Source organism: Cervus canadensis, chromosome 2 (assembly GCF_019320065.1).
Source record: "Cervus canadensis isolate Bull #8, Minnesota chromosome 2, ASM1932006v1, whole genome shotgun sequence".
Classification (NCBI taxonomy): Eukaryota; Metazoa; Chordata; class Mammalia; order Artiodactyla; family Cervidae; genus Cervus; species Cervus canadensis.
The window spans coordinates 83,053,659-83,192,073 of NC_057387.1; the positions used below are offsets into that span (position 1 = coordinate 83,053,659).

The window sequence follows — 138,415 nt, forward strand, 5'->3', positions numbered from 1 at the left end:
GGGTCGCAAAGAGCTGGACAGGACTGAGAGACTGACACACACATGCACAACGCCATAAGGATGGGTAAGTCACCAATAAGCAAATGCAGGTGGAGAAAAGAAGAAAAGTCTAGCCTGGCATTTATTAGAAGGTTGCTTTGATACCCAGGAGAAATTAGACCCACTGGGAAAATGGTAAACCAAGTCTAAAGGTAAATTGATATAACCACTATGGAGAACAATATGGAGATTCCTTAAAAAAAAAAAAAAACTAGGTATAAACCTACTGTGTGCATGTGTGTGTGTGTGTGTGTGTGTGTGTGTGTGTGTGTGTGTGTGTGTACTCAGTCATGTCCAACTCTTTTGCAACCCCATAGACTGTGGCCGGGATCCTCTGTCCATGGGATTTCCCAGGCAAGAATACTGAAGTGGGTTGCCATCTCCTTCTCCATAAGATCTTCCTGACCCAGGATTGAACCTGAGTCTCCTGAATTGGCAGGTGGATTCTTTACCACTGCGTTATACGACCCAGGAACCCCACTACTGGACATGCACCCTAAGGAAACCATAATTGAAAAAGACACATGTACCCTAGTGTTCATTGCAGCACTATTTACAATAGCTAGAACATGGAATCAACCTAGATGTCCATCAACAGATGAATGGATAAAGAAGCTACGGTATATATATACCATGGAATTTTACTCAGCCATACAAAGGAATGCACTTGAATCAGTTCCAGTGAGGTGGATGAGCCTAGAGTCTATTATAACATAGTGAAGTAAGTCAGAAAGAAAAACAAACACCATATATTAGCACATATATATGGAATCTAAAGGCTTCCCTGGTGGCTCAGATGGTAAAGAATCCTCCTGCAGTGCAGGGGATCAGGGTTCGATTCCTGGGTTGGGGAGATCCCTTGGAGAAGGGAATGGCAACCCACTTTAGTAGTACTGATGAATCTGTTTGCAGGGCAGCAGTGGAGATGCAGACATAGAGAACAGACCTGTGGACAGAGCAGGGGAAGGAGAGAGTGGACACACGGAGAGAGTGGCATGGAAACATATACACCACCGTGTGTGAAACAGAGAGCCAATGGGAATGTGTTGTGTGACTCAGGAAACTCAAACCAGTGCTCTGTGACGCCCAGAGGGGTAACACGGGGTCGGGGTGGGAGGGAGGTTCAAGACAGAGAGGACGGATGCATACCTACAGCTGATTTATGTTGATGTACAGCAGAAACCGACACGATATTATAAAACAACTATCCTTCCATTAAAAATAAATTTTAAAACATCTATTCTCTGCATGCCTTAGCCCACTCATCCTGTTCATGGGGTTGTCATAAAAAGAAATAGAGGAAAACAATAGAATAGGAAAGACTAGAGATCTCTTTAAGAAAATTAGAGATACGAAGGGAGCATTTCATATAAAGATGGGCTCAGTAAAGGACAGAAATGGTATGGACCTAACAGAAGCAGAAGATATTAACAAGAGGCAGCAAGAATATACACAGAAGGACTGTACAAAAAGATCTTAAAGACCCAGATAATCACAATGGTGTGATCACTCACCTAGAGTCAGACATCCTGGAATAACTCAAATGGGCCTTAGGAAGCATCACTAAGAACAAAGCTAGTGGAGGTAATGGAATTCCAGTTGAGCTATTTCATATCCTAAAAGATGATGCTGTGAAAGTGCTGCACTCAATATGCCAGCAAGTTTGGAAAACAGCAGTGGCCACAGGATTGGAAAAGGTCAGTTTTCATTCCAATCCCAAAGAAAGGCAATGCCAAAGAATGTTCAAATTACTGCACAATTGCACTCATCTCACATAGTAAAGTAATGCTCAACATTCTCCAAGCCAGGCTTCAACAGTACATGAACCAAGAACTTCCAGATGTTCAAGATGGATTTATAAAAGGCAGAGGAACCAGCAATCAAATTGCTAACATCCATTGCATCACAGAAAAAGCAAGAGAGTTCCAGAAAAACATCTACTTCTTTATTGACTATGTCAAAGCCTTTGACTGTGTGGACCATAACAAACTGTGGAAAATTCTTAAAGAGATGGGAATACCAGACCACTTTACCTGCCTCTTGAGAAATCTGTATTCAGGTCAAGAAGCAACAGTTAGAACCGGACATGGAACAACTGACTGGTTCCAAATTGGGAAAGGAGTACCTCAAGGCTGTATATTGTCACCTTGCTTATGTAACTTATATGCAGAGTACATCATGTGAAATGCCGGGCTGGATGAAGCACAAGCTGGAATCAAGATTGCCGGGAAAAATATCAATAACCTCAGATATGCAAATGACACCACCCTTATGGCAGAAAGCAAAGAGGAACTAAAGAGTCTCTTGATGAACGTGAAAGAAGAGAGTGAAAAAGCTAGCTTAAAACTCAACATTCAAAAAAACTAAGATCATGGCATCCGGTCCCATTACTTCATGGCAAATAGATGGGGAAACAATGGAAACAGTGACAGACTTCCTTTTCTTGGGTTTCAGAATCACTGCAGATGGTGACTGCAGCCATGAAATCAAACAACACTTGCTCCTTGGAAGAAAAGCTATGACAAACCTAGACAGTATTAAAAGGCAGAGACATTATTTTGCTGACAAAGGTCTGTCTAGTCAAAGCTATGGTTTTTCCAGCAGTCATGTATGGATCTGAGAGTTGAACCATAAAGAAACCTGAATGCTGAAAAATTGATGCTTTTGAACTGTGGTTTTGGAGAAGACTCTTGAGAGTCCCTTGGACTGCAAGGAAATTAAACCCGTCAGTTCTAAATGAAATCAGTCCTGAATATTCATTGGAAGGATTGATGCTGAAACTGAAGCTCCAATACTTTGGCCACCTGATGTGAAGACCTGACTCATTTGAAAAGACCCTGATGCTGGGAAATATTGAAGGCAGGAGGAGAAGGGGATGAAAGAGGATGAGATGGTTGGATGGCATCACCGACCCAATGGACATGAGTTTGAGCAAGCTCCGGGAGTTGTTGATGGACAGGGAAGCCTGGTGTGTGCTGCAGTCCATGGGATACAAACAGCTGGACTCAACTGAGTGGCTGAACTGAACTGAACTGAGCCCACTCACCCCTTTCTGAAACTTGTTTAAAAATTTCACAGTGCCTACTTTCTCCCCATCTAGCTAGATTGCTAAATCTAGCTTGGGCTCCAAATATGCCACTGAAACTTCATGGTCTCAGATCATCAAAGACTTCCAGTGAAGAATCCTCAGCTTCAGTCAACACTGTTTTATGAGCACTCCTCCCTTTCAGAAACTCTCACATCCAGAATACAGGCAATAACACATGACCACAAGCCCCCACATCTTTGTAAGTCCGACCCTGTGGACTGCACCACTTGTGACCCTTGGCTTCAGATTGGGTTCTCAATGGAAGACTGCTCAGCAGAAGGAAAGAGAAGTCAGTGTTGGTTTGTTTTTTCTCTTTCTCCCTGTTTTCTTTCCATGTATCTGGAAATATCATCTTCCTCCTTCAGGGCTCACCTTCACTGAGTTCTGGTAGAACTTTTTTTTACACTGATACTAACTTTTCTGTCTCAGTCTCTGTGACTGGATCAACCTTCCTTGTCCACTAAATGCTGGTGTTCCATCCTCACTAATTTCCTGTCCTTTTCTCTCACTCTAAGCGGTCCGTGACCTCTTTAATCCCCTGACTTTAACTACCACTCATATGTTATTAAATACCGCACCAGTACAGCTCTTTTCCACACCTTCCCAGGGGAGCAGTGACCCATGTGCCATGTGGGAACTCACTGGACACCTCCACTGGATGCCCCACAGACACCTCCCCATCATCGTATCCAACACGAGCTAAGCTTCTGCCTCCACAAAGCCATGAGAATGAGTGAGGTCGTTCCTGACAGCCTATTTTCCTTTGCTCCATCATCCTTTCTGCCCGGATATCCCCCCGGCTGAGCCCCTTAACCTCTTTAATCCTGGCCCTCCTCCCCATCAGCCTTCTCCTCAAAGAGATAATGTTTTCCTTTTCTGCCACCATTCCCATGTCTTCACTGACTTCAACATTGTATCCTGTCATTGGGTGGAGAATCTTCATTATTGATGCCTCGGGCCTAACTCTGTTAATCTGTTCCATCATTTATAAGACAGCTAACCTTAGCACATCTGAGCTATTGAACAATCATCAGTGGGAATTAGATTTGGTCCCTGACAAGCATGGATCTGTAGTCTGTGGCCTGGGCAAGGCCGTCATGGGGGAGAGAATCAGACAGCTGCCTCTGCTTCTCAAACTAGTATGGTCTTTCTCCTTGGCATAGAAGCCACTCCCAACTCCAGCCTGTTTAACTGAGGTCCTAACACTTGGCTTTCCAGTGGGGGAAAATGCACAAAATTTAGATTTGATGCACAAATTTTAAATTTGGTCAGGATTTGAAGTCAGATCTTCATCTTGGTTGTGAGATCTCAGGCAAGTCACCTCACTGCTCTAAACATGTAAAATGGGCCTAGTAATACCTGCCCAGGTATTCCATTGAGAAAATTACACTAAATACCAAGAATTTAACCAGCATTATCTTATGTAATCCTCATGCCAAACCATTAGCTAGTTATACCGAGGCACACCCAATGGAGTTTGGGGGATGAATAAAGGGAGATAATGGAATATTATTCTTTATCCTATGGGATTCTGTACAGGTGTGAGAGAATGGAACCATCCCCCCAACAGAGCAGCCTAAGATTCCCAGTTGGAACAACAAAACTCAGACCACCATATTCTTATCTGCTGAGTCTCTCAGCTGCTCTGTATCATTCACCAGCTCTCAGTTATATGTCACAAGGATTAAGCTGAATTCTTCTTAATGGTCTCCTCTCAGCATGGAATTATACCAGAGACAGGAATTAGAAAGTCAAGAAGTATACCAACTTCTCTCAAGAAAAGGTCCAGAAATTCAAAAAAGAAGAAACACTAGGAAGAGAAGGAGGAAAAGAAACAGTTAAGAATGTTTTGTTAACTGCTAAATAATCAAATGATACAATTATAACATGTGACTCTAAAATTACTCTTGGAGATAGAGCATTTAAAGAACGAAATGTAATGTCCATGATGTCCACAGTTCATTGTTACTGAGTAAATGGTCCTACCCAACCCCAACCACCCACTGACACCCCAACCCACTTCCCACCCCCCTACACCTCTCCCTGCATCTCCCCTCCCCCAGCCACCAGCATCTAAGTCAGAGCACAGGGAGCCTTTGAACTATTCCCTTTCCTTCATCCCCACACCCCACCAGGCACCAATTCCTGTCCATCTGGCACGTTGTAAACTTTCTCTTCATGCCCAGCTCCATGTTCTCTCTTTGTTTCTGGGAACTCCACAACTGCCCAGTCCCTGGGTCTCCAGCCCATTGTCCATGGAGTCTCCAGAGCTTTCTAAAACACAAAGAAGATCAACTTCTTTCCCTGTTCAGAGTCCTTCTTGTCTCTCTACTGCTCTGGATAGTAGTTTTCAAACTTGAATGTGTCTAAGGATCACCAGAGAGCTTGTTAAAGATACAGGTTTAGGTCTTACCCAGAGATTCTGAATCTCTGAGTTTAAAGAGAGCCTAGGAACCTGGATTTTTAACAATTACCCTTGGCCCCACTTGGCATTCTGATACATACAGTTTAAATACTACATTTTAAGAAAAAGTGGGAAAGCAGGCAGACAGGCAGGCAGACAACCAGACCTGGTGTGAGAACTTGATTCATACTCCTCGGAACAATGTAGACTCCTCACCATCTGGCCCCTGCCAGAGCCATCTTTCAAGCTGCTGTCTCTCCCACCCTGTAGAATGTAGGTCCCTCAGTCATGCTGTCCTCTGTACCCTGCTTTGTTTTTCTCCAGCACACACTTCACCACCTGACACATTTACGATTATTAATGTGCTTATTTTCCGTCTTCCCCCATTACAACAGAAGCTTCTAGTGTAAGCAGGAAAATATTTGCTTACTTTCCTATCTCTCATTACCCGGATCAGTGACTGACACCGAGTAGGTGGTATCTATAAATATTTGTGGGAAATAGAGCATAAAAGAAGAAACTGTTGTGTCCCCTGCCCCTCCCCCACACTCCCTTTGAGGAGTGGCACCACGCCTTCAAGTCACGTGACTCTGAGGAACCTATCAGGGGCAGTGCCCTGCATTCCACTGGGCTGAGTGAGCACATGACCAGGGCCGGGCCAATCACAGCGGCCCATCTCCACGCCCTCTGTGGTGATAATTCTAGGGGTGGGATCTTGATTCAAGCTGGTCAACTGGTGTTTTTTCCAGCAGTTATGAGGATACGGACATGCAGATATTGGGGACATATTCCCTACCATCTGCAGTAGCAGAAGAGGAAGCCAAGAAGAAATAGTTTAGAGATGAGCAGAAAGAAGAGCCTGGCTGTGTGGAGTCCTCAAGTCCAAGTCTCGAGGACCTGGTGGCTGCAGTGAGTCTGTCCTGCCATTCTGGAGTCACACCCCACAACCCTCCTGGCTACAGAAGTCATTTCTCAATTTTTGCTTCAACAAGTTTGAACTGTTTTCCCTTTGTCTGCAAATGACAGAGTTGCCTAATACATAGTTAATGACAATTTCTTATGAAGTGCTAGGAAGGGAAATGTAAGGTGTGTTGAGAATGAACAATTGGTGGGTCCAACCCAATCTGTTAAAAATTTTTGTTGTTGTACAGCAGAAACTAACACAACATTGTAAAGTAATTACCCCCAATTAAAAAAAGCAAAAAACAAACAAAAACCCATACAAATATATTAACATGGAAAAGTCAAATACCGAAATAGAAAAGTGAGGAAAGTATAGCTATTTCAGTGAAAAATAAATAAAAATTAATTTTAAAATCTGAAAAAAAAAAAGGTAACAAATGAAGACCTACTGCATAGCACAGGGAACTTGGCTTAATTCTTTGCAATAACCTAGATGGGGAAAGAATTTGAAAGAGAACAGATACATGTATATGTATAACTGAATCACTTTGTTGTACACCTGAAACTGGTTTAGTTGTAGTTTAGTCACTAAGTCGTGTCTGACTCTTGCGATCCATGGACTATGGAATGTCAGGCTCCTCTGTCCATGGGATTCTCCAGCAAGAATACTGGAATGGGTTGCCATTTCCTTCTCCAGGGGATCTTCCCAACCCAGGGATCGAACCCAGGTCACCTGAAACTAACACAATATTATTAATCAACTATACATCAATAAAAAAATACAAAATAGGAACAAAAGAATTTTAACACAATTTTAAAGGTTACTTTCCATTTAAAATACTGGCAATATTCCCTGTGTTGTACAATACATTCTTGAGCCTATCTTATACCCAGCAGTTTGAACCTCCCACTCCCCTGCTCTCATATGGCCCCTCTCCCCCACCACTGGTAGCCACTAGTTTGAAAGTGTTACTTGCTCAGTCATGTCCAACTCTTCGCTACTCCATGGACTGTAGCCCATCTGGCGCCTGCGTTCATGAGATTTCCCAGGCAAGAATACTAGGGTGGGTTGCCATGTCCTTCGCCAGAGGAATCTTCCCAGCCCAGGGATCAAACCCAGGTCTCCTGTATTGCAGGCAGATTCTTTACTGTTTGAGCTACCCAGGAAGCCACTAAACATTCTCTGCCAGTCTGTTACTTTCACTGGTTTGTTGTATTTCTTAGATTCCACCAAGCTGGTTTTGAGGGTCAGACTGCTTCTCCAATGAATGGCATCTAGCTGTAGACTAAAGGACAAAAAGATTTAGCAAGATGAAGTAGGGAAGAGAGGAATCCCAGCAGTGAAGCAGCAGGTATGAAGGACCTTGGTTAGAAGGAGGGAGCTGAAGCATTCAGGTTGGTCCTCCCCCTGCTGCATGCTCTGGGATCCCTTCTGTTTCTGTGTGATTTGCTACTAGTAGCTTACCTTATACCTGTGGCTGGAGACACCTCACCAGTGTGGAGAGCCAGTGTGCCTGAAAGTCTACATTCTCTTTTAGGTGCCCAATACCAACATCTGACCGGGGTGGAAGAACCAAAACTAGACAAACTCTAATGATTATGCTGCTGCTAAGTCACTTCAGTCGTGTCTGACTCTGTGCAACCCCATAGACAGCAGCCCACCAAGCTCCCCCATCCCTGGGATTCTCCAGGCAAGAACACTGGAGTGGGTTGCCATTTCCTTCTCCATTGCATGAAAGGGAAAAGGGAAGGTGAAGCTGCTCAGTCGTGTCCAACTCTTAGTGACCCCATGGACTGCAGCCCATCAGGCTCCTCCGTCCATGGGGTTTTCCAGGCAAGTGCACTGGAGTGGGGATCACACCAAAAAAAACAGACATAGTGGTTACCACTGGTGAGAGGGAAGAGGGCAACAATAAAGAGGTAGGAGAGTAAGAGGTACAAACTAGTATGTACAGAATAAGCTATGAGGCTATATTGTACAACATGGGGAATATAATCAGTATTTTACAATAAATGGATCATAACCTTTAAAAATTGTGAGTCACTATATTGTATACCTGTTACTTACATAATATTGTACAGCAACTGTAGTTGTTCAGTCACTTAGTCATGTCTGACTCTTTGCAACCCCATGGACTGCATCACGCCAAGCTTCCATTCTTCACCATCTCCCAGAGCTTGCTCAAACTCATGTCCATTGAGTCAGTGATGCCATCCAACCATCTCATCCTCTGTTGTCCGCTTCTCCTCCTGCCCCCAATCTTTCCCAGCATCAGGGTCTTTTCCAACGAGTCAGCTCTTCGCATCAGGTGATTTGCCAAAGGATTGGAGCTTCAGCTTCACATCAGTCCTTCCAGTGAATATTCAGGATTGATTTCCTTTAGGATAGACTGGTTTGATCTCCTTGCAGTCCAAGGGACTCTCAAGAATTTTCTCTAACACCACAGTTCAAAAGCATCAATTCTTCAGCTCAGCCTTTTTTATTGTCCAGCTCTCACATCCGTACATGACTACTGGAGAAACCATAGCTTTGACTAGATGGACCTTTGTCGGCAAAGTAATGTCTCTGCTTTTTAATATGCTGTCTAGGTTTGTCATAGCTTTTCTTCCAAGCAGTAAGCGTCTTTTAATTTCATGTCTGCAGTCACCGTCCACAGTGATTTTGGAATCCAAGAAAAAAAGTCTGTCACTGTTTCCATTGTTTCCCCATCTATTTGCCATGAAGTGATGGGACAAGATGCCATGATTTTTGTTTTTTGAATGTTGAGTTATAAGCCAGGTTTTTCACTCTCCTCTTTCACCTTCACCAAGAGGTTCTTTAATTCCTCCTCTCTTTCTGCCATAAGGGCAATATCACCTGTATATCTGAGGTTTATTGTACCTCACTTAAAAAACAAACTAGACAAACTCTGAAGTATAAATTATACTAAACGCTAGCACTTCTTGTGGGATCAGGAGCAGTCTGTGTAACTGAAATTACTTGGCTTCTTCTTGTTTCCTATCTTTTCCCCCTGCTTCCTGCAGGGTTCCTCCTGGAACACTCAGAGAAGAAACCATCTGCATGTGACTCTTTGGCTCAGAAACCACTGTGGGGAGAACCAGACTGAGACAGCCATTGTGGCTGATGCAGAGGGAGGCTGGGAAGGTGGCAGGAGGTGGAATTAAGAGGGGAGGGCCAGGGCGTGAACGTTCATGAATCTGTACAGAATCCTGGTCTACATGCCAAGAACACTGGGCCACCACTGGAGGCTTTTTAGGTGGCAGAATGTGCCTGTGCATGCTAAGCTGCCCAGTTGTGTCTGACTCTGAAACCCTATGGACTGTAGCCCACCAGGCTCTTCTGCTCATGGAATTCTCCAGGCAAGAATACTGGAGTGTGTTGCCATGCCCTCCTCCAAGGGATCTTCCCAACCCAGGGATCCAACCCAGGTCTTCTATGTCTCCTGCATTTGCAGGTGGGTTCTTTACCACTAGCGCCACCTGGAAAGCCCTAAGCAGCAGAGTAGCTCTTCCCTACTCCCCCACTCAGTACCATAGACCCCAAAGTTTTCAACATTTCTCAGACAGCCCTTTCACAGCCCATTTGTCAGCTTTGGCTTAGGTCTTCCCTCTGCCTCTTCTACTTTCCTACTCAGTTAACTCTGATGGATCCTTCAAGACTCACTTCAAGAATTGCCTCCTCCAGGAAGTCTTCCCTGACCTTCATCAGTCACACTTAATGCCCCCAACCAGGGTTGGACTAGATGCCACTTTTCTGTGCTCCCCCAGCATCCTCTTCTTATTTTTATCATTCAGCTCCCTTTAACGAATGAATTTATTGGGGGACCTGCTCAAACATTTTATTACTGATGGGGCAAGTAATCAAAAAAGTTTAGTGACCTCACCCCTAGATCCTGAGCTTCCTGAGAACTAAAACTGTCCACTTTTTTTCTCCTTAAAGTTGTATTTAGTGCCTAGTCAAAATGAAAAATTGCCTACTTGCTCACTATGTGTCAGGCCACCGTCCCAAGCATTTCACATGCCTTGTAATTTATGACAATCCCGTGAGGAAGGTACATGTTAACCCTGTTTTATAAATAAGACAAGTGTGGCACAGGAAGACTAAATAATTCGCCCAAGAAGATCACACAGCTCGAAGGCAGGATTCACATTCAAGGGATATTGACTCCAGAACTTGGACTTAATATATACACGTGTGTATATATATATATAATTTATTTATGTTGGCTATGCTGTTCTCATTGCTGCGAGGGCTTTTCTCTACTTGTGGCCAGTAGGGGCTACTCTCTAGCTGCAGTGCTCAAGCTTCTCACTACGGTAGCCTCTCTTGCAGTGGAGCTCAGGCTCTATCTAGGTGCCCAGGCTTCAGCCATGTTTTCTGGGCTTTGCAGCACAGGCTCCGTAGTTGTAGCGCCTGGCCTTAGCTGTTCCACAGCATGTGGGATCTTCCCGGTCCAGGGATGGAATCTGTGTCCCCTGTATTGGCAGGCGAATTCTTTACCGCTGAGCCACCAGGTAGCCCCAGGACCTGACTCTTAAGTCACATGTTAAGGTCAACACACAGCACAGGCATTAAAAAGAGGTGGGCATGATGCTCATATCACTCTCATCCCACGATCTCTGCATTCCTGGCCTCTTTTTGGTCTCCTCTTCCCCACTGGACCTCATCCTGGTCATGATGACACACGTTTCATCTCCTACCTACTTTTCCTCATATGCCTTACCAATCCGCGAAAGCTCCTGTGGCTCCAGCATGCCCTCACAATGGGACGATTCTTGGGATTAGATTCTCACTGAGCTCTGGGTGGTACCACGTGAGATCGTGACATCGTTGTCTTCCTGACAAGATTTTAGAGAGGACTAGACCCCTTGATGAAATTTTGGAAACCCCCAAGTGGGCTGTCAACCATGTTTTTACATAGCCATGCTGCAGCAGGAGCGGAAGGAGAAGAGGATTTCCTAGGAGAATATCCCAGATGCTCCCAGCTGAAATCTGAAAACTATGAGACCCACACACAAACCTACACCCTGGGGTCAACCTCGGAGGTTGAGGGGGTGGCTGCAGGCGGGGGTGGGGGAGGGCGGCTCCTTGCTTTGTTCACTGCTGCCTTATTCAGCTCTCATTAGCATCCTACTATGTGCAGGGCACCAGGCTAGATGCTGAGTTTACAGAGATGCCTGAGAGAAGGTCACAGGCCCCAAGGAACTCCAGGCTGAGGCACAAATTCAGACCAGCTAGCAGACCATTTTAATACACTGGGGCAGGCACTGTGAGAGGAAGTAGAAACTTAAGAGGAAGAAACTTCCTCTTTGTGAGAGAAACTTAAGAGGAAGGACCCTTGACCTGACCCAGGTTGGGAGTATCAGGGAAAACCTCCTAGAAGAGGCAAAAAAAAAGAAAAATGGAAGGAATTTCAAGTATGGATTTGTGTTAGGATCAGGACATTACTCCTTATTAAGCTGCATGGCTTTGGGAAAATTGCTTAACCTCTATAAGCTTGAATGGTCCTATTTGTATAATGGGAGTAATTGTGTGTACAGCATGGAATTAATGAGATAATTAATGAGATAAGTATGTATCAGTCACACAGCTATCTGTTGAATTTTCACCAAGGGTCAGACACCATTCTTTGCATTTTTAGCCCATGTAACCCTAACAACAACTCTTTGATATAGAAACTATCATTAACACCATTTTATAGATGAGAAAGCTGAGGCATTGTCTTAGTTTGAATGAACAAACCAGATGCAGATTGAGACAAAGATTCGAGCACAAATAGTTTATGGAGAGAGGCTTCCTTGTCGGCTCAGGGGTAAAGAACCCGCCTGACAATGCAAGAGACTCGGGTTTGATCCCTGGGTTGGGAAGATCCCCTGGAAGAGGGCATGGCAACCCATTCCAGTATTCTTGCCAGGGAAATCCTGTGGACAGAGGAGTCTGGCAGGCTATAGTCCATGAGGTCGCGAAGAGTTGACCACAACTTAGTAACTAAACAACAACAATACTACAAGTTTATGGAGAGGTGCAAAGAACATGACAACAGCAGAGGAAAGGAACATACCAACAACAGGTATACTATCAAGCCAGCTGCTATGGTGGGTGAATAGACCTTAATCCTGCAGAGAATTCTAAGGAATTGTGCAAAACACCTGTGTGGAGATTATCCCAGACAATAAGCAAGGGAGTTGGGTATTAATATCCCCATATCTGTCAGTCACTGGTTAACAGCTGCCCCCAGAAGACTCGGCCTGCAATGTACATTGATAACCTGAGTTCTGGAGGGCCAAGGATAGCTCTCCAACAAAGACGCAGACGCTGGCCATGGAAAGGTGGGCTGGAATGAGTGGGAATACAAAGCAGATGTGTGGAAATAGGCACCAAAAACTGACAATGTCTGCGATAGGTCCCAGAGGCTAAGTAACCTCCCAAGGTCACATAGCTAATAAGTAACAGAACTGAATCTGAACCCAGGCAACTTGGTTCCAGAGCTCATTCTATTAACTCCACACTACACTGCTGCTCCTAGATTGTTGGTCACAAAAAGTGTAGCATTTGTGGTTGTCACTGCCGCCATGATTATTGCTCTTTCGTCCTGCCTTTAGAGATTAAACCCAAGGGCAAGAAGTTGTTATTCATTTTATCACACATTTTCTTGAAAAAGTTGAGTTTGAGAATGTAGTTCTCTAGTTCAAGGCCTAACTTTGTGTTGCCTACTAGACAGATCATTTCCCCTCTCTAGCCTCGATTTCCTCGTTTATAATAGGTGTCAGATTGGATGATCTCTGCACAAGTCTCTTGTCTGACAGTCTTTGCTTCTCTCATATGGCTTTTTCACAAAAGTGTAGGGAGCCCTAATGGTGAGGACAGGTCAGTGGGTGTCTCCAGCCTGACCATCTCCGCCCCTTCAGACAGCAAGTTCCTGATTAACCAGCACTGATGGTAATTTATGTTCCTACAAAATCCTCTTCATTGGGAACAAGAGAAAATTAAATTGCTCACTGGAGTCGGTAACAGATGGTTGGCTCCATCTTCTTCTGACTGGGACCCCCCCAGAGAGAGTAATTGAGGGCATCCTGTCATACAAAAGGGACCAGGGGGGCTGAGGGAGGCTGAAGGATGGTCGGGAGTCCTCTCCTTGGCACATATGTCATTCTGATGTCTCCCGTTTTCTCAGCGAAGGAGAAAATCAAATACAACCCAGAAGGAGCTAAAGCAGTTTGTAAATAGGGCACACTGGGGTGCCTCTAGCTTTTTTTATTCCACTTTATTTATTTTGTTTTGATGTGTATGTGTGTGCGCACATGTGTGTATACCCCCAAAGCCAAGTTGGAGGTTTCCCAAGCATCTGGCCCAGGAAACTCAACTTGGCCAGTCCCGGGGGAACCCCTGCATGGATCTAGAGGCTGACTGAGCCCTGCTTGTTCATGCCAGTGCTGGCCCCACTCCAAAAACTCCAAAATGCTAGTTTTAACTGAGAGCCAACACAAGAGTCCTTGTTATTACTCAACTGAGGAAGAGAGGAAGGAGAAGGGGAAGTCTTTTTCAGTCAATGGTTTCCACCCAGCAACCCATGGACAACATTCATACACACAATCCCACTGGACCTTCTGAAGCTTCCATCTCCTTCCCTTGGTATCCTTTCAGGCCCCTTAAGCAAATGTCCATCAGACTAGCGGGATCCTCTTTTGAGACCAAAGTCCAGAGAGGGTGTTTTGAGAGGGTATCAAACAAATACAATTTGGAGCATAAAAGACCTCTAGTGTCCTATAGACCCAGCTCTAATCCTTACTCTGCCACTAACAAGCTGTGTGGCCGTGGGCAAGTCACTTAACCTCTCTGACCTCACTCTTTTGATCTGTAAGAACATCTTATTTTGAGGATTACAGGAAACAGCACAGGTAAAGCAGCCAACAAAGATATCTGGCATACTGTAGATACTTCATGTACTTTTATTCAAAGAATTACAGGAGCTCAAGCTAAAAACCCCAAAAACCTTTGGAGTCATTCTCCTAGTCACTAGTTAGGGACCCACAAGGCAGACTTTAAATACACCCAGCCCCTCTCTCTTCCTGCGCCCTCCTCATGACAATCGTGGTGGCTCAGTTCCCCATCACCTCCCACTCCCGCAACACACACATACATGCTTCTCCCGTATTACCCCACGAGGCCAGTAAATAATTTAAGGGCTGCTCCAATCCGTAACCTAGTTTGTGCTCAACAATGCCAAATGTCCTGAAACCAGAAGCTTCCTGTAACAAGCATTTCCCATGTAGTTCATGTAACAAGACTGCTAAAGTTTTGAACACAGGAAGAAATCACCTATAATTCTCCCGCCCTAATATCAAATCCTTATTTCATTAGCAAACAAGCTTTCCCATCTTTTCTAATGTTTTTCTTCACTTAAAATTCAGTAAGCCCTGGATTGGCTCCTAGAATAAACAAGTAACATTAGTGGAAAAACTGATGAAATCTGAAAAAAAAAAAACAACTCTGGAGTTTAGTTAATGGTAACGTACCAATAGTTTTGACCAATGTACCACAGTAAAGTAAGATGCTAAAATTAGGGAGATCTAGGTGAGGGATGGACTTACCAGGTGACTCAGTGGTAAAGAACCCACCTGCCAATGCAGGAGACATGGGTTTGATCCCTGGGTTGGGAAGATCCCCTGGAGGAGGACATGGCAACCCACTCCAATACTCTTGCCTGGGAAATTCCATGGACAGAGAAGCCTGGTGAGCTATAGTCTATGGAGTCACAAAAGAGTTGGACATGACTTAGCGACTAAATAACACAATGTGAAGTGTATGTGGGAACTTGCTGTACTATCTTTGCAAGCTTTCTTTAAAGTCATTCTGAAGTGAAGAGTTCATTTTTTAAAAGACAAGGTTTAGAATAGGAGATGTTGTGTGTAACACTGTGTAAATAAATGAACAAACGTGTTTTCTCTTCTAAAAAAAAACCTTAATAACCAACACTTTTCATTGTTTAAACATAGTAATTATAGTTATCACTTGTTGCTAAATAACAGTTCATCTCAAAATATCTCATTTCTATTTTTTTCTGATTACTGCTACCACTTTCCAGTCTCTGCCTGAAGACTGCCTATTTCACCTCTTCTGCCTCTATTTCAACACCTACAAAATCAGAGTTATAAAAATTTCCAGACATTATTGTGAAGATTGAATGCCATAATGCAGGGTTTGGCAAATGGTAAGTGTTGGTTAGTGTTATTATCATTCTCCTGTATTGGCTTTTAATCCAACCCTAATATTAAAGACCCACGTGACATTGAACAAACTATTAAATTAAATATCTCAGGATTTGGTTTCCTCATCTGTTGCTCAAAACTATCTTCTTTAGGAGGCAGCCTAAATGTCTGTCAACAGATGAATGGATAAAGAAGATGTGGTACAAATATACACTGGAATATTACTCAGTCATGAAAAATAAAGTTATGCCATTCATTTGCAGCAACATGGATGAAACTAGATGTTATCATACTAAGTGAAGTAAGTCAAACAGAGAAAGACAAATATCATATGATATCCCTTATATGTGGAATATTTTTTAAAAAGGCACAAATGAACTTATTTTCAAAATAGAAACTCACAGACATAGGAAACAAACTTACTTATCAAAGGGGAAAGGGGGATAGAGGTGAGGATAAATTAAGAGATGGGATTAATACATATGCACTACTATATATAAAATAGATAACAAACAAGGACCTACTGTATAGCACAGGGAACTATACTCAATAATTCATAATAACCTGTAAGAGAAAAGAATCTGAAAAAGAATATATATACACATGCATGCTGTACAACTGAAACTAACACAATATTGTAAATCAACTATATTTGTGCTTAGTCGCCCAGTCCTGTCTGACTCTTTGCAACCCCGGGACTGCAGCCCGCCAGGCTCCTCTGTCCATGGGGATTCTCCAGGCAAGAATACTGGAGTGGGTTGCCATGCCCTCCTCCAGGGGATCTTCCCAATCTAGGGATTGAACCCAGGTCTCCCACATTGCAGGCAGATTCTTTACCCACTGAGCCACCAGAGAAGCATAAATCAACTGTATTTCAGTTTAAAAAAGAAAAGGAAAATGAAATCTAAGAGATGATCACTTAAAATACCGTCAGTTGAATACACCAGAGCTATCATATTTTTTAAAAACTCATCTTCTGTGACAGCATTAGCACCATTGGTGTGGGCTGTCATACTACCCTACAGGCAGAGTAAAGCAGCAGAAATAAAAATAGCCAACCAGAGCACTTACCATCTGCCAAACTACTGTAAGAGCCTTGCATGTATTACTCATTTAATCCTCCCATCTGTACTATGAGATAGGGAGTCCCCCTTTAGAGATAAGGATGCCTAGGCTCAGAGAAGTAAGTATGCAGGATCTTTCCTGGCTGACTTGGGCTTGAACCGGGTGGTCTGGCTCCAGACTTGCTCCCCTTAGCCCTGCTGAGCAAGGACAGCTCTGAGCTCTGTCCAGCTCTCACAGCAGCGGGGAGGTGAGAGCACCAGCCAGCAAAAAGGATCTGGGAGAGGCACCACCAACACCCACTGCAGGGAAGATGGAGAACTGTACACTGATTTGTACATGTTTCTGTCCTGAACTGAAGCCAATCACTTCCAATCACATGCCACTGGTCAAAATAAGCCCTTGGTCATGCCAAACATCAAAGGTTCTGGGCCCAGAAGGAAGAAAACTACAAATACTGCAGAGTAACACAAATGTCTGCTGATCATTATTAAAATAAAAGGATCTTCTTGAAAGACTAGAAGCACTTGCTTAATATTGAAACAGAAGTTGATTTAGTACTTATTACCCCTATATTATTATTATATTATTATTTAATTAAATAGAATTTTATCAGTAGTTTTTGTTGTTATAATTTTTGTTCACAGTTTAACAAATATTTCTCATCCTCGAATATTTACAACCTCCACCACTTACTAATTATGTGACCTTCTACCATGGCCAACCATTCCAAGCTGCCTGGGACCAAGGGTTTCCAGTAACACTGGACTTGTAGCGCTAAAATCAGAACAGTCCCAGGCAAACCTGGATAGTTGGTCAGCCTACTTTTGACAAGCCTCTTAACCTCCCTAAACCCATTTTTTTAAATATTTGTAACATGAAAGGTAATAATATTATTAAAATCTACTTTTGTGAGGTTTAATGTATATGTAAACACAATTTTTTGTGCATGGTAAATTCATTACATTCTGACGATATCATGAACATCATTATTTCTGCTTTATAGATGAAGACCTTGAAACCCCAGCAGGTGATGAGAATCTCCCAAGAACAACATGCAAAGCTGTTCTTCAGGCTGCAGAGACCAGACACTGCCCTCCTCTGGCCCTGTCGAGTGCCACTGGGCTCTGGCCCCTCTCGGGTCTGCGGAGAGTGTTTCCTACAACATTCGGATTGTTTCCGGCTCCGTGATGTACGTTCCCTATAGAGAGCTTGCGCATGCTCTCCTGGTCTTGCGGCTGTGGAACGTGTTCCTTGTTGTTGGATTTAGAAACCCGACTGTACGGCTAGTGATGCTCTCCGAAAAATCTCTCCTGGAGGAACGGGGACTTTCCTTCAGGGAGCGATGAATTACAGCTCCCCTGAAGGAGTAGTAATTCTTTACACTTAGGACGCCTGTTACACCTGGCAAAGTTGTCCAGCAACCCCTCCACTTGCCATTCCAATGACCTGTGAGAGGACAGAAGAGCCCCCACCTTCTTCAGTCCTCAGTAGGGAAAAGCAGGCCCAGGGCGGTGAAGAAGCTCCAGAAGACAGCTCTCCACCCCCACCAGAGTTCTGTCTGCCACAGTAAGATCGTCAGATAGAAACTCAAAAGTCATGTTCTGCTAAGGTGACCAAACATCCTGGTTTGCCTGACATTGTCCCAATTTTCACTGCTAAAGTAACCCATCACAGAACACTCCTACTCCTGGGCAAACCGGGATGGTTGGTTGGTCCATGGCTTCTCAGATTGCCTCTCAAACCACCCCCCTTATTCTGTTGTATGAATTTATATGCACTCCATGCTTCTCTTTTGTAGCACTCATCACAGTTGTAATTACACAGCCAGTTGTGAAATGTGTTATTTTTGTCTTGTCCACTACACTATATAGCTTTAGGCAGGCAATGATCAAATCTGCATCCTTTGCTCCTAGCCCATTATGCAGAGTATTCTCTCAATAGACCTTCCTCAAATAAATGAATGATTACATGAATGAATGAATGAATGAGTCACTCAGTAAATGTATGAAAATATTTAGTAACTACCTTTGCTCAGATTGACATTTCACAAAATGTCTTCCTTCTGGGACTCATTAATATTAGTAACCAAAAAATAAGTGTTTCCTTGGTAAAATAAGCACCAGAACTCTGGGTTAAACAAAGTGGATCAGATTTTCTTTATTTTGCAGGGATCTTTGTATTTACTGAGTGAAGTGTATACTATGTTTTTCAATTTAACCATGAGTTCTTTGAGCAAAGAGCATTTGGAGAACTTATGATCTGAAAAACATCTTTTGAGAAATGCTGGACTAGATAGCATGTGTACTTGCTGCCAACTCCATTTCCAGTCTCCTCTGGAAGACTGCTGTTATTACCGCTGTTATTGAGGCCATTGTTCCTTGTCTATGAATAACAGAAACCTGAGGATAAGCTCTGCTTCTCACAAGCCCTGACTCTCCAAACTCCCATACCTTCACCTTCCAAGGCAAACTAATGTTTTATAAAAATAAATCACCATGATATGCTGGCTTGTTTCCCCAAAACACTCCTGAAGAATGACAAGACTGTTCCAGCTCTTTTTCCCCAAATCCTCATATCTCCCTACAATCACAGACCCCGTGGCCATTTTCAGATGGTGAAAGGCAGCTCTTTGGACATCCCAGCAGATTGGAGTTGGTGACAAAACTCCCTTCATTTCACCGTCTAAGAGCTGAGTGCTCAGAGGTGAGGAAGCTAGACTGCTGCCCGGCTTGGCAACCTCCCCGGTCATTATTCACAGGTAATGACTGATCAGTCTCTTACAGCCTGCAGAAGAAGAAAAATCAAAGAAGGGGTTTGCTTAGCTGTCATGAATGCTAAAAGAACAGTAGCGAGAGGGGGTAGGGAGGAATACGTAGCACCTGCTCCTGAGGGGATGAAATAATGGTGCATTTCAAAGTAAATTTAAAACTGTTTTGAAATCTATCAGCCAATGGTAGGGTACAAAGTCATTTGTCAAGATGAAAAATAATAAGAGAGTTGATCAACTTTTCAGTCTCAGAAAGGGCATGAAGGTAGACTTTGCTGCCAGTGCCAGCTCTTTTCTACATATATTCATGTATTAATTCCTTCTTTCACTCAACACAGATTTGCTGAGGGTTGATTAGCTGTCAGACACTATGCTAGTAGCCATGGGAGACACAAAGGTCAGCAGAAGAAACACTGCCTCTGCCTTTACAGAGCCCAAAGGTCAGTGAAGGAGGTGTAAACAATCAGGTAGGTGAACTGTGACAAGTGCAATGAAAGAAAAGGAAAGTTATATGGTGCTAGTGACTGATGCTCAGCAAGATGATATGACCTAACATGAGCAATCAGGGGAGGCTTCCTTGAGGAGGTGACATTTGAGCTGAGCTCTAAAGGATAAGCAGGAAGTCTTTCACTTGGACTTTGTGAAATAGGCATTTTAAGGCCCATATCAGCATATTTGGGGCTGTGAGTAGGAGCAAACTCAACTAAAAATGATATAAGTGAAAGAAAATTTATCTTGCCTAACAAGAAGACTAGAGGAAGCACAGTTTCTGGGTTGCTCAATTAAGTGGCTTAACAGTGGCATCCATAACTAGGTTTTCCCATCTTTCCTCCTGGGCTTGTGCTTGCAGTCTGCACTGTGCAGCCTCAAGCAGTGGCTGTCATAACTCCAGGCATCATACAAGGGGCAGCATTGGGAGACAGACGGTGAGTGTGCTCCTCCCCTGAGGCTTTTTCCATTGAGGGAATCCTTTCCCAAAGCCCCCAGCAGGCACCGACTCATGCCTTTTAGACCAGAATTTCATCCCATGCCCTTTCCTAAAGCAATCAAGGAATTACCACCACAATCAGTGTAGATCAAGACTTCAACTCCCACCCTCCAAAGGTCTGTGATTGCTTAATAGCTAAATAAAGACAGTGTTTATGAGCAAGGTAGAAGATAAGAATTTTTCTCACAATCAGTTTTACAATTAGATTTTTCTTTTTCTTTTGGCTGTGCTGGGTCTTCATTGCAGTGTGTCGGCTCTTGATAGCGACCCTTGGGCTTCTCTAGTTGCAGCCCTTGGGCTCTCTACTTGCAGCCCTTGGGCTCTCTAGTTGTGGAGCTCAGGATCCAGGCAGCAAGCTCAGTAGCTGCAGCATGCAGGCCTCTCTCTAGTTGCGGCACATGTGCTTAGTTGCCCTGCAGCATGTAGGATCTTAGTTCCCTGACATAGGGATTGAACCCATGTACCCTGCATTGGAAGGTGGATTCTTAACCACTGGACCACCAGGGAAGCCCCTACAATTAGGAAGTTGACATCTGAGAGTTAAACAACTTCTCTCCTGCAACTTTAGATTGGAGCATGGATGAATCTGATCCTTATTTCATGCTTTCCTCTCCATCCAGTCATGCAGTGAAGAATGGACCAGATTCAGGGAGGCTTCATTCTGTGATGTAAGCTCAGGAGCTGGTCCTGCTGCTGAGTCTGCAGGTGAAGGAGCCCCAGATGTGGGAGAAGACAAGGAGCTGAGAGCAGAGAGGGCCCAACACATTTTCAAGCGAGAGACTCGGAGACAGGGAACATGAGCAGAAGAAACTACTGCAACTAGAGATCCCATGAGGGTCTCAGAAATGAGACAGAAGTCACAGCTATTAGAACTGAAGCACTAGCAGCTGGGCTTAGTGACTGAGTAAAACCCTTGCGAGCTCCCCGCCCCCATCTGGCACTGGGCTGCACAGCTGCCTCCGCTGTGAGGGCAGGAGGGCCAGAGCAGGATGGGGCAGGCCGCAGAACAGGCCTAAGGTGAGGCACCCACACCTGTAAAGTGGACCAAGAAAGGGAATCCACCAGAAGAGGCCGGAAAGAATAGTCAGAGAAGTAGGAAAGGAATGGAGATAGTAAAGACGGCAGAACAAGATATCCACAGGGAAGGGATAGTCACACAGGGTCTGATGTAGAGTGTGAATGGAATGCACTTGGATGCATCCCTCAATGTATGAATGAGTGCACGGATGAGTGAATAAATGAGCAAATACAGGGGAAACGCCAGATAAGATGCAGGTACTGTATCAGAGAATAAACAGAGGATTTCTGAATTCCCAGCAGGTGGGATTCAGGAAAGAAGAGGGAAATGGGAGGTCATAGAAGATGACTGTGAAATCTCAGGACTTGGCACCTCTTGGATCAGATCTGAACATCAGTAGGAGTCGGGTTATATGCCTCCCCACTGCCCACCCCCACCATAAACACATGCACATGCATTCTCTAGATGCAGATGCAAAGGCAGGCTCTGCTGCTTCCCTGCTCTTTACTGATGACAGGTGAGCCCTCTCACAGACTAGACAGGTTCCTTGGAACAAAGACTAGATTTTTGCAAGTGACAAAATACCAAGCAGATGGAACCCACCAGAATGGGTAAGAATAGGAAAGACCACCAAATACCAATTTTCTAAACTCCAGGAGTATCTCAGAGGAGTCCTTATGTTCTGCTCTATGATTATTTTCAGCCACACCCCTGTCCTGAAAACCTAGGAGTGCCAGGGTCAAAGATGAGAGACATCCTTCCTTCAAAATGCCCCTTTGACTTATCAATCCCATGCTTTATACCCATGCTGTCCTTTCAAGGGGAAGTGCCTTCTTACCCCAAATTCACACAGCTTCAAGAGACAACTACCTGAAGCCAGGTTGCCTTTCTATGATTCCCTTCATTTAAGGGATTGCTTAAAAAAAGCAATGTACTCCATAGAATACAGTATTCCACAGTTGACTGCTCCCACAGTATCACAGCATCATTCCCCTATATTTATGTTTGAAAGTGAAAGTGAAAGTCACTCAGTCGTGTCTGACTCTTTGCGACCCCATGGACTGTACAGTCCATAGAATTCTCCAGGCCAGAATACGGGAGTGGGTAGCCTTTCCCTTCTCCAGAGGATCTTCCCAACCCAGAGATCAAACCCAGGTCCCCTGCGTTGCAGGCAGATTCTTTACCAGCTGAGCCACAAGGGAAGCTCATATTTATGTTTATCTGATACTCTCCTTTTTCTCTAGCCTAAGATTATTTGGAGACAGAAACTAAATTTCATGTCTGTGTGAATCTGCAGTCATGTCTGTATACAGAGCAACTAACATAGCACCTAATTAGTAGTAAGTGCTCAAAGCAGGTATACTGATTAAAATACATAATTGCTAAGCAAATGAGTAATAATGAATAAAAGAATTAACAAATGAAGGATAAGTAATGAATGAATGGGAGTAAGTGAAAGAATTAATAAATAAAAAGTGAATGAGTGTTTTCTGACTCTAGTTAAGATGGAGTCAAGACAACCTCCACATGGTCTTATTCCCATTGAAAGCAACTAAAAACTCTGTGAAGAGAAAGCAGCGGGAAGTCCTCTGAGGACTCTGAAAAGCAAATGGTAGCAAAAGAAACAGAACTTCAAGTGATACCAAACTAGTGATGAGTTTCCTATAAATTTTTTCTCCAATATTTCCTAGCCTGGACTCGAATGCAGCCTGAAATCTAGACCACCCATTGAATGAATGTGAGTCAGTTCAGTTCAGCTCAGTCACCCAGCCGTGTCCGACTCTTTGTGACCCCATGAATCGCAGCACACCAGGCCTCCCTGTCCATCACCAACTCCCGGAGTTTACTCAAACTCATGTCCATCGAGTCGGTGATGCCATCCAGCCATCTCATCCTCTGTCATCCCCTTCTCCTCCTGCCCCCAATCCCTCCCAGTATCAGGGTCTTTTCCAATGAGTCAACTCTTCACATGAGGTGGCCAAAGTATTGGAGTTTCAGCTTCAGCATCAGTGCTTCCAGTGAACACTCAGGACTGATCTCCTTTAGGATGAACTGGCTGGATCTCCTTGCAGTCCAAGGGACTTGCAAGAGTCATCTCCAACACCACAGTTCAAAAGCATCAATTCTTCGGCACTCAAGCTTTCTTCACAGTCCAAATCTCACATCCATACATGACCACTGGGAAAATCATAGCCCTGACTAGACGGACCTTTGCTGGCAAAGTAATGTCTCTGCTTTTTAATATGCTATCGAGGTTGGTCATAACTTTCCTTCTAAGGAGTAAGCGTCTTTTAATTTCATGGCTGCAATCACCATCTGCAGTGATTTTGGAGCTCAAAAAAAATAAAGTCTGATACTGTTTCCACTGTTTCCCCATCTATTTGCCATGAAGTGATGGGACCAGATGCCATGATCTTAGTTTTCTGAATGTTGAGCTTTAAGCCAACTTTTTCACTCTCCTCTTTCACTTTCATCAAGAGGCTTTTAGTTCTTCTTCACTTTCTGCCATAAGGGTGGTGTCATCTGCATATCTGAGGTTATTGATATTTCTCCCAGCAATCTTGATTCCAGCTTGTGCTTCTTCCAGCCCAGCGTTTCTCATGATGTACTCTGCATAGAAGTTAAATAAGCAGGGTGACAATATACAGCCTTGACACACTCCTTTTCCTATTTGGAACCAGTCTGTTGTTCCATGTCCAGTTCTAACTGTTGCTTCCTGACCTGCATACAGGTTTCTCATGAGGCAGGTCAGCTGGTCTGGTATTCCCATCTCTTTCAGAATTTTCCACAGTTTATTGTGATCCACACAGTCAAAGGCTTTGGCATAGTCAATAAAGCAGAAATAGATGTTTTTCTGGAACTCTCTTGCTTTTTTGATGATCCAGCGGATGTTGGCAATTTGATCTCTGGTTCCTCTGCCTTTTCTAAAACCAGCTTGAATATCTGGAAGTTCATGGTTCACGTACTGCTGAAGCCTGCCTTGGAGAATTTTGAGCATTACTTTACTAGCGTGTGAGATGAGTGCAATTGTGCGGTAGTTTGAGCATTCTTTGGCATTGCCTTTCTTTGGGATTGGAATGAAAGCTGACCTTTTCCAGTCCTGTGGCCACTGCTGAGTTCTCCAAATTTGCTGTCATATTGAGTGCAGCACTTTCACAGCATCATCTTTCAGGATTTTAAATAGCTCAACTGGAATTCCATCACCTCCACTAGCTTTGTTCATAGTGATGCTTTCTAAGGCCCACTTGACTTCACATTCCAGGATGTCTGGCTCTAGGTGAGTGCTCACACCATCATGATTATATGGATTGTGAAGATCTTTTTTGTACAGTTCTTCTGTGTATTCTTGCCACCTCTTATTAATATCTTCTGCTTCTATTAGGTCCATACCATTTCTTTCCTTTATCGAACCCATCTTTGCAATGTTCCCTTGGTATTTCTAGTTTTCTTGAAGAGATCTCTTGTCTTTCCCATTCTGTTGTTTTCCTCTAATCTTTGCATTGATCACTGAGAAAGTCTTTCTTATCTCTCCTTGCTATTCTTTGGAACTCTGCATTCAAAAGGGAATATCTTTCCTTTTCTCCTTTGCTTTTTGCTTCTCTTCTTTTCACAGCTATTTGTAAGGCCTCCTAAGACAATCATTTTGCCTTTTTGCATTTCTTTTCCATGGGGATGGTCTTGATCCCTGTCTCCTGTACAATGTCACGAACCTCCGTCCATAGTTCATCAGGCTCTCTGTCTATCAGATCTAGTCCCTTAAATCTATTTCTCACTTCCACTGTATAGTCATAAGGGATTTGATTTAGGTCATACCTGAATGGTCTAGTGGTTTTCTCCACTTTCTTCAATTTCAGTCTGAATTTGTCAATAAGGAGTTCATAATCTGAGCCACAGTCAGCTCCCAGTCTTGTTTTCACTGACTGTATAGAGCTTCTCCATCTTTGGCTGCAAAGAATATAATCAATCTGATTTCGGTGTTGACCATCTGGTGATGCCCATGTGTAGAGTCTTCTCTTGTGTTGTTGGAAGAGGGTGTTTGCTATGACCAGTATGTTCTCTTGGCAAAACTCTATTAGCCTTTGCCCTGCTTCATTCCATACACCAAGGCCAAATCTACCTGTTACTCCAGGTGTTTCTTAACTTCCTACTTTTGCATTCCAGTTCCCTATAATGAAAAGGACATCTTTTTGGGGTGTTAGTTCTAAAAGGTCTTGTAGGTCTTCATAGGATCATTCAACTTCAGCTTCTTCAGGGTTACTGGTTGGGGCATAGGCTTGGATTACCGTGATATTGAATGGTTTGTCTTGGAAACGAACAGAGATCATTCTGTCGTTTTTGAGTTTGGGGATAAATGTGAAGCTCCTTCTAATTCTGGTTCAAGGAGTCACATGGCTTCAATTTTACACATGGTAAATAAGCCATATGGTGTCTCTTTTTTTGCTGTTGTTGTTCAGTCACCAAGGCGTGTCAGATTCTTTGCAACTCCATGGACTGCAGCATGCCAGGCTTCCCTGTCCCTCACCATCTCCCAGAGTTTGCCCAAGTTCATGTCTATTGAATCAGTGATGCCATCCAACTGTCTCATCCTCTGTCACCCTCTTCTCCTTCTGCCTTCAATCTTTGCCACCATCAGGGTCTTTTCCAATGAGTCAGCTGTTCGCATCAGGTAGCAAAAATATTGGAGCTTCAGCTTTAGCATCAGCCCTTCCAGTGACTATTCAGGGTTGATTTCCTTTTAAGATTTACTGGTTTGATCTCCTTGTTGTCCAAAGGCCTCTCAAGAGTTTTCTCTAGCACCATAGTTTGAAACATCAATCCTTCGGCACTCTGCCTTCTTCTTTACGATCCAGCTCTCACATCAGTACATGACTACTTGAAAAACCATAGCCTTGACTATATGGACCTTTGTCAGCAAAGTGATGTCTTTGCTTTTTAACACACTGTCTAGGTTTATCATAGCTTTCCTGCCAAGAAGCAATCATCTTCTAATTTCAAGTCTGCAGTCACCACCTGCAGTGATTTTAAAGTCCAAGAAGATGAAATCACTGTTTCCACCTTGTCCCCATCTATTTGTCATGAAGTTATGGGACCAGATGCCATGATCTTAGTTTTTTTTAATACTGAGTTTTTTTTCACTCTCCTCCTTCTCCCTTATCAAGAGGCTCTTTAGTTCCTCTTTGCAGTCTGACATTAGAATGGTATCATATACATATCTGAGGTTGTTGACATTTCTCCCAGCAATCTTGATTGAGGTTTTAACTCATCCAGCCCAACATTTTGCAGGATGTGCTCTGCATAGTAGTTAAACAGGGTGACAACAAACAGCCTTATCATACACCTTTCTCAATCCTGAACCAGTCAGTTGTTCCATACAGGATTCTAACTGTGACTTCTTGGCCTGCATATAGATTTCTTAGGAGACAGGCAAGATGGTCTGGCATTCCCATCTCTTTAAGAATTTTCCTCAGTGTGTTGTGTGCTCTGACTTTGACACATAGTCAAAGGCTTTAGCATAGTCAGTGAAACAGAGGTAGATGTTTTCCTGGAATTCCCTTGCTTTCTCTATGATCCAGTTAGTGTTGGAAATCTGATCTCTGGTTCCTCTGCCTTTTGTATACCCAGCTTGAACATTTGGAAATTCTCAATTCATGTAATGCTGAAACCTAGCTTGAAGGACTTTGAACATAACCTTACTAGCATGGGAGATGAGTGCAATAGTCCAGTGGTTTGACCATTCTCTAGTATTGCCCTTCTTGGGGATTGGGATGGCCTAATCACCTCTGAAAGTCTCTACCTACTAATACCACCACATTCATTAGGATTCCCTGGTAGCTTCCCTGGTGCCTCAGACAGTAAAGAATCTGCCTGCCATGTGAGAGACTTGGGTTCGATCCCTGGGTCAGGAAGATCCCCTGGAGAAGGAAATGGCAACCCACTCCAGTATTCTTGCTGGGAAAATTCCATGGACAGTGGTGACTGCTGGGCTACAGTCCATGAGGTCACAAACAGTCAGACATGGCTGAGCAAACTATCACTTTCATTAGGATTCATGTACATCACCATCATTAGGATTTCAACAAATGAATTTATTCAGAGAGTAGGGGAGAAAGAAACATTCAGACCACAGTAAATGGATAAACTCTGTTTTTTAAACAAACAGTAAAACCAAGTGTTGATGAGGATATGGGTGAACTAGAACTTTCATTCATTGTTGGCAGAAATGCAAAACATAACAGCCACCTCACAAAACAGTCTGCAGTTTCTTATAAAGTTAAACCTACACTTATCAATGATCCAGCAGCCCCATCCCTAAGTATTTACTGTGGAAAAATAAAAACATCTTCACACAAAGTCCTAAGTACACAAAGTACTTCACACAAAGTACAGAAATTTTATAGCAGCTCTATTCATAGTTACCAAAAATAGGAAACCATATGGATTGGATAAACAAAATGTGATCCATCCATACAGTGGGATACTAGTCAGCAATCAATAACAACAAATAACAACAGCGATGAATGTCAAAGGCATATGCTACGTAAAAGAAGATGGTCTCAAAAGGTTACATACTATATGATTCAATTTATATGACATTCTGAAAAAAGCAAAAGTGTAATGACAGAGAAGTGGTTTCCAGAGGTTAGGGGTGGGAGGAAGGTTTGACCACAAAAGGGCACAAGGGTGTTTTTGAGGTGATGAGCTATTCTGTGTTCTGGTTATGATGGTGATTATATAAATATGTACATGTATTAAAACTCCTAGAACTGTACACCTAGAAAAAGGAAATTTATTGGACTCTAATAAACTTTGTATAACAATAATAATAATGGTGAGTGAATATATTCATATTCTCCTGTCTTTGCTCACTCTGTCCCCATCCACAAAGGATTTTCTTCCCTCTTCTCAGCTTATGTGAACCTCTGGCCATCTCCACTAATTACCCGGAATCCCACCTCTCAGGATGCCTCTCTAACTGCATCTCAGCGCTCCCTTGTAGCCTGAGGCATACTGCTGAGAAGGCCTGGTGCAATAAGGCACGCTGGGGTCAGCTTCTCTAGCATGCTGGTGAGAGTCCGGCCTCACCTCGCTCAGGGTGCCCTCCAGGGCTGCTACGTGTCAGTGTGGCAGCTACCCTTGGGTTCTGTTTCCATCAAGACTCTTGACTGCACGGCAGAGAGACCCACTTGAGCTAGCCTGGGGGAAAGACATTAACCGCAGGGCTTCCCAGAGGCCTTGGAGAACCTATGAGAGAGAATTAAGCAGAGCCAGTCCCAGGGGGCCTGAGACCTGGCCTCGCTCTCGCAGGGCCTGCGGCTCTCCGCTTCTCTCCGTGGGTCTGCTCCATCCTCTGGACTGGCCCTGCTCTCTTCTGTTTGCACACCAGCTTGCATGTGGCCCCCCAGTTCCTTCAGCTTCTGGTGCATGCAGCCTTCCTGCTCCAGGCCCCACCACATGCTGGCAGCAGGCTCTTATGTTTCCAAGTTTGGGGAAAGCAATCAATTTGCTCAACCCAGCTGTTTGAGTCTGCCATACAATGCCAGGCTTGGGTTATGTGTCCACCCCGACTCAGTGAGCAGCCACGAGCTGCTCCTTCCAGGAGCTGTGACAAGGGCAGACCCTTCTAAAAGTGCTGCAAAAGAATATGAAAACGAATGTGTGAGTGTGTATATATATATACATATGTGTGTGTGTGTGTGTGTATATATATATACACACAACTGAATCACTGCTATTCAGCAGAAATTAACAACCTTATAAATCAACCACACTTTAATAAAATTAAGTTTTTTAAAAGTACTGCTCAAATGAATTTACTGGTATGTCAGGCTGTAGACACACAGCTCCCCTTCTGCACAAAGTCAATGCCATGGGTCCAGCTACAGGGGTAACTCCTTTTGGGGAGCCTCAGTATCAAGACACATTGTCCAGCTGCTGCTTGGTGATCAGAAATGCCTTCCAGACAAGCCAGAGCAAGAGGAGTCAGACACAGCGAGGTCAGGAGGCCTGCTAGTACAGGAGGCCTGGAGCGGTGGCTGCCCCAGCCTCAAAGTTCACCTTGAGTGGAGGCCACACAGAGCAGCTTTGCTGCCAGATGAAGGGGCTGGCGAGGGGAGGGTGCAGGAGGCGGGTCCGCAAGGGGCAGGCAGATGCCAGGGAGCTGAAGGAAGAGAGGAGAGGAAACAGGCATCCTAGCGGCACGCCTCTCTGCTTTCTGAGCATCATTTGCCTTTTCCCTTCTATCTCGGGCCCCTCCCTCCTCACCCAAGGCTTGATAGAGAGCCCTCCACCTATCACCTCTGGACAGACCTTTCTGAGACATCCTCAGTGCCACCTGCTCCCAGACACAACCCTCCAGGCCTGGGCGGTGATACTACAGTGCTGCCCTCTTTCTGAGGAGAGGAGATACTTTATCACATGTTCTTCCCACATTTAACTATGTGTTCCTCTCCTTCCCTCAAAAGCAGAGCGGACTTGGTCTTGCCCTTGGTGCCTCTGGGCCACACCTCAGTGGTGGCTTGTGGCATCCTGAGCTACATTTGTGTGTTTTCTTCACCCTTGATGGTTCATGAGCTCCTCAGATATTGCATCTTTATCTTGTGTTTCCCATCACCTAGAACAATTTTGAGTAGGGTCTGCATTTGGGTTCTTGCAAAAGTGATTCTGAGTTATGGATCTGGGGGTGAGTAGTTCATTTGGGATGGAATTCCAAGAAACACCTGTGGGGATGGGAAAGTAAGAGAGGGAAGGATGGGGAAGCAGCCAAACAAGAGTCCATTAAAACTCAGCTACTGATAGGGACAAGTGAAGCTTAATCCTACTGGGAGAACTCTGGCAGGAAAATATGTGCTTCTCGGAGTCACCCCACTGGAGGGAGCTGGTTGTTGTACACCAACGTCTATCTGTCATTGGGCCAGGGCTGCTTCTTGTTAAGTTGCTATGTCCAACTTTTTTGCAACCCCATAAACTGTAACCTGCCAGGCTCCTCTGTCCATGGGATGTCCCAAGCAAGAATACTGGAGTGGGTTGTCATTTCCTTCTCCAGAGGATCTTCCTGACCCAGGGATTGAACCTGCATCCCCTGCATTGCAGGTGGATTATTTACCAGTGAGCCACCTGGAAAGCCCAGGGCTGTTTCTAGGGGGCCTTAATTCCCTGGGATTAAAGTCCACCACTAGAACAGGCAAGGCAGGCTTTGGCAGCTGGAGAAAGCCCTTAGCAGAGATAGGCAGGCCGGTGGAACTTGGTACAACTGAAGATGTACCTGAAGTCATAAGGTGGGGGGGATATGGGTGATGTGACAGAGTTTAACAAACATCTACTGCATTATGAGTGATTAAGTTCACTCAGAGACCTTTAGGAATTAGCTTTTGTATCACCAAAGAGTGACATACAAAAGAAGGAATGAATTTCATTATATTTAATTCTTGCCAAGGGGTCAGAGTATGGTTACTAAAGTATTCTATTCTCTTAACTGTTCTTCCACAGTATGTGTGAAACTAACAAAATATTGTGAATCAACTATACTTCAGTACAAACTTTTTAATAAAAAAAATATTTTTTAGACAAGTACATCCTCTCATGTTATATATGCCACCCAATGGGTAATTGTTTCAGAAACTGTGGTTGAGCATCTATGGGTGGGTGTCTCCTTTCTCATCACCTCCATGCCCCCAGCATCCCTCCAAGAGCTATGGGGTCAATCAAAGCAGAGAAACATCCCCGAAGAGGTGATCCTTCTCCCATCAGAGGCACACAGCACAAAGACTCTGGAGTCAGACCAGCTTGGGCAGGATCCTGGCTCTGCCTCCACTCACTGTATCACTCTGGTTCAACAACTCACTTTTGTTGTCTATAAAATGGGCCTATCTACCTTGCTTACTTTTACGGGAATGAAATGACATAAATGTATGGAAAATATTCAACATTGTGTTGATACTTTATTTCTCAATTTTTTTTCCTTCCCCTAATATAAGGTAACCCTATAAGAGGGTCTAATGGTGGGAGGAACAACTCATTTCAAAAATTGGGATCTTTGGGATCCTCAGTAAGCAGATGACAGTACTGAGCACAGAGAGGTTAAGAAAAATATCCAAGGTCACAGCTAATAAACGGCTCAGCTGGGATTAGAGCCCAGACAGTGTGGCTCCAGAGCCTATGTTCATATGCTCATGATGCTTTGCTTATTGTTTGAGAATGAATCCTGGAAGAAGAAAGATACTAGGCTAGTGAAAGCATCCAAAAGTACAATAATAATGGATGGTCCAGAGCAAAGCAGGCATAGGAAGGAGTGGAAGGGAGGCGTGCACAGGAGAGATGTGGCAATGAAGGACCATGAGGTCTAGGAAAAGGAGGAGAAAGGAGAAATCCACAAGTATTTGTATTTTCCAAGCCCCGGGCTATTTTTAGCATATGTAACTTAGGGCCAGAGAGCCAGGTTTTGGAAAAAAGGATGACATGAATGATCTTAAAAGAATCCATTGAGTCACCCACCACTCATTAAGCGTCTACTAAACAAGAAAACTCCCACCAAGCCTTAAATATGATTTAGAAACACCCAAGAAGTTTATTTTTTAAATCCCAGCACTTAGATCTGGACACAGACAATTAAGTCAGTATCTGTGGGGCTGAGGCTGTGGGTGTTGGTATTTAAAAAAAAAAAAAAAAGTCCCAGGTGATTATTACATGCGGCCAGGGCTGAGACCACTGGAATTCATTATCTCATTTAATCCCCCCAGCATCCCTATGAGGTTCTACTATTATTGTCTCAGAGAGGCTAAGGAAGAACTAAGAAAAAGAACCAAGTTTCAGACTTTATATGGCTGTAAAGCCCATGCTTTCAGCTACTCTGTAAGCTGAGAGGCTGAAAGAGGTCTTAAAGATTGCCATGCCCAGCCCCATTTCACAGAGAAGAAAGTGGAGGTCCAGGGGGAGGGAGTGAACTGCCAGAGGTTCCCCACACCAGCTGTCACACCAGACTCCTACCTGGCTCTCCGGACCCCCAGCCCAGAACTCACTGCTCCCAGACATGCTGTGTTCTGTTTTAGACTAGAATTCTGATACAGGGAAGTAGTGAGGAAATCCACCCGAGTGCTGGGTCAGACTGTCAGAGGGCGCTCCTTCACTCTCCTGTCTGGAAAGGCTGACTCCGTGTTACGGGAAAGAAGCGAGAAAGGGAGCCCCAGCAGGCCACCCTCACCCTGTCCCCTCCCCGCGTCTACCCAACAGCGCCTGCTCAGTGACAGCAAAAGCCCTTATTAAGCGTCCTGTACCATCTCATCTCCTGCCCCCGCTGAACTTACACTGCTCATGTTGTAGGGATTACGGGGAAAAAATCCCTCCACCCCGAGGCAGAACAATAACAACACGGATGCTGACTGGGAAGGCAGATCGTCGTGTGGGCTTGAAAAATAATGAAGGTGACATTTAGGGGGGCCACTCTGGCCTCTCTGTCACTGAGTCTCATCATTAATTTAACCGTCTCTGTTACAGACAAACTTTCTAGTCAGCCTTGGAGGGATGAGGAGGGGGCTTCCTGTCCTCTGTGGCCCATTAGAGATGCAGGGGGCTTCTCTCCTTCCTCCCCCAGTCACCTGAAATCTAGTCTCTGTCTGATTCTTGGCTCAAATGACATTTCTGCAGAAGAGCATAATTGGCTGCTGTGGATGAGGGGAGAAAAGGCAAAAAGTGCATTGGCAGGAGGGCTCCTAGAAACATTGATGCTTTACCCAGCTGAGAGAAGCTATTTTTCAAATGCCCACAATGGGACACTCATTCATGTGTATATTCATCTGTTCAACAATTAATTACAGGTGCCTCTTTGGTGTCAGGCACGGTGCAAAGAGCTGAACATACCCTGGTGAGCCAAACAGGTAGAGACCCTGCCTTCCTGAAGTTTCTAATCTAGTTCTGTGCTATCCAATGTAGTGATCACGAACCACAAGTGTCTACTTATTTAAACGGATTTAAGTGTAATCAAAAGTTCAATCCCTCCCTTGTACTAGTTGGGCTTCCCCTGTGGCTCAGCTGGTAAAGAATCTGCCTGCAGTGAGGGAGACCTGGGTTTGATCCCTGGGTTGGGAAGATCCCCTGGAGAAGGGAAAGCCTACCCACTCCAGTATTTGGGCCTGGAGAATTCCATGAACTGTATAGTCACGGGGTCACAAAGAGTCGGACGTGACGGAGTGACTTTCACTTTACTTTGTACTAGTAACATTTCAGGTGCTCAGTAGTCATGTGGCTAGTAGCTGGATAGACAGGAAACATCTCCATCTTCATAGAAATGTCAGTTAGACAGCACTGGTCTAGTGGGACAGGCAGACACTTTGTATTATTTCATCTCTCCCTCATAGAACCTTTGAGATAAGCGCAGTTCTCCCTATTTTAGAGATGAGGAAGCAGTGACCACTGGGTCAGTTGTGGAGTCAAGGTTTGAATTCAGGTTTCTCCTACACCAAAATCTATAAGTAAAGGAAACAGGATCAAAGCTACAGGTAGAATAGCAAAGTGGTTCAGACCATGTGACTTGAAATATGAACTGTTCAAATGTAAGCATAAATTTGGGTCATTTTTTTTAACCTCTCTGTACCTCAATTTATTCATCATGTAGGGATAATAATAGGGTCACTTCATATCCAGTGGTAAGACAATGTTTGTGTACACATCCTGGTATGGGATAAATGCTCAGTGTTTTGGAGACCACTCAGAGAACAATGCGTTCAGGACTATGGACACAGATGCATATACAAGTTGGGGGATACCATCTTTTAATAATCTGTATCTGACACCTATCTGATAGGTTAGTTGTGAGAAATAAATAAAATGGCGTAATTAAGTGTTCATTACATACTAATTCCTTCCATCCCCTTGGATGATGAATCCAAGCTCTAAATGACAGAAGTACAATAGTGATTGAAAACCAGAGATAAAGAAACACTCAGAAATCATTTGTTTTGGAAAATTCAAGAACAGAACAACCAGGAACAATAAAGATGAACCCAGGAATTTTATCATTATATTATTTGTCTATGTAACAAATTATCCAAATACTCAATGCCTTAAAACAACAAAGATTCATTATCTCATAGTTTCTGAGGGTTGTGAATCTGGAAGCAATTTAGCTGGGTGCCTCTGGCTCAGGGTATCTAGCAAGGTGGCAGTCAAGTTGTTGGCTGGGGCTGTATTATCTGAAAGCTTGACTGGACAGGAGAATCAACTTGCAAGAGAATTTAGTCCTAAGACTGCTGTCAGGGGGCCTCATTTCTCTCTAGCTCTGTTTGGTCTTCTTGGGTCTTCACCACATGGGCTTCTACACAAGGCCCTATAAGAGTTCTTAAGACATGGAAGCCGGCTTTCCCCCAGAGCAACTGACCCAAGGGGTAGAAAGAGCAAGTGACAGAGAGAATCCATAGTCTGTTCATAAGGTAATCTCAAAAACAACAAACCACCACTTTTGCCATGTTCTATTCATTAGAAGCAAGTCACTAAATCCAGCCCATATTGGACTGAGAGAGGAATTAAGCTCTACATCTTGTAAGGAGAAGCATCAAAGAATTTGTGGATGTATGTTAAAACTACCACAAGCATGAACTGGGCTGGGTGCCCAGGTCTTCTTTGAGCAGAGTGCCTGGATGCACCAGGAGTCAAAGACAAAAAGTCTAGGCACATAAATACCACTTTACCATCCAGGAGCTTGAGTCAGATCTGGGAAGATAGCAAAAGGCAGATGAAGAAGTTGGAAGCAGTGAGTCATATCAGTAAGGTTTATGCGTATGTGTGGGGCAGGGAAGGAAGGGCACATCACCTGTATTATAATAGGACATACACTTATTATATATAAATTCTTTCTCCTAATTGGGGCACTGTGTTTGGGGAAGGAGGCACCAGAAACACTTCCAAAATTGCAATGTCTTATTTCTGGCCAGAGCGCCTTCCCTGAATCCATCTCCTTTCTTTCACTTGGCCCTAGGTTGAGCAGCAGAGAAGGGGATGAAAGAAATTAATATTTATTGGATAGTTGCTATGTCATTTTACTTCTCACAATTATCCTATCAGATAGGTGTCAAAGACAGATTATTAATATGTGGGTGTGAATGTATGTGTGTGTGCTAAGTTGTGTCCAACTCTTGCATCCCCATGGACGGTAGCCTGCCAGGCTCCTCTACCCATGGTACTTCCCAGGCAAGAATATTGGAGTGGGTTGTCATTTCCTACTCCAGGGGATCTTCCCGATCCAGGGATCGATCCCACGTCTCTTGCGTCTCCTGCATTGGCAGACAGATTCTTGTCCACTTAGCCACCTAGATATGGTGTCCCCCAACTCACGTGTATAGCGGTCCATAGTCCTGAGTCTCACTGTTCTCTGGGGGTGCTCCCCCGACCAGGGGTCCAACCTGCAGTGTTCTCTGCATGCTCAGGTGTGTCCACGACTCTTTGCGACACATAGCACAGACTATTGTTCTCTGAGTGGTCTCCAAAATGAGGCTGACCTTCTCTAATGATTCATGGGAGTTGTGGAGGAAAACATATTGGTGAAGCCTTCTATTTATATGTTTTAACTGAAAATAAGTAAAATATTAATGTTTACTCCACTATCATATGCAGATAAGCTCTGATGCTCTTATGCTCTCACTGGGTCTATTTGTCACCTACTGACTTCCCCGATGACTCACACAGTAAAGCCTACAATGTGGGAGACCAGGGTTCAATCCCTGGGTTGGGAAGATCTCCTGGAGAAGGAAATGGCAACCCACTTCAGTATTCTTGCCTGGAAAATCCCATGGACGGAGGAACCTGGTAGGCTACAGCCCACGGGGTCGCAAAGAGTCAGACATGACTGAGCGTGGTTTGCTCTACTCTCTTTTTCTTTCTCTGAAGAAAAGGCAAGTGTCCCACAAGACAGAAAGGCTACCCACAGAATCCTCATTCAGTTTTTACTTTTCAGCATTTAATGGTTTACTGTATGGACATGAGTATAATTAAGTGACTTTACAGATTATATTGTGTGAGATACTAGAGTTGGGTGAAGAAGGTGAAAATCTTCTATACCAAATAGAGGCTCACTAGTTATCCCAGACCTAAGTACTTAAAAGAGTTGTCTAGAAGAGAGATGAGATTATTTTAAAAAAAGACAAAGGTTTGGAATTTACTGAGATTTCTTGGGATGAAAACAGCTGTTGGCAGTCCCTTACAGCTAAGACAATGATTAAATTCAACCCCTCACATAAATTAAACTTTGGGTCAAACTTTTAATTTTTTTTTAACTTTTTGGCCACACTGCACAGCTTAAGAGATCTTAATTCCCCGGCCAGGGATCCAGCTTGCACCCTCTGCAGTGGAATCATGGAGTCTTTACCGCTGGACCGCCAGGGAAGGCCCTGGGCCAAACTTTTAAATAACTATTTCAGAAAGTGTTACAAGATTTTCAAAATCACAATATTTTAGTGTGAGTATGTATTTCTGGGTCATTAATTATTTTTAAATTAGCGTTTATTTTTATTTCAGGCTTTCAAAAAATTCCAATCTTGAAAATTTCCATTTGTGGACTTCCCACCAGAAAAGGAGGTCCAGTGGTTAAAACTTCGCAATTCCAGTGAAGGGGTGCAGATTGTATCCCTAAGCAGGGAACTAAGATCCCATATGTCATGTGTCATGGCCAAAAAAGAAAAAAATCTCCATTTGTGTTTGTCTTACACACAAAATATTAGTACATGTGTAATGATACAATTTTTAAAAAAAGAAAGGTGCATACATTGATACTGGATGCTCAAAGTTTCCAGTGCCAATAGAGGCTCATGATCAAAAAGGATTGATCTAGAGCCCAGTTATTTCCAATGTGATTTATACTCATGCTCATTCTCCTGAAACATTTCTAAGCAAGGAACAGGCAGGATGGTCAAGAAAGGAGAGAGCAGAGATGGACAGCGCCTAAGAGACGGCGGCTCTGGAGAGTCAGAGCTGCTCAGGATTGCCAAGGAGAAGGCACGGTTTGTTCTGAAGTTGATTTCACATAAGTACAGTAACCAAGGACAAAACTGCAACTGAACCCAGCTAAACTACTCAAGAGCTTTAAAAAGAAAAATAAGTCAAAAGGTGTACATTAATGGACACCAAGGCAGGCAAGCATCGAGATGAACAATGGTAGTACTGCGGTGTCCCAACAGAGCACCGTGAAGAGAATGAGCTCTCTCTGTGACCGAGTTATTCAAAAGGGCTCATGATGTTTTTTTCTGTTTTTATTTTCTATCTTGATGAGAAATGTGCTGATTCCACCCTGTCTCAGGACAAATAGAACTTTGACATATAGTTCACAATTTACGTAACTGATTTCACATACGCGTGCCGGCTGTATCGTGTTTCTGACAATTACAAATACTTCTTTGCTCACTCAGTGGTGTTGTGGGGCATCTGTGATCACCCTGCTGTGCCTTGATGCTACAGTTATGGGTGCTCTTTATTCCATCTGACACTGCAAGGAAGCGAACTGAGGCTCAGACAGGTTACTTGATCAAGGACACCTAAAGGGTAAATGGCAGTTCCAGGATTTGGACCCAGATCAATAATGGAAGTACCTTAAAATTTCTCTGCCACATCTCAAGTGTCCCCAGGCTGAGTCACCTCAATCCCAAGGAATCTCTATCTATAGCAGTGTTTCAGGGGTTCAGGTACCCCAAAACTTCAGGGTATTCTCCAAACTTCAAAATGTCTCAAAAATGGCATGAGACAGGCTATTTACTAATAAATACAGTGCTTGTACTGGGTAAAATCTTTCAAGGGTGGAGTCAATCAATGTATGAAAATCATGTATGGGTCATTGGTGGTCAGAATGGGGGAATTCATTGCTTTAGATTTTTGCCCAGACAAGTACCCTGCATCAAGTCCCTTTAATTCATATAGCATCGAGTGAAGCCAGACTGGGTGTTGAGTGAATGAGTGCTTCAGGCTGTTAGTAAGACCTTATTGCATTCAGTTTCCTCAACCTTAAAATAGGGGTGAAGACAGACCTACCTCTAAGAGTTGTGGTTGGGATTTTTAAAAATCAAAACATGCAAAGAACTTAGAACAGTGCCTGACATCTAGCAGGAAATCAGTGACAGCTATTGTTATTGTTTTAAGCCTCGGTTTCTTCATCAGTAAAATGGGAGAATGCATATACTACCTACTACCCACAGGCGTACTGTGAGACTCAAATGAAATGGTACAAAAGTGCCTTACAAGCTACAGCATGCTCCGAAGATGACAGAATGTGTTGTACTTTTCAGTCTTCTGACTCACACACGAAACAAGTCTGAGAACAGCACATTCCAGCTGGGAAATTAAAAGCTTTGTTCCTTTGGAGTCAGAGTGTGTCCCTGTACAGATCAATGTTGCTGAAGTGAAAAGAGAGATTTAATTACCTCCAGCCTCAGCACCTTCCCCGCTGAGAGCAGCGAGCTCCTGGTGGGAGGGGAGGCTGAGTGTGGAGGTGAAGGGCCATCGTGCGCACACCTGGGGAATCCCAGACCACCAGCCTGGGCTCTGTTCCTGGGGGCAGACAGCTTGACACAGGCAGAGCTGACCCCAAAGAGAAGGTGTGAACCTGTCTTTGAAAAGGCCACGAGCTGGGATGGAATCCCCCGGGGGGAGGCAGTTAAGGCTGCCTTCCTCACCCTTGCATGCCTGTGTGTATCACCATGGAAGGGCATGCGGCACTCAGTTTGCATACACTGGTATCCATGTACTGAGCAATATGAACTCCGCAGGCTCAGTCTCAAATGCATGAGGTCACATGCACACTGGAGAGTCTGCAGGTGCGTGTTACCTGTGCATCTGGGCACACCTTGCATGCGAAACACAAGTGGGTTTGCCTGTGGGCCCTGTGTCTGCCCCCATGGGAACACATGCATGTCTGGGTCTCTGCTCTTGGCCCAGTGGGTGTGGATCCTTGTGGCCAGGTGGACCCATCTGTGTAAGATCCTGGCATCACTGTCTAGGTTTGTGTTCAAGTCTGAACACAAATACATGTGAGTTTGTACAGCTCTTACTGTGCATCTCAGTGGTGCCTGGTTACTGAGACAGGGCAGGCTGTCGGGCTGCTGCCCACGGGAGACCTGTGGAGTCGGGTCAGGGGGGCTCTGGGTGAATGCCCCAAAGCTAGGAACTGGGAGGGAGCTGTGGTTGGGAGAAGGTGAGCTCACTGCCAGAGGGGTCAAGTGAGAGTGGACCTAAATGAGAGAAGATGTGGAGCCTGGGCTGTGGGGAGGAGAGGACAGGAAGAACACAGTCCAAGAGGGGGGAGCAGAGATCTGGCTGACAAATCCACCACCACTAGGCAGGCACAGACAGAAGAGCCTCTTGCTTTTTAACCAGAGATGTCTCCTTAAAGACGCCACACCAGTTGCCCAGTGCACACAGTTTGAGGACTGGCGTGCATACACGGGACCTGTTTCTACATAGGGCTTCTCTGGGGGTTGACATATGATATGATTGCATGTTGGCTTTTACTCAGGCAGCATTTAGACAGCACCTATCTGGTAGCTCAGACGGTAAAGCATCTGCCTACAATGTGGGAGATCCGGGTTCGATCCCTGGGTCGGGGAGATCCCCTGGAGAAGGAAATGGCAACCCACTCCAGTATTCTTGCCTGGAAAATCCCATGGACTAAGGATCCTGGTAGGCTACAGTTCATGGGGTTGCAAAGAGTCAGACACGACTGAGCGACTTCACGCACTCATTGTATACATGAGGTCTTTGGGAGGAATTGGAACAAAGTAGAATCATGTCCCTTGAGCCTGAGTTTCTAAATGGGGGAGTAAAACACACAATGAAGAGAAAAATAAGCAATGTAAAGAAAGTGCTTAGGCATTTTACTGTCTAGATTTGTATGCAAGTCTGAACTCCACCTTTTACTGGCTCTGTGGTCTTAGGCAAGTTATTTAACCTCTCTGAGTTTCATTTCCCTCATCTGCAAGATGAAATAATGATACCAATGTCACTTGGCTATTGTGACAATGAAAGGAACTAAGAAATATGAAGTCACCTAATAAAGTATAAGGCACATAGCATATATGATGAGTGCGGGCTCAGTCCAGCAGGCTCCTAGGAGGAGAAGGAACTGACCAGGTGACAGTCTGAGAGAGGATGTGGAGGATCCAGACCTCCACATGAGTCAGCTCTTGTCCTCAGACCTTTGTTGTTGCCGTTGTGTTTCAGTCTCTAAGTCACACACAACTCTTTGTAACCGCATGGACTGTAGTCCACCAGGCTCCTCTGTCCCTGGAATTCTCCAGGCAAGAATGCTGGATTGGGTAGCCATTCTCTTCACCAGCGCAGAGATAGAATGCAGAGATCTTCCCGACGCAGAGATCGAACCCGGGTCTCCTGCACTGCAGGCAGATTGTTTACTGTCTAAGCCTTCAGGGAAGCAGAATCAGAGGAGGACCCTAAAACCAAGCCCCAGGGTCAGGAGAAGCTTTGAAGAAAGATGGGCAGAGTGAGGTTGGGTGTATCTGACATGGTCAGTGGTAGGACACACAGTGTTTTACATTTGATGCAGTCCTGTCAAGGTGATGCATCGCAATAGCCTCCAAACCAAAATGGCTCCATTACAGTTATAATGGATAACATTTATGGAGCACTTGCCATGTGCTTTCATTCATTTAATCCTACAACAGCCCTATGACACAGTGTGAGTATCCACATTTTCAGATGAGAAAACTGGGGGGTTAGGTAGCTTGACTGAAGTACCCAGCTGGTAAGTGTCTGAGCTGGGGAGATGACTCCAAGCTGTACCCCTATACCACCTCTGGTCAGAAATGTTGCCCCATTAGAACTCAGGACCTGAGGCCAAGAGAGAAGCCAGATTTTGGAGAGGAAGAAACCAAGAGCAGTATGGTGGCTGCAAGAACGTGCCTCTCAGATGTCCAGCCTCAGCGAGTGTAACTGACCAGTGGTCCCAGCCACTGTGCTCTGAAGTCCAACAATGCCTTTGAACCATGCTGGTTCCTGGCAGCTCCCAGCCGGTGGCAGAACCCAGCGACAGACACTCAGCAGGGTCATTCCTGGGAGACTCGGGTCTCCTCGCCCAGGCCACTTGGGTTCAAGGACCCCCAGACAGCTTTGCCAGACTCAGGATTGTCTAAGACATTTCCACCCAACCCTCTGCCTTCCCTCTGTCCTTCATTCAGGGTCACATCAACTTCACACGCTGTAGCTCCTCCCACCTCTCCTGACTTCCCCCTCAATTTCTCTCCTGTTTCAGATTTCCTATACACTTAATCCTGTCTGTTTCTGCTTTCTGCTTCTTCCATGGACCTGGACTAATACAGATCAAGTAAGTGTAAACAGAAGTAATACTTCAGCTTCAGTAATAAGCTGAAGTCTGTGGAGTACTGGATTCTCAGCCTGGATGGCAGAGGAAAGGGAAGATGTTCTAGTGGTGTCATGTGAAGCACTGTCACTTTATTCTTCCTTTTTCAGGCCTCAGGGAGGCAGTTCTTTCTTGAAGGAACAATGTCTCTCCCCTGCCACACGCCATCCTCTCTTCCTTTCCCTGGCTCCACCTGGTTCTCTTCTGGAGGTCCCTTCCTCCAGAAAGCCTTGACGCCGTGACACGGAGTGATGTGTCACTTTCAGTGCTGCCACTGCCCCGACCTTCATCTGTCATGGACCTCATCCGCTGCCCGGGCACCTGCCCATGCCTCTGTGCTCCCGCTAGATGGGGGTGGGGGTTCCTGGGCGGTGGGTCAGAGTCTGTGCTACTTATCACTGTATTCTGGTGCCTGGAACGTAGGAGTGGTAAATCAATGACTGAAATGATCGAACACATTAGTAAGTGGATGATTGGCCTCACAGCAGACAAACACATCACTTGCCTTGTATAAAACAGACACAGAACCTGGAGGCAGAGCGCTGCAGTGGACCCCTGATACCAGAAAGACTTTTGTGTGAACCTAGCTCTGCCAATTAGCAGCTGAGTGACCCTAAAGTTGCTGAGCCTCAGTTGTCTCATCTGTAAAAAGGGGTTGTAATGCTCAACTCTCCAAGTTGTGAAGACTGAAAATAAAACACATGAGGCATTTAACAAAGTGGCTGGCACAGTAGTAGGAGATCAGGCTTCCGACTCTCTGACCTGGCCCCTAGGTCTTCCATACAGATCTATTACCTCATACAGCAGTGCTCAAAGGCAGAGGCTCTGCTTTCCTGACTCAAAAAAGTTACTTACGTCCTGCTATCCACTCTACCTGCCTTCTCTCTTCCCTCGATTTCTACCTCCTGATCAGTAAAAACATAATAAGCACATATTGCTTGTCATCAGCACTGGGGATTCAAAAATAAGCAGATGAGAATCTTCCTTCTTAGAGTTCATAGCCCAGTGAGGGTCTGGGAGAGAAACAGAGTAAAAAACAAGCATAAAAATAAAGAATTGCTACTCAGGGCAGGAAAAGCCACAATAGACTAAGACTCAACTGCTGACACGTGATAACAAAGACCCAAGATTTTCTGAAGCAGAGCCGATTTCAAGTCATTTAATATATTTTCAAAAAAGGTAATCTGTGGAGTATGATTTAATATGTGTTACTTTTATCATGGAATACTTTAGGCACAGGTACAAAGAGCAACCGTGTACCAACCACTCAGCTTAAGACAGAAAATCCTGACTGCATTCTTCTTTCTCTCCCCAGTGGCAACTTCAATCCGGAAGTCTGTGCTTATCACTCCCTAGTGTGTTCTTAGACTTTTATTATGTATGCACATATCTACAAATGATGTATTGCTTGGTTCTGCATGCTTTAAAACTTTATATAAATGTCACATCCTGTATGTATCACTCTGCAACTTTTTTGTTTTTGCTCAATTCTGTACTTTTGAGATGTATCCACATTGAGGCCTTTATCTCTAATTCATTCATTTTCACTGCTCTGTAGCATTCCATTGGATGTCAATATCACAGTATTGATCTGTTTTCTTGGTGATAAACATCTGGATTGGGGAAGTAGAATCACTCTGTCTATCTACTAGAGACTTCCAAGAAGCAGACACCAAGATGGAATCAGATGTACAAGAGATGAACTGGAGAGACACAGGTGAGTGGTGTTGGTAGGGGAGGAGGAGTAGGCAGGGAGCGCCTTCAGACCACAAGGCAGGTCTGACCCAGGCAAGGAGAGTGGGAAGGAAGGAGGACTGAGTCAGGAAGACTTCTGACTAGCGTGGTTCTAAGCAAGTCTCAGCGAGGCCAACAGGGAGCCCTCAGGCAAAGGCTGTCCATTACAGGTACCCGCTGTGAGGCCGGAATGGCCCAGTCCAGCTCTCACACTGCTGTTGTGTCCAGTCCCTAGCTGGAAGCCATCCAGATGAAATGTCACAGTGGATCTAAAAGTGTGGCAGCTGGGGCATCAGTCAGCTAAGCTCCACACAGCAGGTTCTCTGGAATGGGGTGCTGAGTGGGTCCACAACCTCCGTGGCTGCCATACTGTGCATGAGCAGAGAACAAGCAGATTCCTGCTTACTTATTCATTCGTTCATTCATTCTTTATCTTAGAAAAAAATTGAGGTGTTTGAGAAGGTCATCACAGAACAGTGCCATGAAAGCTGGGTCCCTAGAGGACTGTTTCAGCTATCATCACTGGGGCCAGCAGCCTCAGGAAGTCATTTTTGTCTGAGTGACTACATAGAGCTCTACTACAAGGAATCTACAGTCAAGGTCCCAAGAGGCTTCAGGGTAAGATTTTGGAGTCCTCCAGACCTGTTTTTATTCTCTTCTCTGCCACTTGGTCACTTCGGCAAAGCCCTTTGTACCTTGCTCTAGGTCTCAAAAATGAGGGTAAGCAGACCTATTTCATGGAGCTGTTATGAGGATTAAAAGAGGTGATGTAAACATAGTACCTGGCACACATTAGGCAATTATGTTCCTCATCCAACATTCTTGGATGGAACAATTTTTCTCAAACAGAACTGCTAAAACTTAAGAGCCCTAGTTCTGCAAACTCCAGCTATCTATAGCAATCAGGGTGAATCGAAATGATCTCCATTGACCCTTCTTATTCACACCCATCACTCTTTCTAAAGCAGCATTTGTGATTAATCTCACTCCAGGGCTAAATCAGTCCCAAGCGCTTCCAAGGCACTTGATAAAGAAGCTCTCTGATTTATAGCAAACACCATTATTGAGCGGTGGCAGAGAGAGGCCATTGGGGGATTTGTCTTGCTGGAAACTCTGTCTATTGGAGCCATTTCTTCTACTTTCCTGGGTAAGAGCTCAATTTATTTCAAAATAGATAAATGGGGTCCTTTTTTTATTCCCTTGGTGGGGTAGGAAGGTGAGAGGAGTTGGACAGTTTTTTTAAAATAATGAATAATGGTTAACATTTTAAATTTGGGGAACTCTCTATGGCTGACACAGACATCAGGGTTCAGCAGAAGGCTAGGCACATAGTTCAGTTCAGTTCAGTCACTCAGTCGTGTCCAACTCATTGTGACCCCATGGACTGCAGCACACCAGGCTTCCCTGTCCATCACCAACTCCTGGAGTTTATTCACACTCATGTCCATCGAGTCAGTCATGCCATCCAACCATCTAATCTTCTGTCAACCCCTTCTCCTCCTGCCTTCAATCCTTCCCAGCATCAGGGTCTTTTCAATGAGTCAGTTCTTCACATCTGGTGGCCAAAGTACTGGAGCTTCAGTTTCAGCATCAGTCCTTCCAATGAACATTCAAGACTGATTTCCTTTAGGATTGACTGGTTGGATCTCCTTGCAGTCCAAGGGACTCTCAAGAGTCTTCTTCAACACCACAGTTCAAAAGCATCAATTCTTCAATGCTCAGCTTTCTTTATAGTCCAACTCTCAGATCCATACATGACTACTGAAAAAACCATAGCTTTGACTAGATGGGACATTTGTCAGCAAAGTAATGTCTCTGCTTTTTAATAATGCTGTCTAGATTGGACATAGCTCTTTCTTCCAGAGAGCAAGCATCTTTTAATTTCATGGCTGCAATCACTATCTGTAGTGATTTTGGAGCCCAAAAATATAAAGTCTGTCAAAGTTTCTTTTAATTTCATGGCTGCAATCACTATCTGTAGTGATTTTGGAGCCCAAAAATATAAAGTCTGTCAAAGTTTCCATTGTTTCCCCATCTATTTGCCATGAAGTGGTGGACCAGATGCCATGATCTTAGTGTTTTGAATGTTGAGTTTTAAGCCAGCTTTTTCACTCTCCTCTTTCACTTTCATCAAGAGGCTCTTTAGTTCTTCTTCGCTTTCTGCCATGAGTGGTGGTGTCATCTGTGTATCTAAGGTTATTGATATTTCTCCCGGCAATCTTGATTCCAGCTTGTGCTTCATCCAGCCTGGCATTTTGCATGATATACTCTGCATATAAGTTAAATAAGCATGGTGACATAGTAGGTCCTCAATAGATGTTTGTGGACATATGCAGTCATCTCATGGAATCCTCACAGTGCCCCTGTGAAGTGTACCAAATCCATTCTTCCCATTTGACAAAAGGGGAAGCTGAGGCTCGCAAATAAGAAATGGAAGAACTAGAACCCTGATGTAGCGTCAGACCTGACCTTGACCAGTCACCACACCACTGCCCTTGGTGGTCCAGGAGCAGAGCCATCATACACATTCCTTGAGCACAGATGCCTAAGACACTGGCTCAGAGTGAAAGCCAGTTAGCCAAGGCTGCAACTTCTTTTTCCCTAGCCTTTGGGTCCAGTTGGTTCCACTCCAGAACATATACATAGAACATTTGTCTCTCACTTGCAGTCCCACTTCCTCACTTCTGCCTACTCGGAGCCAGACTCTCCTCTCCAACAAACCTTACAAATGGTAGTCTGACAAGATTTTGCCTGAATATTTCCAGTAACCAAGAGCTCCCTTCTTGCCAGAGCTGTCCATAAGAGAGCTTTTCTTATTTGTGCCCTAGGAAGGTAATTCCCCTGGACCTTAGACTTTACTGCAGGCAGAAGAGCAGCAGTGAAAAGCTCAGGCAGACCTGCCTTGAAGTATGGACTTTCCATTTACTAGCTAGGTGAACTGGGAAAGTTAACTAATTTGCAAAATGCAACCAATAATATTTTATCAGTAGGATTTCTTTTGGGTGCAGGTATGAGAATGGCCACCTGATGTGAAGAGCCAACTCACTGGAAAAGACCCTGATGCTGGGAAAGATTGAAGGCAGGAGGAGAAGGAGATGACAGAGGACGAGATGGTTGAATGGCATCACCGACTCAATGGACATGAGTTTGAGCAACCTCTGGGAGATGGTGAAGGACAGGACAAGCTCTGGCAGATAGTGAAGGACAGGGAAGCCTGGCATGCTGCAGTCCATGTGGTTGCAAAGAATTGGACACAACTGAGCAACTGAAAAGAGAATACTTAATTAACAGTCGCATAAACAATGCACTTAATTTTTCATTTCATAAACAATCTCAAGGGAGGCAGCACTGGCACTCATTCAGCAACACAGTGATGTTGGGCTTCAGGTTGGTATCTTCATGATTCTCTTGGCCTGCCCTCAAGTTCATTAAAAGGCCACAGAAGCAGCAAGTATCATATCTTTACACCAAACTTGCAAAGAAGGGATAGAAGACACAGGTTTAAAAATAAAGTAGATACACAATAAGGGTCTACTGTATAGCACAGGGAACTATATTCAATATCCTGAGATAAATCATAATGGAAAGAATATATATATATATGCATGCATGTATATCAGAATGTATAACTGAATCACTTTGCTGTATGGCAAAAATTAACATCACATTGTAAATCAACTATATTTCCATTGAAAATGTAAAATGAAATAAACAACCAGACTTTTTTATGGCCTCTCTCTTATCAGGGTGGAAAACATTTACCATCCTGGAAAATATTAAACTTGTCTCTATTTCTCATTGGTCGGATCTGATCACAAGCCTGCTTCTAGACCAATCACTAGCTTAGGGAGATAGTACTGCCATGATTGACTTAGACAACTGTGTTTTATCTCCTTGGGCAGGGCAGATTGCCATTTAAACAAAATGAAGCTTTGCGAGCTGTTGGCTGAAGAGCAACAATATTGCACTTGAGGGTAAAATGGGAGAATATGCGCACAGTGCTTAGGAATTTCTGGCATGTTTTACTCCCTAAGTGTTAACTCTTACTATGGCCTATTATGATGACAAACATTAATAAAGGTATCCAGTTTTCCTCTGACAATCTCTTCTTCCACCTAGAACTTCAGTTCACCCTTAATTATGTTCTACCTTGAGGGTCATTCTTCTTGACAGAAAAGATACAAGCATTAATGGTAGGACTGCCTTGTTGCATTACTCTACTGGGAGTTGTTCACACTGTAGTCTGGGCGGATGGCACCCTCTGGAGTTGTGCAGTATATAACTTGTGTGACTGCTAGCCTTGGTCCGATTAGAAGTAAAATAATTCTTTCTGTGTCATCTGTCTTCACCATATCATCTTCTCCGATAAGCAGTCCCCTCCTGTTCTTGGTATATTAGACCCTCCAAAACTTTAGCTTTTTTGTTTTGTCTTACTCACAAGTCTCACTTAGGAATTTAGCCTGGATTAACATCTTATCAATATCTTGAGGGAAAACAGGGACAGGCAGTTCCCTTTAAGGGGTAGAGTCAGTGACCAGTTGTGGCCATTGAACTTGACCATGGGACCTCTATCTGCCCTTATATGGCAGTGGGGCTGGGGGGAAGGCAGGCTTTCCAGTTCTGCTGTCACCTTTGAAACAGTTCAAAGAGACCTCATCAGCAAAGGGTAGAGAAACCAGGGCAGGTATTTCCTGAATATTACTTAATGCTGTCTTGAGTAGAAAACGAAAGACTTTGTTGAAAAACCTTTCTTGTATTTGTCTCTTGATATCCTCTGCCTTACAAAAGAATCTCTTAAATCATCTGAGGCCTTATAAGAAGAGTCAGATTTTGGCCCCAAACTTTCCTTTGTAAATCATCTTTGGAAGTAAGTGGACTATAAGGTATATGTTTGAGGGGGAAAGAGAAAGAACAAGAAGTGATTAGTTACTGTGTGCCAGGCACCTCTGTCCATAAATCCACTGCCTTCTCCTGGCTGCTCTGTGAAGCAGGTATCACTGAATATTTGGTGGGAGTGAAATCAGTCCCGGGAAAGTGAAGGAATTTTCTAAGGTCTGTCTGATTCGAAAGACATTTCTCCACATCACACTGTCAGTTCAGTTCAGTGCTCAGTCATGTCCAACTCTTTGCAGCCCCACGGACTGCAGTATGCCAGGCTTCCCTGCCCATCACCAATTCCCGAAGCTTCCTCAAACTCACGTCCATTGAGTCAGTGATGCTCTCCAACCATCTCATCCTCTGTTGTCCCCTTCTCCTCCTGCCTTGAATCATTCTCAGCATCAGGGTCTTTTCCAATACATCACACTGTATTTTTGTGCATCATAAACCAGTCAGTCAAATAGCCAACCCACCCTCATTGAATGCCTTCAGATGGCATTAAATCTGGGGCCCATGAGCTTGGAGGATGGGGACAGTCCAAACTGTGACTCTGGGTCAAGACACCCATGCTCTCTAGGCTCTGATTCCTGCATCCATCTATAAAGTGAGACAATCATATCCGCCTCACAGAATGGCTGCAGGGATCAAATCAGCTCCTGGATATCAAGTGCTTTTGGGTCCTGGCTTGTAAGAGGTGATTAATTATTCATCCACTAACCAATGGTGGCCCTTATTATTGCTCTGCTTACTGGTCTTACTGTCAGTGACTGGATCTTGCTGAGCCCTGAAGTGAAGTGAGAAGTGTGAAATGAAAGTGTTAGCCACTCAGTCGTGTCTGACTCTTTATGACCCCATAGCCTACCAGGCTCCTCTGTCCGTGGAATTCTCCAGGCAAGAATACTGGAGTGGGTTGCCATGCCCTCCCCTCCAGGGGATCTTCCCAACGCAGGGATTGAACTTGGGTCTCCTGCATTGCACGCAAATTCTTTACCATCTGAGCCATCAAGGAAGCCCCAGTGACCACATTTCCAGAACAACCCAACCCGATGTCCTCTACAGAGTAAGCTGGTGCACTTCTGAGTTGGCTTCCCCAAAACTGGTTTGCCTTCCCAGCCTGTGTTCAATATTTCGACTCCTGACAGATTCCTTGTATCGGACAAGGCCTCTGAGTGTGACTCTGCCATCTGCTCCGGCTGTTAAATAAACTTCTGCTCCTGGACAGGCTGTCACGTGTGTGTAAAAACCACTTTACGTCTGGACTCTGATTTTCAAGTCAAAATTCCCACTGCATGGCTTGGTTATTAGGGTCACTCCGGATCCAGAGAGTATGAATCAGAGATAATAGGTTCCAGCTCTGAGGCTGCCCTGGGGACTGATGATGGGCCTGAACGAGGGATGTTTAGCTATTGTATGTGGGTATGTTTATGGCTACTCTGAGCATCAGATGATCGTTTTGTGTCCCCATCATTAGAAGAGGTGGCATTATGAAGGGACAATAAGCCACTCTTGCCCAGTACTACAGTTTATGAGGCCCATTTATATTTAAGTGTTGACTCATTACCTCCTCATAACAACCCTGAGGGGCAAGGGTTATTTAAACTATGCATTGCTGTGTAACCATGGGCCAATTCCCACTCTCTGAACTTTAGTTTTGTCATCTGCTAAGTAGGCTTGTTATGGGCATTTAATAATAATAACAGTGTTTGATAACTAACTTCCCAGTTTGGGTCTCCCACAAAATAAGGCCGAAGCAGGCACCAGGGTAGAGTAGGTAGGGCTGAGGTGGTTTATCTGGCCTTGCTCTCAGGAACTCATGTAAGGAAGTGGACAGAGAGAGCGGGGAGGGAGAGACCACTGCAGTATGGATTAATGAGTGGGTTAAAACTGTGATGGGGCTTCCCAGGTGGCTCAGTGGTAAAGAATCCACCTGCAACGCAGGAGACCTGGGTTCGATCCCTGCATTGGGAAGATCCCCTGGAGAAGGGAATGACTGCCCACGCCACTATTCTTGCCTGGGAAATCCCATAGACAGAGGAGCCTAGAGGACTACAGTCCATGGGGTCGTAAAGAGTCAGACATGACTTAGCGCAGTAGCAGGTTAAACACACACATGTATAGGCTCATAAATCAGACTAAAACTAAACCTGCCACAGATAGGTTTCCCTTTTTCTCACCCTTGGGTAAGAACAAATCATCATCAATTCTGGGTTGTATCACATCAGGCAATGGTCATCCTTTTGGAAATGACCTCTCCTAAATAATAACCTTATCACCCAGACTAAGATGATGCTAGAATCAGCCTGCATGCAGTGTTGTTGTCTTTTTTTTTTTTGAAAGGGAAATGAAGCAGTTTTTAATAAAATTAATGGCATAAATTTGGTTGTATATCTTAGAATACAAAAATAAATTATAGGTGTTTTAAATACAAAACGACAAAAGCCAGCCCCAAACTGCATGCAGCATTTTGGATATTGTACAAAGCAGAGACACATATCTATATTTAAAACCCATAATAACTGTGGGAAGTAGGCAGGGAAAATGTTATCGTCCTATTTTCCTAAAGAAAAAATAAGATTAGTCATGTTCTTGATTTTTCTCAAGGTATTCTAACATCAGAGGGGAACGGTTGTGGAAAAAATTAAATTCAACTTGCTTTTCTGCAAAAATGATACTTAAAAAATATATCCTTATATACAGAACAACAGACCTGTCTACCTTCAGTAGACCATCCATCATCCCTAACCTACAGAAATATGGCTATAGTTTAATATACTGGTCAACATTTATACATGTTAATTTTACTTTCTTTCATCTGGAAAAAAAAAAGTGAATCTGACTGTAAATTCATACCTCCCGGGAAGAGGTCCCAGGCCCCTTGTGGCTTGTAAAGATGTTATTGGAATCTTTCAAAGAACCTAACTAAAATTTTTATATTTTCTCTAATATAATTAGGCCACACAGACTAATTAAAATCACAAATCTTTCTTTTGGCTGGAATTTGGTAACACCAGAGATCACATGATGATCAGCAGTCCTGATTGGTCATTGATGACATCACAGAAACGCTGAGACCTGGAAGCAGAACCACACTGTTAGTTACGCCCCTAACCCAGCTATCTCAGCTCCTAAGCAGCCAGCGCAGCAAGAGACCCTGGTCATGGGAGAGACATTCCAACCCTTCACGACAGAGAGAACTTGGTGCAAACATCCATGCACACAGAGCCAGGTCGTGTAAAAAGAATTCTTGGTGATTTAAAAGCTAGAGCCACTGGCCTACTTTGGAGGGCTATTGGCTTTCTGATGGAAATTAGAGGGCCAAGGAATAAAGGGGGGATGCACTGATAGTGCTTTTTTCCACAGTGAATATATATATATATATGTTTTTATCACAGATTAAGGAACTCTCTAGGTTTCAATAAAAATACATTATACAAATGCTGGAGAGGCTGTAGAGAAAAGGGAACCCTCCTACACTGTTGGTGGGAATTTAAGTTTGTGCAGCCCTTATGGAAAACAGTAGAGAGGTTCCTCAGAAAACTAAAAATGGAATTACCACATGATCCAGCAATCCCACAACTGGGCATATATCCAGACAAAACTCTAAATGAAAAGAGGCATACAACCCAATGTTCACAGTGACACTATTCACAATATCAAAGATATGGAGACAACCTACATGTCCATCGAGACAAATGGATAAAGAAGATACGGTACACAAATACAATGAATACTACCCAGCCATAAAAAAGAACAAAATAATGTCATCTGCAGCAACATGGATGCAATGAGATTACCATTCTAAGTGAAGTAAATCAGAAAAAGACAAATACCATATGATATCACTCATATATGGAACCTAAAATATGACACAAATGAACCAATCTATGGAAGAGAAACAGATTCACAGACATGAAGAGCAGACTTGTGGCTGCCAAGGTGGAGGGAGATGGGGGAGGGATGGACTGGGAACTTGGGGTTGAAAGATGCAAACTACTACACTTAGGATGGATAAACAAGGTCCTATTGTATAGCTCATGGAACTATATTCAATATCCTGAGATAAACCATAATGGTGATGCATATAAAAAAGAATTTGTGTGCATGTGTGTATGTGTGTGTATATATATAACTGAGTCTCTTTGCTGTACAGAATTAACACAGCATTATAAATCAAGTGTATTTCAATTTAAAAAATGTTATATTATAGAACAATTACCAGGAATTTTATCTTCATGTACATGAATATGCTTAAAATAGTTATTTTTACCACATGCCATAGAGCATTAAGATGAGTGCTTTTAAGAAAGGGAAGAGAAGGTATCGGCCCTGCTGTTCACAAGTGAGGAGTGAAAGGAAAGGAACCCTGCGCATGTCCACTTCCTTTATGAGATCTGCCCGCTGAAGGAGTAAATGGATGAGGAGCACAGACTCTGGAATCAGAAGATGAGGGCTTCAGTCTCAGTTCTGCCATTACTTGTTGAGCAGTGCTGGGCACACAGTTGCTTAGTATCTTTGAGCTTCAGTTTTGAGATAAAAAATGGAGGTAAGGCCTGCCTCTCCAAAAAGAGTGGAGTTACAGTATGGTGTTACCGTTGAATGAGCATAGGATTATAAATCAATGAATCTTTTCCTTCTGATCTCAGTTCAGCCATTCACTTGGATAACCTGCCTAACTCCTTCAAGCTTTAGTTTTATCCCCTATGAGCAAAACTCACTTGTCCTTCCAATCTCATAGGTTGATTTTGAGGATGTAATTCAGGTCAGGCAAAAGAGAAATTTATAAATGAAAGCAAACATATCAATGCAAATCCACCATCATATCAACGTAAAATTTTGCTGCAATGTTTTTTCCAGATTAAATATCATTTCAGACCAATCTTAAAGGATCATGTTTCCTTACTTGCTCAAAGAGGCAAAGGCAACAGGTTTCTTTATTCATCACTCAACAGACCATGCAGTTGCATGTCCCCCTCCACGTCACAGAGCTCTGTTTGGGTGCTGTTGACCGTGCCCATCCTTGGCTCCTGGCAGTCAGGACAATCCCATTCTCTACCATGGTGATGGTGACTGCTTCTGGGATGCTCTCTAGAGGCTGCACTTAGCAATGAAGGCTTTGTTTCAAAAGTTGCAAAGAGAGTCACTCTTCCCACCTAGATGTGAAGTAAACCTGGCGGCTGCCTACAGCCATCTTGATTATCACCAGAGGAGAGAGAAGCCAGAGCTGAGAAAAATCACAAAGAGCCCTTGCTCTGCTGATATCATGATCCTCTGGACTGAATTGTGTCCAGAGCTAGTGCACTTCTGGGCTTGTTGGCTGAGACAATAAATTTTCTTGATTGAGTTTGAGTTGGTTTTTCTGTTCTTGCAAGTAAAATAATCTTAAGAAATATACCATGTGACCTTGAGCAAGTTTCATTAACCCCCTGAACATCAGTTTCCTGATCTATAATAGGGGATAATATAATATCTATCATATACAGGGTTACAGTGAGGTTCAATAGTGCTTGAAAAATGCTTAGCACAGTTCTTAGTACAAAGTAAGAATTCAATAAATTATGGCTATTTTTATGATGTTTGGAGCTCTAGACATTGTGCTAAATGCTTTCAATACATCATTTCCCTTAATCATCACGTTAACCTATAAAGTAGGATTTATTATCTCCATTTATAAATGAAGAAATGAGGGTTAGAGGGTTTAGGGGACTTGTCCAGGGTCCCATGGCTACCAAAAGGCAGAGATTTCACCAAGTATGATTGCTTTTCCCTTTTTCTAATCTTTTGACCAGATGATATTGTACATTATCAGCAAAATGCAAATGTGCTAAAAATGATTAGGTATTAAGAGATATAGCAGTAAATATACATGTTTTCTTTGAGCTTAGTTTTAGAGGATATAGTATTAAAACGATTCGGATTATAAAAGAAATTAGATTGAATTTGTGCCCTGGATTAACCAGCATCATGTTCCAGCCAACAGCATCTAAATCCTCCAAGCACATAAAAAGCACTCAAAGTAAGTTATGCACCTAAATGCAGGACATAGAGAGGTCGTCTACACGTACAACTTAAAGCATTTGTACACATACTATGTTCCAATTGCTATTTAATTTCTCCTAAAACCCTGAGCTGAGATGTAACATTTCTTTTACATTTATTGATTCTAGTTTTTAAAAAATCTGTTTCATGTACACTATAAAATTATCATCTCTATATTTTCTCTGCTCTTTCTGACAAGATGTCAACTTGTATACATTTTCTAGGAAGTCTGAACAATACAATTAGATGTGAGAATAGAAGAAAAAATAAATAGACTAGGGTCTCCACTACATAATTTTCTTAGGACATTTACAGGGAAATCTAAAAGTGTGTTTTACTGTTGACCTGTCGGGGACTTTCTCCAGATGTCCCTACATGGCATGGAGCGACAGAACTCCAGTCACTAAGGGCGGAAAGACCAACCAAATGGAGAATGGTTAATGCAAACCTCTGCCTTACAAGTCTTGTGGGCAGATGAGGAAATTCCCTCCAAGCAATACATAGAAAGCCTCGAAAAACATAAATACACTCTGGACTTGTCTTCTTAACAACTAGGTCAATACTTTGTCAAAGACAATGTAATTGCATCCAGACACATCCCCAGTGAGAAGTAACAGTTTCACAGGCAGGGAGAGAGGTTTCACTGCTGTCCTGCCTCATTCCAGGTTTCTCACATGAAGCCTGATAGAAACGTCTGAGAGGAGGACCTGGAAAACAGCCTTATAGATGACACAGTGATCCTTGATTTTAAACTTAGACGGTTTTTCACCTATAACAAAGTCATACATGAGGAAGCTGACAAACAACCGAGAAGAGTTTGTTCCTTTTGATAGTTTTTAGAAAGCTGAGGGTGTGGAAGTGGACATGTCTGTAGTCAGGCTAGGCGAGAGACACTGAGTGTATCATTGAGCCTCTGCAAGCCTGTTTCTCATCATAAAATGAAAATACAGGCATGCCTCATTTCACTGCGCTTCACTTTATTGCACCTTGCAGGTATCATGTCTTTTACAAATTGAAGGTTTGTGGCAAGACTGTGTCACATTGTCCCAACAGCATTATTTTTTAATTAAGGTGTGTATATTGTTTTTTACACATGATGCTATTGCACATGTAATAGACTACAGAACAGTATAAACATAAGCTTTATATGCACTGGGAAGCCAAAAAATTGCAACTCATTTGACTGTGATATTCACTTTCTTGTGGTGGTCTGGAACCGGTCCTGTAGTATCCCTGGGGTATGCCTGTTCACAGGGTTGTGTGATGAATGGGCACAGGTAAAAGGTAGATTTCCCCTTTAATTTTTTGTTAAACTATTTATTTGATTTAATGTGTTATAAGAAACATATCCTTCTTAATATAACCTCAACATCACTAGACTTCACCAGTTTGGGAGTACAAATAATACAAAAATAATAATACATTTTTAAAACCTATTTCTACATGTAGCAAATACAGTAATTTCTGGGTATCACTAGGGATGTGTCTTGTGCTTCTTTCATCTTCATCCAGATCTTTTCCGATGTCTGCTACCCAGAAAGATCAACTTGGGGACTACAGCTCGCCCATGCCTGCGTCTCCGTGATACCTCACTGAGAACAGGTTGGCTGTGTTCTCTGAGAACCCCCGAGGTACTGAGACTATGATACCATCAACAAGTCCAGATGACACAACTTCTGCTATGGCTTCAGTGCACCAGAAGCATACCATGTCTGCAGAGAGGATCCTTCTCCTCATTTTCTCACTTGACCACTTAGACCACGAACAGCACTACTTGTGTCTGCCTATGGAAAGAGCTTCTTCAGCTTCTTCTTAATCACTCATGGCCCACAGATGAGGATCAGGAAACTCTCTAGTCAAAGGTGCCCTATTCCACATAATTGCAGTCCTAATGCAAACCAATTTCTGCATATTTCAGACTACCAGTTTCCTAGTTCATTGATAACCACCCAGACTCTTAAATTCAGTTTGGGCTCAGCTGGAACCCTCTAGATGATAACAATTACTTCACGTTCTGATATTCTGATTTTTCATCCTCTAGAGGTTTTCCCCCCAAATCAAAAGTATAAGACAGAGTAAAATACATAATATAAATTTATTCTGTGGCATTTTCCTCATTGAAGGTATTTTAAATTGATTAAATACATCAATATTTCACGAAAAATAAATACCTAGTGTAAGAATTTAGATAATACCTGTAATATACATGATTTGACCCTGAGTATCCATTTTTTTCCTTTCAAACATCATTTTTAAAAAATAACATGAAAATGATAAGGACTGCTGCATTCTTCATGTATCCTGTGTCTCATAAATTTTAATTCAGCTGCCAGTTCTTTTGTCCACTATACATGTTAATGGTATTTGCTTCTGGTTTTGGATGGGAAGAGTATCCATTTTCTGTTTAACAGTGATATTTAGGTCTTCTTTCTCTGCTTCAAGAAAATTCTTCATGCTGAGTTTGAATAGTAATCGAGGGTCTGGTCCAGAAAGTGGTGGGCAATTACAGGTCTCTCTAATTTTGAGAGCCTATAAAGAAAGAATACAATACAAAATATATATACACATAAAAATTTATTAAAACAGTGAGAAATAAAAATACATTCTGTATTTCTGCAATAAAGGGATCTTAAATACAACATGCAAAAGTGAACATATGTAAATTCATAGTAAATAGTCATATTTACATGATTTATTCAAAAATAAGGTATTTGCAAAGAACAACTGTATCTGCAATGACTGCCCACTGTCCTGTTGGGGATAAACAAGGCTTCTTGAAGGTATCTCTATGATTTGTCAAACTTGAGCCAATCCTGAGAATAATATTCAGGTCAAAAAGATCTTAAGACTCAGATTTTTTTCAAGAGGAAAAAAGAAAAAAACAAAAATAGATGTGAACACAATGAAAGAAGATATACATAAGTGGGACAGTCTGGGGTGGAAATGATGCTAATAACCTAGACAAGTAAGCAAGTCAAAATCACGACACCTTTTAACTCCAGGGAAAATAAAATGCTGCAGGGAAAAGAAAAGTAAATGTAGTATACCACATGGCTCAGCTGTGATTAGTGTATACAGGGTTTAAAAAAATCTATCTTTAAAAAAAAAAAAATCTATCTTTATCTAACCAAAAGGGGGAGAGCTGTATTCATGCCTATGTATGCATAGTCAGGGGGAGCTTAATTCTCATCCTCCGTGGGGAGAAACGAACATATAATACCCAACACCAAAAAGTTAAGTAGCCATATAAGCATGTTTCAGTGGTACTGAAAGAACCACTTTATAGAGTTGCAGTTACCCTTGAAACTGGAAGCAGGATAGGGAGACTGCTGCTTCACATACTAGCCTCAGAGAACTATGGGCTTCTTTAAAGCGGGTACATGGATGACCTTAAAACATGAAAACTAAAATAGAAATTTTTTAAGAGAAGAAAGTCTTGATTCTTAAGGGATTTTGAAAGAAACATATCTGAGGGGAAAAATCAGTTCAGTCTTTTACCGCTTCTAAATCTTGGATAACGATGCACATTAAGGGAAGAGAAGCAGGGAAGGGGACTTGAGAACCCCTTAGAAGAATCCCTTAGAAGCAACAATCCCTTAGAGGAAACGGACTAGGCCTCATAGTCAATGAAAGAGTTCAAAATGCAGTGCTTGGGTGCAATCTCAAACATGACAGAATGGTCTCTGTTCGTTTCCAAGGCAAACCATTCAATATCACAGTAATCCAAGTCTATGCCCCAAGCACTAATGCTGAAGAAGCTGAAGTTGAACGGTTCAATGAAGACCTAACAGACCTAGAAATGACACCCCAAAAATATGTCCTTTTCATTATAGGGGAATGGAATGCGAAAGTAGGAAGTCAAGAAACACCTGGAGTAACAGGCAGATTTGGCCTTGGCGTACAGAATGAAGCAGGGCAAAAGCTAACAGAGTTTTGCCAAGAGAATGCACTGGTCATAGCAAACACCCTCTTCCAACAACACAAGAGATGACTCTACACATGAACATCACAAGATAGTCAATAATGAAATCAGATTGATTATATTCTTTGCAGCCAAAGATGGAGAAGCTCTCTACAGTCAGCAAAAAAAAAAAAAGACTGGGAGCTGACTGTGCCTCAGAACTCCATATTGCAAAATTCAGACTTAAATTGAAGAAAGTAGGGAAAACCACTGGACCATGCAGGTATGACCTAAATCAAATCACTTCCAGTTATACAGTGGAAGTGACAAACAGATTCAAGGGATTAGATCTGATAGACAGAGTGCCTGAAGAACTATGGACAGATGTTCATGACACTGTATAGGAGGCAGTGATCAAGACCATTTCCAAGAAAAAGAAATACAAAAAGGCAAAATGGTTGTCTAAGGAGGCCTTACAAATAGCTGAGAAAAGGAGAGAAGCTAAAGGCAAAGGAGAAAAGGAAAGATATACCCATTTGAATGCAGAGTTCTGAAAAACAGCAAGGACAGATAAGAAAGCCTTCCTCACTGATCAATGCAAAAAAACAGAGGAAAACAACAGAATGGGAAAGACTAGAGAGCTCTTCAAGAAAATAAGGACACCAAGGGAACATTTCATACAAAGATGGGCACAATAAAGGACAGAAATGGTATGGACCTAACAGAAGAAGATATTAACAAGAGGTGGCAAGAATACATAGAAGAACTATACAAAAAAGATCTTCATGACCCAAATAATCATGATGGTGTGAACACTCACTTAGAGCCAGACATCATGGAATGCGAAGTCAAATGGGCCTTAGGAAGCATCACTATGAACAAAACTAGTGGAGGTGATGGAATTCCAGTTGAGCTATTTCAAATCCTAAAAGATGATGCTGTCAAAGTGCTACACTCAGTACACCAGCAAATCTGGAAAACTCAGCAGTGGCCACAGGACCGGAAAAGGTCAGTTTTCATTCCAACCCCAAAGAAAGGCAATGCCAAAGAATGCTCAAAGTACTGCACAATTGCACTCATCTCACATGCTAGTAAAGTAAAGCTCAAAATTCTCCAAGTCAGGCCACTATAGTACGTGAACTGTGAACTTCCAAATGTTCAATCTGGATTTAGAAAAGGCAGAGGAACCAGAGATCAAATTGCCAACATCTGTTGGATCATAGAAAAAACAAGAGAGTTCCAGAAAACCTTCTACTTCTGTTTTATTGACTGCAACAAAGCCTTTGACTGTGTGGGTCACAAGAAACTGGAAAATTCTGAAAAGAGATGGGAATACCAGACCACCTTACCTATCTCCTAAGAAATCTGTATGCAGGTCAAGAAGCAACAGTTAGAACTGGATATGGAACAACAGACTGGTTCTAAATCGGGAAAGGAGTTCCTCAAGGCTATATATTGTCACCCTACGTATTTAAGTTATATGCAGAGTACATCAAGCGAAATGCCGGCCTGGATGAAGCACAAGCTGGAATCAAGATTGCTGGGAGAAATATCAATTACCTCAGATATGCAGATGATGCCACTCTTATGGCAGAAAGTAAACAAGAACTAAAGAGCCTCTTGATGAAAGTGAAAGAGAGAGTGAAAAAGCTGGCTTAAAACTCATCATTCAGAAAACTAAGATCATGGCATCCAGTCCCATCACTTCTTGATGGCAAATAGATGGGGAAACAATGGAAACAGTGACAGACTTTATTTTGGGGGGCTCCAAAATCACTGCAGATGGTGACGGCAGCCATGAAATTAAAAGATGCTTGCTCCTTGGAAGAAAAGTTATGACCAACCTAGACAGCATATTAAAAAGCAGAGACATTACTTTGCCCACAAAGGTCTGTCTGGTCAAGGCTATGGTTTTTCCAGTCATGTATGGATGTGAGTTAGACTATAAAAAAAAAAGCTGAGTGCCGAAGAATTGATGATTTTGAACTGTGGTGTTGAAGACTCTTGAGAGTCCTTTGGACTGCAAGGAGATCCTAAAGGAAATCAGTCCTGAATATTCATTGGAAGAACTGATGCCGAAGCTGAAACTCCAATACTTTGGCCACCTGATGCAAAGATCTGACTCACTGGAAAAAACTCTGACGCTGGGAAAGGTTGAAGGCAGGAGGAGAAGGGGACTACAGAAGATGAGATGGCTGGATGGCATCACTGACTCGATGGACATGAGTTTGAGTAAACTCTGGGAGTTGGTGATAGACAGGGAGGCCTGGTGTGCTTCAGTCCATGGAGTTGCAAAGAGTCGGACACGACTAAGTGACTGAACTGAACATTTCACTAGATCTCATTGATAAAATAATGACCAGGAGGGGTGGAGGGAAGACCTAAAGGACAGGACCTGAGGGAAGAAGTAATTCGGGTATCCAGAAGAAGATAATTCCAAAATGCGGCAGTGAGTGCCAGAACTTGAGATGAGGAAGCCAGGCCAGCTGCAGCAGAGTGGGTATGTGGCAGGCACGGAGCATGTGGGATCTCACGGGTCAGGGAAGGGATCTCGGTCTTACTCTGAGTGTGCCTGCTTCTGACATCTGTGGGGTCCATGCCAAGAATGCAAACGGAGGCTCAGACACCATATATTTAAATATCTAAAATGACTACATAAAAAATGTTCTGTTCTACTTTGAGGAAAAGACAATCAAAATGATGCTGATGGCCAAACACAAAATTAGCAACCTTGAATTTCACCGTAAGGCTGCAGGGAGCCTACCCTGGCTGCTGCCACTGGCCAGCTGTCCACTCCCTTCTCCCGTCACCGCCCACCTGGCAGGAGGAGGGAATTGTGTGCGTGTGTCCAAGGGAAGAGGTGCACGCAGGCCCTGGAAACAGGCCCCAAAGGATCTGGGTGAGGAATTCCATTATCCCAAATACCAGACTGCCTTGTGATGACAGCATAGGTTCTTAAAAGGGACTATTCCCTTAGGTCTCACAGGCGAGGAGGGCTTACAACCAGAGGCAAGTCAGAAAAGGGTCTTTTTAAATGGCTGAGGCCAGGGCAAGAGCTTGGGTCCAGGACTCTGACTCTGAATGAGGCTGTGAGTTACCAAAATAAAGAGTAAAAAGCACTGAAGTGAAATTCTTTGGTGACAGAGGTCTTGTCTGAATTTTCTTTGTATCCCACAATACGACAATGTAATATGTACTCAGTGTTAAGTAAATGTTTGTTAAACTGGACTGAAAAAAGAAAAACAACGTTTCCCAGCTACAGCACTAAAGTAAACAGAAATTCAGACCCTCAGTCAAATGGTGACCTACTGTCCAAACAAGGATACCTTTGAGAGTGAAAGGAAATGCTATTAAAGTAAGATTTACACCAAGACACCAGGCACAAACTGAGACTGTCCTGGCAAAACTGGGACATACTACTCTTGCTTTAACGCCTTTACAACCAGGCTGATGTTCTTTCCCAAGTGAGAAGCCATTCTGTCACGGCTGCTACATCACACGCCCAAGGCCTTCCCGGGTGTCAGCAAAGGCCCAAGTGTGGGGTTCAGCAGGTAACAGGTGGTACAGCTGAGTTTAACAATGAGAGATGTGAAAAAGCAAACAAAGAGAAGAGAATACCATCTCCAGTAGTCTTTTATGTTCAGTACAAGCTCTTCTCTTTCCCTTACCCTAGTCAATACTTTTGCCTTCAACAGAAACTTAGAACACACTACTGAGTAAAGTGCTAGATACCCCTGAATCAGAACAGTCAGGATCCCTGCCCTCAAGCATTTCCCCATTACTGGGCTTGTGAATAGTTCCCATAGTTTTGTTTTATGTGGCTTTTATAAATTACCCTGCTATGAAAATCTTTGTTAAAAAAAAAAAAAAGATGCTATTTTCTAACCTCCAGTTGGGAAGGAAAATTCCCCAAAATAAAATCATCTGATCAAAAGCATAAGAACAGAGTGTAATTTTTGTGATATAGGACCAGATTGCTTTCACCAGGAAGGGTTTATCTCCTTATAATGTCATCAGCATACAATCACATCTGACCTAATCCATGTAAGAGTGCATGATTTCTATCTAGATAACCACATAATTTCAAACCTCAGAATTCTTAGAAATCATGCATTAAATTTTCCAGAGAAGAAAACTGAACCCTAGAGAGGTTAAGTGACTGGCAGGAAACAAAACACTGCCTAGTAGTTGTTTATTTACTTTTAATTGCCAAAACTTGGAAGCAACCAGGATGTCCTTTGGTAGGTAAACGCATAAATTATCTGTGTTACAAGCAGACAACAGAATATTATTCAGCACTAATAAGAAAAATTTTCAAGCCATAAAAAGCCATGGAGAAACCTTAAATGTGTGTTTTTAAGAGGAAAAAAAAAAAGCCAATCTGTAAAGGCTACATAGTGTGTGATTCCAGTTACATACATGACATTCAGAAAAATGCAAAACTATGGAGACACTAAAAAGATCCTTGTTTGTTAGGGGGTAGAAAGGAGGCAAGGATGAACAGACAGAGCAAAGAGTATTTTTAGGGTAATGAAACCTACACTATGTAGTACTATAAGGATAAATACGTGCCATTATACATTTGTCAAAACACCACCAAATGTACAACTAAGAGTGAATGCTAATGTAAACCATGGACTTGGGCCATAATAATGGTGGCGATGTAGGTTCATCTACTGTAACAAATGTACCACTCTGGTGCAGGATTTTGATTGAGGGGGAGGATGTGCCCACATGGAAGCAAGAGGTAGATGGGAAATTGTACCTTCCATTCAATTTTGCTATGAACCTAAGATCTGTCTTAAAAACAAATCTATCTTTTTCAAAAGCTGGCATGGAAGCAACCCCAGGTGGCACCAGTGGTAAAGAACCTGTCTGCCAATGCAGGCGACGTTAAGAGACGAGGTTCAGTCCCTGGATTGGGAAGATCTCCTGGAGAAGGGCGTGGCAACCCACTCCAGTGTTCTTGCCTGGAGAATCTCACGGACAGAGGAGCCTGGGGGCTGCAGTCTCCGGGGCCTCAGAGAGTCGGGTGTGACGGAAGCCACTTAGCACCGCACAGGGAAAAGCAAAAAGGTTTAGGAAAAAGGAGTTAGAACCCTCTGCTGTTGTTGTTTTCTTACTTCTGCATTACATGTAGTAATGTGGTTTTTCTTTCTTTTTTTCTTTTTTTTGCACATTACGTTTCTTGAGTAATCTTTTACTGAATAAAATGTACTTCGGCAACATCTGAGCTACATTTCCTTAACTGCTAGAAAAACTATATATACTTCATAAAGGCTTATATTAGTATTTCTTCACACATCAACTGTTTTTCTCCTCTACCTATCAAGCAGAATCCTGTTACAGACCACATATATTTTCATCAAGTCTTCATCTCTTTTGCATAGTAAGATTTTTATCACATATGTTGGTGAAACATTCTTTTTTTCACTTTCCTTTCCACATTTATTTTATTATGCTTTGTGGTATCAACACCTTTTATTTTTTATAAATTCAAATCTATCTTATTAAATATGCCTTCCTCTCTTTTAACGTAAGCAAGGCGTTCCTACTATATAACTAGAATATGCTTTTTCCCTTACTTTGTTTTCTGTATTTAACTCCATGCACTGCACATAATAGTATCTAATAAATGCATACTGAATTTTAAACAAACATTTATAGAACACAAGCTATGAATAAATCATTATGATAAATGTCATAGGAAAAACATTCTTAAGAGTTTTTACAGCCTAAGAGAAAGCAGGAATGCATTCACATAACAAGAATATACAGTTCAAAGAATCCCATGGAAGACCTAGCATTAAATATGGGATTAGCTAGCCTAAAGATTCCCACTAGGAGTGAAAGAAACTAACATTTACCATTCATTTTCTATGTGTCTTGCACTGTGCCAGGTGTTTTATCTAAATTGGTGTTATGATATGAACTACTTTGAAATCCTGGGCTCAGTGTTAAATACTTACCATTAAAGTATCTTATAATGGAGGGAGGGAAGGAGAAAGTTTCCTTTTCTTAGGCCAAGAGGGAAGGAGGCGTGATCTCCACACAAATACATAAAACATTCATTAAACATCCAGGAGAGACTGCTATCTCAGTTTCCTTCTCCAGGGGATCTTCCTGACCCAGGGATCAAACCCGCATCTCTTTTTGTCTCTTGTATTGGCAGGCAGGCTCCTTACTACTAGTGCCCACCTGGGAAGCCACCAGGGCTCAGATGACAAAGAATCCACCTGCAATACAGGAGACCCAGGTTTGATCCCTGGGTTGAGAAGATCCTCTGGAGAAGGGAATGGCTACCCAGTGCAGTATTCTTGCCTGGAGAACCCCATGGACAGAGGAGCCTGGGAGACTAGAGTCCATAGGGTCGCAAAGAATTGGACGCAATGAAGCAACTGAGCACGCACGCCCGCAAGAAGAAAATAAACATTCATTTCCAAGCATTTAGTTTCTAATGTCCATTAAATCTTATTTTTGTACTGTTCAACTCAATTCTCTGTTAATTCCTTTATGTGATCTTTGGTTTTCTAAGAGAAGGGTGCAAGCTATAATCTCAATCCTATATGTTGCTAAATAGCAAGCTAACCTATATATTTTATCTAATTCTGAAGCATCAGTGGATTTGGAAAGTTCACTCCTGCTACTGAGTACTTCACTGACACTTTGTTGTATGTGTTTCATTTATTAAGCGATCTTTCATCATAAAAGGGGTTTCCCAAGTAGAGAAGTGGTAGAGAATTGGTCTGTCAAAGCAGGACACGTGAATTCGATCCCTGGATCAGGAAGATCCCATGGAGTAGGAAATGGCAACCCACTCGAGTATTCTTGCCTGGAAAATTCCATGGGCAGAGGAGCCTGGTAGGCTACAGTCTATGGAGTCAGAAAGAGTCAGACATGCCTGAGTGACTGAGCACACACCATCTTAAAAGCAAGAAAAGTTGGTTTGGCTAGATACCATAGCAAAACGTATTCATTCCATTGGTTTTTGTTTGGTTGGTTTTGTTCCATTCCCCTTTAAACTCTTACACTTCTCCAAACTCTGAAAAATAAGATCCAAAGTCTCTTTAAGTGTTTTTAAAATTTTTCTTTATACCACGGCATCTTGTAAAAGCCTATCTTTGCGATGAAGGGCAAACATTTGATAAATGCATGTATATAGGTATATTCATGTCAGGTTTCTCCTGCATGATGCTCTGGGATTCTTCTAAAAACTCATCCTGAGAAATGTTATCTAAATTAAAAATGTGACATAGAAACAAGTCAAAGAAAGGTCTTTTGTCTTGTCAAAAGACAAAACAAATGACCCTTATCACTGTTACATGCAGCTTGGATTTCCTTGTGTCTTCAATATGCTTCCATTTTTTTAAACACTTTTTTTAGCTTCGGATGTTTTAATTTGGTTGTGCTATGTATGTTGCTCTATCTCCAAGCATCTATAAGTCTTTGCTCTGGAGCATCAATTCTGCTCTTTGCAATAGCTACTCTGTAGTATTCACAAGTGAAGTAACTTCTTGAAGTGGGTGTGTCTTACATTTGTAAAGTCATTCTTCTTCCTGTAACTTTCAATGTAGCTAAATCAGCCTCATCATGCAGCTTTGCCTCTGTATATACTCAGTAGCTAAGTTGTGTCCAACTCTTTTGTGACCCCATGGACTGTTGCACTCCAGACTCCTGTCCATCACTCCCCAGGCAAGAATACTGGAGTGGGTTGCCATTTCCTCCTCTAGGGGATCTTCCTGCCCCAGGGATCAAACCCAAGTTCTTCTGCATTGGCAGGCAGATTATTTACCACTTGAGCCACAAAGGAAGCATCTCTGATGAAGTGAATTTTTAAAATTAGCCTGAGATTTGAGATTTGGTTTTGTTTTTTTAGTTTTTCTATTATTTAAAGCTTATTTGAGGAAAATGGGCATTTGGGGGGCTTTGGGTTTTGTCATTAATGCTGGATTTAGTTGAGATGAAGATCTTTGTGGTATTATTAGTTGAGGGCTCTCAGACACTACCTATTTATTAAATATCAATACAATTATCTGTGACCAACCTTCCTTTCAACTCTTACGCACTCATCATCATTGTGATTTTTAAAAAAAAAAACCTCGCTTACCTACGTCTTAAATCTACTCTTAACTAGGAGAAAACTGTGCCTGCAACATCTTTTGTTCCATTAGAGCTGACTTGGCTGGTCTAAGTTCCTTCTTCACTGTTCTACATAGATAGATTCCTCCTAAAGACACACAGGGCTTCCCTGCTGGCTCAGACAGTAAAGAATCTGCCTGCAGTGCAGGAGTCCTGGGTTTGATCCCTAAGTTGGGAATATGCCGTGCAGAAGGGAATGGCTACCCACTCTTGTATTCTTGCCTAGAGAATTCCATGGACAGAGGAGCCTGGTGGGCTCCAGTCCATAAAGTCGCAAAGAGTCGAACACGACTGAGACGACTAACACTTTCACTTTCTGAAGACACAATCAACTTAGCCTTTTGAGAGAGAAGAGGATATTTCTTCAATTAAAGACACTTCTCAGGTTACTGAAGAACTGGATCTTTGGCAGAGTGCCATATCCCCACCTCACAATCACTTGCTGGCTATGAGGGGGAAACCACATTCCCAAAGGAGGGGTTATGCTATCACCCTCCAAACCCTCTGATCAAATGTGACATCAGTGAACTCGGAGCAGCCAGATTAAGAGACTCCTGATGTGAAGCCATATGAAGTATAACTGCACCACCTATAAAATATTCTTGCCAAAAGTTAACTTCCACTTATAAGCATACAGAGAAAGAAGCTGGTCAAGGCCACAAAGAAGCGATCAGATAAATCTAGGATGTGGGTCTAGATTTATTCAACACATCAATAACATGTTTAAAAACAAACAAAGGGCAGGGAGACTGTTCTAAAATCAGAGACTTAAGGGACAAAGCAGGGAGTTTGCTGGATACAGATTTGCTGGATCATGATTTGAATAAACTAATGATAGAACTAAATTTTGGGACCATATTTGAGTATACAAAGGATATTTAAGGGGAAATTACTTAATCTTCTTAGCTATGATGGTGGTATGATTACAGAAGAAGACACTACTACTGTCTAAAATGCATATTGAAGATTTAGGAGAGAAAGCCCTCATGTATAAGTTTTGCATTAAAATACTTCAGGGGAAAGATGTAAGAGAAGGGGCAAATGAAGCAAATGTATAGAAAGTTAATACTACTGAATGTGAGTGAAAATGGGGGTTCACTAAATTATTTAAATTATTCTCTATCTTCATATATGTTTTAACATTTTTACCATCAAAAATAAAACTAAAAATCTTTTCTTTAAAAAAAAAAGCAACCTTTTTTTCTATCTTCACTTTCATCATTTTTACACTTCTATAACTTCAACCTTGATTTTACATCAATATCTTTTAATTCTAAATGGCTCATGGCTCATGAGAGGTTTAAATGTTTTTCCTGAATAATGAAATCAGTCCCTTTACACTCTCTGAATTTCCAACTCTCTTCCTTAATTTCTGAAAGTGAGCATATACTTTTCAAAAGATCTGAAATTTTCGTATCAATAACCTCAGTGCAAAAACTCACTAGAAACAAATTTAACAGGAAATAATGAGAACAGTAGGTTACCACTTCAAGGAACAGAAAATACAACAGAAAACACAGTACAATGTGTGGCTACTTAAAAGTAATCAATAATTTGTTTTTTATTAGTCTGACAGGATGATCTGATCTGGTGTCTACTTGAAAGATTAGCAGAAGACAATAGGAAACAAAGACAGAGAAAAACTGTGAAAAAATTTGAAATGGGTAGTAAAAGATCATTTGGTGTCCTATCAAGTGCATCCTTGGGTATTATCTCTGTCTTTCGCGGCCTTAGAGCTATTTTACCACACTGTAAGTTGTAGAAAACTTAAAACACTGTAAATGATACTTGTCCACAGAAAAGGAAATGAACTATATCTGGTACTACATATCAAGTAAAACAGCAATTACTTATGCATAAAAATAAACTAAGTTCAAAAAAGAAAAAGGAAAAAGAACAGATAAAAAATTAACGCCAAAGAAGTCTCATGGTTAGGTTAAAAGCCTCCTTTGAAAACAGAAACCAAGACATTTCAAGGGGGAAAAAAAAAATCACCTCCATTTTTTAAACATGTTTTTCTAAAAATATCATTACTTTTCTCCTCTTTCCTCCTAAAAGCAATTTTTTTCTAATAGCCCATTCATTTCAGCCTCAAGTAGATACACATCAAATGCACCATAATATTTTTTTAAGGTTTTAGACAATGGTACTGTCAGGCTTACTGGTTTTATATGATTCAGAGGCCAATTCAATTACAGTAGCTGCTATGATATTTGCCTTTTCCCCAACACTCTTCATGTCAGACAAAATGAAATTCTGTAAGGTGAACAGTGTATGTTTGTGTACATTGGCCAACAACGACATTTCACTTCAATGTTAAACACTCTCATATTTTCTCCTTATGAGATGTATAATATTAATGATTTATGCATTTACTTTGTCCAATTATAAATACGTAAGAATGATTTATACATGAGTTAAAACCCCCAGCTTCCTGAAAGTTTAAAGAATTTGAAATATAATGAGATTAAAATGAATGCATTTATGGTCTGCCACTGAGTGATTCTCATACCTAAAAATTAAATGTAGTAAATTTGAAACTCTAGATTTAAAAAACAGTTTACAAATAAAGCTGACATTGAAAGTTCTAAGAGTATTAAAAAATAAATCCTATTTAAAATTATGATTATAATAACATAACCCCAGACAACTAGTAATTCCAAATTAAATGCTTTCCCTATATACTCTATTATTCTCTATCCCCTTCCCCATGCCAAGGAACGAATGACAGAGAGTTGGTGAGAGAAGAAATATAAAAAATTTAGTATAAATGCTTTCAGTTGTAAAATAAATCCTTCAAGTAAGTTTCAACCCCAGGTTATTATACAATTTTTCTTATTAACATCTATTCATATAGTATAATGATACTTAACAGAAAAAAATTAAATAAGGTATCTTTTTCAAGGGCTATGTATGGTATATATAAATTTAAAATTTGAATATAATTTAAAAATTGTCATACTATTAAACATCAACAGGTTGATATAACATCTGTTCTTCAATTTTTCACCCAAGTTGTTATGGTAACGGAATATGTGGAATATGTGTTTCCTAAATTTAACTGATTATTTCAAGTAAATAAAATTATAACATACCATATCATTAACTACAAATAATATCATTACTATAACTCTTTCTTTATCCTTTTTAAATACTAGTGGATCACAGGACTATATTTAACTAGGCATTTACACATGCATTATCTCAGAATTCACATTTTTTAAAAAAGCAAGGATATTTTTTTCCAGTTTGGAGGCTTGATTTAGAAACAAAACAAAAAAAGGATCTGGCTTATTTTCTGAACAATATACTAAACTAAAGCACTCCAAAATTACATGATTATACTGTTTTGTAGGAGCTGTAGATCACACTCTTCAAATACAACACAGATCCTGCTGCTCCTCTAGTCCTCAGCTCAGAACACTCCACTGAGGCGCTCTGCAGTCAGGTCCGGCTCTGTGATGCTATGGACTGTAGCCCCCCAGGCTCCTCAATCCATGGGATTCTCCGGGCAAGAATACTGGAGGGCGTTGCCATGCCCTCCTCCAGGGGATCTTTCTGACCCAGGGATGGACCCCGAGTCCCCTACAACTCCTGCATTGTAGGCAGATTCTGTATCACTGAGCCACCAGGGAAGGCCCCACTGCTGCTCTACCTCTGAGTAAAATCTAGCCCTTTTTTGTGTGTGGGCCTATAAAACCTGCTCCCTCCACCTTCTGTTGCTTAACCCCAAGCGGCTACATTGGTTTCTTTGCTGGTCCTCAAATATAGCTGGCTCACTCCTGCTCAAGGACTTGTACTTACTATTCCCTCCGCCTGGACGGCTCCTCCTCCCAGGAAGCTGCACGGCTCACTCTTTCCCTTATTTCAAGGCTTCCTTCCAATACCTTCCTTCGCAGGGACACCTTCTCTGACCCAACCCGATTTCAAACAGCTTCTCCAGCAGCCATGACCACCTCTGCTCACACATTACCTGTCTGCTGGGAAATGAGCTGTGTCATCCTGGAATGCGTTATGTTGAAGCAATTCCCAGTGTGATGGTACTTAGCGACAGGGCCTCTGGGAGGTAATGCTTAGATGAGGTCATGAGGGTATGACCCTGTGATGGAACAGTGCCTTCTAAGCAGAGGAAGAGACACAAAAAGCAATCACTCTTTCTATACCACACGGCACACAGCGAGAAGATGGCTACATACAAGACTTGAAGAGAGGCCTCACCAGAAACTGAACAGGCCAGAACCTTACTGTTGAACTTCCAGCCCTCAGAATTGAGAAAAGTGTATTTCTGCTGCTTAAGGCAGAACCCTGATCTTGTACTTTTAGCCTTCAAATCTGTAAAGAAATTAATTTCTGTTGCTTAAGCTACCAAGTCTATGGATTTTGTTATGGCAGCCCAAGATAATACACAATTCCTCCTTCTTTATTTCCCTCCCTTACACTTAGTACTGACTAACATGCAATATATTGGTGATTTATTCTGTATATTACTGATTTATTCTATTCACTGTCTCTCACCCTTTACTGCCAAATAAACTTCCTGAGGGCAGGGGGTTTTGTCTATTTTGTTCACAACACCTACAATACCCACAATCTAGCATGTAAGAGGTAATCAATAAATATTTGTTGAAAAATGCATCAAATATGGATTTAAAACATCTTAAACATTAATATGCTATGGTAAGACAATACACTTCTGTAATGATCTACAGGAAAACAATTTTAAAAAATATACAATCTTTAATAACTTAAATTTTAAAACATCAAAGTTACCAAGATTTGTATTCTCAGAGGACCAAAGAACCTCATTTTCCTGACTTTCTTGGTCTTTTCCTACGAACCCAATCTACTACAGGCTCATCCTCCTACCAATTAAACACGGACTCTACCTAATACTGCTAAGCGTCCAAGAGCACTTCCTTTGCTTGCTGCCTAAGTGAACTCACTCACTCTCACCACTTCAGCTACCTCCACTTCCTGGTGATTTGGAAATCCTCAACTCTGACGGAGACACCTCTGCACACTGGTGCAATATTCCCAACCACCCTTTAGATGTACATCACGTCTGAAATGTCAAAGGACTGGAGCTTTAGGTGGAACCCAACACTGTCCTCACTTTAGTAGGAAAGAAACCTTAAAGAAAATCTAACCCAAAAAAGGTAGTCTCTAAGAGGACACAGACTCACATAATTCCATATATTGCCTGAGGAATCGTTTTCTTTCATTACAGAAATTAGACCTATGATAGTAGGGAATTCCAATCTCTGAATTATGGTTATGTATTCTAATTAACAATATACTCTTGTACTATCAGTTTCACTTCAACCACTGAACTACTCCCAATATTGTAGTAGAGTTTTATTACCTTCAAATTGAATTTAATCACTTGGGGGGAAAAAATACAAGAAATTATATGAGGTTTTTAAATTAAGCTTCTGAACTAGAATAGTTTATTTTTAGAAGAAAAATATCTCTTAATTTTTTTCTTCGTCACTGGCTTCCAAATAACATATCTGTTTCTCCAACCATTTTTTTGTCGTACTCACTACTCAATCCATTATTATTTTAAAGACTTCTCTAAAGAACATTTACTACTTCTTTAAAGATCCTTAGTTATCTGATGATGAAACAAAAACCTGGAATTTAGGACAGGCTTCAGATAAAAGTTAGGTAGAACTCATTATCCAATTTAAGCAAACCATGTATTTTTAGAATTTCATTAAGCAAAAATAAAAAGCAAAGGAAATTCTTAGAGAAAACCATATGGTTATTATGGATTTAGAGATAGATTAAGTCACTCCCAGGGTAGAATGAGGTTCCTGGGTCTGGGGTGCCACTGAGACTCAGAGTCAGTGCTCTTCAATACAAATCAGTTACTTATGAAACTGACTGTCCCAGTCCCATGTTGTTTTTTAAGGTGAATAACTACTACATATTATATCAAGAAAATTTCACTGCCCTTTATTTCTCACGTATTTTTCCTTAAAGTTAAGAGTATAAATGAAATGTATTTAGGATAGGTCTCAATAACCTATGTCTGGCTGACCCAGTGCTCATAAAAGGCATAAAGTAAGCTCAAAAAATCAACAAATCCAGTCATCATTCTTTTCAAAATACATCTAAAATCTGACCATTTCTCTCCTGCTCTTCTGCCTCCATAATCTTACCAGGATTACTGCAAGAGCCTCTTAAATAGGCTTCCTGATTCCACCCTTGCTCCCCTATAGTCCACAAAAGAGACCCAGTGATCACTATAAAACACTTGAGCCAGATCAAGCCTCCTCTGCTCAAAGCCTTGCTTAGCTTCCCATATCACTTGAAATAAGAATCAAGAGCTTACAGTGGTTTAGAAGACCCCTCACACCTCAAACATTCTCCCCTCCCTGACTCCATTCAGCCCCAGCGTCTTGCTATTCCTTGAATATACCAAACAAGCACAGTCTCACTTCTGGTCCTGGGCTTTTGCTGCTTCCTCAGCCTAGAAGACTCTTCCTCCAGATATCCACAGGACTTGCTGCCCTGCTTCTTTCTAGATTCTGTGTATTAAGGTCTTCTTTGGCAAATGAACATTGACTAGTATACCTTCTGTTGCCCAGGCCTCTCTCCCACCTTTCATCCGCTTTGTTTTTCTGCAATGTGCTTCTAGCTGCTTGACATACTATATGTACGTTTGTTTGCTTGCTTATTATTTGCATTCCTTAACTAGAATGTTAGCTCTAAGAAAACAAGAGGCTGTTTTGTTCCTTGCTCACTCCCTGGCACAATACAACACAGAACGGTACATTAGCAATGAATATTAATAAATGTTGATCACACGAATAAATGAATGAATCTTGTTGTAGTTTCTTACCCCAAATAAGAAGCTTACCCCCAAAATAAGGTTATTATTATTACACCAAGTAATAAGGTTATTCTTCTTTCACAATGTATACCATTGTATTCTACTTTTCTTGTGATAAATAATATTCCTTATTATATTAAGAATCATTTTTTACTTATTTTAGCATCTTAAAATATCAAGACGATGTATTATTTCTTTTGCATCTTTCTTATAATGGGTACTCAATGTTTTGTTCTTCTGAATTTGAAGTCATATTTAAAGAGACTTTTATAATATATCTGAATCTGTTGTGTTATCCCTTTAGCAATTAACCCAAGACTAATTCTTAAATTGGTAACGAATATTCTGCTTTTAAGCAAGTGAGACAGAAGAAAGCACGCAGCCTGCCTTAGAGATGACTGACATTCATTTTGTACCTATGTGGAAAGCACAGAAAACATTCTGAATATGTCAAATCAAAGATTTTTAGAAGAGAGTGAATACTACTTGGGAGAAAGCTGTTTCAGCTTGATCCATTAATGAATTCTTCAAAGAAAAAAAAAGAGCACATAGCACATACTTTATTCTATCTTTTAAGAGAAATAACCAGAAAGCAAACTAATCTGAAGGGGTTTTTTTCCTAAAAAAAAAAACAAATTCCAGCATCACTACTGGAATTAATACTCAACCAAAAATTTCACACAATTCATTAACTGGTATTTTTAATGATAAGCTTAAACCACTAAGATTATGATCAGTATGATGAAAAACATACCTTGACTTTTAGACTTTCACCAAATCAGTTAAAATTAAAAACTATGATACTAAATATGCTAAACCTTGACTATCATGAAAAGTCAACTATACATACCAATTTATTCATCAGGACTTGTGGACTAGCAGGATTTTTTACTTTTCAGTGAAATCCTTTGAAAACTGATGATAATAAAAATGGTTGACAGGCTAGTGCTCTTTTTCTAGGCACAACAAGTAACAGTATTAAAAATAAAGGATACAGTAACAATAAAGTCTTGCCTTATGTAGTGTTAGCTCACCTGAGGTATGAGCCTATCCAAGTGCTCAGCTCGATTGCCATGAGAAGGGTGTGTAGATAACCATTCCGGCAACTTGGGATGACCGTGGAGGCTTTCTGCAAATTCCATCTGCTGCCAAAACACTGAACTGGCTCTGACGTCCACACAGGCCTAAAACCAAAATTAATAAAAGCACAACATAAGCTTAGTAATGAGGACATTATTTTAAAATTACCTTTATGTCATTACATTTCTTAAAAATATTTACCATTATCGTTTTAATAAAAATAGAATATGCTCATAGCTTTAAAAAAAAAAATCAAAACAATATGGTAAAGCATCCTCCTCCCTCGCCCTTTCCACTGTACAACATTCACAATAATCCCACTCCCAAAAGTATGATGGATATTAAGAACATATGTTGAGGGCAAAAATCTTTCATGCAAATTAAAACTTTCTTAGTTCAGTTCAGTTCAGTCGCTCGGTCGTGTCCGACTCTTTGTGACCCCATGAATCGCAGCATGCCAGGCCTCCCTGTCCACCACCAACTCTCGGAGTTTACTCAAACTCATGCCCATCGAGTCGGTGATGCCATCCAGCCATCTCATCCTCTGTCATCCCCTTCTCCTCCTGCCCTCAACCCCTCCCAGCATCAGGGTCTTTTCCAGTGAGTCAACTCTTCGCATGAGGTGGCCAAAGTACTGGAGTTTCAGCTTCAGCATCAGTCGTTTCAATGAACACCCAGGGCTGATCTCCTTTAGGATGGACTGGTTGACTCTCCTTGTAGTCCAAGGGACTCTCAAGAGTCTTCTCCAACACCACAGTTCAAAAGCATCAATTTTTCGGCTCTCAGCTTTCTTCACGGTCCAACTCTCACATCCATACATGACCACTGGAAAAACCATAGCCTTGACCAGACGGACCTTTGTTGGCAAAATAATGTCTCTGCTTTTTAATATGCTATCTAGGTTGGTCATAACTTTCCTTCCAAGGAGTAAGCATCTTACATTTTCATAAAAGGATTTTAAAATCTAATCTGTTAATGAACTATAATAAACAAAGTTTACTCTTCATCTATACCACCAGAATAATTAGAAGACCTCAAATAAAGACAGTTATATTTTTATATGAAATTCCAATTTTATTTGCATTATTTCTTACTGCAAAAATGGTCCTGCATTTTAAAATATAAGATTAAAGTGTTGACTCCAGAAAGAAGTTAGTGTTTTTATGCTGTTTGATTCCACCCACTATTAGCAAGCATTTACATTTAAAATCAGTCATTCCCTCTTGGAAATCTTTTTTTAAGGATATTAAACCTACACTATAGGTTTTATTTATTGATTTTTTTTGGCCAAAGCCTAACTTTCTCCTTTACAAATTTCTTTTATTGTACTTATGCTTAAAAAGGATTTCACAAGTTTGAAATCAGAGATATTACTCTATGATTTCTTTTTAATAAATTTATTTACATTTGCCTCATCAATCCACTTGAAGTGAACATTTATGAATGTATGAGTAATGTATTTTTTTAACTTATTTACTTTTTAATTGAAGGATAATTGCTTTACAGAATCTTGTTGTTTTCTGTTGAAGACAGTTATAGTTTTAATGTACACATCAATTTATCTGCTTTTCCTTGAACTTACTGAAGAACATATTTAAGCCATTCAAAATACCTTATAGAAAATGACTCCCTTTAAAAAAAAAAAAAAAGATGGGATATATAGATTTTGTGTATGTGTGTGTACAATTTCATCATATACTCATATACATATACTTATCTATTCATAGATCATTTCTGGAAAGCTATTTAAGAAACATTAAAAGTAGCTACCCTAAGAGATAAATGAGGTGTCTGATGGTGGAGGAAGAGCAAGACTTTTATTTCTGAAATGTATTAAAATATATTAAGTTTATACTAAAATTTATTTTCTAAATCCTACATAAGGTGACTTAGTAAATATTACTACAAACCTGTTCAATTTTTTCACACTTATTTTTTTCTCTAAAAAGAGGCGGGAGAAAAGTGATTATATTGTATTTCCCAACCAGTTTTACTTTTGATTAAAACAATTTTAAAAATTACACTGTATTGACTAAAATGTGCTATCAAAAGCCTTAATGTGCTATCAGCCTTAAAACAGTACAACTGTGACACACAAAAAGACAAATAAAGAACACTGTATGCCAATTCAGACAGCCAACATCTACACCACATCATTTTTAACAAACACCATTAAAGCCATTTTTAAATATTTGGAAAGTGAAAAGAAAAAATAATCTGAAATTCAAGTAAGTTTTATTCAATGTTTAAAGCAACACCATTCCTTTTTTATTGTGGTAAAATACACATAACAAATTTGACCATCTTAACCACTTGTAAGTATACAGCTCAGCGGTACTGAATACACTCACACTGTTGTACAGTCATCTGTACCCATCACCAGACTCGTAACTCTTTTCATCTAGTGAAACTGAGACTCCGTACCTATTAAACAGTAACCCTCCATTCTTCCCTCCCCTCAGCCCCAGGCAACTACTATTACAATTCCTGTCTTTATGACTTTGACTACTCTTAAAATACCTCAAATAAATGGAATCACACAATATTTGTTGTTTTATACCTGGCATTTCACTGGGCATAACGTCCTCGAGGTTCATCCATGTTATAGCATATTATAGAATTTTCTGCCTTTTTAAGGCTGGATGGTATCTCATTGTATGTATGTACCACATTTTGTTTATCCATTCAACAGTCAGTGGGTACTTGGGTTGCTTCCACATTAGCTATTGTGAAAAATGTTGCTATGAACATGGGTATACAAATATCTTTTCAAGACCAAGCTTTCAATCTTCCAGGGAATATACCCATAAGTGAAGCTGCCAGATCATATGGTAATTTTAATTTTAAATTTTTTCAGAAACCAACATTTCATTTCCATGGTGTCTGGACCATTTTACATTTCCACCCAATTTCTTCATATCCTCGCCAACGCTTGTTACTTTATGCTATTTTGATAATAGCTTTGCTAATGAATGTGAGGTAGTATCTCATTGGAGTTTTAACTGGCATTTCCCTAATTATCAGTGGTGGTGAACATCTTTCCATGTGCTTATTGGACATTTGCATATCTCTTCTCCGGAGAAATGTCTATTCAAGTCTTTTGCCCATTTTTGAACCAGGTTTTTACGGTTGTTGAATTTTAGAAGTTCTCTATATATTCAGATATATGATTTGCAAATATTTCCTCCCATTATGTGAGTTGTGTCTTTTTACTCTGGGGATAGGGCTTCCCTGGTGGCTCAGGTGGTAAAGACTCTGCTTGAAATGCAGGAGACCCAGGTTCAATCCCTAGGTTGGGAAGACCTCGTCAAGAAGGAAATGGCAACCCACTCCAGTATTCTGGCCTGGAAAATCCCACAGACAGAGAAGCCTGGCGGACTACAGTCCATAGGGTCACAAAGAGTTGGACACAACAGAGCAACTAACACTCTGTGAATGGTGTCTTTTGATAATAAACTTTTTTTAATTTTCATGAAGTCCAATTTGTCTACTTTTTCTCTTGTCAACTGTGCCTTTGGAGTCATATGTAAGAAATCATTACCAAAACCAATGTTGTGAAGGGTTTTGCCCTGTGCTTTTTTTCTAAGAGTTTTTGTTTTAGGTCTTACACTTAGGTCCAAGTTAGTTTTTTATACAGTGTTAATAAAGGTCCAGCTCCACTCTTTTGTGGAGAAATCTGTATGCAGGTCAAGAAGCAATAGTTAGAACTGGACATGGAACAACGAACTGGTTCCAAATTTGGAAAGGAGCACAAAGCTGAATATTGTCACCCTGCTTATTTAACTTACATTCAGAGTACATTATGCGACAGGCTGGACTTGATGAAGCACAAGCTGGAATCAAGATTGCAGGGAGAAATACCAATAACCTCAGATATGCAGATGACACGACCCTTATGGCAGAAAGTGAAGAGGAACTAAAGAGCCTCTTGATGAAAGAGGAGAGTGAAAAAGCTGGCTTAAAACTCAACATTCAGAAAACTAAGATCATGGTATCTGAACCCATCACTTCATGGCAAGCAGATGGAAAAACAATGGAAACAGTGACAGACTTTATTTTCTTAGGCTCCAGAATCACTGCAGATGGTGACTGCAGTCATGAAATTAAAAAGACGCTTGCTCCTTGGAATAAAAGCTATGACAAGTCTAGACAGCATATTAAAAAGCAGAGACAATACTTAACCGACAAACGTCCATCTAATCAAAGCTATGGTTTTTCCAGTAGTCATGTATGGATGTGAGAGTTGGACTATAAAGAGAGCTGAGTGACAAAGAAATGATACTTTTGAACTGTGGTGTTGGAGAAGACTCTTGAGAGTCCCTTGGACTGCAAGGAGATCAAATCAGTCCATCCTAAAGGAAATCAGTCCTGAATATTCACTGGAAGGACTGATGCTGAAGCTGAAACTCCAATACTTTGGCCACCTGATGTGAAGAGCTGACTCACTGGAAAAGACCCCGATGCTGGGAAAGATTGAGGGCAGGAGGAGAAGGGGACGACAGAGGATGAGATGGTTGGATGGCATCACTGACTCATGGGTTTGGGTAGACTACGGAAGTTGGTGGTGGACAGGGAGGCCTGGCGTGCTGCGGTCCACCGGGTCGCAAAGAGTCGGACTCGACTGAGCGACTGAACTGAACTGAACTTTGCTAAATTCTTTTATTAGTTTAAACAGCTTTTTTGGTAGAGTCTTTAGGATTTTCTACACACATGATCTTATCATCTGCAAACAGAGATAATTTTACTTCTTCTTTTCTAATTTGGATGCTTTTTATTTCTTTTTCTTGCTCTGGCTAAAAGTTCCACTACTATGTTGAATGGAAGTGAAAGGGGGCATCCTTGTCTTGTTCTTGATCTTAAAGAAAAAGTTTTCAGTCTTTGCTGCTGTGTGTTTTTCATGTATGGTTTTCATTGCAGTGATACAGTTTTCTTTTTGTCTCTATTTTGTTGCCTGTTCCTTATCATGAAAGGGTGCTGAATTTTGTCAAATGTTTTTTCTGTATCAATTAAGGTAATCACACAGTTTTTTTCCTTCATTTTGTTGATAATAGCATATCATTGATTAATTTTTGTATGTTGACCCATTCTTGCATTCCAGGGATAAATCTAATTTGGCCACAGTGTGTGTATAATCCTTTTAATAGACTTCTGAATTCTATTTGCTAGTATTATTTTGAAAATCTTTGCACCAATGTTCGTAAGGGATATTCTTTTCTTGTAGTTTGTCTTTGTCTGGCTTTGATATTAGGATTATACTGGTTTCACAGATAAGGAAGTGTTCACTCCTCTTCAGTCTTATGGGGAAATCTGAGAAGTATTAATATTAATTCTTCTTTAAATGTCTGGCAGAATTCATCAGTGAGGCTATCAGATCTACGACTTCACTCTGTTGGAAGATTCTGATCGCTGACTCAATCTAATTCCTAGTTATGTGTACTAAGTCACTTCAGTCATGTCCAACTATTTGCAACTCCAAGGACTGTAACCCACAAGGACCCTCTGTCCATGGGATTTTCTGGGCAAGAATACTGGAGTGGGTTGCTGTGCCCTCCCCCAGGGGATCTTCCCAATTCAGAGATCAAACTTGTGTCTCTTACCTCTCCTGCAATGGCAGGCAGGTTCTTTACCACTAGCACCAGTAGTTATATGTCTATTCAGATTTTCTATTTCTCCATGATTTAGTCTTGGTAGGTTTCGTGTTTCTAGGAATTTGTCCATTTCATCTAGGCTATCCAATCTGGGGCAAACAACTGTTCACAGCACACTATTATAATCTTTTTATTTCTACAAAATCAATAAAAGTGTCCCCAACTTCATTTCTGATTTTAGCAATCTGAGTCATCTCTATATTTTTATTAGTCCAGCTAGTTCATGATTCATCAATTTTGTTTATCTTTTCAGAGAACAAAATTTTGGTTTTGTTGATTTTTCTCTGTTTTTCTATTCTCTATTTAATATATCCCCACTCTAATCTTTTTAAAATTTCCTTCTACTATCTCTGAGTTAAGTCTTCTTTTTCTAGCTAAGTTGTAAATTTAGGTTGTAACTTTGGGAGAGCTAACTTTGGGTACATTGTTTTCATTTTCATTCATCCCTATATTTATTAATTTCCCTTGTGATTTCTTCTTTAAATTCTTTGATTGTTTAAAAATATATTGTTCAGTAGAGGTCTAACACTATGCTACTAAACAACCAATGGATCACTGAAGAAATCACAGAGGAAATCAAAAAATATCTAGAGATAAGTGAAAATGAAAATACAATGAACCAAAACCTATGGGACACAGCAAAAGCAGTTCTAACAGGGCTGTTTATAGTGATACACACTTACCTCAGGAAACAAGAAAAGTCTCAAATAAACAACTCTGACTTACACATAAAGAAACCAGAGAAAGGGGAATAAAACCCCAAACCCAAAGTTAGTAGAAGGAAAGAAACAGTGACAAAACAAAAAACAATGGGGAAAAAAAAAATCAATGAAACTAAGAGCTGGTTTTTTGAAAAAATAAACAAACTGATCAACCTTTAGCCAGACTCAACAAAAAAAAAGTGGGGGAGAGGGCTCAAATCAATAAAATTAGAAATGAAAAAGGGGAGGCTACAACCAATATCACAGAAATACAAATGATCATAAGAGACTACTACAAACAACTATATGCCAATAAAATGGATAACCTGGAAGAAATGAACAAATTCTTACAAAGGTACAATTTCCCAAGATTGAACGAGGAAGAAAAAGAAAATATATTACTAGTAATGAAATTAATAATTTAAAAACTCCCAGCAAACAAAAGTCCAGAACTAGAGGGCTTCACAGGTGAGATCTACCAAACACATAGAGAAGAGTTAACACTTATACTTCTAAAACCATGCCCAAAAACTAAAGAGGAAGGAACACTTACTAACTCATTCTATAAGGCCAGCATCACCCTGACACCAAAAACTAGATGAAGATCTCACACATACACAAAAATTACAGGCCAATGTCACTGATGAACATGATGCAAAAATTCTCAACAGAATACTAGCAAACTTAATCCGACAATACATTAAAAAGATCATTTACCATGATCAAGTGGGATTTATCCCAGGGATGCAAGGATTTTTCAATATCCACAAATAAATCAATGTGATATACCACATAAACAACAACAAAAATCCCAGGGTCCTGGGGCAGCAGGAGGTGAACCACACATGTAATGTTCCTACATTTCTAGGAGCTGCCCAAGGGACTAGCCACTGTCACACCTATCTAAGGGCACTGATAGACTCTAGAATACTTTAGATGCCTGGGGAGCACTAAGGCCAAAGACAGATTTTGACTAGCCTGAATGTTTGAGAGGTTACCTTAAGTCTCTGGCTGGGCTGATCAGCAAAGATCTCCTCTTGTGTGAGGCCAATCTGTGAAGACTGGAAGAAGTGGTTGTTTTTTCCATTGTGAAGATACCAATACAGTAAGTCAAGAAAAATGAAGAAACGGGGAAATAAGTCCTGAAGGGACAAGCTAAATCTCCAGAAATCAACCCTAATGATACCGATGTGTGATTTACCTGATAGAGAATTCAAACCAGTCATCGTAAAGCTGCTCATCCAGGTCAGAAGAAATGCATGAACTGCAGCCAAGAGATAGAAATTACTAGAGTACCAAACAGAAATCTTGGAACTGAAGAATACTATAAATAAACTGAAAAATTTCAGTAGAGGGATTCAACATCAGACTAGATCCAGAAAGGATCAGTGAACTCAAAGACAAGGCATTAGAGATCATCTTGTCAGAGAAGTAAACAAACAAACAAAAAATAGAGTGAAGAAAGCCTAAGGAATTTATGCGATATTACCCATCAGCTGACCAATATATACATTATAGAAGTCCCAGAAGAAAAGAGAAAGAGAAATGGGGCAGAAGAAAAGTATCTCTAAATCTTGTTCTATTTCACTTAGACTCTCCAACCAAACTCCTGCCAGATATCATGTTCTCTAAGAGGTAAATTCTGACACTAGCAGTTCTGAATTTTTCTTTGGAATGAGTAACACCGTACACTTGTCCGAGTCATTCTGGCATTCTCCCCTGTATGCTACACAGACATGTGGTGGATAAAACAGCCATCTGAGAGAACTCTATAAAGGACTGTTGCAGAAGGGTAACTGGATTCCTAGATGTAGAAGAATACACTGAGGCTATTTTAAAATTAAATTTAAAGGAACTGAAAACATATATGAAAATGGTTATTTTATGGACAATATGACAGATATCCAAAACTGTTCCTAGCAGGTTAAAATATTGGGTTGACCAAAAAGTTTGAGTTATTCCATACCATCTTCCAGAGCAAAAATTTTGGCCAACCCAATATTATCAAAAAGTTCCATTTCAGAAGTAAGAGGGGAAAACTTTACTATCTGTGAGCCCTTTGACAGGTTACTTGCTTTCTCCATCCCTCAGTTTCTCATCTCTCATAAACATGAGAGAATAATTGTACTTCACAGGGTTTCTATGAAGTTTAAAAGAGGTAGCATATTTAAAAACACTCAGAACATGCACAATACATAAAGAAATGTGAACTATTTTATCACTGTTGGCAAAAATCATCGTCATTGTTACCATCACTACCAATATCATCATCATCTACCAGGATGTCTCAGTTTATTTCAGTCTCTTACAGGTTCCTTTTCCCAATATAGTACCACTTGTTAAAGCTCACCTTATAACCCACTTTTTGTTTAAACAACATTTTCCAGTCAATAATTAAAAACTGCTCTTTTCCAACTAAATGTGACATAGTCCTGGGATGGTTATTGCTATTCTCAATATGTGCCAATCCCTCTCACTTAAAAAGAAAAAAAAAAATGACTTATCAGAACCAATTTTATGTACCCTAATAAAGAGGAAAAATGAGAACTTCCATTATTTTATAATTCATTTTAAAGTTTTCTGCATTTTTCATTGCCAACCTGTCAGTTCCATATAATTTTAATAAATTTTCATGCATTTATTTTTTATCTATCCTAAAAAGTTTTATAAGATTAAAAAACTTGTGCTGAAATCATAGCAACTAAAAAAAATTAAATGAAATCACAACAGCTTGTCTCATTTCTCTAAGTGAAACAATCAGGTTCAAAATAAGATGTAATCTATAATACATGCATTATGGGAGCTTACTTCATGGCATACCTGTAAATGAGATGTTCTCATTTATTATTTTTTCTTTCTTAAATAAATCCCTAAAAACATAAGACTTTAACACAAATAGGACACAAAGATAGTCAGTTTGCTATGTAAAAGGCTCAGATTACCAACTTGGAAAACTGAGACCTGAATTCTAGCCCCGGCTCTTGCTGTAATACTAACTGCATGCTAAGTCGCCTCAGTCGTGTCCAACTCTACGACCCTATGGACTGCAGCCCACAAGGCTCCTCTGTCCATGGGATTCTCCAGCAGGAATGGAGTGGGTTGCCATGCCCTTCTCCAGGGGAACTTCCCGACCCAGGAACTGAACCTGCATCTGCGTCATCTCTCGCACTGACAGGCGGGTTCTTTACCACTAGTGCCACCTGGGAAGCCCGTAACAAGGCAACCCACTCCATTATTCTTGCCTGAAGAACTCCATGGATAGAGGAGCCTGATGTGCTACAGTCCATGGGATCGCAGAGTTGGACACAACTGAAACGACTTAGCATGCACGCACGCACGTATGTTACTGGACAAATCACTGCACCTCTTTGGGCCCGAATTTTCTAATCTGTAAAAGGAGAAGATGGATCAGATTATCTCATTTTCCTTCCTGCTTCAAAAATCTGGGATTCTATAACCTATCATTTTACAGAAAGTTCATATTTTTTAATTTTCTCATTCCTGCTATGAAGATTTTGCTTATTACCTATTGATATTTTCCCCCACTAGATGGCGCTATGTGCACAGTTATTCAGGTCTCTTGAAGAACTCAGCCAACTGTTTCTTAAGAGGGGCACTTTCAAGATTTGGGGGCTGGACAATACCTCACTCTGGAGAGCTCTGGGCCACTACAGGGTATTTAAGATCCTTGCCCACTGCATGCCCATTAAACACCAGCAATCCTACCTCCACAGTTAGTATGACAAAAATAATAAGAGGCTGTCCCCAGCTTAGAACAAAGAAAACTAGTTTTCTTTCTCATATTTAAGAAACAGATACTCAAAAAATATATGAACATGATACAGCTTTTTATGAAATCAAATAAACAAAAGTCATTTCTTTAAATGACTGTAAAGTGTCAAATTCTTTTTACAGGGACAAATGAATAAACATACACAACAAAATCACAGGATATCTTTTTGTCAGCTAATAACTGGACAGTTAGCTGTTACTCTGTGCTTAGGACACCTTAGTTCTACCAGTTTTTACAACTGCATCTGTCATTCTGGTTATTTATGTGATGATAATTTAAAATTTTTTAATTTTTATAAAAATTAAATGAAAAATTAAAACTACAAGAATGCAAATATAAAAAACAAACTCACTCACAGCCAATAGCAGAGCAGACACAGAGTGCCTCTAGAGGAGAGAAGCTGCTTACCATGAAAGAGGCATCTTGAGTAACTTGATTCTAATGGATTTTCCATATTTCTATTTAGCCCTGGGCCTTAAAAGCTCATAAATCCAATGGGACAGCACATGACCAATAGATCCATGTCTCAGGAACAGTTCCTATTAACCAAGCTCACTAGACTGACGTAAAATCAGAATGCCAACTTATTAGCTGACAGCAGTAACTATAACTACCCGAACTACAAGGGCACAGGGCGTTTGTGTCCTCAACTCAGCATGTTCTCTCCCTAGCAGTCAAGGTATTCCAGGCAAAGGAAGCCAGACTATAATCAGAAGGTTGCCTGATAAGGAAAGAATCGTGAATAAGAGAATTATGTGATCTGACTATTAAGTGGCAGGAAGTCAATGGAGTCTGATGCATCAGTGTCCAAAAACAGTACACGCGCCACAAATAAGAATCAAGTTCCGGATACTCAAATTGGCCATCGAGGTTCAGTTGCTCAGTCATATCTCATTCTTTGCGACCCCGTGTCCTGCAGCACGCCAGGCCTCCCTGTCCATCAACAACTCCCGGAGTTTGCTCCAACTAATGTCCATTGAGTCAGTGATGCCATCCAACCATCTCTTTCTGTTATCCCCTTCTCCTCCTGCCTTCAATTTTTTCCAGGATCAGGGTCTTTTCCAATGAGTCAGTTCTTCACATTAGATGGCCAAAGTATTGGGAGTTTCAGCTTCACTATCAGTCCTTCCAATGAATATTCAGGACTGATTTCCTTTAGGATGGACTGGTTGGATGGATCTCCTTGCTGTCCGAGAGACACTCAAGAAAGAGTCTTCAACACCACAGTTCAAAAGCATCAATTCTTCGGAGCTCAGCTTTCTTTATAGTCCAACTCTCACATCCATACATGACTACTGGAAAAACCACAGCCTTGACTAGACGGACTTTTGTTGGCAAAGTAATCTCTCTGCTTTTTATTATGCTGTCTAGGTTGGTCATAACTTTTCTTCCAAGGAGCAAGTGTCTTTTAATTTAATGGCTGCAGTCACCATCTGCAGTGAGTTTGGAGCCCAGAAAAATAAAGTCAGCCACTGTTTCCACTGTTTCCCCATCTATTTGCCATGAAGTGATGGGACAGGATGCCATGATCTTAGTTTTCTGAATGTTGAGCTTTAAGCCAACTTTCACTTTCATCAAGAGGCTCTTTACTTCTTTTTTGCTTTCTGCCATAAGGGTGGTGTCATCTGCATATCTGAGGTTATTGATATTTCTCCCAACAATCTTGATTCCAACTTGTGCTTCATCCAGTCCAGCATTTCTCATGATGTACTCTGCATATAAGTTAAATAACCACAGTGACAATATACAGCCTTGACGAACTCCTTTCCCAATTTAGAACCAGTCTGTTGTTCCATCTCTAGTTCTAACTATTGCTTCTTGACCTGCATAGAATTTCTCAGGAGGCAGGTCAGCTGGTCTGGTATTCCCATCTCTTTCAGAATTTTCCACAGTTTGTTGTGACCCACACAGTCAAAGGCCTTGGCATAGTCAATAAGCAGAAGTAAATGTTTTTCTGGAACTCCCTTATTTTTTTGATGATCCAACGGATGTTGGCAATTTGATCTCTGGTTCCTCCGCCTTTTCTAAATCCAGTTTGAACATCTGGAAGTTCACAGTTCACATACTGTTGAAGCCTGGCTTGGAGAACTTTTAGCATTACTTTGCTAGCATGTGAGATGAGTGCAATTGTGCGGTAGTTTGAGCATTCTTTGGTATTGTCTTTCTTTGGAATTGGAATGAAATCTGACCTTTTCCAGTTCTGTGGCCACTGCTGAGTTTTCCAAATTTGCTGGCATATTGAGTGCAGCACTTTCACAGCATCATCTTTTAAGATTTGAAATAGCTCAACTGGAATTTCATCACCTTCACTAGCTCTGTTTGTAGTGATGCTTCCTAAGGCCCACTTGACTTCGCATTCCAGGATGTCTGGCTCTAGGTGAGTGCTCACACCATCATGATTATCTGTGTCATGACGATCTTTTTTGCATAGTTCTTCTGTGTATTCTTATCACCTCTTCTTAATATCTTCTGCTTCTGTTAGGTCCATACCATATCTGTCCTTTATCGAACCCATCTTTGCATGAAATGTTCCCTTGGTATCTCTAATTTTCTTGAAGAGATCTCTAGTCTTTCCCATTCCATTGTTTTCCTCTATTTCTTTGCACTGATTGCTGAGGAAGGCTTTCTTATCTCTGCTTGCTATCTTTGGAACTCTGTGTTCAGATGGGAGTATCTTTCCATTTCTCCTTTGCCTTTCCCTTCTCTTCTTTTCATAGCTATCTGTAAGGCCTCCTCGGACAACCATTTTGCCTTTTTGCATTTCTTTTTCTTGGGGATGGTCTTGATCACTGCCTCCTATACAATGTCACGAACCTCCATCCATAGTTATTCAGGCACTCTGTCTATCAGATCTAATCCCTTGAATCTATTTGTCACTTTCACTGCATTATGGTAAGGGATTTGATTAGGTCATACCTGAATGATCTAGTGGTTTTCCCTACTTCTTCAATTTAAGTCTGAATTTGGCAATAAGGAATTCATGATCTGAGCCACAGTCAGCTCATGATCTTGTTTTTGCTGACTGTATAGAGCTTCTGCACCTCTGGCTGCAAAGAATATGATCAATCTGATCATATAAAATGCTAAACAAAGTATAAAAATATAATAAATATTAAATGGAAGATAAAGGTGACACAGAATAAAGTGGTAGTATAAACACAATTGAGGTTTTCATACTTATTTCTACCTTTGGCAGGAAAAGAAATACTTGTATTCAGAGATGGCATTTTTATGTCCTAAGTGCTCCATAATAAAGATATTACTTTATCACTATGGATTCACGACTTAACATCTGCTGCAATACTGTTTTCTCCTTTGAACTAGATAAACCATAATATCACAACTGGTAAAAGGTCACTAGTCCACAACACAAAGAAAATGAAATCATAGTTTTATCTATCCTTTAAAATAGGTAGAGAGGGAGGTGGGAGGGGGGATCGGGATGGGGAATACATGTAAATCCATGGCTGATTCATGTCAATGTATGACAAAAACCACTACAATACTGTAAAGTAATTAGTCTCCAACTAATAAAAATAAATGGAAAAAATACATATATATACACATATGGATTGCATATCATAAATAATCAAAGGAATACCAATATTTCTTTACTAACTTCTCTAGTTTAATTCCTCTTTTTTTAAAAAATAAAACAGGAAATTTAACTTACCAAGTGACCTGAAAACACAAAACTGACATTTGATTACTCAAAGTAGTAATTTCCAAATCTGCCTGAATATCAGTATCACTTGCAGCTCCTAAACACACTCAGACTCAGATCTTGGTCACCTAGCTACTGATTCTGAATTTCCAAGGGGGAAGCCTAGAATATGTATTTTTAAAATCTACTCATCAAAACATAAAAGACAATCCGCAAAAAAAGAAATCATTTTAAAAGAGCCAATGAAAATAAAACATTATGCTCAGCTTTACTGCTAAGCAAGAAAATTAAAGTTTTGAAAGCAATGAGATCTCATTTTTTGTCCAAATTAACAAAAAAGGGATTAAAAACAGTGCTGTTGAGGGGAGTTTAAACAGGCGTTCTGGTTTGTCACTGGCAAGACTTGCTAGTAACATTCTGAAATAATCGAGAGTATCTCTTAAAGTAAAAATTGAAATGCCAGCAACCCCAACCTACAAAAGCCCGAGGAGCAGAAGGACGTGTGTACAAGGGTGCCAGTTCCAGAAGTGTCGCAATCAACACGGTAACAGCAGCAGCAGCTAGCAGTACCTCCGAAGTTCATCAATAAGCATACAGCTAAATGAGCTATCCAAATTACAGACTGTTAGACAGCTATTTAAAAGACTGCATTAGGGACTTCGTCTCCTAACAGTGATGGAGTCAAGTAGCTTATTATAGCAGACCAATGTTTCCATCAAAACTAATTAGAAAATCTGGATAAAACATAAATAATACTTGTTCAAAGGTACTGGAGAGTTACCAAGTCAACCAAGACTAGAAAAGCCAAAATCCCAGAAAGAAGGAAAGCTCACTGCGGGGACTCTGATCCTCTGTTTCACAATTCCAACCAGCAAATCTTATTAAATTTTAAGCAGTGACGAGCAAGAGACTAAGAATATATGCAGAAATCAAAAGAAATCCAAGCAGAACAGGCTGACTGAGAAGAGCCTTTGACTGTCTAACGGGACTAGAGAGTCAAAACTTAGAAATCAGACATTTCTCCAAAGAAGACACAGGGATGGCCAAGAAGCACATAAAAAGATGTTTGACATTACTATTAGAGAAATGAAAATCAAAACTACTATGAGGCATTATCTCACACCAATCATAACAGCCAATATCAAAAAAACTACAAACAATAAATGCTGGAGATGGTGTGGAGAAAAGGGAACCATACTGCACTGTTGTGGGAATGCAGACTGATACAGTCATTGTGGAGAACAGTATGGAGATCCTTAACAAGTTACGCGTAAAACCACCATGGTGGTTTAGTCACGAAGTCGTGTCCTACTCTTGCGACCCCATGGACTGCAGCCTGCCAAGCTCCTCTGTCCATAGGATTTCCCAGGCAAGAATACTGGAGTGGGTTGCCATTTTCTTCTCCAAAAACCACCATATGATCCAGCAACCCCACTACTGGGCATGTTGTTGTTAGTTGCTAAGTCATGTCCAACTCTTTGTGACCCCATGGACTGCAGCATGCCCGGCTCCTCTGTCATCCACTATCTCCCAGAGTTTGCTCAAATTTATGTCCACTGAATCAGTAATGCTTTCTAACCTTATCCTTTGCTGCCCCCTTCTCCTGCCTTCAATATTTCCCAGCATCAGTATCTTTTCCAATGAGTTGGCTCTTCACATCAGGTGGCCAAAGTATTGGAGCTTCAGCTTGAACATCAATATATTAGATCTCAAAATTTATTAAACCATTATAATGCCAAGATGGTATTGGCTCAAAGATAAAAAAATAGACCACTGGAATACAACAGGGAGTCCAGAAACAGACTTACATATAGCCTCCCACATTCATGACAGAGAAACTGAAGTTTAGTGGAGAAAAGAAAATCTTCAAAAATCAGTGCTGAGTCTACTAGATATCCACATAGGGAAAAAATTATCTTGACCTCTTCCTTATATTTAACAAAACAAGAAAACTTCTTGGAAATAAAACAGGAGCAATCTATTGAAATAAGCAAAGATTTCTGAACCAGAATACAGACGGCACTTAACTAGAGGGAAAATTTCACAGACCATAGTACATTAAAATTGGGAAATTCTTGATAGAGTCAATCTGTGACCCACTATTTGGGAACCTCTTAATCTATGAGGTCTGAAAATTCATTTAATCATGCTTATGCAACATTCAAAGAACATTGCTTTTTTGGATTTATTGAATTTTTTGAACTTTGAATTTTTATCTCAATTTATGAAATTAAAAACTCATAATGAGAAATTCGGCTTAAGAGTGATTTTCAATAGTTAGGATTTCTGATAACTACTGAAGACTCAACAAAGAATCAAATACAATTTGAATTTAACATGTGAAGTGGCACTGTTTTCACCAATTTTTAAAAATGCAGTTTTACTTCTAATGTTAAATCCTACTAATACACAGTTATCACAGGTGATAAAAACAGTAGCCAGGCATGAAGTAGCTTCAAATCAATCCAGTATAAACCAGAATAAAAGCCCAGAGCTGCTCTCCGTGGCTAGCAAAAATAAGTCATCTGCCATAACAAAAATTATAACCTGAAAGATACAAAGTAATAAGACTGTTCTATTATTTATTTAAATGGTAAAAATTCAGTTTGTTCAGTTGAGATTGTAGCTATAATAAGATAAACCCTTTTCCAAGTGGGTAAAAACAGTTACACATCATCTTATTCATAAAGCCTCCTTAGATGAGCAAAACAAGGGGAAAGAGTCAAATAAAGATAGCAATAGCTTCCAGAGGGGACAGACTTAAAAAGATATTAATGAAGGGCTTCCCTGGAGGTTCAGTGGTGAAGAATCCACCTGCTAATGCAGGAGACATGGGTTTGATCCCTGGTCCAGGAAGAACACCCCCCCATGCTACAGAGCGACTAAGCCTGCGCACCACAACTTCTGAGCCTGTGCTCTTGAGCCCAGGAGCCACAACTACTGAGTCCACATGTGGCAATTTACTGAGGCCCGTGTGCCCCAGAACCCGTGTTCCACAAGAGAAACCACTGCAACGAGAAGCCCACGCACCGCAACTACAGAGTGGCCCCCAGTCGCCACAACTAGAGAAAAGCCCATGCAGCAAAAAAGATCCAGAACAGCCAAAAATAAATAAATAAAATTATTTTTTAAAAAGGTACTAGTGAAAAATTATAGTCAAACTCTCATTCTACGCCCATGCCAAACCTCATTAAGACAACATACAATTATATTTTGCTATATGAAGGAGATAGTGTATTTTCAACTTCTAAACTTTTTACCTTGGCAGCAAGCTGTAGTCCAATTTTGTCAGCTTCAGCCTCCAGCGTTCTACTATATGGTCTATCAAACAAAAACTAAGAAATAAGAAAGAAAAGTCCCATTAAGGCTATTTATTTCGTTAAAAAAACAGCAGCAACAAAATGATATTTTTAAAATAAATTTCATGGCTTATGTAGGATATAGTTCTTATGCTATGATTAACATTTAAAGCACACGATGGTATAAAACAATGCAGCCTTTATTTCCCCCATCAGAGATTAATATTTTAAAAACAAGGAATGAATAGGAAAAAACCATGCCTACAAATTTTTGAAGAGTCCACAGTATCATACAGAGTCCTTTTATTTTTTCTGATTATAATCTCCACTTACTATGTAGAGGATTCCCTGAGAAAGTTTATTGATATAGTTTTTTTTATTATGGCCAAGAAACATTCTGATCTTTCAGTCTTAAAAGAAAATTGAAAAACTGCAGCTATATAGTAGCCAGTGACACTACCAGGAGATTTATTTCAGTTAGAAAATTAACCATACAGCACAATGTTCTTTCTATGATGTATTATCTTAATTTCTTCTTTGTTTTCTAAGTATTGATTAGTTAGGAAAATGAACTCTTCTTCCAACTTCAATAAAAAAATACAAATAGATATTGTAACTTTAATTTCCCTAATTACTTGTATTTATGTGAATGCTTTCCAGTTAAATACTAATTTTCAGTAAGTACTAAAACTTTGTAGAAGATGGATCGATAGGCAGGACTTTTTGAGAAAAGAACTATTAATTGGGGAAGCAATTAATTACCTGTCAGTGATGGCTTGAAATAACTAAATCAATCTAGTCCACAGTACATGACCATTAGATGTGACTTGCTTCCTTCTCAATCATGTCTGTCTTAGATTGCTTCACTCACCACAAGCAGGCTACAGATGTCCCCACAAACTGACTGGCATTAATAGTATAACTAGTATAAACTGGTGAAAAACACTGGCTTTAAAAGGAGAGAAAAATGTTCAAGCCTGAGTGCTTGTTAACTATTACCTCTGGGCTGTATTTTTCCACCCTTATAAGCCCAATAGCATTATATGTAAAATGAAGCATTGACTTCATATAGTGGCAAAGTATAGCAGTACTTCATATAGTACCAAACTCCTAGAGTTGCAGAGAGGGTTAAAATGAGCAAGTAATAACTCCTATTTGTTGAGTCCTTACCTTATACCAGGTACTGTGCTAAATACTTTCAACCAGTGGTTATCAACAGGACGTGATTTTTATCCCTCGGGGACATTTGGAAATGTCTGGTGGTATTTTTGATTGTCACAGCTGCAGCTGGGGGTGGGGAGAAGCGGGGAGAGCTACTGGCATCTAAATGTGTGGAGGCTACTAAACTTTCTGCAATGCAGAGGACAATTCCCCACAACAAAGAATTATCTTATCAATTCTTTGTCAATTCAAACTGTGAACAGTGCTTCTATTGAGAAATGCTGCTTTAAATGTTATCATTAAGCCTTCAGTAGTGCTGTGAGTTGGCCTCTACTACTATCTGAACTTACAGATAAGGAAACTGAGACCTGTAACAAATGCAGCAATCTGCTGAAGTTCTACAGAATTTAAATCTAAGAGAGATTAAATCCAAACACAGATCCATCTGATCAGAGCCTGTATTCTTAGCCCCTGTACAAAATTAATTTACAGTATTTATCATGGTGCTAACCATATAGTATGTACTCAATAAATGTTAGCTACTGTAATTATTACTAATAGCTCTCAAAACCCTAACGGGTAGCACTCTATGAGGGCTGCTACACTATACCCAAATGGTTAACTGAGAGCCCCTCCTTCTTCCTTCCTCTCTTCCTTTCTCTGACAAAAGAATGTCAGATTTCCCCCTCAATAACTTCACTATCGGAATCACCTCTGCCCTCCAATCACCATGAGCAAGACTTCTAGAAAAAGAAGCATTTCCTCACCACCAAAATTATTGGGAGGGGGCCTGGATTCAGAGAAAAAAAATAGAGGAAAAAAAAAAAAGAGTTCAAACAGAAGTAATCCTTACTTGAGTTTCAGTGTAATTATTAAAGAATTATACTCAAGCAACAGGATCATCAAGCATTTCAACAGAGAAACAGCTTCCAGTTATGTTCCTTACGATTTAATCTTCTGATTCTATTACATAAAATGCTATCTACTGATAAATGGTGGAAAACCTGCATTACCTTCTTTGACTTCCCAGCACATGAAAGATAAAAATAAAATCCAAAATATGAGATTCTGTCACTTAAGCAATAACCATTTTTTCTTTTTCCCTTTAAGAACTTTTATTTCCATAAAACTGAAACCAAATGATTCGATAACACTGAATAAAAGATTTAGTTATTCAATTTCCAAAGCAATTTGTCTCAAAGAATTTTACAGATTAGATTTAAACAGCACCCAGATGGCACTCTGATGGGTGCTCCACAAATCACTGAATATACACAAATAACAGATTTCCTAAATAACCAAAACTCCCAGGACAAGAGGAAATATCTGATGAAAGATGTAAAATAAAATAATCACAGCTAACAAAGCAAATATTAAGACTGCAAGACCTCCTTTCCGTGGTGTACTATTTTGAGAAAGATGGAGGACTCCATAAATTTTATCAGATGACGATCATTATGCATAAAACAAAAGTTAACAGACACCTATTAAAACTGTCCTTTCAATAGTTACCAGGTAACACTAGCTTAGCTAGAGCGAGGCGGTGGGAGAAATTGGGCAGCTTCTGCCAACCCTGTGCCCATGAAATTTACAGGTTTTAAGAGCTCCCCAGAGTGCTGACGAACCTATTTGCAGGAAAGGAATGAAGACACAGAAAAAGCACCTCTGGATACAGGTGGGGAAGGAGAGGGTGGGAAGAATTGAGAAAGTGGCGCTAACAAATACATAGTGCCATGTGTAAAACAGATATAACTGGTAGGAAGCTGCAATACAATACAAGGAGCCCAGCCTGAGGCTCTGTGATGACCTAGAGGGGTCAGAGGGGAGCAGAGAGGGAGGCTCAAAGAGGGATGGGGTATGAGCATAATTACGGCTGATTCACGCGGCTGCACGGGAGAGGCCAACACAACACTGCAAAGCAATTATCCTCCAAAAAAAAAGTTCCCCATCAAAATGTAAGTATTTGGGGAAAGGAAGTGTCATCCAGTGAGTACACCACTGTCACGACGAGAGACAAAGGAACATTTGAAGGTAAACAACAGAAGGAAAGAAAGGGTTGTGACTGGGTTTCCTCTCTGTAGAAACAATAAATATGCCCAAAAAATCATGCTAGCCAAAAGTTGCCAAGCCCTTCCTACCCATCTATCTCCATCATTTAAGAGAAGTAGTATTTTCTAATTTAAATGCCTATTACTAAGAGTATCCCCTAAAAATGAGAAAATCTAAGACACTAAAACATAGTACCCATGTTTCATGATAAGGATAAAATACGAAAAGATTTCTGATGTTTTTTTCTTTACATTAAAGAATGTAAAGATATTTTATATTTAAATATAAAATTTTATATTTAAATTTATTTTTTAATAAATGATAAGGATAAAATACGAAAAGATTTCTGATGTTTTTTTCTTTACATTAAAGAATGTAAAGATATTTTATATTTAAATATAAAATTTTATATTTAAATTTATTTAAATTTTATATTTTATATTAAAATTAAAAATATTAAAATATCCTCACCACAAGCCATTGCAATTTCAAGTTTTTGTCTCAGACTTACCTCCTGCAGTTTAGACTGTATCCACTGGCCCAAAAGTGCCAAACTATCTCGAGGACAAATGGCCCAAATCATCGTAAGAAAAATCAGACCTAGGAAATCCAATAAATGAACCAAGCTAGCCTTTTCTGCCTGAGAAAAATCAAAATAATAAAAATTATACTTAATAAATTCAGACAGTACAGGCTTACATTTTCTCGTTCACTGTGTGTAACCACATTAAATAATTACATGTGTTTAAGTGAACTTCACCAAGTAAGACTGCAAGTTCTCCTTCTTCTGAGCTTTATCCTTCTGGCCTCTGGCTTACATATTATGTATTCATTTACTCATAGAGCTAATATCTGCTTGAACTACTACCACTATTCAGAAATAATGACAGGTTCATTAAATTGAACCTGTCATTAAACGAAATTTCTGTTCATATGTACAGAGTCTTATATTAACAAGCATACTAATTTTGTAAAATATGTACAATTGTTTTCTATTTTATAGATAAACTAGGATGAAGGGAGGTTAAAAGAGTTGCCCAAATTCACACAGCTGCTTAGTAAAAAGAACATGGAATCAAACCCAGGAAGTTACAGTTTCTAATATTGTCACTAAATCTTCTTTAAAAACCAAATAAATGTGTTTATTATGCTTACACTTTTAGACAGAGACCAAACGCTATTGAACACATGAAGAAGCTAAAACAAGAACAATTCAGGAAAATATCGGAAATTATTTTAAATAAAAATCTTTTGAGTTCACGACCTAATATATGAAAAGTCAAGCAAGTTTGAAATTTTATCAGTCTGGTATTTCCCACCAGGAAATTTAGTTATATGGTTTTTTTGTATTTACTTATAGCAGTAACCAAAAAAAAGTTCTAAAGTGGTTGTTTTGAATAGCAATATCTAAATATAAGTTTGATGCACTGGACTGTTCACTGTGCCCCACTATTGTTGATTAATAAATGTTACTGTCATGCTGACACTGACAATACAGGAAACATTACTTGAGTGTATGAAACACGGCTGACAACTAAAAATAATCACCTAGAATACTTCTTAACATAATCTGCCCTCACAAAGCAATTTTTGCTTCATTATAAGAACTGAGAGTCATGAAAAACAATTATGGAATTATTTTAGCACTAAAGAATACAACTCCAAGTGATGAAGTCATTATAGAAGAGAAAATCCTTGTAATTACTAAAGAATATAATTGCTATTACATAATCTTAGAAAACTAATAAAAATTTAAAAATCCATATTTGTGGAATAACAAAAACAAGATAAAAGGCTAGATCAAATAAAAATGGAGACTCCTGAAAAAGAGAAAACACAGTATAGACAATGGCTAAGATGCCTAACAAAGAAATATTAATAACTATTTCCTATTTTTGAGCCTGATATTTGCTTTTTATGTCTCATCTAATTGTTGTTCTTGCAGAGACAGAGATGACAACATTATGCTCAATAACACATCAATCTAGATCCAGGAAAATTAATGTACTGAAATGAATACCTTTTAAAAGCTAAAAATGACCATAATTGATTTTGCAGTTATGAAACCATTTCTAGAAAGATATAATGCATTTCAACTGCTTAGATTGATTCTTGTATGTATCTGTTTAAGGAAAAAAAATTTTTTTAATTTCCCTATAACTCAGAAGAAATAAAGGTGATAATTACTATTTGCACTCCAGAAGAGCACAACTTTGGCCTACCTCATCTTATTAATACTCTAAGGAAAAGACAGAATTTGAATTGACTTTTAGAAGGATTAATAACATTATCTTTTCCACTTGAAGTTAATATTACTTGCATTTCTGATGCAGTATTTTACAATCCTTTCACTATTTACCTTCGTGTTTTCAATTAGAAAATATACCTTTTTCTACTCATGCGGACGAATGAGCCATGCATGTTTTTAGTGCATCAAAATAAAAATGAGTAAATAAATATATTATTTTTCTAGATTCATACCAAGTCAAACAGATCTGTATATTCACAAGAGCATTAATCAACCTAAATTCTATGATAAATCAACCTGAAAACAGCCAGGTAACTATGGTAAAAGAAAGCAGTGCTAGACCTGCAAACAGAAAGCCTTGATTAAAGTTCAAATTCTGCCAGGCTGTCAGATTAGTATTTAATTAATAATTAGTATTAGTATTCAAGGTCTTTTTAAACATTAGTGCCCTTGTATATAACATAAGGATATTAAATACCTACCTCATGAGGACAGTATTAAAATTATTAATGAGAAGGTATATATTAAAAAGCTCAGTAAACTGTAAAATGGCAAGGTATCATTATTATTACTCTGCATTCATTATATACAGCATATCATTCTAGACATTTTCCAAGATGCTCTAAGTTATTCTCTGAGAATGAATAAAAAAAGGAAGAAAACTGATTTACCACTTAGATAGTAATATCACTTTCCTACAGTTAATTTTCTGACTAGATTATAAGTATGTTAATAATTATGGAAAGTTTAATATCTAATTTGAAATAATTAGAGGTTGAGAATAATTACATCTTACCAAAAAAGATAGGTGATAAAAACAGTATTTAAGAGAAACACTAATTATTCAGAATCAAATACTAAAGACCATAGAAATTCTCAAAATTAGCCAATCATACTTTTTCAGGCAACAGAATAAGTCAATTACTAAAAACTAAAATTCCATCAATTTAAAAAAACTGAAAAGATTCAGTTCTCTAAAAGATTTAACTTGCTAACTTCAAAGGAGTATTTCAATAACTGAACATTCATTTTAGATACTTACAGCATGCTCAAGTACTGCATGTGCTATTTCATGGCCCAGAAGGAAGGAAAGCTGATGAATATCAGTCACACTATTTAAAAGTCCAGTGAAGACAAACACTTGTCCATTCTGCACCATAATGAAAATAATGTAAGCAATGAGAACACCATAAAAAAAAAGGACATTAAATTTAACAATTAAAAATTAGAAATTAGACTGGGCAATATTTACTTACTGGAAGTACAAAGGCATTTATATCTGGGGAATCAACCACATGAATAATCCAATTGATCTCAGAGATCCCTGGAATATCTTGATTGCATTCAATTAAATGATGAACCACTGCTTTAACAGCCACATATCGCGCATCTTTCTCAGTTAGCATATCATTTTTAAATTCTTCCATCCACTGAAAGATTAAAAAGTAGTCTCTAAGAGAGTGTTAACTCTACAAAATGTTTATATTGCTTTTATTGTTGTTGTTTAGTCACTAAGTTGTGTCTGACTCTTGGTGACCCCATGGATTGTAGCCCATCAGGCTCCTCCGTCCATAGGATTTTCCAGGCAAAAACACTGGAGCGGGTTGTCATTTCCTTCTCCAGGAGGTCTTTTCAACCCAGAGATGGAACCCTCATCTGCTGCAATGGCAGCTGGATTCTTTACCACTGAGCCACCAGGGAAGCCTTTATACTGCTTTAAGGAGTGATTTATATGGCACTATGCTGTTGAATACTTTAATTTTTAATTATGGAAAATTCTGCATGTATTAAATACTCAACTTTTTCAAATTTGAATTTTTTATGCAAAGGCAAAAATTTGGCTTCTCACAAATGGAGTAAATTCTAATAACCTAAGATTTTTCCTATAAATTGGTTGAAATAAAAATTTCATTCATCTTTTCTATTAGCTTATAAACAAGTAAAATGCTTAAATATTATTTCAACTTTCCTAAATATTTTAGAAAACAAAACATTTCCTAGAGAACATAAAGATTTTATATAAGAAATCAAAATACAAAAGAAATTACTGTATAGCAGAAACTAACTCAACACTGTAAAGCAACTATACTCCAATAAAAATTAATAAAAACTTTCATAACATACTGAATAGAAAAACACCCTATGCTTAATAAGAAAGCTAAACTTCTACCAGAAAAAGGACAATAGTTCATTAATTTTAAAGTGTCTTATTCACACAGACTGAAAGGAAATTACTGAAACTGTAGAACTAATGAGCATATCATTTTCTTTTTACTGTGTTAAGACTAGCCACCATACAAAGACATCTTTTCGGAAGCTATGTTCATGAGAGATTCTTTCAAGAATACTTTGAAAAATTTTGCTCTTCCAGTCGCTCAGTCATCTCTGACGCTGTGACCCCACAAACTGCAGCATACCAGGCTTCCCTGTCCTTCACAACCTCCCGGAGCTTGCTCAAAATCATGTCCATTGAGTCGGTGCTACCATCCAACCATCTCATCCTCTGTAGTCCCCTTTTCCTCCTGCCTTCCATCTTTCCCATTATCAGGTCTTTTCCAGTGAGTCGGCTCTTCGCATCAGGTAACCAAAGTATTGGAGCTTCAGCTTCAGCATCAGTCCTTCCAATGAGGCAGACGCTTTAACCTCTGAGCCACCAGGGAAGCCCATTCAAATGAATACTCAGGATTGATTTCCTTTAGAAGTGACTGGTCTGCTCTCTTTGCAGTCCAAGGGAGTCTCAAGAGTCTTCTCCAATGCCACAGTTCAAAAGCATCAGTTCTTTGGCACTTAGCTTTCTTTATGGTCCAACTCTCACATCCATACACAGCTACTGGAAAATTCATTGCTTTGACTGTATGGACCTTAGTCAGTGAAGTGATGTCTCTGCTTTTTAATATGCTGTCTAGGTTGGTCACAGCTTTTCTGCTAAGGAGCAGGTGTCTTTTAATTTCATGGCTGCAGTCACCATCTGCAGTGATTTTAGAGCCCAAGAAAGTAAAGTCGGTCACTGTTTCCATTGTTTCCCCATCTATTTGCCATGAAGTGATGGGACCGGATGCCATGATCTTAGTTTTTCAAATGTTGAGTTTCAAGTCGGCTTTTTCACTCTCTTCTATCACTTTCATCAAGAAACTCTTTAGTTCCTCTTTGCTTCCTGCCGTAAGGGTGGTGTCATCTGCATATCTTAAGTTACTGATATTTCTCCCAGCAATCTGGATTTCAGCTTGTGTTTCATCTAGTCCAGAATTTCTCATGATGTACTCTGCATAGAAGTTAAATAAGCCAGATGACAATATACAGCCTTGACAAACTCCTTTCCCAATTTGGAACCAGTCTGCTTTTCCATGTCCATTTCTAACTGTTGCTTCTTGACCTGCATACAGATTTCTCAGGAGACAGGTAAGGTGGTCTGGCATCCCCATCTCTTTCAGAATTTTCCAGTTTGTTGTGATTCACAAACAGTCAAAGGCTTTAGAGTAGTCAATGAAGCAGATGTTTTTCTGGAACTCTCTTGCTTTTTCCATGATCCAGCGGATGTTGGCAATTTGATCTCTGGTTCCTCTGCCTTTTCTAAATCCAGCTTAAACATCTGAAAGTTCTTGGTTCACGTATTGCTGAAGCCTGGCTTGGAGAATTTTGAGCATTACTTCACTAACATGTGAAATAGTGCAATTGTGTGGTAGTTTGACCATCCTTTGGTATTGCCTTTCTTTTGGATTAGAATGAAAACTGACCTTTTCCAGTCCTGTGTCCACTGCTGAGTTTTCCAAATTTGCTGGCATACTCAGTGCAGCACTTTCACAGCATCATCTTTTAGGATTTGAAATAGCTCAACTGGAATTCCATCACTTCCACTAGCTTTGTTCGTAGTGGTGCTTCCTAAGGCCCACTTGACCTCAGACTCCAGTATATCTGGCTCTAGCTGACTGATCATACCATCGTGGTTATCTGTGTCATGAAGATCTTTTTTGTATAGTTCTTCTGTGTATTCTTGCCACCTCCTGTTAATATCTTCTGCTTCTGTTAGGTCCATACCATTTTTGTCCTTTATTGTGCCCATCTTTGCATGAAATGTTCCCTTGGTATCTCTAATTTTCTTGAAGAGATCTCTAGTCTTTCCCATTCTGTTGTTTTCCTCTATTTCTCTGCACTGATCACTGAGGAAGGCTTTCTTATCTCTCTTTGCTATTCTTTGGAACTCTGCATTCAGATGATGTATCTTTCCCTTTCTCCCATGTCTTTCACTTTTCTTCTTTCCTCAGCTATTTGCAAGGTTCCTCAGACAGCCATCTGAAAATTAAGGATGTTCTAAAACTACTAAATTTCCATAAAAAGTGTAATTTCTTGCATATATGAATTAAGAAGTCTGTAACCTTGATAATGCATTAAAAACATGATTTTACAAAATACGAATTTTATTTTTTTTTTTTTTTTTTTTCAGAATACGAATTTTAAAATCTTTATATAGTATTTTCTAAAAGCACAAGTCACCAGTGTAAACTGTCTAAAAGAACACTACTGAAGTAGATACAACAAGATTATATGTAATTATGGTACTTTATAATAATCCCATAAGAACATGTGCTTGAATTTTCATATCAAGCAGGTATTACATGCATAGGCTAAAAATAAGGAAAAAATATATGTACATGTATGTAATTTTTTTTAAACTTAGTGATATAAATGGTAGAACATACACTAATTTAACACTAGGCCTTTCTCAATCTTAACAAAACACTTTTCTCAAACTTGCTTCTGACTAGAATATTCTAAGAAACATCTCAAATCTCTGTGTAACCTATATAGAAGAGATTGGTCTTATCTTTATTAAGAACAATCGAACAATCTTTTTAGTGAAAAATCTGTTATTTCTTTTTTACAGTAACTTTCCACTGACAAACTCAGAAGGTCAATATTATAAAAATACAGAAATATTTTTGATATATAAAAATCTAACCACAGAAAAGTTGTCAAGTGAGGCTATAAATTCAACAAATATTAATTTAGCATATATAGCACACGTTGGAGATTTTGTGGGTTCAGTTCCAGTTCTCAATATCTTTACTGAGATATTCACCACAAAGTGCATATCTCAATAAAGCGAGTCACAAGAATTTTTGGTTTCCCAGTGTTTATTGCGTGCAATAGCATTATGTCAAAAAAAAAAACAATGTACACACCTTAGAGAACACTTTATAGCTTAAAAAAAATGCTAAGCATCATCTAGGCCTTGAGAGACTCATCATCTCTTTTGCCTAACAAATAATAATGAAAAGACTCAAAATACTGCATCAGTGAAAAGTGACACAAATAGGAAGTGAGCAAATGCTGCTGGAAAAAGGGAGCCGACAGACTTGCTTGACACAAGGTTGCCATAAACCTCCAAAGTTTAAAAAGTCAGTATCTGCAAAGTGCAATAAAGCAAATAACAATAAAATGAAGTTTGTATACCATATGTGTGCTAAGCATGAGGGACAGAAAGATGATCTGCCCTCAAGGAACTCACTAGGGGTGTAAGAGGCTTACTTGAGTTACTATACTTTCCAAGGAGTTAAGGCTTCTGAAATCCAACTTTATTTTGTACTCAAAGAATATAACTTAAAAAAATTATTTTAAAGAACATAACAAACTGTGGCAACCTGGTGGCCCAGTGGTTGAGAGTCTGTCTGCCAATGCAGGGGACATGGGTTCGATCCCTGGTCTGGAAAGATTTCACACACTACAAGGCAACTAAGCCCACGGCCACAACTCCTGAAGCCTGTGCTCTAGAGGCCAGGAGTTGCAACTATTGAGCCCACACGGCAACCACTGAAGCCCGTGCTCCACAACAAGAGAAGCCACCTCAATGAGAAGCTTGCGTACTACAACTAGAACAGAGCTCCCACTTGTCGCAACTAGAGAAAGCCCTCATGCAGCAGTGAAGGCCCAGGGAAGCCAATAAATGAATAAAATTTTTTTTAATGAAAAAGAAAATATATACATAATAAACTGCCCAAATTGATGTTTAGGGGGTGGGGAACTATGTTATTCTACTTAATTTTCAAGATACAAAAATTCAAATTACAGATCTATTTGTTAAAAAAAATACATAGTAAGCACTACTTTGTACACTGTGCCAGTACTTAAAATAAAGTGATAAACAGAACAAACAGGCTCTTTGACCCCCTGGAGTTAGTCTAGCAGGGAGACATATCAGCAAATAGATAATTATGCAAATAATTACGATGCTTCTACCCTCATGATAAGTGTTTTTAAAAGGAAAGTACAGTATGCAAAGAGAAAATAAAAGTAGGACACCTAGCCCCAATACAGCCAAGCAGTGATCAAGCTACAAATGACTGATTCATAATGTAATCTGTGTTGTTATGAAGGATACCCCCTAGGGCCTAACACAGCCTCACTGCTTAACCCAGTCAGGATAATCAAGGAAGGCTTTCCTGAGAAAGTGACATTTGAGGTGACATCTGACGAGCAGGAGCTGGCTGGGTGATTGTGAGGAAAGGTGATGTAGATGGCAGGAATACAAAGCATGAAAGGTCTGAGACTTTTTAGAAAAAAGGCTAATTCCCCACCAGAGATTAAAATTAAAAAGTAGTGCATTGTTCATGTTTAAGAAACTTTCCTGCTTTGAATATTATGTCAAGCAATCTAATTAAAAAATGAGTCTTTCTACTTACTGCTTCATATTCCAGTTCTGATAAAAGTCTGAAATGTTCTTTCCCCAATAACAGTAGCTTGCTCCTTCCTGTGACTGGACTCACTTCCAGATGTGTAAAATAAAACACTACAAAAAGCAATCCAAAACTACTCAAGCCAAGGAAGAGCTTCCATTTATTCTTCCTTAAACTTTCTTTAAATAGTTCCTTCTTGTTAGGAGGAAGTGCCTGCCACCATTTTCTTATGCCCCTAGAGCAAAAAGAAAAATTCAAAGTTCTGATAACAAAATCAGTACATACCACCAAAACTTAATGCTTATGCTAATATTTTGTCATCAAAGGCTTGAATTTTTATATTTCTCTATATAGGTGGGATTTTTCCAGTTTGTAAAATTCTTAGCCAAATGATAAAAAAGCAATCAATTATACAGAGCTGTAGTTAAAAAATCTAATGCTCATTTGAATTTTCTTCTTCAGTTATTTTAAACGAGCTAAGTGAGAAGCTGTTTTACTATAACTACCATTAGTTCACATTTATTGACTATTTAGCACATTCAAGGTACTCTTCTAATTGCTATATGCATGTCATCTCATTTAATCTTCATAATAACCCTGTTACAGAAGAGAAAATTGAGGCATAGAGAAGTTAAGCAACTTACCCAAGGTCACAGAGTTAATAAGAGGAAAATCGGGAAGGCAGGCAATGTGATAATAGGGATGAATTGCCCAAATAAACAACTGAAGGCTTGTGGTACAATAACTCTTCACCTTTAACCACAACTCCCCACTGCTCATCAGACGTCAGACATCTGGCACAATCTGCCAGTACTTCAGTCAGATGCAACGGAAACTATCTCAGCTCTGATTTTGGAAACAAATATTGCTCAGCAGCAGAAACTCCACTAAGCTCCGGAGAACACGACAAAGGAGAGGTGTAATAAGGGCACAGGCACCGTACACACAGAAATCAGAGATTTTGTGGATAACGTCAGGGGAGGTCCAACCCTACCAGGCAACAACACTCTCTGCTGCCTCTAGGATTCACAGACATTCTGACAACCAGTAATGTCTTCAGTGGCTTCCCAGGTGGCTCAGTGGTAAGGAATCTGCCTGCCAAAGCAGGAGACCCAGATTCAATCCCTGGTTTTGGAAGATCCCCTGGAGAAGGAAATGGCAACCCACTCCAGTATTCTTGCCTGGGAAATCCCATGGACATAGGGGCCTGGCCGGCTACAATCCACAGGGTCGCAAAGAGTTGGACACGGCTTAGCGACTAAAACAACAACGATGTTTTCAGTACTTGAACAAAAAATCTCCCCCATGAGTTCATCTGTGAAATTACAACAAATATTTAAAATATATACATCATTCTCTGGACAAAATTTATTTTATAAAACAACTTCTTTAAGTTATTTTAGTCCTGCTAAGTGATATACCTAAAAGGCCCTTAAAGTGTTTCAACCTTAAAAAGACTTAGATCAAGCTATGAAGTATACTTATTTCCAATTTAAAAATTTATGACACTATTATTTAAAAATGTATGAAAACATAACCTAAAATAAAATTTTAGGTGATTTATAACAGTAATAACAAAAAGTTAAAAATAAACAAATAATTTGAAAGAAGGAAAAAGATCTATCAGCCCAAGAACCTGGGCTGAGTTGTGACAAAGATTCTCTCCTGGACCAAACTCTACTTAGACTCCCATGAACGTTTTGACTTCGGGACTGCTGTGTTCACCTCTGCACTGGTCAGTTAAGTCAGAATCTCTCATCCTCCATATATGATCTCTTGTGATATCTAACCTGTTACTTATCATTCATCATCCCCCAGGTCAGTGGTCCCCAACCCTCTGGCACCAGGGACTGGTTTTGTGGAAGACAACTTTTCCATGGACCTGGGGTGGTGGTGGGGGAATGGTTTGGGGGTGATTCTCATAAGGAACACACAACCTAGATCCCTCAGAAGCCCAGATCACAGTAGGGTTCATGCTCCTATGAGAATCTAATCCTGCTGCTGATCTGATAAGAGGCAAAGCTCAGGCAGTAATGCAAGCGATGGGGAACAGCTGTTAAATACAGATGAAGCTTCGCTTGTTCGCCCCTGCTCACCTCCTGCTATGCAATTGCATTCCTAAACAGGCCATGGATAGGCACCACGGTTGGGTAGTATCTGATCGCTCTCACCTGTCTTAGGCAGTAACTCTGGTAGATCAGATTGAGTAGAATCTCTCCTGGCTCCTGATGTTTCCTCTCTGTAGTTTTCCATCTACCAACCCCCACACTACCTGCATAGCCCATGGTGTATTCAGAACTGATTCTGGTTCTATACTGAGGTCTCTTTTCTCCTATTGCAAAAGTTCTGAATAAAAACTGGTTTTACTTCTTTGACTACTGCCTAGCTCTGGCTTTCTTTGAAGTCATACTTAAATTGAGAGCTAAATTAACTGTATATTTTCTGAGTGCCAAAGCCTAGTCATAAAGAACACAATAAATTAGAGTACAAGTTCTCGATTTTGGATAAAAAGAAAACTGAGTTGATTATTACAGAAGTAAAAAGGCTAGAAGGCACTTCATAGTTATCAAATATAAAATAACTTTATAGGGAGACAATGCTTAACTTTACCTTTCTTCAATCTTCATGGAGCAAATAAGAGAAAACAAGATTAATTATGAGGGAAGAGTTTTAAGTTAAATACGAAGTATTACTTAGCTTTAAAAACATTAAGTGCTATAAAGGATCACCAAGAGAAAATAAAGATTTGTTGGAACTAGAATAGAAAAATAAACAAATACTAATTAAGAGTTAATTTGGCTAGGAGTTCTTTCTTAAATGAGCAAAGTTTTTCAGTTTCATGATTCATTGCCTCAAATTTCATGAACTAAAAAGGAATGTTTTTAAGTACGGTTCCTACACATGAACTATAACAAACATTTCTGATTTTTGTAATTATAAGATCTTTAAAATAGTGTCTAGATAAGATATATAAGAATAATTTTTACAGATAACATTTCTGTATTATATATGAAGCAAGTGATTTCAAGATTATTAAGGCATATATACATACATATGCCAACTATTTAGAAACTGAACTTCTGAGCTAATCATGGGAGGGAAATCTATCAATTTTTCTTTAAAAGTACAGTTTTACAAACTTTTAATATAAAAGCTTACATTTTAAAAAGCATTTTACCTGCCCACAATGATTGCAAGCAGCTTCTGCACTGGCTTAAGAATCATCAACAACAGAGGAACAGGAGCAGCTTGGCACCATGGAGAAGTGTGGAAACTCCTGATGTCTCTTGGGGGTAAACAGTTCAGGGGATGCAACACTGCATGAGCAGGAACTATGGGAACGTCTTTCATCAGTAGCTGTCTTGAAAAAGAGTCAGTCCATGCAGTGTATTTTCGGCTAATCATCCAAATTTCCTTACTTCTGGTGCTCAAAAGGCAGTCTTTTCTTTTGGTATTTAAAGTCCTATAGAAGAGAAAGTTTTCAGGCAGAGGAGTCCATCTATCAATGTGATTTACTCCCAGGCCCGGAGATTTATTTACTATATGGTTAATTTTCACTTGATGAAAGTCCCGTGAGGTTACAGCTTGTGTGTTACATTTTCTCCAATTGGTCAGTAAATTAAATCGGAAGAAAAAACAGTTTCTAGCAGCAGACTGCAGTCCATAGATGAAGCTCATCGTTGTTTTACTTGATTATCTGGAACACAAAATATAAACTATAAATAATCCCAGCAAAATATTTATTACCATACTGGAAATATAACACATTGAAAAGTTGTTCTTCCTTCAACACATCTCCAACCAAATTACCTTGGGTTTCTACTCACCACTCATGCAGCAAATTCTCTTAACAACAAAAACCAAAGAGGTTTTACTAACTTTTTTTAACTCAGCAACATGTACTTTCAATGTCCAACAAATCTGGACTTTTTTCTTCTTTTCATTTTTTAAATTTTAGTTGAAAGAAGTCTATTTTTATTTTAACAGCTAAATTATTTGGGTAATAAGAAATAGATTAAACAAAAACAGGACTGAAAGTAAGAAAGTGAATGTCGCTCAGTCATGTCCAGCTCTTTGCGACTCCATGGACTGTACATAGCCCATGGAATTCTCCAGGCCAGAATACTGGAATTGGCAGCCGTTCCATTCTTCAGGGGAATCTTCCCAACCCAGGGATTGAACCTAGGTCTCCCACATTGCAGGCAGATTCTTTACCAGCTGAGCCACCAGGGGAGGTTTCAGCAATTGGCAGTAACCAGATCAAAGAGCATTAAATGGAATAATGACAGAATGTGGTCCACTGGAGAAGGGAATGGCAAACCACTTCAGTGTTCTTGCCTTGAGAACCCCATGAACAATACGAAAAGGCAAAAAGATAGGACACTGAAAGATGAACTCCCCAGGTCGGTAGGTGGCCCATATGCTACTAGAGATCAGTGGATAAATAACTCCAGAAAGAATGAAGGGATGGAGCCAAAGCAAAAACACCACCCAGCTGTGGATGGGACTGGTGATAGAAGCAAGGTTCGATGCTATAAAGAGCAATATTGCATAGGAACCTGGAATGTTAGGTCCATGAATCAAGGCAAGTTGGAAGTGGTCAAACAGGAGATGACAAGAGTGAACATCGACATTCTAGGAATCCGCGAACTAAGATGGACTAGAATGGATGAATTTAACTCAGATGACCATTATATCTACTACTGTGGGCAAGAATCCCTTAGAAGAAATGGAGTAGCCATCATGGTCAACAAAAGAGTCCAAAATGCAGTACTTGGCTGTAATTTCAAAAATGACAAAATGATCTCTGTTCATTTTCAAGGCAAGCCATTCAATATCACGGTAATTCAAGTCTATGCCCTGACCAGTAATCCTGAAGAAGCTGAACAGTTCTATGAAGACCTACAAGACCTTCTAGAACTAACATCCAAAAAAGATGTCCTTTTCATTATAGGGGACTGGAATGCAAAAGCAGGAAGTCAAGAAACACCTGGAATAACAGGTAAATTTGGACTTGGAGTACGGAATGAAGCAGGGCAAAGGCTAATAGAGTTCTGCCAAGAGAATGCACTGGTCATAGCAAACACCCTCTTCCAACAACACAAGAGAAGACTCTACACATGGACATCCCCAGATGGTCAACATCGAAATCAGACTGATTATATTCTTTGCAGCCAAAGATGGAGAAGCTCTATACAGTCAGCGAAAACAAGACCAGGGGCTGACTGTGGCTCAGATCATGAATTCCTTATTGACAAATTCGGACTGAAATTGAAGAAAGTGGAGAAAACCACTACACCATTCAGGTATGACCTAAATCAAATCCCTTATGACTATACAGTGGAAATGAGATATAGATTTAAGGGACTAGATCTGATAGACAGAGAGCCTGATGAACTATGGACGGAGGTTGTGACACTGTACAGGAGACAGGAATCAAGACCATCCCCAAAAAAGAAATGCAAAAAAGCAAAATGGCTGTCTGAGGAGGCCTTACAAATAGCTGAGAAAAGAAGGGAAGAGAAAAGCAAAAGAGAAAAGGAAAGATATACCTATTTGAATGCAGAGTTCCAAAGAATAGCAAGGAGAGATAAGAAAGCCTTCCTCACTGATCAATGCAAAGAAACAGAGGAAAACAATAGAATGGGAAAGACTAGAGATCTCTTCAAGAAAATTAGAGATACCAAGGGAACATTTCATGCAAAGATGGGCTCCATAAAGGACAGAAATGGTAGGGACCTAACAGAAGCAGAAGATATTAAGAAGAGGTGGCAAGAATACACAGAAGAACTATGCAAAAAAGATCTTCATGACCCAGATAACCATGATGACGTGATCACTCACCTAGAGCCAGACATCCTGGAATGTGAAATCAAGTGGGCCTTAGGAAGCACCACTACGAACAAAGCTAGTGGAGGTGATGGAATTCCAGTTGAGCTATTTCAAATCCTGAAAGATGATCCTTTTAAAGTGCTGCACTCAATATGCCAGCAAATTTGGAAAACTCAGCAGTGGCCACAGGACTGGAAAAGGTCAGTTTTTATTCCAATCTCAAAGAAAGGCAATGCCAAAGAATGCTCACTCTACCACACAATTGCACTCATCTCACACGCTAGTAAAGTAATGCTTAAAATTTTCCAAGCCAGGCTTCAGCAATACGTGAACCATGAACTTCCAGATGTTCAAGCTGGTTTTAGAAAAGGCAGAGGAACCTGAGATCAAATTGCCAACATCTGCTGGATCATTGAAAAAGCAAGAGAGTTCCAGAAAAACATCTATTTCTGCTTTATTGACTATGTCAAAGCCTTTGTGTGGATCACAACAAACGATGGAAAATTCTTAAAGAGATGGGAATACAAGACCACCTGACCTGCCTCCTGAGAAACCTGTATGCAGGTCAGGAAGCAACAGTTAGAACTGGACATGGAACAACAGACTGGTTCCAAATAGGAAAAGGAGTACGTCAAGGCTGTATATTGTCACCCTGCTTATTTAACTTCTATGCAGAGTACATCATGAGAAACGCTGGGCTGGAAGAAGCACAAGCTGGAATCAAGATTGCTGGGAGAAATATCAATAACCTCAGATATGCAGATGACACCACCCTTATGGAAGAAAGTGAAGAAGAACTAAAGAGCCTCTTGATGAAAGTGAGAGGAGAGTGAAAAAGTTGGCTTAAAACTTAACATTCAGAAATCTAAGATCATGACATCCAGTCCCATCACTTCATGGCAAATAGATGGGGAAACAGTGGAAACGGTGACAGACTTTATTTCTGGGGGCTCCAAACTCACTGCAGATGGTGACTGCAGCCATGAAATTAAAAGATGCTTGCTCCATGGAAGAAAAGTTATGACCAATGTAGGTAGCATATTAAAAAGCAGAGACATTACTTTACCAACAAACATCTGTCTAGTCAAGGCTATGGTTTTTCCAGTAGTCACGTCTGGATGTGAGAGTTGGACTATAAAGAAAGCTGAGCGCTGAAAGATTGATGCTTTTGAACTGTGGTGTTGGAGAAGACTCTTGAGAGTCCCTTGGACTGCAAGGAGATCCAACCAGTCCATCCTGAAGGAGATCAGTCCTGGGTGTTCATTGGAAGGTCTGATGCTGAAGCTGAAACTCCAATACTTTGGCCACCTCATGCGAAGAGCTGACTCATTTGAAAAGACAGTGATGCTGGGAAAGATTGAAGGTGGGAGGAGAAGGGGACGACAGAGGATGAGATGGTTGGATGGCATCACCGACTCAATGCACATGAGTTTGAGTATATTTCGGGAGTTGGTGGTGGACAGGGAGGCCTGGTGAGCTGCAGTCCATGGGGTCGCAAAGAGTCGGGCAGAACTGAGCGACTGAACTGACTGAATGACAATTTTTCAAATTTGATGAAAATTGTAAACTTGCAAATCAAGAACTTTAACAAATCACACACATTGACAACACAGAGAAAACTACTGCAAGGAATATAAAATTCCTTCAAACCAATAAAAGAGAAAATCTTAAATTTGACACCTTAGATTAAATGGACACATTCCTTGAGAAACACAAATAACCAGAGCTCACCCAAGAATAAATAAATAACATAAAGAAACTTATACACGATCTTTAAATTGAATTTGTAGTTGAAAACCTTCCAACAAAAAAAGTTCCAGAACCAAAAGGCTTCACTGGGGAATTCTACTAAACATTTAAAGAAGAAACAACAATTCTATATAAACTCTTTCAGGAAATTAAAAGGGAATAGTTTGCAATCCATTCCTCAAGACCAGCATCACCTGATAACAAAGACAGAAAAAAGGATAATTACAAAAAGACTACAAAATAATAACCCTCATGAGTATAGATACAAAAATTCTCAATATTTTAGGAAATCTAACTCAACAATATATTAAAAGACAGTACATCATGACCAAGTGACATATGTCCCAGGAATGTGAGGCTGAATAAAAATTCATACATCAAAGTAATTCACCCTAACTGAAAAAACACCACATGATCATCTCAAAAGACACGCACTTGATAAAATCTAACACCCAGGGGCTTCCCTGGTGGCTCAGTGATAAGGAATTCATCTGCCAACACAGGAGACACAGGTTCAATACCTTACCCAGAAGGATCCCACACGCCAAGGAACAACAACGCCTGTGTGCCACAACTACTGAGCCTGTGCTCCAGAGCCTGGGAGCGCAAATACTGAAGCTTGCATGCCCTAGAGCCCGTGATCTGCAACAAAAGAAGCCACTGCAATGGCCGCCCACACACTGCAACTAGAAGAAAAGAAGGAAGATCCAAGACAGCCACAAAAAAGTCAACAACCAACCTTTAAAAAACTCAGTAAACTAGGAAATTTACAGGTACCTATATCCAACAGTATGTTTGCTGGTGAAAGAACATACTTTCCTCCTAAGACCAGGACCAAGGAAAAAATGTCCACTCCCACCACTTCTATTCAACATTATACTGGAAATGTCGGTGAGTGTGATTGAATTGAGTGAAAACATACATAACTAAATAAATAAATGGCATCCAGATAAGAAATATAGATCATCTTTATTCCTAGATAACATGACTGTCTACCCAAAATATCCACAGAAATCTACAAATCAAACCAAACCAAAAAAAAAAAAAACAATTAGAATGAGCTTAAGGTGGCAGAATACAAGAGCAATACACAAAAACAATTTTATTTCTACATACTAGCAAGTGAAAGAAGCCAGAATCATACACAGGAAAAAAACACTACTCTCCCTCCAAAAAACATACTCTATGATTACAGCTATATAATATTAACTGTAGAAAATGCAGACTAATTTATAGTTACAGAGAAATCAGAGAATGGAGAGTTAAAGAGGGGCAAGAGGAGGAATTACAAACTATGGGGGACAATTAAAGGGCTCACTATTGTGACTGTGTTGCTGATTTCATAAATATACACTAAGTCCAAACATATGCACAGTTGAAATATGTCCAAATTACTGTGGATAAACTATACATTAAGATATTTTTTAAAAGATACTAAAAAGAGACAACCAAACACAATGTGTAAACTTTGATTAAATCCTACTTTGAAAGAAAAAATGCCTTAGAAGACAATTGGAACTACTGGGATAAACTGAATATGAATTTGCTTTTAGGTTCCTTTAGGTAAGTATTGCTTATTTTCTTAGTTGATAAAGATGTGGTTATGGAGGTATCTTATACCTGAAATACTTGCTGAACACTCTCTTCATGATGAATGAAACTTTCAAATTTTATAAGTACCTACATACATACACAAAGGACATAAAGCCGATATACTAAAAATGGCAGCAATCTTTGTGTAAAGTGGTGGTTATATATGTGCCATTAAATGTTTTTTTTCAATTTTCTTTAGTGTTTCAAAATCTTCATAATAAAAATGGGGAATACATGTAAATCCATGGCTGATTCATGTCAATGTATGGCAAAAACCACTACAATATTGTAAAGTAATTAGCCTCCAACTAATAAAAATAAATGAAAAAAAATAAATAAATAAAAATTGCATCTTCTGCACTGGCAGGCAGGTTCTTTACCAGCTGAGTCACTGGGGAAGCCCAATAAAAGTTGAAGGTAAAAATACATAAATCTAGAAGAAAAGAAGGAAGATCCAAAACAGCCACAAAAAAGTCAACAACAATTCAGTCTAGGTTAATATACTATTATCTAGAAAGATGCTTCAGAACATCAATTTTCATAAAGAGTATTTTCTATATATCAAACTATTTGAATACTGCTCAACATTTTTACATACTTTATACATTCTGCCCTTGCATTATTAATGTATAATCTGAATAAAGAGCATGCTAAGCAAGCATTAACTTCTAGTTAACCCTTTTTGAATTACTACCAATTCTAAATCAGTAGAGTCGAAGTTGACATTGTATATAATAGTTTAAGACTAATAACAAGATATTTTCTAGTTTTCTTCTCCTTTGAACCTAGCTGAAAAGTGGTAAAATATTTCAGGCCTGGAAATCATTTTAAAATTAGTATTTGGGTAGCTAGGAAGATTCTTCATTGGCTAGGTGGTATGTGAGTTGCGGACACAGCATAAAATTCAATCCCTGACCTCACAGAAGTTGTAATCTAGTTGGGGCGTGGTGACAGGGGGTGGGGGGGGGGGGGGAAGTACTTTAGTAAGACTATTAAAGGACAGTAAAATATGGCCTTTTATTAAGTGCCATACACTGTATGAATTTTTAAAAAGAAAATATATCCATGAGTAGCAAAATAGTTCAGGAAGGCAATTATTATGCACAACATTTGGGCAGATGCAGAAAAAAAAAATTTAAGATTTCAAATAAGAAAGTGTACTTAAGGTTTATATATAGAATGTCTTCTATCAAAAGTCAAAACTGCAAAAACAACACACTCTTTTCATTATTCTAGGAGACCAGTTTCAGTCACTTACCAAGTGCACTCTACAGCCTAAATTTGGGGCATAGGCCTAGACTGCCACGTTTGTCCCTTTTGATTCTGACCTCTGAATTATTTATTATTCATTCATACATTAAATATTTAATAAGTGCCTGCTACATGCCATACCACATACCTTTCTGAATGCTAGGGACACCACAGAAAACAAACCAGACCAAAATCTCTACCTAATTTGCAAAAATAGCAATGCTTAAAATATGGCAGTATACACAAATATAAATAAATCTAAAGGAATATACACCAAAGCATTCACAGTGGTTATTTGGAGTGGCAGGATGACGGTTGTAAGGATTCAGCATTTCCATCTTCTGTATTTCTGTGCTATCTACATTTTTACAGAATGTGTGACTATTGTTGTAAGCCCCAAGCCAATAAAGCCAACTGTATTTGTAATTTTCATTGGTTTCTATGCACTTCAATAAACTCCTACATACTGTAGACTAAACCCTGCAAATTACCACTTCCCACTATTTCTCCAGGCACCTTCCCCACCCTTTCTTCACCAACTCCTAAGTTCCAGACCCATGGATTTACTTACTCCTCTCAGCAGGAAAAAAAAAAAAAACACCTCTCATCTCTGTGTGCGCACATCTATTTACACTGCTTAGCTCTGCTCACATGTCAAGCAAACTCCTGCTCATCACTCTCGACTTCTGTGAAATGTAAAGTGTTCTACTGACACAGAAGGTATAAGCAGAAGCCCCGCACCATACCTATTACACATACAAGCAAAAACATTATCATTTATATCACCGACAAGTGTCACTTAGAACAGAAATAGTGCCTGATAGTTTGTAATCCCTGCTTTATCCTTAAGAAAGGGTAAAGAATGGGAGAAGAAATCTATTTATAAATTTTCAAAGAGCCAGTGACTAGCCCACACAGAGCAGAAGAATCCGGGCTTACATATCCTCTTCAAAGAACTGCAGCAGGTCAACAAACATAGCTGGCAAACGTCTAGGATTACTAAATTAATGATGTGAGAAAATTAAACAATCTGGATTGTTAGCCTCTAAGAACATTTCAGATCCTTAATTCTTTAAGTACCATCTCAGAATGAGCAAGTACAGCCCTCACTGGCATTCACAGCTGAAGCCTAGAAGACAGTTTTAACAACTCTGCTGAAAATGACTATTTCTTCTCTAGTTTCTATGGCAACAGCTGTCAGATCGGCAAAAATAGGACATGTACTTTAAAATAATCATTCAAGCAAAGTACACACATGATGGAAGGCTTAAAAAAATAATAATAAATTGGAAGGCAACAGACTTGGTTCTTAGGCTTCCAAATGTCAGACTACACCCTTTCACCACAGCTGAGAATGATGGATATGAACCCAAATCCTTTTAGTGAAGGTTTGGTTGCATTGGGTGGAATCACTACAGCTGATTAATCCCTGAATTCTCAATGAAGTATTTTCATTTCCCTGGACTAAAATTTCTCATGCACATTGTAACTGTTCCACTTTACACAAGCAAGAGACATTATTTAAAGAGCACAAAAAGTGAATTTTGTAGACTAGTTCATGAAGAAATTGTCTTAATACCCTACAGCTGTTCAGACAGGGAATTTCCTATGTTTCACTGGGATAGGTAGGGAAACTCTTCTCTACTTTTAAGAATGAGGAAGTAAAAGAGGTTTGAGTCTCAAGATGCCTAAACCGGCTGGAATCGGTTTTCCACGGGAGAAGGTGTCACTATGAGGCACATGATACTACGTTAATTAGAAACACAACTTTAAAAAAGGGTCCCCGAAACGAGAAGGCTGGGAGAGGGAGGTTATCTTGCCGGAAGATGCAGCCACCTGTCTATTTGCAACTCCCGCGCTGCACGGTAGCGCCCTGGAGTCCCTGCAATTCACACCAAGAGGGGACCGGGCGGAAGAAGGAGGCTTTACTCCCACGTCCTCCAGTCCTCCTGTCCCCCTCGCCCCTCTTCCCCGACTCCACACGCCGCCCCCTCGATTCCCGCCCGGGCGCCCTGTCGTCCCTCCCCCACCCCAGGCCTCGCCATCCCCATCCCGCCGGGTCCACAGGGTCCTCGCTTCGCACCCCAGCGCCCCTCAAAGCTCTCTCCGCCCCAACTCCAGTACTCTGTCCCCTCCCCGGGGCCCGGCCCACTCTACGGCAAAGGCGTCCCCACCAGGACAGACCCCAGCAGTAGCAAAAGCGAAGAGTCCTCCGACCCGACCTACGCGCACGCGCACACCCCGCCAGAGAAGCCCGGCCTCTTCACTTCCTGCCCTCGGCAAGGACCGCGACGCCTTTTGCTCCGCCCACACCGGGCAGGCAACACACCCGCCCAGGTTCTTCCTCCCAGAGGGCCGGGGTCCCGTGTGAACTATGGCGCTCTAGTGCCCCCGCGTGGCTGGAGGAGGGACGTGACTGTGGGCTAGGCTGCTTGCCTAGGAACATCACTAGCGTGATCCAGGCCAGGGTGTGCCCGCTGTAGATACGGCCTGCTGTGCTGGCCGAAAGGAAAGTGATTCGAAGGCTACCAAAACGCTAAGGTTTCTTAGTTCAGAAGTTGCACTGGTAGAAGTAGTCTTCGGAGTGTGAGAACTGTCTGCTTTCACATGGCACGTTTTAGGGAAGATGAGGGATAATCTGCAGCAATCTGGAAGTTAGTTGAAAATAGCTGGCTACAAAGTGATGTGTATGGTAGACTTTATTCATTCCACTCACTTAGCACCAAGTGCATTCTAAGTACCAGGGATACAGAGAACAAGACAGAGACCCTACTTTCATGGCGCTTATGTCACAGTGAAGAAAGGGACAAGCAAGTGAACAAGTAAATAAGCAAGATACCAGATAGTGATATGATACTTTAATTCCAAATGTAGTCTGTTATATTCTATGCACAGTGAAGAACATCTTAAAGGATAGAAGCACTATTTTTAGGTATCACTTTTAGAGCATTTTAAAATAATTTTTTTCTTTTATCTTGCTGGCCTGTATTTTATAGTTTGCCTTTTGCTTTGAAGGAACTATGTTGGCGTATCTCTGACCACTGGTTCCCTGAAAACTGAAGTGGCAGTTCCCTGAATCTTCACAGATTTACCACCCACCCTCTGAAGAGCATGTTTCTTACCAAGGTTTCCAATATACTAGCCACCTCTGCCTGATTAGCATCATGTCATCAGTGAAACAGGTGTGGTGTTCTGGGGGATGCCCAAGTAGTCCAGGTTCTGTATTATGATGGGTCGCAGAGCTGACACAATGGCTGTGATCAGGGCTCCTACATGGTTAGGTCTGCAGTAGTTTGTAAGCCATCCTCCTGGTTTCTGAAGGGGGTTGGCAGGCAAACTAAATGGAAACATGACCATTTAAGGGGCGACCATTCCTGCATCCTTTAGGTTGTTCATGGTAGCATTAATTCCACCATCACCTCCACATACCCTTGGATGAAATATTGGTTTTAATTTATTTTTTCAACTTAATAGAGAAGGGATTGTTTCAAAGGTGTTCACTTTGAGAACATGAGAACTAAAGGCCAAGAACCTAATGTGCAGGCTTGTGCCAACTGCCCGATTTATATTCCCAATTATGAATTCAAGAGTTTGGGGAAATGGGTGGGTCTGAAGGCCCAGGGACCCATTGTAAGCTCTGTGTTATCAAGGACTCTGCTCATTACCTGACACTCAGTCCCCTTTCTTACAGAGGAGCCATGGGAGTACTTTATATTTCTGGGTAACAAGATCCTTTCAAATTCTGAGAAATATCTGGGTGTTCCTCTTTCCCCAGTATACTTGTCTCAGTGTTGCAGGGTCCTTCTTCCTAGGGACCTAGCCACCTCCTTCAGTCAATGGGTTCCATGGCCTGGGTCTGAAAATTGACTCAGATATGAGAATTAAGCAAGAAACATAACTTTTTATTTGGATAACCACACTGATAACCTCTTCCTCCATTTGTGTGTTTTCCTGCTCATAGATGTTAAGCAGAAACCAGTTGGCTGCCCATTTATAGAATGTAGTATAATAGAGCCTAAGATATTTTCTGTATGATTAGGCCCGTGGAGCTTTTACAAGACACGTGCATATGCCCTTCTTGTGGTAAGGACCACCAAGGTAACTGTGGTCCCAACAGTTCTGAATAGCCCATCCTTTCCTGACTCAGTTGAGGTGTTACTTTTGATACATACTGCTGCTGCTGCTGCTAAGTCACTTCAGTCGTGTCCAACTCTGTGCGACCCCATAGACTTCATAAATACCTGCATCTGTTTCTGGACTTTCTCTTTGTTCCTTTGGCCATCTGTTCTGGCACTAGTATACAATTCTAATTATTCTAACTTTACAATGCATATTTTATTTTCAAATATTTTCTGCCTCTTCTTATACATTTGACCTTGAAGATGAACTTTAAAACTTTTCTCAAGTCCTCTCTATCAAAAGTGCATTGAGATTTTGGTTTTGTTATCACTGTTGTTTTTAAGTTTATATTAATTTTGAAAAAAAAATTACATCTTTGCAGTGTTGACTCTATCAGTTGAGGAAGCTGGCATGTGTCTCCATTTATACAGGTCCTCTTTTATGTTCCTCCATAAAGTTTTACAGTTTTCTTATATGATAGGTCAAAGCAGTATGTTTTTAAAAGGAACTATAAACTTTGACTTGTCTTGAATCTCAGAACTGGAAAGGACTTAAAAATCATCTCACCACCCCACCCAATCAAACAAGCAAAGATATGGGGTATATTTTGGTGAGGTTTTTTTTTTTTGACATGGTGACATCATATTACATGTATTTTCTGTGACTTCAGTTTATCACTTGAATAGCAAGTCTTGGAGAAATTTCTATGTAGATGCAGATAGATCGAGTTAATTCATTTTAATCACTGCGTAATGTTTTATGGAAATGATATTGCCTCATTTATTATTCCCTTGTTGTGGACATTTAACTATTTCTATTGTTTTGTTCTTAGAAAGAACTCAGTTTACAACTTTGCATGCTAACTAAAATCAAAGTTCCTGAGTCTAGTGCACACAACCAGTGCCTACAAAGCCCCCCTCCTCAAAGTCACCACTAGATGGCACAATGCCTCTCAAAGGCTTTTTTTTTTTTTTGGCTGTCAAGTGTCCTTCAGTTCTGTTCAAAAAGTATTTATCAGATGGGTATTGTATACTAAGCACTGGAATTTTGCAAAACCCCAATTTCAACACAATAAAATCATGACTTCAAAAAATATTTATTGGACTCCCCTGATGGTCTAGTGGTTAAGAATCCACCTGCCGATGCAGGGGATGTGGGTTTGATCCCTGGTCTGGGAAGCTCCTATATGCTGCAGAGCAACTAAGCCCATGTGCCACAACTACTGAGCCCGCGCTCTGGATCCTCCAAGCTGCAATTACTGAAGCCTGCATGCGTAGAGTCTGTGCTTCCACAAGAGAAGCCACTGCAATGAGAAGCCCATATGCCACACCTAGAGAATAGCCCCCATTCACTGCAACCAGAGAAAGCCCACGCACAACAACAAAGACCCAGCACCGCCAAAAATCAGTCCATCAACAGTACGGTGTTTTTTAAAATTCCTTATTGAGTGCACATTATGTGCTGGGCCCTGTGTAGGTCTGAGGGCTCCAGGGAAAATGAACAATCCCCAGCTATTCTTCTGGACTCCAGCAATTCCCAGAATAAAAGAGGGGTCATTAAAACATGGTACACATTTATTTCTAAGGCTCTGGATAATTCTTTACACTTTCGGTCGAAAGACCAGGCAGCAGATTCTCAAATAATTTGGATAATGTCTTAAATGTGTTGTGAGATGTCCATGCTTACATTCTCACACTCTTGTACATGCTGTCCTTTCTGTGTGGAATGTTGTCTAATTTGGGGTTCCCTCAGAAGGAGACCCTGAGACAAGAAATCAAATGCAAGTGGTTTATTTGGGAGATGATCCCAGGAAGTACCAGTTGAGGAGCAGAGAAGTGAGACAGAGAAAGGAAGGGAAGCCAATAAATGATGCATTAACAAACTGGTTACAGATGGAGTCAAATGAAGCAGAGTTTCTCTAATGAGTATGGGGGTGCTATGTAACACACCCTCAGAGTTTTCCCAACCGAAGGATGAAGTTGCTTGGTTATTTATTTACCAACTCCAGTCAGTCACTGGGGGAAAGTTGTCCCGAGGCAGATTAATTCTCTGCACTTCCAGCCTCTTGCATATGTTTCTGGGAGGTCCAGAAGCCTCAAGCAGAGGAGTTCAGATGCTAATTTTTGCAAGTATAATGAGCATGTGCAGAAATACACCTGTTAGCCCAGGCAGCAACATCCAGGGAGGTATAAGTGGGCACCACTAACATCTGCTACAAATGCCGTTTCTACTGTCACCCAGCTAATTCATTCTTTAAAACACAGGGCAGAAATCACCCTCCCTGGCAAGTCCTGCATGCATATACAGTGAGCCTGATGAGTTGGTCCACTTTTCTGTGCACCAACAGCACTTTGTTCTCATGTCTTTCCTATTAAGAGACTGTAAGTGGCTCTGAGACCCAAACTGGCTCCTGACTCCAAATCCCAGGCTGAAACCACTAACATGCTCCCACACAAGTGAGCCCCTTGGATGTAGAGACACAGCTGCAAGCTCTGCCTCTGTCTTCATATCACTGTCTTCTCTGTGTTTCTGTGTCCTCTATTCTTACAAGGACACCAGTCATTGGATTTAGGGCCCTCCCTCGGTCAGGATGAGCTCCTCTCAAGAGGAGTTGTTGCTTTTGTTTAGTTGCTCAGTTGTATCTGACTCTTCGCAACCCCATGGACTGCAGCACGTCAGGCTTCCCTATCCTTCACCATCTCCAAGAGTTGACATCACCAAGAGGAGTTAACATCTACAAAGACTATTTCCAGTGGAAATTTGAAGGAGGAAAACATTCTGTGTGGCTCTTGAATTAGTAGAATAAGAGACTGAACTGTGGGTGGCCCTGTTGCTCTAGATGAGGAGGAAGCTGGCCTAGAAAATGATGCCAAGTCATGAGCATAATAAAGATATAAAGAGAGAAACAGAAACCTGCATTATTTGAGCCCTTAGATCCAGCCATGCGTGAAGCTAACACTTCCTCTTCACCTTCAAGTTACATGAGTTAACAAATTCCTTTTGCTTAACTACTTTGAGTCCCTAACACCAGCAACTGAAACAGTACTTACTAATACAATCAAGTACTACACATCTAATTTCTTCCTTGATGGATCTGCTTTCCCTTCTCTTCCTATACCTGACAAAGTCCTATTTATCCTTAGATCTCAATTCAAACTTTCTGGAGTAGACCTTCCCTAAACTTCCCCCACCTCCACCCCAGATTACATCAGTTCTACCAGATGGATGTTCTCATAGCCTGGCGCTCCTTTATCATAACACTTATATCACATCATTGTAATTGTCTGTTTAATTTATTCCCCTATCCTAAGGTTGCTTCCCTGGTGGTTGTTGCTCAGTCACTAAGTCATGTCCAACTCTTTGCGGCCCCATGACTGCAGCACGCCACACTTCCCTGTCCTTCACTGTCTTCTGGAGTTTGCTCTCTCACGTCCATTGAGTCGGTGATGCCCTCCAATCATCTCATTCTCTGTCGCCCCCTCCTCCCTCTGGTGCCTCAGTGGACCAGTACAGAAGAGGTGGATGTGATCCCTGGGTAGGGAATATCCCCTGGAGAAGGAAATGGCAACCCACTCCAGTATCCTTGCCTGGGAAATCCCATGGACAGAGGAGCTTAGTGGGCTACAGTCCATGGAGTTGCAGAGTCAGACACGATTTGGTGACTAAACAACAACAATCCTAACACTTCCTCAGTGCTGAAATGTAAGACCTTTGAGAACAGAAAAAAAATCTGTTTATTGCTATATTCCAATTTCTAGCATAGTGATGAAAAGTAGTAGGTCATTATTGTCTGTTCATGCACAACTTCAATCTTCAATCTTCATTTGTTTTTCAAAGTATGGTAAAATAGACTCTGACCAATTATAAGTCATAGCTACTTCATGTGTGTGTCTGTGTGTCTGTGTGGTTACTGGACCTGATTAATATGTCCTGATTAATTTTTAGTATAGAAACTACTAATTGCTTTAACTTAGGGATTTCTTAATAAAATCATCATAATAATTTTTTGAAAACTCCCAAGCTGATCAAAGGGAATAATTTGAAAAGGATAATTATACTCATGGAGGATGAAGATTACAGCTTTAATAATACTGAGCCATCTGATGAGACTTAAAGAAAGGAAGAACTCAGTTTGCAGTTCTTTAGGCACTTTCTGAAGATCTGAATTTAAATCTAAATAATCCATTACCTTGAATGGGCTTCTTCTAAATAACTTTTGCTTTTTTCCCTGATTGTTGAAACAAATTATAATCATCATAGAAAATTTGGAATATACATAGAAGTACAGTTGGAGAAAATGAGAAGCCCCACTATCCCCATTGATGAATCTTTGTGTTTTATTTCTCTGCATATCTGTAACCAGATATCAGTTCAGATCCTGGCTCTTGTCCCCAGGGACATTCCTGGCCTTACCTTCTCAGGATCCCCCCTCCAGCATTCCTGAGTTCACTTCTCATGTGTGTCCCCTTCTTATCTCACAGAAACAGAGAGATGCCTTTTCCTTGATTTCCACACGTGCATAGCCAACTTACCCTAAAAATATGGGGGTAAAGACAAAGAGAAAATTTACATCACAGTTCCATATTCATCATTAGTTCATTCATTCATTCCTTTTAAGAATGGAATATTAGAACTTCCATTCCTTAGTCAAATCACACACTAGTTGAAGTTGGGAAGTATCCTCCCAAAATTCATGGCCACCTGGAACCTGTACATATGCTCTTATTTGGAAGTAAGCTCTTCAGAGATGCAATCAAGTCAAGATGAAGTCATACTAAATTGCAGCACAGCCCAATCCAATCCCTGGTGTCTTAAAAGAAGAGAAAAATTTGGACACACACACACACACACAGAAGAGAGGCTTCCCAGATGGCATTAGAGGTAAAGAGTCCATCCACCAGCGCAGGAGACACGGGAGATGCAGGCTCAATCCCTGAGTGGGGAAGATCCCCTGCTGTAGGAAATGGCAGCCCACTTCAGTCTTCTTGCCTGGAAAATTCCATGGGCAGAGAAGCCTGGTGGGCTACAGTCCCCAGGCTGACAAAGAGTCAGACACAGCTGAGCAGAGCCCAGCACACACAGAGGAAAGACAGGCGTGGGAAGGAGGCAGAGGTTGGAACTACGCTGCCATAAGCTCAGGGACCAAGAAGCCGAAGAATGCAAGGAAGCCTGCTTCACTAGAGGCTCCAGAGACAGCGGCCCTGCTAACACCTTGATTGTAGACTTCTAGCCTCTAGACCTGTGAGAAATTTACTTTGCATTATTTTAAGCCACTCCATTTATTGTGCATAATCATGGCAACCCCAGGAAACTAATACAAGGGTCCATCCCATGCTGAGTGATCTCTGCTCCCCACCTCCCCACCCTCTCTACCCCACACTCACCCCCCTGCTTCCCCTCAGTGCCCCCCCCCCCGCCAGATTTCCTCCCACTTCCTTGTACAAAGCAATTTAGATTCTTTCTCCAGTCCCCGGAGCAAGGGATTAGTCATTCAGTCATGTCAGACTCTTTTCAAGCCCATAGACTGTAGCCCATGAGACTCCTCTGTCCAGATTCTCCAGGCAAGCATACTCGAGTGGGTTGCCATATTCTCCAGGGAATCTTCCCGACCCGGGGATCAATTGCTGGTCTCCTGCATAGCAGGTGGATTCTTCACTAGCTGAGCTTATCCTTTGCTTCACCAAGTGGGAGGTGGTATGGATAGATTCCCTTTCTCCCGCCCCAGCAGACCGTTCAGAGAAAACCAGTGCACCTCGCTGGTGCTCCAGTGGCTAAGACTCTGTGGTTCCACTGCAGGGGGCGTGGGTTTGATTCCTGCTCAGAGAAGTTCTACGTTGCCAGGCAGTGGGGCCAAAAGAGAAAAATTAGTCAAAGAAAGCTGAGTGAAGTAATGACTGATTTCTACACTGATAAAAATTATACAATTGCTCTTGAAGATTAAAAACAGAAAGAAAAAAGAGGAAAACAAAAGCAGTTATGGTCAGTTTGGATTTAAAACAGCCAATTTTGCATTTAAATGAACAAACTTGTTCCCATTTTTCCTTTTAAAGTGGAGGGGGGCCACTGCGTCACTTTGGTACTCTCCCCTCTCCCCACTCCTTCAGTTAACAATATATTGTAATCATTTCCCCATATTAAAAAGTCCTTAAAGATTATACCATAATTTATACAGATCTCCAATCCCTTACCCACAAATTCAGAATGCTCTGAAAACTGTTTTGAAAATTTAGTGCCAACTCATTTGATGGCCAATGACCTGAAGTGGCCTATAGCTATTTATGGTCTATTTATGCCAATTAGTGAGGCTATTAGTAAGTTTCATGGCAAAAATCTGGATGTGTTGATGATGTTGCTCCAGACCTTATTGAGAATGTTAAACAGTATATGCACAAAATTATTCTTCAAAAATTCAAATATTCTGAAACACATTGGATCTCAGGGGGTTGTGGATGTGTATTACCATCCCTTTGTTGTTGGATATTTAGATTATTTTCAGCTTTTTGTTATTATAAAATTGCTGCAGGGAACATGTCTTATATGTAAACCTTTGTGTTTGCATTTTAAGTCACTTCAGTCGTGTCCGACTCTGTGACCTCATGGACTATAGCCTGCCAGGCTCCTCTGTCCATAGGATTTTCTAGGCAAGAATACTGGAGTGGTTGTCACACCCTTCTCCAGGGAATCTTCCTGACCCAAGGATCTTGCATGCAAAAATGCAGCTATAACATTTTTACAATGCTGTTTGTTTCACCTTGTAAGTCATAGGATTTCACTAGATCCTGGGGAGTTTGTCAGGCCTCCAGGGGCTCAAGAATTCCAAGACACACTCCATTTCTCTCTTATCTAAAGTGTCGCCTGGCTAGCTGTGCTTGCAGGCAGGCACAAAATCTGCGTTGTGTCCAAGCAGGTCAAAAGCAAGTTCAAAGGTCTGCTCTCCTGCTTCTGAAGTCTGAACAGGACTTCCTCCATTTTAACTTCACCACGAGTGAAGTTCTAGCTCTATTTTTAAAAGATGTTTATTATCATTTCTAGTTTCTCTTCCAGAATTGTCTATTTGTGATCTGTGTCTTTTTTTTTTTTTTAATTGAAAACAGACCATCTTGTAAAGTCATTCTGTGTACGTGCTACACCAAGGCCAAGGGGTGAAGTGAAGTGAAAGTTGCTCAGTCATGTCTGACTCTTTGCAACCCCATGGACTACCGTCTGTGGAATTCTACAGGCCAGGATACTGGAATGAGTAGCCTTTCCCTTCTCCAGAGGATCTTCCCAACCCAGAGATAAAACCCAGGTCTCCCACATTGCAGGCGGTTTCTTTATCAGCTGAGCCACAAGGGAAGGCCAAGGGGTGCTGTATCCCGAATCAAGTCTGACTCCAATCATTTTCTCTTTACAAAAGTACCTACCTACCTGTGTCCTTGGCAAGTCGGTATCACAAGACTGGGTCCAAATAGATGGAGTGACTTTTTCTAATTTATCTGCTCAGTGTATGTGTGTTGGTGGCGGGTGGGGTACTACCCTTTCTAATTTGACTAAGGTATCTAGCTGAGACCATGATTAGACCATTGTTTTTCTCAGTTTTCTATGTAGTAAGGCCATTAACTTTTTGCATACTCTATTGTGCTGACTGTGTTGTCCTTGCTCATTTTTTGTATTAGTTTATTCATATATGATTTAAACGTGTTCCACATTGCTTTTGCTTAAAAAAAAAAAAAAAAAAACGTCTTGGAGTTCTAAGTAGCTTTCTTTTTCTTCGTTTTACTCCTGAATATTATTTTGAATGGTGAGATATAGCTAGAAGCAAATGAAATTTACCCTCTTGAACAGTTAATTCCAGATGTTGAAGGGACATATTTGGCCCCATTTAAGCTCCCAGGCCAGAGCTAGTCCTTCTGGGAGATCTCCACCCAACTCATCTGTCCAACCACTGAATCAGTGTTCATTATTGAGCACTTGCTCCGTCCCATGAACTGTGCAGAGGTGACCGGAAGGAAACAGTTCTTCCCTTGGGGGAGCTTGCACTGGACACTATGTATTCAAGTTTAACACTGATTAATAAGAGCTAACGTTTCTGAGGGCTCCCTGTGTGCCAGGCACTAGTCTAAGTGCTTTACATGTTCTAATGCATTTACTTCTCTCACCAACCTGATGAGGAGGTAGGTACATTGGATTGGTGGTTTACTTGTTAAATTGTATCTGACTCTTTGTGACCCCATGGACTATAGCCCACCAGGTTCCTCTCTCCATGAGATTTCCCAGACAAGAATACTGGAGTGGGTTGCCATTTTCGCCTCTAAGGGATCTTCTCTACCCTTCAGAGATCAAACCTTAGTTTCCTGCTTGGCGGGAAGATTCTTTACCATTGAGCCACTTGGGAAGCCCATTATTGTCCCCCTTTTACAAGTAAGGCAATGAAGCATAGGAAGTTTAAGTAACTTGGTCCAAGATCATATGCTGAAAAGGAACTTTGCCAGAAGCTGCACTTGGCAATCTCAGCCTCCTGTGTCCCTCCAACAGGCTCACAGATTAGTCTCTTGAACTGTCTACTCAGCCCTCTCCTTTTTCCCCACGTAGCTGTCCCCAGAGACCAGGCAGCTGGTGGACAAAAACTGTAAGTGTCAGGCACTCAGGTCTCTCTTGATCTGGGCCTTTGCTCCCACCAATGCTCCCCTCAACCATCTGTTCAGTAGCCCCCACCTTCTGACTTGGTCTCATCTCCTGGGGCCAGACTGAGCTGGTCCTTTAATCTCCATGCCTGGTTTTGACCATTCTTGGTTCCTTTGCCAGCTCATCCTCCTCTTTCATGTCCTGAAGCGCTGAAGTCTTCAGAGGCCTGGAACTAGTTCTCTCCCCTTTTCCATCTATCACTTTCCCCTAGCCACTTACATTGGTGATTATAGTTTTTTGTCCTACCTACATACTGGTGCTTCCCAAAACCTATATGCCAGCGCCTCCCAAATCCATATCTGCTGCCCATACATAATGTCAGACATCTTTAGCCAACTCCTGGCTGAACTCAACATATCCAATACCACATGCATGCATTATTTTCCTCCCACCGAACACATTCTCTTTCCTGAATCCTCTATCATGGGTGATGGTATCTCCAACCAGTCATGAAAGCCTGAAAACAGAGAACTGTTGTTGACACCACCCCCCCACTTCCTCACCACCACCGGGTAGATGCCAGCCCCAAATCCCACTGATTTTGTGACCTGAGTACCCCTCTAATACACTGATTCCTCTCCATCCCCATCACTATGATCCACACTTGTTCTCAGTCTAAACTACCTTTATCTCTCACCTGAGATTCTGGTCTTCTACTGTTTCCTTGCCTCTACTCATTCCTCTTCAGTCTATTCTCCATGCTCCAGCCAGAGTGATTTTTTTTCAAAACTGGATTATGTCACGTCTGTGTAAATATATGTGTGTGTGTGTGTGTGTGTGTACATATATATGTATGTTCAATTATTTTTACGGCACTTTTTTTTTCCACTAAATGAATTGCTTATTGAACACATTATGAACTACATGGTCCTGTGTTACTAATGCAGCTCATGTGTCACTTTGTACAGGAATTTCAGAAGCTTTATATCAAAGGATTTAGGCTTTTTTGAACAAGAAATCCACAAGAAGAAATACAACTTATATTGTCACCCAACTCTCCTATCCATCTATACATGTACATATGGTACATATAGTAGAAACAAAACTTTCATGGAGCCCTACTTATTTTTGTTTGAAATGTACATTTACTTTCTATGCTTTTCTATCTTCTGTTAGTTTCAGGTATACAACAGGATTTGATGTTTGTATATATTGTGAACCTCAGATATGCAGATGACACCATCCTTATGGCAGAAAGCAAAGAGGAACTAAAGAGTCTCTTGATGAAGGTGACAGAGGAGAGTGAAAAACCTGGCTTAAAACTCAACATTCGAAAAATGAAGATCATGGCATCCAGTCACTTCACTTCATGGCAAATAGATGGGGAAACCATGATAGACATTGTTTTCTTGAGCTCCAAAATCACTGTGGACAGTGACTGTAATCATGAAATTTAAAAACGCTTCCTCCTTGAAAGAAAAGTTATGACAAACCTAGACAGAGTATTAAAAAGCAGAGACATTACTTTGCCAACAAAGGTCAAAGCTATGCTAGTCACAAAGGTCATAGGTCATAGCAAAGGTCATAGCTTTGCTAGTCAAAGCTATGGTTTTTCCAGTAGTCATGTATGGATGTGAGAGTTGGACCATAAAGAGAGCTGAGTGACAAAGAACTGATGCTTTTTAACTGTGGTGTTGGAGAAGACTCTTGAGAGTTCCTTGGACAGCAAGGAGAACAATCCAGTCCATCCTAAAGGAAATCAACCCTGAATATTCATTGGAGGACCTGATGCTAAAGCTGAAGCTCCAATTCTTTGGCCACCTGATGAGAAGAGCCAACTCCTTGGAAAAGACCCTGATGCTGGAAAAGATTGAAAGCAGGAGGAAAAGGGGATGACAGAGGATGAGATGGTTGGATGAGAGGGTTGGATGGCACCACCGACTCAATGGACATGAGTTTGAGCAAACTCTGGGAGATGGTGAAGGACAGGGAAGCCTGACATGCTGCATTCCATGGGGTTGCAAAGAGACACAACTGAGCAACTGAACAACAACAATATATTGTAAAATTGCTACTCTTGAATGAGGGCAGGATAAGGTGGTGTCAGTAGGATGGAGGGAGCCCCTTATTCTTCACACAAAGGTCCCCACTCACCCATTTGCCAAGCCCTTCACTACAGGGTTAAATCCAACTAGACAGGCAGCCCATTTCTGCTTATCTGTGCAGAGGGCATGCCCTATACTAATGTGCACAAAGTGCAAAATATTCTCTTGAAAGGCCTTTCTTAGTCTGTCCTTGGGGCTTCCCTCAGTGGTAAAGAATCTGCCTCCCAATGCAGGAGACATGAGTTCCATCCCTGGGTCAGGAGGATCCCCTGGAGTAGGAAATGGCAACCCACTTCAGTATTCTTGCCTGGGAAATCCCCTGGACAGAGGAGCTGGCGGGCTATAGTCCAAGGGGTTGCAAAAGAGTCGGACACAAGTGAGCCACTAAACAACAAGTCTGTCCTCAGCCCACTTCTCCAGCCTCAAGTAGCACCACCCTTCTCCTTGCTATCTGCATTCCAGAATGCTGGCCTACTCTGAGGTTCTCGGATAAGCCATATTCCCTCTGCTTCAGGACCTTCGCACCTACTTTCCTTTGCTAAAATCCTTCCTTCCCTGCATAAATAACATCTACCCATATCCTGACTCTTAGATCAAGCATCAGTTCCTTAAGGATGTGACTCCCCTCTAAGGCAGAGTCAGAACTTCCATATGTGCTGTTTGTCTTCAGAGCACATATCTCAGTTTTCAATTGTGCCCTTACCTTTATGATCACATACTTAAAGACTGTCTTTGCCTCTGGACTTTCAGTGATACAAAGTCAGGGACTCTACCAGTTGGATTGTTGGTTGTAAACAACAGAAACTGATTCTGGCTAAACTGAAGCATTTATTGGAATGAAAAGGAATTTATTGGGGGATTTGGGGTAAATATACAGAATCAGTGGGAAGACTGGAGAACCAGATTCAGAAAATGGCCAGGAAGTAGGTTGGCAGGGCAGTAGGAATATGGCCAGAAGCAAGCAATGGGACAGTCTAATCGGTATGGCCCACTGGTATGCTGCCACTGGACAGTGGACATCTGTGAAGCGGTTGTACAGATGGCAAAGTTAACGCTGCTGGGACTAATTTATCAGGTGATGGATGGATGATGGATGGCTTCATGTCCTCTACATCAGTGTCCCAGGCAGGAGAGTTCAGTTGACTGAGCCAGGTCACACACACATGTTCCATCAATCAGGAGCAGGACCACCTAGCCTCTCATCAAGAGTCACATAATGGGTGTGTCTCCTCATTGAGAAGGTTGCAGGGTTGCCATTTAAGCAAAAAACAAACACCAGAGAAACCATGTCTATTCAGTGCATTATATACTCCTGAAGCTAGTACAATATCTGGCATAAAATAAGACAAAACAAAACTTGAGAGAATGAGTGAATGATAAAGCTTCAGAATCCTTAAGGACACAGGTCGTCCAGTTTGGGAGGGCGTCCAGGTAACACTTACAGTTACTCAAGGCCTCTTCCCCAGTACTAGTTTGGCTAGTACTGGCCAAACTAGCCTCTTGGTCACACTTACCTTAGTCCCATTGAGGTGACATTAGAAGACAAGAGTGCTATGAACCAGAGTGGGTGGATATTATTAGATCCATTAGACAATGTAAATATGAGGACCAGGGAGGTAAACTACGAGATTCAAGATCACACGGCTAAAAAGAGGGAACCAAGACATCAAGCTTCCTTGCTGACCTAGTTGAATTGACACCTTCTGTATCAAGCTGTGTTTCGATAGCACATGATGATGTGCTTCCCATCAAAATATTTGGGCGGTCGGAACATTTCCTCCAACAGTACCAACAACCAGGGAGTTGAGAGTAGTGGGACCCCAAAGGGGCTGCGATGCTCCAGAGTGGGAGCCACGAGGACTGATCTCATCGAGAGACTCTTGGCCCTGTCTGTCCAAGAAGACACGATGTGTTGGTAAGCTGAGTGTGCAGACTGTTACTCTGGGACATTTCTCTTCCCCTCCTTCCCCTCTTGGTGTATAGCATTCTAGGACCTGAGAATTTCCACTGACACTGAGGATATCTTAGCTTGCTGTGGAATCAAGGGACACAGTTCTTCTGAGCCCAGTGGAATTCCTAACACTGAATGAAACTAGGACCCTGTACTCATCCCCATCCTTCCAATAATTCCTTCCTAGAGTTTATCATATAAAGCAGTAATGACACTTCTGATGGTGTTTAGCAATGACAGAGACTGGCTCCAGGGGGGAAATTACAACTGGAAGATGCCCATCAGGATATGCTGTTGAGTGTAAAAGAAATGTGTTAAGTTCCCAAGTGGTCCTTCAGGGGATTCCCTCTGGGTTCCTGAGAATAAGCTTCTCAACTTGCATCATCACTTTTTGGCATGGAGCACAGTTCTTTACCCTGCAGTATTGTAGAGCACAGTGATAAAAGCACAGACTCTGGGGAGGGTAGCCCTGGATTTACATTCTAGCTGTATTCCCTATCAGCAATGTGATTTCTGACAAGTCACTTATTAATACCTTGGTTTCCTCAGCAGTAAAACAGGAACAACAGAACATATCTTCTATTCATGAGATTGTTGTGAAATGGATGAGATAATCAGGGTAAAGCTTGTAGGACAGTGTCTGGAACATTATACATGCTCAATAAATGCCAGCTGTTGGTATGGTTTCACTTCAACACACATTTCTTGAGAGCCTATTCAGGGCTAGGCATTTTGCATGACCCCGTGTGCAATACAGGAATAATTCTCCCAAGAGTTCATTTTGCTCCTTGTGAGGGCTTTGTTCAAAAAGGGACAAAGCAGAGGGCGATGGGGGAGAGCGCTTTTATCACAAAATACAGAATTTCAGACCTGAAATTTTACAGAGGCAGTAGAGTATAATGGTTAAGGGCATGGGTTTGTGGGGAGCAGGGCATTCTCTGAGGTGTAGACAGAATAATGCCTTCCCCAGTCAAGGTGCCCACATGGCAAAAGGGACTTTGCAGATATGATTGAAGTTAGAGGCCTTGAGGGAAGATAATCTTATCCTGGACTATGTGGGTGACCCAACCTAATCACATGGGTCCTCACAAGTGAGACATATTTTGTAAAAAGATGAGACAATGGAGAAAAATTCAGTGTGAAGATTCTACTTGCCATCACTGGTTTTGAAGATGACGAAAGTGGGACATGAAGTGAGAAACATAGGCAGCCACTACAAGCCGGGGAAAGCACTTAGTTTACAGCCTGTGAGAAGAAATCAAACATCTGGGTCCATAACCGAAAAGGAACTGAATCCTGCCAATAAACTGAATGAGCAGGAAACAAAATCTCCCCTAGCACCCTCAGAAAGGAATGTAACTTGCAGATATCTTGATTTTAGCCAAATGAAACCTGTGTCTTTTCTAGCCTTCTGATCTAGAGAACTGTAAGGTAATAACTATGCATAAATGTGTGCTGTTTAAGCCACTAGATTTGTAGTAATATGTTGTAACAGAAGCTAGTATACTCTGGCTAGCAAATTTATAAATTCTAGGAGACAGTATAATACATTGGTTAAGAACCTGGGTTTCAGGGCCAATGTGCCTGGGCTCTAAACTCAGATCTGCCACTTATTAGATGTGTGACCACAGGCAAGTCATTTAACTTTCAGTGTCTTTTTTTTTTCCTTTGTCTGTTACAGGAATAATAATATGGCCACCAATACTTGTTTGGGTAAAATATTATGCTAAAATAAAACTCTTACAGAGACCCAAGCGTGGCGTAATTTGAAAACAAAAGCATTTATTTCCCTCTCACATCAGAGTCGAAGATATCTCACTAAGCTTTGGCAGCCATTTCATACAAACCAGGCAGACTCCACCTCTGTAAACAGGTAACCTCAAAGATTGCTCTCATCTCCCCGAGAGCAGACACCTAGGGACAGAGAAGTCCCTTTAGGGAAGTAGGCTGAAAGTGCTGTTTGCATTGCATTGGAGAGAGTTCAACCATGACGAGTTAGTTATTTGGATCTTGAGGGGTCTTGCTGTCATTCTACCAAGACTGATCATTTACTAAATATGTACTCAATCTTTTCTTATGTCTAATCTTTAAAACCAAGCATAGTAGACAAGATTCACCTGTTTTACAAACAAGAAAAAAAGAGGTCTGAAAGGCCAGGTAAATTCAAAACCCACACATTTTACACTTGACCAAAGTATCGCTCCCATTTAAGTGATATTAAGAAACTAAAGGAAACACACTACAATTTAAGAACAGAAATGACAGAGTGAAAATAAAGAGGAGACTAGGGAGACAAGTGGAACAGACATTAGACGAGACAGAAGTCAGGGTATTGGAGCTATAGGGTAGCTCAGCCACCATCTGCAAGACTTGGGTAAATCCATTCTCCTCTCTGGGCCTCAGTTTCTTCATCCAGAAAATGGCTCTTGGACTAAATGATCCTCTTTCCAGCTCTGACATTGTGATTCTATTCGAAAAACAGTGAAGCCAAAAGTATGTAAGCAGCTAAAATGTACGTGATTTAAAGAATTGCTGTGGGAATTGGTGGTTCAGTGGTTAGGGGAGAAGGCAATGGCACCCCACTCCAGTACTCTTGCCTGGAAAATCCCATGGATGGAGGAGCCTGGTAGGCTGCAGTCCATGGGGTCACTAAGAGTCGGACACCACTGAGTGACTTCACTTTCACTTTTCACTTTCATGCATTGGAGAAGGAAATGGCAACCCACTCCAGTGTTCTTGCCTGGAGAATCCCAGGAGGGGGGAGCCTGGTGGGCTGCCGTCTATGGGGTCGCACAGAGTCGGACACGACTGAAGCGACTTACGCAGCAGCAGCAGCAGCCAGTGGTTAGGACTCCATGCTCTCACTGCTGAGAGCCTGGGTTCAATCCTTGGTCGGGAAGCTAAGATCTCACAAGCCATGAGGCGGGTCCCAAAAAAATTGCTCCAGTTAAGGAAATAGCAAGAGTGGGGACAGCCCTGATGACCGAAACAAGGAAATCAAATGAACCTCCTGCAGGGCTCAGAAGACAAGTTGTGACCTGCAAGGTGAATCATACCTGCTCTTCACATTCCTGTCAAAGGCAGCCCCAGGCCAGAGCTTAAAACAGAAAATGTTAAGTTGGGGCAGGGGGTGGGGGAGGAATCTGGAGGTGGTAGCTAAACCCCTGGAGAGAGCCAATTCTGGATAGTATAGTCCTGTGACTGACAGAAGTGAGTTGAGTACAGAACAGAGTATGAGGAGCTCTTCCTTGGAGGAAGTGAATAGGAAAGATGTCTCAACCTGCTGGAGCTTCCCAAAAGGCTTAGTGCGTAGAGAATCCATCTGCAATACAGGAGACACAGGAGACCTGGCTTCGATCCCTGGGTGGGGGAAGATCTCCTGGAGGAAGAAATGGCAACCCACTCTGGTATTCTTGCCTGGAAAATCCCATGGACGGAAGAGCCTGGTGGGCTGCGGCCCATGAGGTCACCAAGAGTCAGACATGACTTAGCGACCGAACACACAGGCCCTGAACCTGCTTGGTGCCTGGGGTAGAAACCTGGGCTGGAAAGCTGAAACAAGGGTTCTACACTCTGGGTTTGCAACATGGAGGATGTGTGATCGTGACTCACTCAGCCTCAGCGGACCTCAGTTTTCTGACATGTGAAATGAACATAATCCATGGTGTGAAGCAGGGTGTGTTAGAAGGTCATTGACCTGTGTTAAAAGGTCATTTTAGTCGCTAAGTCATGCCCGATTCTTGTGACTCCATGGACTGTAGCCTGCCAGGCTCCTCTGTCCATGGGATTCTCCAGGCAAGAATACTGGAGTGGGTTGCCATTTCCTTCTCCAGGGTATCTTCCCAACCCAGGAGTTGTTTGTAGACAGATTCTTTACCAACTGAGCTGAGGGACCTAATCTATAAGAGAGGAAAAAATTGAACACCAAGTTCTAGGCACTCCTAACAATTATTTTCATTTAATTTTTATAATAGAGATTTATAGTTTTCAGCAGATGAGGAAACTGGAGAGTTAAGTGACTTATTGCCCAGTACCGCAGGATTTGAACACAGGTTTGTCAACACTTGTCAGTAAGCCAGCACCTCAGAGATGATACCAAGTAAAAGTGCTTTAAGAACCGTGAATAAAGTGCAATCAATGACTCAGCCCAGAATTAATGCAGACATTTAGAAATTATTCAAAAGCCACATTCTGATGAAGAATGGGGTTGCTCAGAACTTCTTCCTTTGTTCAGCCGCCCACTCAATCCTTAATCTGTTTACTTTCTGGGCAGTCAAGTGATAGTTTTCTGAAATGACTCTTGAAACAATGGCAATGTGACGCAGTGAAAAGAATACTGGATGAGGAATCAAGAATCTATCTAGTTTCAGCTGGGTCACAGAAACATTAATCTTGAGAAGTCACTCACCCTTTCATCCGTAAGATGAGAGGTTAGGATAGAGGTGATTGCCAAGGTCTCTTTAGCTAAGGTATTTCAGTGTTGGGGGGAGTGGGGAGGGGGCGGAGGGTGGGTGAGGGGTGGGAAGTTGGCACCCTAACTTCATTCTAACCTCAGGCACGTCAGCTGTCCTTTCCACTGCCAGCCTACATCAGCCTTCTCCCCTTGTTAAGCCCCGTTTTCACCTGAAAGGATGTTTGGAGCCTTCCCTTAGCAGGAGTTCTTGCAGGCTGAAGAGACTCTGGGGACCATAAGGAATCATTCTTTCAGCACACACCAGTCACGGGCCCAAGCTGCCCAGGCAGCAGCTTAGAGCTCCCTCACCCCAAATCTTACTGGTGCTTCATTCTTGAGGGGCAGGCATAGACCAGAGTGCAAGTCAGAGGAGGAATGTGAGATGTATTCTGGGGAAGAAACTGAGGTCCTGGACCTAGCTATTTGGGGTTGGATGTACCAACCACTCCATCCTTTGTACATGCCCATGGTTGCAGCAACTTCCCAGGAACTGCAGTAACTTGTTTACCACTAGGCTACCCCACAGTGACCTTCTAACATACGCTGCTTCAAATAGATAAGCGTGAATGAGTAAAAACAAGAAGATAAATGTGAGACAAGATTTTTTGCAGCTAAAACGCAGTAAGTTTTTAAATCACCTTACTAGTAAAATCTTAGGAAAACAGAGTACGTGGGCACATGCACACACACAGCCAGAGCACAAGCCCGCTACAGACTGGCTGTAACCATGTGGGAAAGTCATTTAACTCAGAGACAAAGGTAGCGTTTTCTTCTCCAGGGGAGAATTCTCATTTGGTGATAATCTAAGGCCGGTCCCCTTTACTGACAACACTGGCTGGTTCTAGCCGGTTCCCTCAGACCTACCCTCCTGCAGGGGGTTTCCAAACAACCTGATTTAGAAACACCTGTGTTTACACTTGCCAGCTCAGGGATCTCAAAAACACCAGAGTGGCTATGGGAAAAGGCTTATCCTGCTAAGAAGTGTTAGAATTTGAAATAAGAAATCTGAGTCATAGGAAATTAGAGCAGTCCCAAATCATATATATCTGCAGCAAGTTTTCACAAACTCCATCTTTTGGTTTGTGCCTTTTCCATATTTTATTAAATTCATGTTTTTTAAAAAAAAAAAAATCACAACAGCATTATCAAAGACAACCTATGTACAAACATTTTACAAAAGAAACATTACTATTATCAGCTGTAATAAGGGCAAGTTGAAGGACAGATGCTGAGTTTCTGGGCCAAAGTCTGCCCTCAAATAAAGACATCTAAAATGTGTGCAGGCAGCTCAGACAGGCTTCTTTCTCGGTGACAAGCATGTGTGGTCGGTAATACAAACGATAGGAAATGAAGATACAACGTGGGCCCAATTAGCGAACTCCTCATCAGGAAGGCCACGATACAAGTGGAGCTAATGAAATAACTTAAACCCAAGACAGCAGCTGATTCCCAGCTAAAAGCGTTTAAGCCTTCAGCATGGATTTCCGCATTTGTAAACCAGGCTGGGTTGTCATACAGACACTTGATTCTTATGCATAACCCTATGCCAAACTTCCCTTAACTCTTGGAGTCAGGTTTCTGGTTGGACTGAAAGGGAAGGAATTTTAGAAATGCTTTCTTCAGGACAGAAGTCAGAAAGCGAGGTGACCCTGAGAACAGGATCTATTAAATATGGTGGCGGGGGGGCGGGGAGGCAGGAATGTGAGAGGAGAAATGTCTCGTGTGGGGGCCAAGAATCAAGAAGGGTGACTGACTCGGGTCTGGAACCTTGCTGAAATCCGATACCCCACCCCACCCCAGCCCAGCCCCGCTGGTACCTACAAGCTCGGTTTCTGTCTCATCTCCCCCAGTTCCTTGATCTCCACCTTCTTGTACTTCCCCGACTTCCTCCTGTTGGTGATCACCAGGACGGCCACGCCGGCGACCACCGCCAGCACGACCACCACGATGACGGCGATGAGGCCGCCGGTGAGGCGCTTCATGGAGAACTGGGGGGGCTTCTCGTCCAGGTAGTAGATGAGCATCTGCTCCAGGACCAGGGGGTGCCCGCCCACGCGCAAGTTGAGGTCGCGGGGGCCTAGGAACAGCGACTCGCCCTTGACGTCCCTCTCGAAGTAGTACGCGGCGTCGCCGATGTCCACCTCGCCGGCGACCTTCTGCGACGAGTTCTGGCGCAGCTCGATCTGGATGGTGGGGTGCTCGTAGTGCACGGCCCTCACGAACTTGGGCTGCAGCAGGTAGCGCTGCTGGAAGAGCTGCCGCAGCTCGGCGTCCAGGTCCGAGTGGTTGAAGGCGGGGGCGTCCGGGCGGTGGCGCAGGTCAATGAGGATGTGGTAGGTGCGCACCAGCTCGTCGCACTGCAGGCTCAGGTCGCCCTTGTCGGTGCGGCGCACGCCCACCGAGTTCACGCACCAGCACACCGACGTCTGGTTGCACTGGCGCGCCTTGAAGCGCCCCTGCTGGTCGCAGTCCGGGTCGTACAGGCCGTCGTTGTCCACGATCGCGTGCTCGCTCGGCCGCACCAGCGCGCGGCCGCTGTGGGAGGCGCGCACGCGCGCCTTGAGCAGCAGGCACTTGGACGTGAGCGTGGAGCAGTTGACCGCCTGGTTCGAGCCGAGCACGCGGCACTGGCAGCGGCCGCTCAGGTCGCGCTCGTCGCACACGGTCATCTTGTTGGTGGGGCACACGCACTGGTTCTGCGCGGCCGCGTGGCCGATCACCGCCGCCAGCACCAGGAGCCACGGCGAGGGCAGCGCGAGGCCCGGGCCCCGGGCCATGGTGGGGCGGAGGAGCGAGGACCGGGTGCGGGCTGACGAGGGCTGGAGACTCCGCTGGGCTCCGGCGTGTGGGACGGTACCCCAGGCGTCTGCCGCCCGCCGCTCCCTCCAGCTCTTATACTCCGCCGGACCTGCCGGGCTGGTTTGGCCGCCGACTCACCCGCTGGTATTTGGGTGACAGATTCCCCGCCCGCCCCTTCCCGGGTTCTCGTCCCCGTCCCACTGAAGGCTCAGCCGGCCCTGCGCCGCCCGCGATAGGATCAGGGAGGCGGAGGCTGTCCTGTCTCCTCTGGACCGAAAGCCTGGGAAAGGAAA

General features: G+C 41.2%; 2 protein-coding genes across 7 annotated transcripts; both read right to left on the bottom strand.

Annotated features, from left to right (window-relative positions):
• Nucleotides 1–56,550: 56,550 nt before the first annotated feature.
• On the bottom strand, nt 56,551–116,345 carry OMA1 (OMA1 zinc metallopeptidase). 6 transcript variants are annotated; one of them, XR_006268150.1, is made up of 10 exons: nt 116,276–116,345; nt 106,845–107,363; nt 103,673–103,901; nt 98,252–98,425; nt 98,038–98,145; nt 95,259–95,387; nt 91,499–91,573; nt 74,387–74,536; nt 70,488–70,633; nt 56,868–57,003 (listed from the first exon to the last, which is right to left on the bottom strand). XR_006268150.1 is itself a non-coding variant. In XM_043461154.1 (10 exons), the coding sequence occupies exons 2-9, from the start codon at nt 107,342–107,344 to the stop codon at nt 74,228–74,230; spliced, it is 1,446 nt and encodes a 481-aa protein (XP_043317089.1). In that variant the 5' UTR covers nt 107,345–107,363; nt 116,276–116,345; the 3' UTR covers nt 56,894–57,003; nt 74,203–74,227. The 6 variants fall into 6 exon arrangements, 5 of the variants coding, with proteins under 5 accessions (XP_043317085.1, XP_043317088.1, XP_043317086.1 ...); XM_043461154.1 differs by lacking the exon at nt 70,488–70,633 and adding an exon at nt 74,203–74,308 and having other exon boundaries at nt 56,894–57,003; XM_043461150.1 differs by lacking the exon at nt 70,488–70,633 and having other exon boundaries at nt 56,551–57,003.
• A 20,051-nt stretch (nt 116,346–136,396) lies between these two features.
• On the bottom strand, nt 136,397–138,363 carry TACSTD2 (tumor associated calcium signal transducer 2). The gene has a single exon (XM_043461155.1). It carries the CDS (start codon nt 138,098–138,100, stop codon nt 137,141–137,143), a length of 960 nt encoding a protein of 319 aa, XP_043317090.1. The 5' UTR covers nt 138,101–138,363; the 3' UTR covers nt 136,397–137,140.
• Between the last annotated feature and the right edge of the window lie 52 nt (nt 138,364–138,415).

Bases quoted from the DNA above. Each gene is read 5' to 3' on its own strand.
- OMA1 (XM_043461150.1), bottom strand. From the start codon at position 107,344: ATGAGCTTCATCTATGGACTGCAGTCTGCTGCTAGAAACTGTTTTTTC. The intron at 95,388-98,037 runs GTAAGTATCTAA...GATTTTTCTCAG, and splicing joins ATGCAGTACTTGAGCATGCT to GCAGAAAAGGCTAGCTTGGT. The intron at 57,004-74,386 runs GTGAGCTAACAC...CTTTCTTTATAG, and splicing joins TGGATAGGCTCATACCTCAG to GCTCTCAAAATTAGAGAGAC.
- TACSTD2 (XM_043461155.1), bottom strand. From the start codon at position 138,100: ATGGCCCGGGGCCCGGGCCTCGCGCTGCCCTCGCCGTGGCTCCTGGTG.